We start from the raw sequence: 144,179 nt of genomic DNA, 5'->3' as shown, positions 1-144,179 counted from the left end.
TCTCCTAGTTCACCCATGCGCCTCATTGTAGCGCTCCTCTGCCCTTGTCCTGGGATTTCTCACTGGGGTGAGTAGCCATGACAGGTTGGGGTACCCAGAGTCACCTGCAAATGTCGAGGGACAACTGTTAGACACTCACTAAACCTTAGGGACAACCCAACCCCAGACAATCATTCACACCGTATAGGGTCCTTGTCCTCACCTATTAGCCACACACGGTGCCTCTGGAGTTGCCCCATCACATAAGGGATGCTGCTAAACATGTAAGCTTCATGCACTGAGCCTGGAAACTTGGCATTCACATGGGAGATGAAATGGTCGGCCAAACACACCATCTGCACATTCATTGAATGGTAGCTCTTCCGGTTTCTGTACAGCTGTTCACTCCTGCGGGGGTTACCAAGGCCACATGTGTCCCATCAATGGCAACAATGATGTTGGGGATAGGTCCGATGGCATAGAAGTCACCTTTCACTGTTGGCAAATCCTCCACCTGAGGGAAAACGATGTAGCTGCACATGTGTTTCAGCAGGGCAGACAACACTCTGGACAACACGCTTGAGAACATAGGCTGGGACATCCCTAATGCAATGGCCACTGTTGTTTGAAAAGACCCACATGCAAGGAAATGGAATACTGACAGAAACTGCACTAGAGGGGGGATTCCTGTGGGATGGCGGATAGCTGACATCAGCTCTGGCTCCAACTGGGCACACAGTTCATGGATTGCTGCACGATCAAGTCTGTAAGTGATAATGATGTGTCTGTCTTCCATTGTCGACAGATCCACCAGCGGTCTGTACACCTGAGGATGCCGCCATCTTCTCACCTGCCCCAGCAGACGTGCCCTACAGACGAGAACAGCGAGCAGAGAGTCAGCCAACACTGAGGTATAAAAAAAATATTTTTTGCACACATTGTCAATCCGCAATGTGACTGTCACTGTGTGTATGCAAGGCCTAGATAGGTGTGACACATTTAAAATTAATGCCATGTGACCCCCTGAAATGGCCGCTGCATGACCTGTAATGTGGGACAAGGGGATATGAGGTAACTGTGCTGGCGTTGCATACCGTTGCGGTAGGCGGTCGAAGACCGCGGCGCAATCCTGCATTGGTTAACATTGGACCCTAAGGGTCCGAGGAGCCAATGATAATGTACGCCGGTGGTGACAGTACGCACCGCCACGGACGTGACTGCCATTTTCTGTCTGTTCACTCACTTGATCCCTGACCTTCGACAGGAGAGGACCTACACTGCAAGTGCTGCTGTGACCTCAGTCTGGAAGCGATGATGGCTCATGTGTCTGGTGAAAGGGCCCCTGCCTTCACTTCAGAGGAGTTGAAGAAGTTAGTGGATGGGGTCCTCCCCCATTACACGTTACTCTACGGTCCTCCAGGCAAACAGGTGAGTACACTGTGATCATGCTGTATGGGCAATGTCTGTTTGGAGTGGTGTGGCTGGAAGGTACGGGGAGGACTGAGGCCTGCATGAGCGGACGGTGAGTGTATGTGCATCAGGGCAAGGGTTGGAACGTGGGTCAATGACTGTGACGGTCCGGACGGTTAAAGATTATCCTTTTCCCCTGTACTATTCCTCTAGGTCAGCGCCCACCAGAAGAAGGATATTTGGCGTGCCATCGCCAATGACGTCTGGACCCTGGGGGTCCACCACAGACGGAGCACCCACTGCCGGAAAAGATGGGAGGACATTCGCCGCTGAAGCAAGAAGACGGCGGAGGCCCAGCTGTGGATGGCCTCCCAACGTGGGAAGGGTGCCCGTCACACTATGACCCCCCTGATGTTCCGGATCCTGGCGGTGGCGTATCCAGAGTTGGATTGGCGCTTGAAGGCATCACAGCAGCCACAAGGGGGTGAGTACAGTCACATCCATCTGACTCTGCGCGCATTACGAGGTGTCTGGGTGGGGAAGATGGGCTGTGGGTTCCCCTAGGCCAGGGTGACCTTTGTAGGCAAGGACCCTTTGTGAGGCAGGCTATGTGGACCCCAACCCTACCAGGGGTAAGAGCCAACTACACCTAGTCAGGCTCCTGTGACTTCCATGTTTGCAGCAATCGGGCATAGGCCTTGTAATCCATGTCCCTGTGATTAATTAGGGAACTCTAAGTGCATGGCGTAGTGCAGAGGGCTGCTGTGTCTGTAGTGTCCGCCAACGGTAGCGGTATTGCATGCACTGAACATGTCTTTCTTCTGTCTTCCCCCCCCCACACTTTTTGTGGTCTCCCTGTTCAGGTACAGCCGCCACCCCCCCTACCAGCACCGCCCTCCCAGGTGCCCCTCAGCGTGTGTCCTGTGGCCGCTCACTCAGGAGGGTGGATATCTCCTTCGCCCCAGGCACCTCAGGCCCTGCCCCAGTCAGCCCTGCTGCCCTCAGTGAGGAGGCTATTGAACTCCTGAGATCCCTCACTGTTGGGCAGTCTACCATTGTGAATGCCATCCAGGGTGTCGAGAGGCATTTGCAATAAACAAATGCATACCTGGAGGGCATTCATTCTGGCCAGGCAGCCCAACAGAGAGCATTTCAGGATCTGGCCTCTGCACTGATGGCAGCCATTGTCCCTGTGTCCAGCCTCCCCCCTCCAACTTCCTCCACCCAGACCCAATCCCCCGTACCTCAGCCTATCCCAAACACACCATCAGACCAATATGCACACACCTCAACACCGAAGGGTGGCTCTGGAAAACATAAGCACCACACATCCCACAGGCACTCACACAAGCATCAGACCCATGCACACATACCAACATCCACTGCCTCCACTGTGTTCCCCTCCTCCACGTCTCCCTCCTCCATCCCTGTCTCGTCTCCACTCACACCTGCATTCACTACATCTTCAGCCACTACCTCCATCACCAGCACGCCCATCACCACACATCGCTCAAGTGCACTCACCACCCCCACTACCATTCACACATCCCCTGTGTCCTCTACCAGTGTGTCTGTGAGCCCTCCTCCCAAAGTACACAAACGCAGCCACACACCCACCCAACAGCCATCCACCTCACAACAGCCTCCAGCCCATGCACCTTCACCCAAAGCAAACGTACACCTCCTACATCCACTACCTCTTCCTCCACTCCCGAACCCCCTCCATCTACCCGTCCCAGTGTGTCTAAAAAGCTTTTCCTATCTAATGTTGACCTCTTCCCTACACCTCCCCCACCGTCCGTCCCCTAGGGCCCGCCTTTCCAGGTCCCAACCCAGCACCTCAGCCACCACATCACCGAGCACAGTGGTGCCAGCAATTGCAGGCTTTTGGAGTGTGCCAAGCAACAGGGCTGCCGGTGTTCCATGGAGCAAAGGCAAGGACATTCTGCCACCTCCAAATGTCAAAACGTTGCCCACATCCCGGAGGGAGAAGGCAAAAACCCCTGCCATCAAGGGCTAAGGGAAAACAAAAGTGGATAGTGGCAAGACAGCTGCGCCACCATCCAAGGTGGGGAAGGGCCAGAAGATCAAGGGCAGGTCGATATCGACGCCAACCTGCACGGCGGACAAGACCGCCACCAACACTGCCACCTGCTCCGGCACATGCACCGCCATCAGCACCACAGTCACTGAGCCCGCCACCAGCACCGCAGTCACTGAGCCCTCCACCAGCACTGCAGTCACTGAGCCCGCCACTAGCACCGCAGTCAATCAGCCCGCCACCAGCACCGCTGCCACAAAGACCGCAGCCACAAAGACAGCACCCAGCACCGATTCCACAGAGCCTGCCACCAGCACTGATGCCACAGAGCCCACCGCCAGCACCGATGCCACGGAGTCCGCCGCAAGCACCAATGCCACAGAGTCCACCACAAGCACCGCCTCTACTGACACCGCCGCCAGCACCGCCAGCGGCCCGCGACATCCTGAGCCAGTGGCACCACCGCAGGCATGGCTGCCATCCCCAGTGGTCAGTCGTCCGAGGCTGGTTGTCAGTTCCAGGAGCCTGGGCAGCTTGCATGTTGCACCACCGTCAGTGGAGTGTCACATCCACTACCTCAATCCTTGGCAGGTTAAAGCACTCTGGGCACAAAGCCCACTCCAGAACCAGTGGAGAGATACATTCACTACCTCAGTCCTTGGCATGATGAAGCACTCTGGGCACAAAGCCCCCTCCAGAACCAGTGGAGAGACACATCCACTACCTCAGCCCTTGGCAGGATGAAGCACTCTGGGCACAAAGCCCCCTCCAGAACCAGTGGAGAAAGGCATCCACTTGAGAGACTGTGGCTTGGCACTCCCCAGGATACAGCAGTGGGCAAACCACCCACTTGAGAGACTTGTGAGGCTGTGGCTTTGCACTCTCCAGGATACAGTAGTGGGCATGGAGCCCCCTCGTGGAGCTGGCGTTGTGCACTCATCCAGCTGATGTGCCCCCCTTTCCCTTCCCCCTGAGGTGCCTGTTTCATTTCGATCTGATGCCCCTGCAGTGTTCTCTCCGTTTGAAGTCTGGTATTGAGTGTGGGCCTCGCCCATGCTTTTTGGGCCCAGTGGTCCATGGACTATAAATGGTGCACTATCCGGACTTGTATAGTTGGTGTACATAATTGTTCATACTGTATTTCAAGTTTTGACTAATGGATTTTTATTGATTACTCTCGTTCAACTTATTTCCTTTTGTCATTGCGTTCTTCTGGGGGAATGGGGGGGTAAATGTAATGTTGCAGAATGTATTTGTGTGTATGTTGTTGTGGGTGAGGGTGGGGGTGGGGGTTTTGCGTGTTGCGTGTGTGTGTCACTCTCTTTTCCCTCCCCCCTCTCCTGTGTTGTAGGTGCAGTGCTCACCGTGGTCATCGCCGCCGTTGTTCGTGCGCCTGGTAGAGGAGCAGGAATACTATCGCAGGGAGTATTTGGAGTTCTGGCTCCATGGCGTCCTGGTTCCTCGTGGAATGTGTGGAGGTGAGTGTTTTCCCTTCCAAGTCCTGTTTCCGCCGTGTTTTTGTTCGCATTGGTTCCGCCCCAGAAAAGGTGGCGGATTGGCCTCTCATGATAGTGTGGGTGGTACATTGTCTTCCGTCTGTCTGTTGGTGGTGACCGCCATGCTGTTTGTTTGTACTGCCGTGGCTGTCGGAGTGTTAAAGTGGCTGTCTATGTTGGCGGTTTCCGCCATGGTTGTGATTCCATTTTTTTTACCGCCAGCCTGTTGGCGGTCTTACCGCCGCTTTAACACCGACTGCCAGGGTTGTATATATTCTTAAAAGTTACAAAATAAAACAAAAACTACTAGATATTTTCCTTTTTCAGCTTTTCCTGCTAGGCATGTCTTCAAATTAATTTCTTTAAATAGTTTAAAATGTTGATAAAAACATTGGCTTTGTTTAGCGGTTGGAATAGTTAAAGGCAGTAAATAGACAGAAGAATTCAATATCACCAAGAAGAAATGGAAGTCATGGTTTTACATTTCAGAACAAGAGCATTTGTTAAAGTTTAGTTGAATCATTGTTGAACAAAAAAAATCAGATTTGCAACATTACCAATGACACATGGGCCACATTTAATTGAGTGTTTTTGGAATCTTTTATGTAGTGCAGCAGACAATGAGGTCTAGAATAACTATGAGTTGTGCGGAGATTGCAGAGTTTGCAGATGAAAGCAAGCTTTTCTATGCTTGTTTGTTGAGAAGGCTTTCTATTTCTTGCCTATGCTCAAATGATGAGAGAGTGGCCATAGTTATGGTGACACACCCCATGTTGTGTTGTATGTATTATTCAGTATCCAAGCAGTATGTATGACAATGCTGCATGGCAGGAAAAGAGTATAAGGGTGGTCCCATTGTTTTTTCCAACCCAAACCATATGTCCTTCATTCACCAATTTATTCTACCCCTTCATTGCGATTCAAATGACTCACAGTCATCATCATATATCTGCCCTTCCATTATGGTTGGCTTGACTACGGGCTTTACCAATATTGTCAACCAACAAGATGCTCATAGTGATATTTTAGTTGTGAGAGCAGTTACTGCGAACCAAACTATATTGAGATTGTATTTTGTTAAAAGAAATAAAAAGGGGAGGTGTATCCGGCATCTAAAATGTGTTATGGGAGGGAAAAAACAGGGACACACACACGCAACACCCCCACCCTCACCCACTACAACACACACAAATGCATATCAATACATCACAGTTACACCCCCCAAACCCACCGGAAGAATTCAAAGACAATAGAAAATTAGTATAACCATTGTAATATATTAAAAACAAGTAGGCAGAAATATATATATACACCATGTACAAAATATATACCAAGCATAGTAGTCCAGGTAGTGCACTAAGATAGTATGTGGAACACTGGGACCACACGGTATGGGCGAGGCCCACACAAGATCCCCAACCATGACGGAGAGAACACTGCAGGGGCATCAGATACCAAGAAAACAGGCACCACAGGGAGAGGGAAAGGGGGGGGCACCTCAGCCGCTTGAGTGCACGACAACAAATCCACCAGGGGGCCACATGTCCACTGTTACATCCTGGGGAGTGCAAAGCCACAGTCTAACAAGTCTCTACAGTGGGTGGTCTGCCCACTGTTCAATCCTGGGGAGTACAAAGCCACAGTCTCTCAAGTCTCTACAGTGGGTGGTCTGCCCACTGTTCAATCCTGGGGAGTGCAAAGCCACAGTCTCTCAAGTCTCTACAGTGGGTGGTCTGCCCACTGTTCAATCCTGGTGAGTGCAAAGCCACAGTTTCACAAGTGGATGACAGTCTCCATTGGTTCTGGAGGGGGCATGGTGCCCAGAGTGCTACATCCTGTTAAGGACAGAGGTAGTGGATGTCAGTCTCCACTGGTTCTGGAGGGGGCATGGTGCCCAGAGTGCTTCATTGTGTTAAGGACAGAGGTAGTGGATGTCAGTCTCCACTGGTTCTGGAGGGGGCATGGTGCCCAGAGTGCTTCATCCTGTTAAGGACAGAGGTAGTGGATGACAGTCTCCACTGGTTCTGGAGGGGGCATGGTGCCCAGAGTGCATCATTCACCCCGTGACGGACTCAGTTGCGTCAGTGCCCCTGCCGCTCATGGGCTAGCAGTGCTTGAGATGGCGGTGCCCTGTTCAGTGGTGCTTGAGATGGCGGTGCCCTGTTCAGCGGTGCTTCAGATGGCGGTCTCCAATGCAGGGTCTCAGCTGCTGGTGGTCCTTCATGGCCCAGCGGGGCTGGCGGTCCTTCATGGCCCAACGGGCCTTTTGCTGACGGTCCTTCATGGCCCAGCGGGCCTTTTTCTGGCGGTCCTTCATGGCCCAGCTGGGCTTGTGCTGGCGGTGGCCTCCTGGGCAGCTGGGCTTGTGCTGGCGGTGGCCTCCTGGGCAGCTGGGATGGTGCTGGAGGTGGCCTCATGGGCAGCTGGGCTGGTGCTCGCGGTGGCCTCCTGGGCAGCTAAGCTGGCGGTGGCCTCCTGGGCAGCTGGGCTGGTGCTGGCCTCCTGGGCAGCTGGGCTGGTGCTGGCGGTGGCCTCATGGGCAGCTGGGCTGGTGCTGGCGGTGGCCTCTTGGGCAGCTGGGCTGGTGCTGGCGGTGGCCTCATGGGCAGCTGGGCTGGTGCTGGCGGTGGCCTCCTTGGCAGCGGGGATGATGGCGGTCTTCTCCGCGTGCAGCTCTTCCCAGACTTGCTGGGTTTGTTGTGACCCTTCCCCACCTTGGAAGGTGTCACAGCTGACTCCACACTTCCAACGGGACCCCTGGGAGCTTTGGTGGCTGGAGTTTTCCCCCTCTCCCGCCGGGCACTGGCCAACTTCTGATGCTTCACAGGTGGGGGACTGTCTGTGCTGTGGCTCCGTGCCACACTGGCTGCCCTGGTGGCCGGTACACTCCACATTACGGTGACTACAGGCACCACCGGTCCCGCAGATGTTCTGGCTGAGGTGCTAGCTCGGGACCTATGAGACGGACGGGGTGGGGGAGGTGTGGGAAAGAGGTCAAGGTTGGACAGGAAAAGTTTTTGGGACACACTGGGACGGGTAGCTGGAGGGGGTTTGGGAGTGGAGGAAGAGGTGGTGGTTGTAGGAGGTGTACGTTCGGTGCATGCGCTGGAGGCTGTCGTGCGGTGGATGACTGTTGGGTGGGTGTGTGCCTGCGTTTGTGTATCTTGGGAGGGGGCGTCACAGACACACTGGGAGAGGAAACAGGGGACGTGTGAATGGTAGTGGGGGTGGTGACTGCACGTGAGCGGGGTTTGGTGGTGGGTGTGCTGGAGAGGGACGTAGTGGCTGTAGAGGTAGTGCATACAGGTGTGAGTGTAGATGAGACTGGGAGGGAGGAGGAAGACGAGGAGGAGGGGGACACAGTGGAGGCAGTGGATGTTGGTGTGTCTGCATGTGTGTGATCCTTGCGTGAGTGCCTGTGGGATGTGTGGTGCTTATGTTTGCCTGAACTTCCCTTGGGTGTTGACGTGTGTGCATGTTGGTCTGTAGGTGTGCTTGGGATAGGCTGAGGTACAGGGGATTGGGTCGGGGTTGAGGAAGTTGGAGGGGGAGGCTAGAGATGGGGACAATGGCTGCCATCAGTGATGAGGCCAGAGTCTGAAAAGCTCGATGAAGGGCCGCCTGGCCAGAATGAATGCCCTCCAGGAATGCATTTGTTTGTTGCAACTGCCTCCCTACACCCTGGATGGCATTCAAAATGGTAGACTGCCCAACAGTGAGGTACCTGCGGAGGTCAATGGCCTCCTCACTTAGGGCAGCAGGGGTGACTGTGGCAGGGCCTGAGGTGCCTGGGGCGAAGGTGATGCCCACCCTCCTGGGTGAGCGGGCATGGGGCAAAGGCTGAGGGGCTGCTGGGAGGGCGGTGCTGGTAGAGGGGGTGGCGGCTGTACCTGTAGATGCGGGGGGCACATAATTTGCCACCACCACAAAGGAGCTCGCATCAGAGGACGAGTCCATGTCGCTGGTGTCAGCTCCTGTCCCCGCCATGGAGCTCCCCTCCGTCCCACTGGTGAATTCAGACTCCGTAGTGTTGCCCTCCGGGGCCATGTGGGATGCAGCTCCCTCGTGGTCCGTTGCCACTGCTCCTCCGCCTGATGATGCTAATGCACACAAGAACATGGAGACCACAAAAAGGTGGGGGGAAGACAGAAGAAAGACATGTTGAGTGCATGCATTACCGCTACCGTTGGTGGACACGACAGACACAGAAGTCCCCTGCACTACGCCGCGCTCTTGGGCTCCACTGTTCAATTTCTGGGAAATGGCCTACAAGGCTATGGACGACATCTGCACACATAGATAACACAGGGGCATGACTAGCTGTACTTGGCACTCTACAGAGGTGGGCTGGGGTGCCAAATGGCCTGACATGCGGAGGGGCCTTGCCTACGGAACTCGCCCTGGCCTAGGGAAACCCACAGCCCTCCTCCCCCACCCAGACACCTCCACTGCGCGCAAAGTCAGCAGAATGAGAGCTCACCCCCATGTGGCTGCTGTGATGCCCTCAAGCGCCCATCCAACTCCGGGTAGGCCACCGCCAGGATCCTGAACATCAGGGGGGTCATGGTGCAATGGGCACTCCTCCCACGTTGGGAGGCCATCCCCAGCTGAGCCTCCGCCGTCTTCTTGCTCCAGCAGCGAATGTCCTCCCATCTTTTCCAGCAGTGGGTGCTCCGTCTGTGGTAGACCCCCAGGGTCCGGACGTCCTTGGCAATGGCACGCCAAATATCTTTCTTCTGGTGGGCATTGACCTACATGAAATGTACAGGGGAAAAAGAGAAGTTATTACCAACTGCACCGTCGAAGTGATTGGCCCCCATCCCTACCCTTGCCATGTGGCACATACATTCACAGTCTTTCATGCACGCAGAACTCTACCCCCTTCCTTCTTACATCCAGCCCTCTCCACACAGGCATAGCCCATACAACATGCTCCCTGTGTACTTACATGTTTGTCTGGAGGACAGTAGAGTAGCGTGTACTGGGGGAGGACCCCATCCACGAATTTCTCCAACTCCTCCGATGTGAAGGCAGGGGCCCTTTCCCCAGACACTTGAGCCATTGTCTCTTCCAGACCGAGGTCACAGCAGCACTTGCAGTGTAGGTCCTCTCCTGTCGAAGATCAGGTATCGAGTGATTGAAGTGATAGAAAATGGCGGTCACGTCCACGGCGGTGCGTACCGTCACCGCCGGCGTACATCGCCATTGGCTCCTGGGACCCATATGGTCCAATGTTAACCAATGCAGCATTGCGCCGCGGTCTTTGACCACCTACCGCGACGGTGTACAATGCCAGCGCAGTTACCTCACATCCCATTGTCCCACTTTACAGGTCAGGCAGCCGCCATTTCAGGGGCCCACATGGCTTCATTTCCAACTGCGTCACTCATACCTAGGCCTAGACTCAACACACATGCAGGCCACCTTTTGTGTATGATAGGTGTTGTGTGTAAACTGTGGGTACGTACCTCTGAGTTGTTTGACTCTGTGCTCACTGTTGTCCTTCATAGGCACCGTCCGCTTGGACATGTGAGGAGATGGCGGCATCCTCCGGTGTACCGACCGTTGGTCAACCTGTCGACAATGGAGGAGCGACATTTGATTATCACATACAGGCTTGACTGTGCCACAATCCAGGAACTGTGTACCCAGTTGGAGCCAGACCTGATGTCAGCAATCTTCCATCCCACAGGAATCCCCCCTCAAGTGCAGGTGCTGTCAGTGCTCCATTTCCTTGCAAGTGGTTCATTTCAGACAACAGTGGCCATGGCATCAGGGATGACCCAGCCTATGTTTTCCAACGTATTGTCCAGAGTGTTATCTGCCCTTCTGAAGCACACGCTGAGCTACATCGTTTTCCCTCAGGTTGAGGATTTGCCTACAGTGAAAGGGGATTTCTATGCCTTGGCACACATCCCCAACATCATAGGTGCCATTGAAGGGACACATGTGGCTTTGGTACCCCCCCACAGGAGTGAACAGGTGTACAGAAACCGGAAGAGTTATCATTCGATGAATGTACAGATGGTATGTTTGGCAGACCAGTACATCTCCCATGTGAATGCCAAGTTCCCTGGCTCAGTGCATGACGCCTACATCCTGCGGAATATCAGCATCCCTTATGTGATGGGTCAACTCCAGAGGCACCGTGTGTGGCTATTAGGTGAGCACCTGGAAGCAAGTCAGTGGGAATGGTTGTCTGGGTCTGGGGATATCCCTCCAGGTTAGTACGGTCTAACAGTTGTCCCTCACCATTTGCAGGTGACTCTGGTTACCACAACCTGTCATGGCTAGTGACCCCAGTGAGGAATCCCAGGACAAGGGCAGAGGAACGCTACAATGAGGCCCATGGGTGAACTAGGAGGGTGATCGAGCGGACCTTCGGCCTCCTGAAGGCCAGGTTCAGGTGCCTCCATATGACAGGTGGATCCCTATTCTACTCACCAAAGAAGGTGTGCCAGATCATCGTGGCCTGCTGTATGCTTCATAACTTGGCTTTGCGACGACAGGTGCCTTTTCTGCAGGAGGATGGTCCAGATGGCGGTGTTGTTGCAGCTGTGGAGCCTGTGGACAGTGAAGATGAGGAAGCAGGGGAAGAAGACATGCACAACAGGGACTTAGGGGGTTATTCTAACTTTGGAGGAGGTGTTAATCCATCCCAAAAGTGACGGAAAAGTGACGGATTTACCACCAGCCGTATTACGAGTCCATTATATCCTATGGAACTCGTAATACGGCTGGTGGTATATCCGTCACTTTACCGTCACTTTTAGAACGGATTAACACTCCTCCAAACTTAGAATAACCCCCTTAGTGATCCAGCAATATTTCCAGTGAGACACAGGTAAGAATACAAACCTGCCTACTACATGTACTTTAACACTACTACCTCTCTACTGTGTGTCGTTTTCACCCAGTGTATGGTCACTGAGTTGTCACTTTCCCTTACGATTTCACAGATGTGGGTCCCACTGTGTGACATCTGCTTAGATTCCTCATGGACTAGAGCTGTGTGACATAGGTATGTTGACATTAAACTTGAAAGAGCATTTTGTCACTGTAATTGCTAATACACTATTTCAAAATCACAGACAGACTCCAGATTGTTTTGTGCTTTAAGTGTGTTTATTTAAGTGCTCAATATTGGAGGGGGTAGTGAAATGGTGAGGGGTGATGGCGGAGGAATTTCCATGGCAGAGTCCAGTCTATTAGTCTCACAGGTGCTTTGACCCAAAAGGGAATAGGAAGTGGAGCTGGGGCAGTTTCAATATGGACAGTGTGACAAAGTGGGACAGTAGGATGACAATCAGGGTGGTCTCATTTCTTGGCAGGGGTCTTGGCATCGTGCTCTGTCTTTGTCCTGGATCTCAGGGACCGTTTGCGGGGTGGTTCTCCCTCTGCAGGGGGTGGGGTGCTGGTGTGGTGGTCCTGTGGCGGGGCGTCCTGTCCACTAGCGCCGGTGGAGGTGGTGGGCAGTTCATCGTCCAGGCTAGTGTCTGAGACCCCTTGTAGTGCCACAGTGTCCCTCCTGGTATTGAGTACTTCCTTCAGCACCCCTACGATGGTGCCCAGGGTGGAGCTGATGGTTCTGAGTTCCTCCCTGAAGCCCATATACTGTTCCTCCTGCAGGCGCTAGGGGCCATATTTATACTCCGTTTGCGCCGAAATTGCGTCGTTTTTTTTGACGCAATTTCGACGCAAAACTAACGCCAACTAACGCCATATTTATACTATGGCGTTAGAGGCGAATAGCGCCAAAGTTCCCGGAATGTGCGTCATTTTTTAGCGTGAACCCCTTCCTTGCGTTAATGATATGCAAGGGAGGCGTTCCCGTCTAAAAAATGACTCCCAGGCCTTTACGTGGTATTTATACTCCCGGGCAAAAGAGACGCCCGGGAGTTGGCGTGGCAAAAAACGGCGCATTTGCGCCACTTTTTAACGCCTGCTCAGGGCAGGCGTTAAGGGGCCTGTGGGCTCAAAATGAGCCCACAGGTGCCCTCCCATGCCCCCAGGGACCCCCCCTGCCACCCTGGCCCACCCCAGGAGGACCCCCAAGGATGGAGGGACCCACCCCAGGGACATTCAGGTAAGTTCAGGTAAGTATAATTTTTTATTTTTTATATTTTTTTTTGGTGGCATAGGGGGGCCTTATTTGTGCCCCCCTACATGCCACTATGCCCAATGACCATGCCCAGGGGACAGAAGTCCCCTGGGCATGGCCATTGGGCAAGGGGGCATGACTCCTATCTTTACAATGATAGGAGTCATGTTGATGGGGGATGGGCGTCGTTAAAAAATGGCGCAAGTCGGGTTAAGACGATTTTTTCGACGTAACCTGACTTGCCCCATTTTAAGACGCCCATGCGCCATTTTCCCCCTACGCCGGCGCTGTCTGGTCTACGTGGTTTTTTCCCACGCAAACCAGGCAGCGCCGGTCTGATTGCGCCGTCTAACGCCATTCTATAAATACGGCGCCCGCATGGCGCTTCAGAATGGCGTTAGACGGCGCAAAACTTTTTGACGCTAAACTGCGTTAGCGCAGTTTAGCGTCAAAAAGTATAAATATGGCCCTAGGTCTCCTGAAACTTGGCCATTACCGTTGCCATCGTCTCCTGGGAGTGGTGGTAGGTTCCCATGATGGAGGAGAGGGCCTCGTGGAGAGTGGGTTCCCTTGGCCTGTCTGCCCCCTGTCGCACAGCAGCCCTCCCAGTTCCCCTGTGTTCCTGGGCCTCCGTCCCCTGGACCGTGTGCCCACTACCACTGCCCCCAGGTCCCTGTTGTTGTTGGGGTGGTGGGCTATCCTGGGTTAACCTGTAGTGGTGGACACACTGCTGATTGATATGTCCTGGGGACGGAGGTATGGGCCCGCTGGGTGGGTGCTGTGCTGGTGTTTCCAGAGGGTGGAAGGTCTGTAGTGGCCTGTGACTGTGTGATGGGAACCGACTGTTCCGAGTTCCCCGATGGGCCGGGCCGGTCATCGAGATCCAGTTGGACAGAGGGCTGTCATCACTGTGGGCCTCTTCTTTTGGTGGTGTGGACATGTGTGGACCCTCCTGTCCGGTGACATTGGGTAGGGGTCCTGCAGGGGTATAAAAGGATGGTTATTACATCTGTGTGTGTCATGGTGTGCAATGGGTGGGTGACCGTGTACCCCAGTGCTTGCATTCCTGGTTGAGACCTTGTGTGAGGATGGTTTAGGGGGTTGTATGGGTATGTGCAGTGGGCATGCTTTAGTGATGGGTGTCCATGCTTTGTTGTTGCATGCAGGGCTTGGTTTTGGCATGTGTGGTTTGTGATGTTGGGACATATGTGAGGAGTTGGGGTGCTGGAGGTGAGGATGGGGGTATGTGATAGCATGCAGGTAGGGTGGGGGTTGTAATAGTTAAGATTTGACTTACCAGAGTCCATTCCTCCACCTACTCCTGCGAGGCCCTCACGGTGCAGAATCTCCAAGACCTGCTCCTCCCATGTTGTATCATCAATAACAAAAGGCAACTCATAACTTGAAATAAATGCACATTCTAAACATATAGGAAAAAACTTTTGAGTGCTCATACACTGACACACATCGTTGCCTTGATATGTACTTCCGGGTTTACAATAGTAGACCCGTTTTAATAATGAACAAACAATTCAGTGGGGCACATCAACAATCAATGTCTAAACTATTATATTATCAAAATGAGATGACATGAGAGAATCTAGTATGATCAAACTAAATTTCTAATTGATAAATCTTCCTTTTCTGAAATAAACAATAACTAACCAAAGAGAAAAACCATGTACTCATATAAAACTAACCAAACAGAAATGTCCAAGCAAATAGAGAATTTTAATACAAAAGAATATATCATATTATACACATAGACATATAAACATATATACACAACATGTAGAAACAGAATGAAAAGCCATCAGCCTACACATAAACATATAAACATATATACACAAAATGTAGAAAAAGAATGAAAAGCCATCAGCCGACACGTGTTTCGTCCTGACTGGACTTCTTCAAGGCTGAGAGAATCACAACATATAACAATCAATTATAACAAATATATATATACAATATATACAAATATTAAAATAAATACACATCCAATATTTTATCCTTTCCCTTTCCAAAATACAAAAAACTGATAAATTCTTTGGTCAATTAAGTACACAAGCTCTTAAAAGTGCATATTATTTATACTATTTCTCTTGGTTTGAAGCTAAACAAGAAACTTCAGAGAAAAGGAAGAAAACCACCACCACAACCTCAGTGGTGAAGTGTTTATTTGAAGTATCCAACAATATATTACCCATGTCCCCAAGGATAGGTCTGTTGAAGCCACAGCGATAGTTAGCCATGTAACATGCAAGCCCAAGTGTAAATGAATTTCTTTTTCGTTGGCATTTGATCAATTTATGTCTACAATTTCTTTTCTTTCAAACGTAAACTACTTATAGCCCAGAATAACCCCTCATTGTGTAATGGTGAGGAAAGAGAGTCTAATAAATATATACCTTTATTTGCTTCTATGTCCGTATAATCATATACCATTTATCATCCTCTATGAAGAAGGAGGGGGAACGTGATAATTTAGTTACTCCCATTTCACTTAGCAAAATTTAGGGAATGCCAATAAAGTGTACTGTAGTGCAATTACTGACCTGTTTTAATCATAATCAGTCACTTCCTTGCTGTCTTCAAAATGGATCTAAATTCCAGGAACCGTAAACCTCATGTATTGAGGAACCAACTGAAATATAAATAATTACAATAAATCCAATGTCCTCCCTAAAAGGAACTCAATTCCTATGTGATCATCTTTTATACCAATGTCTCCACACTATCCTGGTAATGGAGCCAGCATTCTAATAGTGCTCCGTTTTTCATTGAATTCGCAAATCTCATGTATTAAGGAACCAATTGAAATTCAAATAATTACAATAAATCCAATTTCCTCCCTAAAAGGACCTCAATTCCTATATAATTATTTTTTATACCAATGTCTCCACACTATCCTGGTAATGGAGCCAGCATTCTAATAATGCTCCATTTTTCATTGAATTACATAGAATACATTTCCCAAACTTCTACCATACACTTACCTATATGCCTCTCTCTCTGTTCTTAAATCTCGTCCCTGTTCTATTTCCCGATGTATCTCAGCGAGAGCATCGAGGGCCTCTGTACCTCGTCTCACTCTCCCCGACTTTTCCAAAGGAAGTGTATATCCCTCGCCGGCATTTTGCGCGCCACATTAGTACTCAAACCAAGTTCATTAGCACTAACAACGGACAGAAGCTTACCCATAGAACCACGGCGGCCATTTTGAAGTGGTTCCTATTGAGTGAAAACTAACACAAAGTCAGGACGAAATCTCGTCTATATCGTATGTAGACATTCTAAGACGACGATTTCAATACTTCAAATCCTTCGCTGTTATTTTAAACACCGCGTTAGCACTTCAACATAATTCATTAGCCGGAAAAGAAAGAAAAAGCACCTGCCTATGGAACCGCGGCGGCCATTTTGAAGTGGTTCATATTTTGTAAATATTACCCCCCAATAAAGACAAATTGTCACCTATTTGCCAACCAAAGAAATACATTTTCAACCACCCAATATCATGATGGTAAAGCAATTTCTACCCCCAGTATGTACACAAATGTCGCCTCAGTGAACATATAGAGTGAAGTCGTAACCGGTCTTCCCAACATATAGAAAATTCAAATGAGAAGGGAAAAAACCCTCCCTATCTTTCAAGGACACGAAATAGAAAGGATATTGACAAAGTTAGTGACTCATATCATTTGTGTGTTGTTCTACATTCATAGTATGCCAAATGGATATATTCAGAGGAAATGGTACAACTCATCATCCAAATTCATGCCCATTTCAATCGTTCTTAATTTGATAATCCATTTTGCTTCATTTTTACGCAAGTCCAATGTTCTGTTGCCACCCCTAGCGTTCGCCGGGATTTGATTTATACCCATATATTTTATTAGTGGAACCTCAGTTACTGGATGTTTATCTTTGACATGCCGTACTAGCGGTGATGCTATGTCATAATTTCTTAGGGCTCTGATATGTTCTTGAATACGTTCCTTCAAGGGCCTTATTGTGCTGCCCACATATATCTGGCCACATATGCATTCCAATATGTATACCACAAATTTCGTATTGCAGTTAATAAAAGTGGAGATTTTATATTTATCACTACCATTGTAGCTGAATTCAGTGGTTTTATGCAATGCCATACTGCACATATTACAATTACCACACCTATAGAAACCCGCAATTTTATTCGGAAGCCATGTTGTTTTACTTTCCATTAGAGGTGGTAAGAAACTTTTACAGACTTCATTTCTGATAGTTTTACCTCTTTTATGAATCATTTTAGGTTTCTTAGGAAGTAAAGCAGCAAGTGTTTCATCTGTCTGTAGAACATTCCAATGTTTACATAGAATGTGATATATATTGTGACTGTTTTGGCTATATGCCGTACAAAAACTCATTGCTCTGTATGGTGAACTGTCTCGCATCTTTGTCTTTTGACCCAGTAGGGTGGTTCTACATGTTTGGTCAATCTTTTTCCTTGCTGTTTTGATGACACGCTTGGAATAGCCTCTCTGTGTGAATCTATCTTCCAATTTATTTAGTTCTATGTTGCATACATTAGGATCGCTGCAATTTCTTTTCAATCTGGTCATTTCCCCAAATGGGATGGCTGAAATTTGACTTTTAGGATGCGCACTTTCTGCATGTAATACCGAATTGCAGGCTGTTGGTTTGCGGTAAACTTTCGTATGAATCTTATTGTCTGTGACGGATATCTCTAGATCTAAAAAACAGACTTTGTTCTTGCTGAATTCATACGTCATTTTAATATTGAAGATGTTACAATTAATGTATTCATAGAATTCCTTTAATAGTTGTTCCGATCCAGTCCAGATCATTAAAACATCATCAATATATCTTCCCCAGAAGAAAATGTTGTCGGTAAATACAGAGGGGCCCTTCTTCCAAACATGTATTGCTTCAAAGAAGCCCATATATATATTCGCATATGAAGGAGAGAACCGTGAACCCATAGCTACTCCTTGCGCTTGCTTGAACCACTGCCCCTCATGTAAAAATACATTGTTTTCCAATGTAAATTCAATCATACATAGTATCATATCAGTATGTTCCATGTATGATGCAGATCTCTCAGACAGAAAATGCCGTACTGCTTGTAAGCCCTTATCTTTAGGAATACATGTGTATAAGGAAGATACATCTAAGGTAACCAGCATCATCTCTGGAGTCCAGTTCACGTCCTCCAGCTTACAAAGAACATCCTTCGTGTCCTGTAGATATGAAGGAATGTTTTTCACAACAGGCTGCAGATAGCTATCAATGAACTCGGAAAGTCTCTCCGTAGGCGCTCCTATTCCCGATATTATGGGTCTGCCTGGTGGTGAAGTGGCACTCTTATGTAGTTTAGGTAATACATATATACAAGGTGATGTAGGATAAGGATTGAAGATATATTTGAATTCAAAATCAGAGATTAACCCCTGGTTGCACCATAAGAATAATAGTTTTTCCAATTCATCAACAATCTTTTTAATGGGATTACATTGCAATTTAATATATGCTCTACTATCAGATAGTTGTCTATCTATTTCTTGAACATAGTCTGCTCTATCTAAAATCACAATGTTTCCCCCCTTGTCTGCCTCTTTAATCACTATATCGTGATTACTTCCTAGTTCCTTGAGAGCCAATCTCTGTTTATTTGTTATATTAAACGATTTGTGAAAGTTGCCACTTTTAATTTGTTTTTGTAGTTTGCACAAATCTTCTTTCACCAATCTCCCAAATACTTCTATGACATTGTTACTGGGTAATTTGGGGGTAAAGCTAGATTTAGGTTTGAGGCCACTATTTAAAGATGTATTCTGAACAATTTTGAGGTCATTTAATAGGTCTAGCCTGTCCATGTTGTTATCATCCATATTTTCTAAGGTGAGTAAAAGTTCAATGTCTGCAATATCTTTGATAGTATAATTACTCACTGTAGTACTCATTGTGGTATCTAAAATTGTCTCTGTATGCTTTTCTGTCTTGTCTGCAAAATATTTTTTGAGTTTCAACTGTCGAAGAAATTTAAAAAAGTCAATGTGTACTTGCGTCATGTCACAAAGATTAGACACACAAAAACCCAATCCTTTGCCTAACACCTTAAGTTGTTCTTCAGTAAGAATATGTTTGGATAAATTCACAATCGAAATGCTGCTACAATCCTGCGCAGCATTTTTGTTAGATGCCAATATCAATTGTTCTTGATTCTGCTCCTTGCTGCTCTGGTTAGCATCCCTATAGCTGATTGGTTTTTGACCTCCTCTTCTCCTTTTGCCTCTACGTGTTTTGGCCTTGCATTTTGAAAAGGCTGGTTGTAAGCATTTCTCTTGTTTCCTAGTCTGTACCTTTTTGCTTCCTGTAAAAAACTATTGGTGGGCATTTGGTCATCATTGGAATTTGAATTGGTATTATCACTTGATATGCTAGTGCTATCTGATTCATCTGATGTTATTGAAATATCCGATTCATGGGTCACAACTCCCAATGTGCCCTTCTCATTTGTAGCTTGTCCTTTGTGAATGAAATTATCAAATTTCCTAGCGAACGTATAAATTCTGCCACTTTCATAATCTCTATCATCTCTTCGTAATTTTGCCATTTTTTTATTCCTGATATACAACTGATGTTTATCAAGCACTTCTTTCAAAATCTTTTCATTTTTTATTTTAACATCTGGCAAATTTAGGGCCTTGATTTCATTTTCTAATTCCTGTATGTCTTTTAATAATTTTTCCCTTTTTTCCTCCGCATGTTGTATTAAAATTGTCATCATACCTTTCGAAGTCTCGAAGAGCAATTGTTCCCACTCCAGCATGTGTTTAACCGACAAGTCGTCAAAAGTAGGGAATATAATTACTCTCAGGCCCCGAGGGACCTTTTTTTCTGTGATGTATTTTTGTAAAACTGTGGCATCCCACCATCGAGATAATTCCTGTTTTTTCAATTTTTCTAAATGTAGATATTTAGATCTCATACCTTCTGGGCAATTACCTATTCCTTGGGAAACATTACTAGTATTTGGAGTATGTGAGAACATAGCATGAAAGATCTTGTCTCTCTCATCATCAAACATTGCCATTTTTTCGGAGTGCCTATTCAGCAACCCCTGCAGTATTAATCTAGTACTTTACGAAGTGCAAATAATCAATATGAACATATACAATCAATAACAAAAGGCAACTCATAACTTGAAATAAATGCACATTCTAAACATATAGGAAAAAACTTTTGAGTGCTCATACACTGACACACATCGTTGCCTTGATATGTACTTCCGGGTTTACAATAGTAGACCCGTTTTAATAATGAACAAACAATTCAGTGGGGCACATCAACAATCAATGTCTAAACTATTATATTATCAAAATGAGATGACATGAGAGAATCTAGTATGATCAAACTAAATTTCTAATTGATAAATCTTCCTTTTCTGAAATAAACAATAACTAACCAAAGAGAAAAACCATGTACTCATATAAAACTAACCAAACAGAAATGTCCATGCAAATAGAGAATTTTAATACAAAAGAATATATCATATTATACACATAGACATATAAACATATATACACAACATGTAGAAACAGAATGAAAAGCCATCAGCCTACACATAAACATATAAACATATATACACAAAATGTAGAAAAAGAATGAAAAGCCATCAGCCGACACGTGTTTCGTCCTGACTGGACTTCTTCAAGGCTGAGAGAATCACAACATATAACAATCAATTATAACAAATATATATATACAATATATACAAATATTAAAATAAATACACATCCAATATTTTATCCTTTCCCTTTCCAAAATACAAAAAACTGATAAATTCTTTGGTCAATTAAGTACACAAGCTCTTAAAAGTGCATATTATTTATACTATTTCTCTTGGTTTGAAGCTAAACAAGAAACTTCAGAGAAAAGGAAGAAAACCACCACCACAACCTCAGTGGTGAAGTGTTTATTTGAAGTATCCAACAATATATTACCCATGTCCCCAAGGATAGGTCTGTTGAAGCCACAGCGATAGTTAGCCATGTAACATGCAAGCCCAAGTGTAAATGAATTTCTTTTTCGTTGGCATTTGATCAATTTATGTCTACAATTTCTTTTCTTTCAAATGTAAACTACTTATAGCCCAGAATAACCCCTCATTGTGTAATGGTGAGGAAAGAGAGTCTAATAAATATATTCCTTTATTTGCTTCTATGTCCGTATAATCATATACCATTTATCATCCTCTATGAAGAAGGAGGGGGAACGTGATAATTTAGTTACTCCCATTTCACTTAGCAAAATTTAGGGAATGCCAATAAAGTGTACTGTAGTGCAATTACTGACCTGTTTTAATCATAATCAGTCACTTCCTTGCTGTCTTCAAAATGGATCTAAATTCCAGGAACCGTAAACCTCATGTATTGAGGAACCAACTGAAATATAAATAATTACAATAAATCCAATGTCCTCCCTAAAAGGAACTCAATTCCTATGTGATCATCTTTTATACCAATGTCTCCACACTATCCTGGTAATGGAGCCAGCATTCTAATAGTGCTCCGTTTTTCATTGAATTCGCAAATCTCATGTATTAAGGAACCAATTGAAATTCAAATAATTACAATAAATCCAATTTCCTCCCTAAAAGGACCTCAATTCCTATATAATTATTTTTTATACCAATGTCTCCACACTATCCTGGTAATGGAGCCAGCATTCTAATAATGCTCCATTTTTCATTGAATTACATAGAATACATTTCCCAAACTTCTACCATACACTTACCTATATGCCTCTCTCTCTGTTCTTAAATCTCGTCCCTGTTCTATTTCCCGATGTATCTCAGCGAGAGCATCGAGGGCCTCTGTACCTCGTCTCACTCTCCCCGACTTTTCCAAAGGAAGTGTATATCCCTCGCCGGCATTTTGCGCGCCACATTAGAATCAAACCAAGTTCATTAGCACTAACAACGGACAGAAGCTTACCCATAGAACCACGGCGGCCATTTTGAAGTGGTTCCTATTGAGTGAAAACTAACACAAAGTCAGGACGAAATCTCGTCTATATCGTATGTAGACATTCTAAGACGACGATTTCAATACTTCAAATCCTTCGCCGTTATTTTAAACACCGCGTTAGCACTTCAACATAATTCATTAGCCGGAAAAGAAAGAAAAAGCACCTGCCTATGGAACCGCGGCGGCCATTTTGAAGTGGTTCATATTTTGTAAATATTACCCCCCAATAAAGACAAATTGTCACCTATTTGCCAACCAAAGAAATACATTTTCAACCACCCAATATCATGATGGTAAAGCAATTTCTACCCCCAGTATGTACACAAATGTCGCCTCAGTGAACATATAGAGTGAAGTCGTAACCGGTCTTCCCAACATATAGAAAATTCAAATGAGAAGGGAAAAAACCCTCCCTATCTTTCAAGGACACGAAATAGAAAGGATATTGACAAAGTTAGTGACTCATATCATTTGTGTGTTGTTCTACATTCATAGTATGCCAAATGGATATATTCAGAGGAAATGGTACAACTCATCATCCAAATTCATGCCCATTTCAATCGTTCTTAATTTGATAATCCATTTTGCTTCATTTTTACGCAAGTCCAATGTTCTGTTGCCACCCCTAGCGTTCGCCGGGATTTGATTTATACCCATATATTTTATTAGTGGAACCTCAGTTACTGGATGTTTATCTTTGACATGCCGTACTAGCGGTGATGCTATGTCATAATTTCTTAGGGCTCTGATATGTTCTTGAATACGTTCCTTCAAGGGCCTTATTGTGCTGCCCACATATATCTGGCCACATATGCATTCCAATATGTATACCACAAATTTCGTATTGCAGTTAATAAAAGTGGAGATTTTATATTTATCACTACCATTGTAGCTGAATTCAGTGGTTTTATGCAATGCCATACTGCACATATTACAATTACCACACCTATAGAAACCCGCAATTTTATTCGGAAGCCATGTTGTTTTACTTTCCATTAGAGGTGGTAAGAAACTTTTACAGACTTCATTTCTGATAGTTTTACCTCTTTTATGAATCATTTTAGGTTTCTTAGGAAGTAAAGCAGCAAGTGTTTCATCTGTCTGTAGAACATTCCAATGTTTACATAGAATGTGATATATATTGTGACTGTTTTGGCTATATGCCGTACAAAAACTCATTGCTCTGTATGGTGAACTGTCTCGCATCTTTGTCTTTTGACCCAGTAGGGTGGTTCTACATGTTTGGTCAATCTTTTTCCTTGCTGTTTTGATGACACGCTTGGAATAGCCTCTCTGTGTGAATCTATCTTCCAATTTATTTAGTTCTATGTTGCATACATTAGGATCGCTGCAATTTCTTTTCAATCTGGTCATTTCCCCAAATGGGATGGCTGAAATTTGACTTTTAGGATGCGCACTTTCTGCATGTAATACCGAATTGCAGGCTGTTGGTTTGCGGTAAACTTTCGTATGAATCTTATTGTCTGTGACGGATATCTCTAGATCTAAAAAACAGACTTTGTTCTTGCTGAATTCATACGTCATTTTAATATTGAAGATGTTACAATTAATGTATTCATAGAATTCCTTTAATAGTTGTTCCGATCCAGTCCAGATCATTAAAACATCATCAATATATCTTCCCCAGAAGAAAATGTTGTCGGTAAATACAGAGGGGCCCTTCTTCCAAACATGTATTGCTTCAAAGAAGCCCATATATATATTCGCATATGAAGGAGAGAACCGTGAACCCATAGCTACTCCTTGTGCTTGCTTGAACCACTGCCCCTCATGTAAAAATACATTGTTTTCCAATGTAAATTCAATCATACATAGTATCATATCAGTATGTTCCATGTATGATGCAGATCTCTCAGACAGAAAATGCCGTACTGCTTGTAAGCCCTTATCTTTAGGAATACATGTGTATAAGGAAGATACATCTAAGGTAACCAGCATCATCTCTGGAGTCCAGTTCACGTCCTCCAGCTTACAAAGAACATCCTTCGTGTCCTGTAGATATGAAGGAATGTTTTTCACAACAGGCTGCAGATAGCTATCAATGAACTCGGAAAGTCTCTCCGTAGGCGCTCCTATTCCCGATATTATGGGTCTGCCTGGTGGTGAAGTGGCACTCTTATGTAGTTTAGGTAATACATATATACAAGGTGATGTAGGATAAGGATTGAAGATATATTTGAATTCAAAATCAGAGATTAACCCCTGGTTGCACCATAAGAATAATAGTTTTTCCAATTCATCAACAATCTTTTTAATGGGATTACATTGCAATTTAATATATGCTCTACTATCAGATAGTTGTCTATCTATTTCTTGAACATAGTCTGCTCTATCTAAAATCACAATGTTTCCCTCCTTGTCTGCCTCTTTAATCACTATATCGTGATTACTTCCTAGTTCCTTGAGAGCCAATCTCTGTTTATTTGTTATATTAAACGATTTGTGAAAGTTGCCACTTTTAATTTGTTTTTGTAGTTTGCACAAATCTTCTTTCACCAATCTCCCAAATACTTCTATGACATTGTTACTGGGTAATTTGGGGGTAAAGCTAGATTTAGGTTTGAGGCCACTATTTAAAGATGTATTCTGAACAATTTTGAGGTCATTTAATAGGTCTAGCCTGTCCATGTTGTTATCATCCATATTTTCTAAGGTGAGTAAAAGTTCAATGTCTGCAATATCTTTGATAGTATAATTACTCACTGTAGTACTCATTGTGGTATCTAAAATTGTCTCTGTATGCTTTTCTGTCTTGTCTGCAAAATATTTTTTCCCATGTTGTTAGTTGTAGGGGAGGAGGTGGGGGTCCGCCGCCAGTCCGCTGAACCGCCAGGTGGTGTCTTGAGACCACGGAACGCACCTTCCCCCGTAGGTCGTTCTACCACTTCCTGATGTCCTCCCGATTTCTTGGGTGCTGTCCCACTGCGTTGACCCTGTCCACTATTCTTCGCCATAGCTCCATCTTCCTTGCAATGGAGGTGTTCTGCACCTGTGCTCCGAATGACTGTGGCTCTACCCAGACGATTTCCTCCACCATGACCCTGAGCTCCTCCTCCGAGAACCTGGGGTGTCTTTGCTGTGCCGTGGGGTGGTGTCGGTGATGTGTGGGGTGGAGTGTGTGGTGATATGTGTGGTGATATGTAGTGGTGTGTTGTGTGAGGTGCGTGGAAGTTCTGTGGGTGATGGTGTTGTGTGCCTGTGGATGCTGTTGTTCTTGCTGGTGCTCTCGCTCTGGCCTTCTTTCGGAATTTCTTGTCGTGGGGGTTTGTGGGTGTGTGTTTTATATCGTATTGGGTGTGTGGGAGTGGTGTGTGTATGTGTATCAGGTGTGTGTATTTCGAATTGTCCAATGTGGTAGTGTTTTGTAAATGTGTGTGTATTTTGAGCGCGGCGGTGTGTACCGCCAATGGAATACCGCGGTTGAAAGACCACTGCGTGGATTCGTGTGTCGTGATAGTGTGGGCGTATTTCTGTTGGCGTGACGGTGGAGGTTTTGTTTTCGCCAGGTTATCACTGACCTTTGGTTTGGCGGACTTGTGTGGGTGCCTGAATTTTGGCGGATTCCGAAATGTGGGTCATAATAGCTGTGGCGGAATTCCGCGGCCGTGGCGGTGTGTTGGCGGTCTTCTGCACGGCGGTAAGCGGCTTTTACCGCCAATGTTGTAATGACCGCCAAGGTGTCTATCCCTTCCCTCCCAGTGCCCACTCAATCACCTCCTAGTACCACACTCCTTTATTCAATCCTAAATTCTGTTCCAGCCTACCAAAAACATTCAGGAAAAAAACATGTTGCCATGTGCCACATTTTATGGAAAAAGTGGTATATATGGCTTGCATAATGGATTTACGACTCTCCAAACTTTTCCCTTTTGACATTCATCAACTTTCAGTTTTAACTACAGCGACTGACTAAGCCTAAGCATAGCCACCTGAGGATCTGTGCCACCCCTAGTATTCTATAGCAAAATCTCTACCGTGCCTACCTGGCCTTTTTCCTGTACCTTACCCTGCAGCAGACTAAACCAAGTTTCCTTTCCTTACTGCCAAGAAGATGTGTTTGATTGAAATAATTTGTTTTTGAGGGCGAGGCCAGGAAGTAAAGTGGGATTAAGTGTCTGTGCTTTCATGCTTTTTGGATGGGATACTATGTGACAAGTGTGTCCACTAAAATCTATATATCGCGTTCCTTTACCTGTACTGTAGTGCATTGTTTTTCCCATCTTCTACTTATGGTAGACCTGATATCTATTATCTACATGTTATACATGACATGTGCGATATATGCTATTCATGTGCCTCTTTGGAGTCAGAGTAAAATTGAAAGGTATTTGGAGAAGAGCAGGGCCATTGGAATGAAAGATAATTAATTGTTCACTGCAGCTGCCCTATCTGCAGAATGCAGAGAGTAGCAAATGTGTACCCGATGCGCTAGCTAGCACACCTCTAGTCATTTAGCACAACAAGAATATATCTTCTCAGTCTGTTTTTCAATCTGGGGTTATGTGGCCTTCTCTCAGGCAGTCAGTGCTAGTATGTGAGGCATGTGTTGGTAAAACCATAACCCTGTAACTCTCGTAATCACATCCACTCAGCCACTATATAATTTTAAACAAGTGTTTGCACAGAACATTCTTTACAATTTGTCTTTTTCTTATTTTTTCTTTCTTGTATAGCTTCTACTGGTGCTCCACCGCCACCAATGACCCGGCAAGAAATAATGGCCTGGCTCGGGCGGCACAGGTTCGATGGCTGTTAGCCACAGAGGGTGAGGAACAAGACCCTGCCCTGGCCCCAGTTCCGCCAGCCAACCACCTGCATCTACAGCCTCCAGGCCTTGCCAGTGCCGCCGGCAGCCACCATTGCCATACCCCCTTCAGACCAGTGCTCCTTTACCAACTGCTGTGAGAACTGGTGCACTTGGGCCGTAGGATGGCATGCCTCGAGGCATAGATGTAACACCTGTGGACCCTCATTAAGAATGCCTTCTTCTAAAGCCCTTTTTAAATTTTGTTGGGAGGGAATTTTGTTGTCGGTGCAGAGGGTGGGAATTGGACAGGGCATCTTTGGACCTTTGGACATTTATATTTATTTTGGACATTAGCTGGGGATGGGATGCTTTTGTTGTGGCAGGGAGGTGGGCCTGTTGAGCGTGGAGAGGGTGGGTTTCGTTTTTGATATTTTTTTAGTAAAGGGAAAAACTCTCTATTCGACTCTCTGTCTGAGGAATTGTTTTGTGTTTTACTTTAACTTTGCATTGATGCCTTTTCATGCATCCTGTCTTTTTAATCTACTTCTCACAGTGTATGCCAGTTAGTTTTAGTTAATTATGCTCTTGTTCTACTATCCTTTGTAACAATATTCACCATTAGGAGGGTATGCTGCCAATCCCTATATTGCCTACAGACCTAGATAAACAATTACTTATCTCATCTGTGGTAGAAGTAATTTATGTACTAACTAAACTAATTCACTTCACCTCATAGTTCTTTTACCTGAACAGATGAAGTGAAGGCTGCTCCCTCTGTCAATTTTCCAACCTTACTGGAGAGTTTCCCAAGGTGCCTTATTAATTGTATTGGTAGTGGGCTAACAGGGAAGGCACCACAACAACCAAGGTCCCACTTCCACTTAGGTGATCTCCAACTATATGATTAATCAAAAGAATTATCCATCACAGGCAACAAAATTGAAAGAAAAACACAGAGTTGTATGAGGTCCAAGGCCAACTTTTGCCGGAGCAGCATGCACCATCTCTCCCCTTCATGAACCACACTACTACCGGTAGAAGAAGAATGCAGATAATTGGGATGCACCCAAGGTAAAAGGGTTTGGGAACAAACAACAAAATAAAATAACAAGCTAAAATAATAGAATAAAACAATTTATCAATATAACAAACATAAAGATCTACTATCCTCCAGAGATCCCAATTGAACCTACAGAACAAATAATCATAAGGAAAATGTTAGTACCAGTAGAAGGCCAGTTATATCACCCAAAACGGAAACTTACAGATGCTACCTAAAAGGGTTCATAGGGCCAGATGCTCTACGATTTTTGAGCCCCTTAGGTCCCCCCTGCCGCCACCAAATGTGTGCCGTATTCAATATACAGGGCACTTTGGCGCAGGGTAGGGGCAATAACGTCAACATTTTTTATGCTTTTGTTGTACTGTGTAGAGTTTGCGCCAAAGTTTTAGCACTAATCCTGCACTGTACATGGGGGCCTATTGAAAGCAATGGTGTGCCCCTGAAGAACCAGAACCTTATGGGCCTGGCGGCGCAGGGTACGCCTGAAATCTCCTTGGATTCACCTGCCTCAACTAACAGAGACACGGGACACTCTGTCAGGCGTAAAAGATCAGATTTTATTAGCTGCAGCTAGTACAGTTGTCCAAGAAGTACACAAGGTATATTCTCAGGAGACTGCCACTTTACTTTGTGGCGCACAATCTTATATACCGTATAAAAACCATTTATTAACTACATACACTCCCAGAACACATAGAAAGGAGCCAGTAAGAATAATGTAAAGATAGAACAGAGCCAATAGAAATGTCGGAAAACAAGACAGCACCAATAGAAGGAATCGGAAAACAAAGTATCAAGTGACTTAAGGTTGCCTCCCCTCCAGCTGTGTTTGTCACCCCTCCCTTGAACTAATTCATTAACCGATCCACAACGAAGTTGCATGTGGTGTGATAAGTTTGTGTGCGTTTGGAGGACAGTTGTGAAATGAGAGAATACTAGCAAAGGACAGCGAAGGCCAGACGATAAGATAAGATCGGCGGAGAATAGTGTGAGCCTACAGATAGTTGAAACAAGGATTAGAAAACCAGACAGGGATTAGTGTACTCGGTCAGACCTTAATACCAGCCTTGTAAAGATAGAGGCAGAAGGCTGTTTTGAACACCATGTTGCAGAATAAGCAGAAAAGGCAGAATGGACTTCGTTCGCTGTGCTGCCTGAGTGAAGGCAACATAAAATGGCGGCGGGCCACAAAATGGCGGGTCGATACGATCGTATTAAAAATCGAATTTCCTCAGACCCTCCTTTTGCCAGAACTCAGGCAAGATACACAAACTCATGTTAATCTGAGTCGATGTCTATGGCCATGAGGTCATCAAGCTGTTGCTGTACCATCATTTTGATATTCTCTGCTCTTTGTGACTTGGGTTTGGGAATACATGCAGTAGCACATAGGTTGCAGATGGCAGGACCGCAGTGCATACAAAGACAACAAGAGAATATAAAAGCTAAAATTACTCCAGAGAATGTCAATACCTTCCAACCCCATTTGGACAGTAATCCCCAAAACCACTCTGAAAAGGACCAATCTCCTTCGTCCTGATGAATCGACTCGGAGATTATGTGTAACTTAGAGATAGCTTGGTATACTGTCGGAGCGTCATTAGGTATGAAAATACAGCAACTTGATCCGATCAATTTGCATACTCCACCACGGTCCGCAAGAACAAAGTCTAAGGCAACACGGTTCTGCAAGGTCATAAGACGATCAGCCTGTAGTTCAGCTGTAATGTTACTTAAAGCTCCTACAGTGATGTCTATGGTGGTTTCTACGACACGAACCAATTGCCTTATATTTCTGCTGTTTGCCATTGGACCCCAGAAGGGAAGAAATCCTTTGAGGAAATCTCCTCCCTCTTGTCCTGCTGTGTCTTTCGAATCCACAATCCCTCTGCCATATCTATTTTTATGATGGTTCGCAGGAGCGGTGTATGTAGGGGGTAGAAGAAAGGCTATATAACAAGTACCAGAGAAATCAGCTGGCAACCATGTATAAGCCCTATCGTGGCAAACGAAGTATGTACCTTGAGATGGTACTAACGGCAGTGAATTCAGGGCTGAATAAACATATGTATGGGAACATAAACTTTCTCTTTGTCTGGTGTTTGGAGTTCTACCATTTATTTGCAGACAGAAATTTCCTTGTTGGGGTATGACCCGTATCGGAGGAGATTTTCGTTGCTCAACCTTATCATTGAGGCTGGAAATGTAATTAGTTATGTTCCAATTGGTATATGCTTTTCTTTCATCTATGGAAGCTTCACTTTTTTCCATGATTTTAGCCATAGCTACCATTCCCTTTATCAATAAACTATGACTGAAATCTGAACCAACACTATGTGAACTGACAGGTTGTTTAATTTTACTTTGATATGCATTATTGAAAATGACAAAATAAGCCCAAGCGGAACCTTCATAGGAGAATGGAAGAACTAAATATGGCATTCCTTTTTCTACCGTATGTGGTATGAGTCCACACACCCAACAGTCAGTTGTATTGATCACTAACTGATGTTGATGTAACAACTGGACGAAGGAATTGTTAAAGTATTCAGTTCTTCTGATGAGTTCATGCTGGGGAAGAGTGTGAAATAGGTGCGGAGAGATAGTAGAAGAAGATGTAGAGGTAGGAGAAGAGACAACTTTTTGCTGCAGAGTAATAATGATCCAGTTTACAGATGCCAAAAGAATACACGACAATATAATGACGCATAGAGCAATACTACAACGACTACATATTTCTTTACAATTATTCTTTACATTTTTACTTTCTCTTTTATCTAATGTAGCCTCCATCTTTCTAAGTGGATGCTCACGGCAATCTTCCTCAATCACTGTAGTCACGATTATCTACCGTCCTATGACACTGTGAGGTCCTGCAGGCCTATTGCCACTTACTCAGGTCGTAACTAAGACTCCTACCGTGACCCTGCAACCGGGATAGAGTACTACATAGGAGAGAAATTTACAAATTCTTTGGTCTTGGTCTCAAATTATAGCGTTCCTGTCCAGAGGCAGTCTGGTTTTGAAACAATGTTCCTGGATTTGTCGTGTTCAAGCGACGATGCGATGGTATTGCTTCTTGAAGGATGTCGTCGTCCTCTTTCTCAGAAAGTGTTCCAATTAGACGCGCATCACTGAATGGTACAAATTGCGGAACTTTCTCACTTTCAGAGTCACTGATGCCTCTACGGACCCACTGATCGAAAGGCAAGGGCAAAGGCACTTTCTTGCAGTGCACGGCATGCACCCAGTTTTTCTTTCCTTCGACTTTAACTGCTGTTCTTGTGGTCAAAAGAACCAGGCGTGGCTCTCTCCATCTGGGCTCCAAATTTCTCTGTCGTTGGAAATTTTTCGTGAAGACCCAGTCACCTGGTCGGATGGAATGACCTGGGTCTGTGGAAGCCTCTGGTAGAGCACTATGAACCTGTTGATGAAGAACACGCAATTTAGTTGTAAGGTCATGCAAGTAGTCAATCAACATCAGGTATGGCAAGTCTGAGTATTTCTTAGGGCGAGGAACTCCCCATACATTAGCTGGGCGACCAAATATCACTTCGTAAGGGCTAAGCCCCAAACGAGAGTGTACTGCTGTTCTGGTGGACAGAAGAGCCAATGGTAAAGCATCAGGCCAATTAAGTCCTGTGCTAGCTTGCACCTTAGCAATTTTAAGCTTCAAGGTTCCATTGTAGCATTCTACTAAACCAGCCGACTGTGGGTGATTCGCCGCGTGGAACTTCTGTTTTATGCCAAGACCTGCACAAACTTTTTGCATGACTTGACCCACAAATTCGCTCCCATTGTCACTCCAGACAATGCGCGGCAAACCAAACCTAGGGAAGAATTCTTTCAAAAGTATTTTGGCAGTTGATAAAGCAGTATTGTCCTTCAGAGGGTAGGCTTCTACCCATCTAGAAAAAGCACATACTACCACCAGAACATATTTGAGGTTGTTGCATCGTTCCATGTGAATATAATCGATCTGCAACACCTCAAATGGATATGTTGGAGGAGCAAAATGACCTGCTGGAGTTGGGGTTCCCTTTCCCGGATTGTACATCAAGCAAACAATACAATGTTTTACTACATTATTTGCACACTTTGGGATCCCCTCATTTTGCCACACTGGAGCCAGAAGCCTACATATTCCTTTTGCACTTAGGTGAGCTGGACCATGTGCCATAGTAACTACAGGTAGTACATAAGCATCTGGTAACAGCCAACGTTGATGTCCTGATATTTCAACCCAACATCCCATCTCATCTAACATTCCTGTACTTTCCTTCCACTTTCTCAACTCATTCTCCGTAGCCTCTCCTTGAATTGATTTCACACTCTCTACTGTATCTTCACACATTCCCTTTTCTCTTACGCAGTTTGCGGGACCTGCAACATACATTCGACTTGTGTTGTCTCTGGCTGTCTTTTTCGCTACCTCATCTGCAAATGCATTTCCTCGACCAACATCGTCCACAATCTTTTTGTGTGCACTACACTTCACGATCGCTATCTGAGTAGGCATTGTAAGTGACTCAAGAAGTTCAGTCACTAATTGACCATGTTGTATCTTAGTACCATGGGAAGTAAAGAATCCTCTTTCCTTCCATAAACGCCCAAAGTTAAACGCTACACCAAAAGCGTATTGGCTATCAGTGTACACGTTTACTCTTTTTCCTTTGGATAACACACACGCTCTAGTTAAGGCTATCAATTCAGCTGCCTGAGCTGAATTATGTCTAATGCGTGCTGTCTCCACAATCGTATGCAAAGTAGTAATAGCGTAGGCTGAAACTGTATCTCCATTCGGGAGCTTGAAACAAGAACCATCTACCCATAGTGTTCCATCTGGATTCACTAATGGCGTGTCTTTTAGGTCAATTCTACCCTTAGTCTCTTCTTCAGTACGGAGAAAACAATCATGCTGTTCAGAGACATCTCTCTCTTCTGGAAGAGGCAACAAAGTAGCTGGATTCAGGGTATTACATCGTTTGATGTGTATGTGACTAGCAAAAAGCGTCAGCTCATATCCGGACAACCGAGCAGTCGTAAGATGCTGCGTTTTTGTCCTATTTAGTAAAGTATCCACTGCATGTGGCACCATAACAATGAGAGTATTATCTAGCACTACTCCAGCAGACTGTCGAATAGAAATTGCTGCTGCCGCTGTTGCCTTAAGACAACTAGGCAATGCTTTAGCTACTGGATCTAACGTAGCTGAGAAATATGCGCATGGTCGCTGTTGATCTCCAAAACGCTGCGTTAAGACTGACAATGCACAACCCTCTCTTTCGTGGACATAGAGCGTAAAGGGCTTACTGTAATCAGGAGTACCCAATACAGGAGCAGAACACAAAGCAATACGCAAATCAGTAAAACTCTTCTGACATTCGTCAGTCCACGGAAGAGGCTGAGGCGTATCTTTTAAAGTTAGCGCCAACAGCGGTTTAGCCAATAAAGAGAAACTCGGAATCCACTGTCTACAATAAGAAGTAATGCCCAAAAAGGCACGTACCTCTCTTTGTGTGGATGGCACTGACATTTGTGCAATTGCCTGAATTTGTTCGGAGGTCAATCGTCGTCCCTCCTTTGACAAGAGATGACCCAAATAAGTCACCTCGCGACAGACATATTGTAATTTAGAAGGAGAAACCTTGTGATTCAGATCAAACAAATGACGCAACAGTGCAACGGTCACGTTTTTGCAAATCTCCTCTGAATCAGCTGCAACTAATAAGTCATCCATGTACTGAATGAGAGCGGCACCGGACGGTAAGGAAAAGGCATCAAGATGACATTTTAGAGCTTGACTGTAAATAGAGGGACTTTCACAATAACCTTGAGGTGCGCGTTTAAACCGGATGCTTCGGCCTCCGAGGGAAAAACCAAAAATATCTCTACTCTCTTCGGCGATGGGAATACTAAAGAAAGCATTCTTTAAATCAATAACTGAAAACCAAGTCGCTGTAGAAGGTATCATCGTCAACAGAGCAGTGATATCTGGGACTACAGGAAACTGCGGTACGACAATCTTGTTTACCTCCCGAAGATCAATTACAAAACGATAAACAGGAGGCTGAGAAGGATCAGTGCGTTTAAGAACCGGAAGAACAGGACTGTTACATGTATTTCCTCTCGTTTCCTCAACCACACCCTTCTGAATCAAATCATGGACAATTTCCAGAAGTGCTTTCTCACCTTCAGTAGAGATTCTGTATTGCGGAATACGTGGCATTTCAGCATTGGGCTTAAGAGTAACAACATAAGGTGGGATCTCAAGACAACCAACGTCATTCGGACCCGTAGCCCAAAGCGTTTCGGGAAGAGAAAGCAATTCAGGTGGGAATTGATCTTTTGATAAGTACATTGGACTAGTCATTTTCTGTCCTAGAGTGAGGTATACACCAGAAGGTGAACAATATATCGTAGCATGCATTCTTTTTAATAGATCTAAACCCAACAGATTTTCACCACAACCATTCGTCAGAAGAAGCGGAGCTTCTAAATCATAAGGGCCTATTGAAACAGGCAAAGGGCAAGAAACTGGATTGCGAACAGGGGCGCCAGAAAATCCTACAGATACATTCGTTAAGCCAGACAAAGGTGCGCCAGGGAGTTTAGAATGAATGATAGAGCTTCTCATGGCACCAGTATCTAAAAGAAATGGCTCTGAAACACCCATTGTAGTGACATTAACATAAGGTCCATTCTGATCCACTGGAATTGACGTAACCCCCTTACTTTGTCCATGGCTGTCCTATTCAAAATGAAGACTTTCATTCCCTCCTTCAATATACTGATCCTCACTGTAATACTGTGTAGACCTAATATTTTGCTGGTCAAAGTAATTTCCGGAATTTGGAGGAACAAAAGAACGCTGCTCTTGGGTTAACACACCTCGACCTCTACCTCTATTTGCTGACTGAAGACCACCACGACCTCGTGAAGCAGATGTTGCTCCATTACGCTGCAACAATGCCGGACAACTGTTCTTAAAATGACCTTCCTCCCTACAATAAGCACATTGATTGGGACCTAGCAAAGGTCTTGGAATGAATGGTTCAGGCTTTTGATACAACCTCTGAAACTGCGGAGGCTGTTGAAACTGAGGCTGAACATAACGAGGAGGATAAGCCTGTTGCAAGAGAACTTTAGTTTTTAATTCTTTCGTCTTTTTCTCTTGTTTTTCCCTTTCTTCTTTGTCTCTATTTTCATAATATTGTGCAGTAGCCAATATCTGGGCGGAAGAAGAAACTGCCCATGAACTCTCGGAGTCCTTTAGCTTGTGTGATAGTTCAGGAAGCAAGTTATATACGAACTTATCCACAAATAATCGCTGTCCCCCTTCTGTAGCCATATCTTGACCACTGTGATCAATGAATGTCTCCTCGAATCGGGTAAAGAAATCGGAAACACTTTCATCTTTCTTTTGTTTACATACTGCTAGCTTATCCCAATTAACTCTCAAAGCAGGCATCATTGTTTTCATTAATGTAATAATCCTACCAGGGAGTTCTGAGATCAAAGCGTCGGGCTTTGCACCACCTACTTGACCTCTATCTGCGGCAATAATAGTGTTCCAATCGCCGCCTAATTCTTGAGCGTGATCCTCTCTACGAATTTTAGCCCATATTGTCTGTGGAACTACATTTCCCATCAACATGTCAATATCTGCTAGATTCATAGTACATGCATCAACTGTTTGCGACAACTCTTTATAGTAACCAGCAGGATTTTTGCGTGAATCTGGTAGTGACTGTTTAAGTGCTAAAACTTCAGACCTTTTCCAGGGGACATGTATCCATATGCGCTGAAAATGCGCAGGAATAGCTGGATTAGCACCTGCTGCTGCAACTTCTTCCTTCCATATTGGAGAAACCTCTCTCATGGGATAGTTTTTCAGTGCTGTCCTAACTGAAGGATCAGAATCAGGAAAAGTCTGTGAGAACAATAGGGATCTGAAAGAAATAAGTGTTCTGACAGCGTTTTCAACCTTAGGACCCACAATAAGTCCTTTGTCAAAGTCAGCCTGAACATCTAACAGATCCTGTGGGACCGAACCCAAATTCATATCCTCCCATTCTTTAGCGAGAGTATCGCACATAACTTTAAAAACATATCTCTGCGTAGGTGCATTCCATTGCAGAAAGGTGGACATAATATCAGACGTACTATATTGGGGACCCTTCTTGATCCATCTACAAGCAAGTGAGTCCAATTTTTCTCGCTCTTCGGAGTCTGGGAATTGACTACGAGACTGTCTTCGAGAAAAAGCTGGAGACACATTTAAAGCTTCAAAGAAAGGTGATAAGAGACCAGAGACAGTATCTGCAAATCGCTTACGCATAGATGGAGAATTTGACATAAGGATAGGGGACAAGGTATTAGGTGAATTAACTAAAGGAGCATTAGGAATTGCCAAAGGAGCAGAAGGCAAAGGAGTTAAAGGCAAAGCTGGCATAGGCAATACTTGAGGAGGCAAATGTGGAAAAGCTGGAGCAGGCGGAAGCACAACTGGCGGTTGAACAGGCTGTAACATCGGGGGTGCATTAGCACCTTGTACATAGGGCGGAGGCAATTTCAATAAGTGGGACATTAAGGAATCTTCCTCAAAATCTTTTCTCTTATCAAGGGAAGAGATAGGCAACGTCGGATAGCATTTATCTATTGCCATTCGATGCTGTCTGTCTGAAATTTCCATTGCATTATCTATTTCATCATCTTTGAATTGCTGAGCAGCCTGTATAATCGTCATTCCCTGTGTTTTCCTATCTCGTTTCGCTTGTTTAATTTCTCTCTGTTTGGCTTCCTTACGCCAAAGGCGAAAAGAGTCAAACATTGCCGGCCGGGCTTTTCTTTTAAATAACGTTGCTTCTAAATTATCTAGCACATCAGTTTCGAAACTACCATTTTCTGGCCATTTTAAAACACCATCTTTCTTTGTATATCGGGTCCATGTCTTATTAAAGGCAATAGGACCAACACCATGTTTAGAATAGAGCTCATATGTGGGAGTTCCAACCGAAGGAATCGGACAGGAGTCCTCAAGCTGGGAGTCCCTATTACAACCAAAGCAACAAAGTTTTCCAAACTTAATCAGACCAGACATCTCACGATTTTTACTGGCTGTTCACAAACATCAAGGGGGTAAAACTTTCAGTTTACACAGCACAAATGCACTTACCCCTCGGCTTTGGCCACTGCAATGGCCAAATCTAAGGACCTAAGGACAAAACAAAGACCAAAATTTGTGGGCGCGACCCACCAAATACTTAACTAAGGATGTCTTCTTACACCAACAGAGGCCCGTCTATCGTCTCGCTTTACCATACATCATCAAAGAAAGGGCCAAGGCAGGGCGGCAGTCAGGGCAGCAGTCGTCAGTAGCCGTCAGGAAGGAGTAACCGCGCTGAAAAAGACCTTCGGACCACTTCGACATACAGGGGTCGCTTGACGTGGCTCGCGATTCCTCCAGAATTTTCTTGCGGGGTTCCTCACGACCTTCAGGCAGAACCGGTACCGCTGAAGCCGCCCCACGTTGGGCGCCAGTTGAAGAACCAGAACCTTATGGGCCTGGCGGCGCAGGGTACGCCTGAAATCTCCTTGGATTCACCTGCCTCAACTAACAGAGACACGGGACACTCTGTCAGGCGTAAAAGATCAGATTTTATTAGCTGCAGCTAGTACAGTTGTCCAAGAAGTACACAAGGTATATTCTCAGGAGACTGCCACTTTACTTTGTGGCGCACAATCTTATATACCGTATAAAAACCATTTATTAACTACATACACTCCCAGAACACATAGAAAGGAGCCAGTAAGAATAATGTAAAGATAGAACAGAGCCAATAGAAATGTCGGAAAACAAGACAGCACCAATAGAAGGAATCGGAAAACAAAGTATCAAGTGACTTAAGGTTGCCTCCCCTCCAGCTGTGTTTGTCACCCCTCCCTTGAACTAATTCATTAACCGATCCACAACGAAGTTGCATGTGGTGTGATAAGTTTGTGTGCGTTTGGAGGACAGTTGTGAAATGAGAGAATACTAGCAAAGGACAGCGAAGGCCAGACGATAAGATAAGATCGGCGGAGAATAGTGTGAGCCTACAGATAGTTGAAACAAGGATTAGAAAACCAGACAGGGATTAGTGTACTCGGTCAGACCTTAATACCAGCCTTGTAAAGATAGAGGCAGAAGGCTGTTTTGAACACCATGTTGCAGAATAAGCAGAAAAGGCAGAATGGACTTCGTTCGCTGTGCTGCCTGAGTGAAGGCAACATAAAATGGCGGCGGGCCACAAAATGGCGGGTCGATACGATCGTATTAAAAATCGAATTTCCTCACCCCCTTTTAATACCTGCTCCTTGCAGGCGTTAAAAGTAGCCACAAAAAATGATGCAGTGGAATCTCTGAGATTCCACTGCACCATTTTTGTGGCCCCCCTAACGGGGGAACGCCCCCCTTGCATACATTATGCCTGGTGCAGGCATAATGTGGCTCAAGGGGTTACAAAGTGGTGCAATGCATGCATTGCACCACTTTGTAAATCTGGTGTGATGGTTTTTTAAGCCTAACGCCACATTAGCATAAAAAACAATGCTAATGTGTTGCTAGAGCTTCCTAAATCTGGGCCTTAGTGTTTTCTTAAGGGTGGAAACAAGATACAACACCTGCTAATCAGTCACATTGGAGGAGGGCCAACACACCATGACCTAAAGACAATGTACACAAATAAGAATATCACAAATATATACATTACATGTCACAGCTCAACATTATATATCACAACACATAACGCGTGTAGAGTATCAACCTTCGTACCTAGTAAATGCGTGATCTATACTGGTATGCTGACAAAGTGCACACCGATATTTAGTGTTTCTCCTCACACAACAGCACACCAAATTGCACAAAAATAAAGAGTTCCTAGGGAGGTTGAAAGCGAACACAATATACACAATAAGCAACAATCTTAGCTGCACAGCTAAATAACCCTAGGTAGCTGTTTTTAGAAGGTTTGGCACCTTGAAGGTGCAGAGTTTTCACTGGTGGTGAAAGGTACCAAGATTTCCTTTATCCAGGTTTGCTGCCAGAGGTTCAGGCAAGGCAACAAAGCCCCTCCCAATGAGCACAACAGCCGCAGGACTAACATCAAAGAGGAAGACCTCTAAATAGATTGCTTATCATATCCAGATGGAGATGTGCTCTGAATGCGAAGGCTGGGCAGGAGATGTGTAAAGTCTGGATTCCTTGATGCAAAGCATCGAATGTTCAGAAGCCAGGCTACTTATAGCTCAGAGTTTCAAAGATGACAGCCTCAAGTTGTTTTTGTGATGACCCGGCAGCTGAGGATGTCTTCAGCTGTTGTGGATGACTCCCCTCATGTTATTGTTGTGGATAACTCAGCAACTGAGGATGACTCAATAGTATTCAGCCCCCTTTCTCATGTTGTTGTGAATGACTTACCAACTAGGGATAACTCAACAGTATACAGGCCCCTTCCAAGGCTTGGGGTAAACTCTGAGACAGAGGTCAATTAAAGCATAAGCCAACATACGTGTAGGGAGAGAGATGCTCAATGTTCTGCCCCAAAGGTAACCTAAGGTATTGAACTGTATATCCTACATACTCCACAGACCATGATGAACCACAAGTGTGCACAGAAGCACATGGGTGCAAGTGCTAAAGTGTGGGTGAATGCCAAAGAAGGTGCCAAGAGAATTGCAGGTGTCTAGGCAAAGGCCACCATCATGATTCCTCTGTGGCAAGGATGAATCTCTGACAGAGTTAGTGGGTTACACATACACATTTATATTATTGCTTTAGAAAGACTGATGACAGACTACTACCAACATGACACATCAAAAAATATCACACTTTATAACAAGAACTAGCAATAGGAAACTATTCTGAGCGATGGCCAGTATGGAATTTAAAACCAAAGTTGCAAAGTCCTCAACTCAGGAAAAGTGTACTCAAAGTCTGTAGTCCACAAGGTTAAGCGTTTAAGGATAACAAAAGTCTGAATGATGATGTTGACATTGACGAACGACATTCTTTTATGCATGGTTTGGTAAGCGGGCTGGTGCAGGCTACTGCTCAGGTAATAGAAGATCCCACAGTGAGTTGGATTTGCATTTAACCACATCTGCCCTACCAAGTGTGTGATCCATTTGGTGTAAATAAAGTCACACCTCAATAAATCACACAGCCCAGGAGAAGAATGTTTTCGGTTTGATGAATGGCTGAGAAAGGGGATTTGTTAAACGTTGTGGCAAAGACTAGCACAACACATACTCATCACAGTTATGAGCACAACATCAATCTGTTGTGGAAGGAAATGAAGGAATGAACAAGGCACAGTTAAACGCATTGCAAACTGCCCTTCTGCCCCAAAGACCCAAGTTATTAGATATCTAAATGTTCTGACATCTAAGTTTGAAAATACAAATTATGGAGGAGTGAAGTGAAACTACCCAGTTCTCAAAATTGTGATTGTTAAAAGAAAAATGATACTGTATTGCCAAATTGGGTAGTGCATCTGTATTCTTCACGGGAATATCAGTCACTCTTGGGTTCCTAGCTGAACTATTCCAGTAGGTAAGCAGGAATGTTGAACTGAGCTTTTGCCTTTGGTTTGTGCAGGAGAGGAGAAGACCTTCAGATTGTAAAACAGAAACTGTATTGTATGGTCGAGGGAAGGACAGAAGGAAGGTAAGCGTCATGAGGAGTGTAGAAGAAGACTCAGAAGCAGAGCAAAAACAAGAGGAGTTTCACATTAGCCAGCTGAGCAGCACACACACTAAGAAGCATTTCCCAAATCAACCCACCTCTCTCCATTCCACATAGCTGAGTACTAGGCCTCAGAGTCATCATCATCAATGTTTCCCTTTGAAGTCGATAACTTCCTTCTTCTAGCTGTTGAGGTAGTCCCACCCTGAGTCCTTTCACCCTCCTCCTGTCTCTGAGTAACTCTGTCCCAGTCCCGACCCGAGCAAGATAGAACAAGTAGAGAAACAGAATTGCAGTATTTGATGTGGATTTGTGTTTGTTAACTAAAGTGACTGGTCTGGTCTCTGAAGAACCAGAAAAAAAGAACTGCCCTGCAGGTCCATTTTTCCTAAGTGTGAAAGGGACAATCACCTTCAGGAAAAATGATCACCCATCAGACACCAAACTTTACAATTTAAATCAAGTTTTATTAGTTGAACACCCTCTCTGACTGTCTGCAACCACATAAATCATCAATCATTACTGACAATCACTCACTCACTGGTGCAATAGTTTTAGTTACCTCTTCCAAACCAAGCACAGTGGTAGATACACAACTGTATCTTTGATGAAAGCAACACATTGGAATTTTGGAAGTTGGCATTGGCAGTCTTGTAAATCAATGATCTTGTGGGGCAGCCCTGCTAGGTGATGCAAAAGGATAAGCATGCAATGGAGGCAGGCATTGTCTGCAATGTCCTGAAGGAATTGTGGTGACTTCTTCACTGCACACTGGTCCAAAACCAATCTAGCCGTGCATATGACTAACAAATGGTGGGTCGGCATAAATCAGACACAAAAGTGTCCAAGTAAGAAGTTCAACAATAAATAATTAAAACATTCTATGGTGGCATACTCTGGGAAGTAGAGTTCATCCTTAAACCCATGAGGTTCTCCCAGAAGTTGGTCAGCTAACACTCTTATTCTCACCAGTCATCCTCCTCCTCCTCTTATGTTGTTTCATGAATATTATAATCATGTGGTATGAAATGTTGGTTCATTTTGATGATGGTAAATATTTCCATGTTTTGAGGCAGCAGCCTGGTCCTTCTCACTGTGACAACTGTGGCAGCTTCACTAAGCACATGCTCAGCAGACACACTGGCTACAGGACAGCTTGCTGAGCTCTGGCCATTGGTGCATCTTCCCATACCAATACAGCAATCAATGGATTTTGATCTATATATACTTTTTTGGGTAACCCAGATACTGTTGGGCCATCCTCTGAATGGTCATTGGTGTTGCCCCTTGCTCAACTTCTTTTGTCTTCTCCTCTGCACTGGACATAAGACCTGCCACTTGAAACCAAGCCAATGCAAATGTTGGGGCCAATTCTTCAGTTCTGGTTGTTGCCAGTGTTCTTGATTCTGGTGTTGGCTGCTGTGAGACAAGACTGCCCTCTCTGGAAGTTAAAGGTAGCACCCCAAAACAGTTGGAGTAGGACTCTAATTTCCAGCCAATCCTCTTCCAGGGCTACTGCTTGCTCAACAATCCACCTCTTGTATTTTGAAAAAAACCCTTCAAAACAATTAAGGCAAGTGGGCAGAATATTTTGTATCATTGATCAAGTAGCGTGGCACAGATGTACTCTATGGGCAATATGATGCCATCTTGCAGCCCTGCGTTACAAGCCAAGTGAAGGTTTAAGCTCTCAACCAAGGAATTCACTTCTGGGTTTTCATTCACATCTGCTACTGCAAACCTTTTAGACACCTAGCTGGTTCTTTAGCAGAAGCACCAATGGGATACCTTGGCCCATTCTACTGTGCTCTATGCTAACTTCCTGTGTGAAAACCCCAAAAGGGAGTAGTATCTGTGTCAGGCATTAGACTAGATCATTTTTTCGCATACATGGTCATAGCTTTCCCAGATGTATCCCCTCCGCTTTGAATTACATAGTCATTGATCTGTTTGGCCTCCAGTACCATAGTGTGAACCAGGCTCAATGAACACTTGCAAACTGGGGGGGAGTACTTTCTTAGTAGGCCAGTGCCAATGCCTGAAGGCGAACTGGAGGTAGGTGGCTTTGTCATCAATTGTTTGTCTCTCTGGAAAGAGATAGGAATATGTCAATAATGATCCATGATAGATCTAGACATAAGTGGTTTTGGTGACATTGAGACTGATTGTTTTAACTTTCAAGTATGCATGGATATAGAACATTTGTTACAAGAAGTAAACAAGGCCATGTTACACTATTGTTGCCTTTCGCATGGCAATACCTCTAAGTTGTTCACACAACCTCTGTATGAACAACAGGGGTCATTTTTGAAAAAGACAGACAGATTCAATCTGTCTTCAGATTTGAAAAGCCACCTTTTATTTGGACTATAACTGTTGCTTGTTTTGATTCATTCAACAGCAGTACTCCCTGCCTGATCATACATATGGAACAAGTAAGTTTCATGTGAATGTTTGTTTAATGTTGATGGAGAGATGAGAGGCACTGCTAAAAGGAGGTGGTGAGGGAATCATTGAAGAACCCCAATAAAGATTGCTGTAACCTGGTGCACTGTAAGGCCATCATGTACTATGCTTTAAAAACTAATACAATTGAATATATAATGAAAAATGTGTTGCAGAATGCACTGTAATTGCCATTTCCCCCCAACTGTCTTGGCAGGAGAACACACAAACACAATTGTAGTGGTCATGCTTGCTCGCTATGCACCCAATGGGGACTGGTCTGAAGCAATTTGCCAGGGCTACTTTGGGTTCAGAGTCAAACCCTGAATGATGGAATAGGAAATTTGTCATGTTTGTGACAGAGTAACCCATCCATCAGACTCTAAGTCAGGCCCTTTGCCTCAGTACAATGTGCAACAAACCTTTGCCTTCAATAGATGAAGCATGTCAAAGGCAGTTGTCCATGCTTTGTACCATTCAGACGTCGGCATGAATGGTCAGAAGGTGTGAATTTTGGACTCTTCCCTTCTGCAATGTTGGCATCTTTTAAAATCAGCTTGAAAAGAAATAAAACTTGTGCGGCTTACAAGCATTCAGATATGTTCCAGAAAATAGGAAGTTTTTGCAATTACATTTTTACAAACATTCAACACAGTGACTGCAACATTAAATTTGACTAAATGGGTAAATTTGCACAAATAGGAAATTTAACGGTTAATGAAGATTCAGTAGCAAACTCCAGGTGTAAAACATTCACCATACTTATTTTGTTCAACATGAGTAAAGGCGCAAAAGATTGTTTTTCCATATTCTGTTTAAATGTCCCACTGTGATAAAGGAAATGCAGATTTTACATCTGAAACTGAATTGTATTCCAAGAGTGCATCCATCCACTCTTTAATATCATATTTAACATTCTGTGTATGCATCATTATTGTTAAACATGGTTGAATTTGCATGAATTCAATTTAAACCTAGAGGAAACTAGAGGCTGAGAGAGAAGGAGGAGCAGGCAATTGCTCCAACAGACCAAAATCGATTGCCTTATGTGTTCTGTATTCAATTCATAATGGGTATGATAAAAGTTGTTTTCTAAGGGCATGATTCGCAAGGGTAAAATTACACTTTAGTGTACGTTTACCACTTTTAGGTATTCAAAAACTATGTGCAGAGTTTTACAACTCCACACTCCCTATGTGTGTGGAGTTCTCCACAACTGGAGACTCCACAATCAGGTTAGAGAATTCTGCATACATAAGTATAGCGAGTGCTGAGTGCTTGTGAATTTCATTTTGTAACATGTTTTTAGTGCAAAACAACATACTACACATTGCAAAATGTGAATAGGGCCAAACCTTCTAAGAGTGTTTAACATTTTTAGTAAATTTGTAGCCAGTAGTGTAATAAACATTAGAAGGAAGAGGCAGTACTGGGTCAGAATGTACAAATGTGAATACTGAGTGTAATGGTAAAAAAATCCCTCAAAATTAAGGGGGTCATTCTGACCTCGGCGGTAAAAGGCCCTTACCGCCAGTCAGAAGTCCGCCATACTACCGCCGCGGCCGCGGTAGACCGCCACGGTCATTCTGACCACCAACTGTGAAACCGCCAAAAATCCGACATCCAAGGAAGGCCGCCACATCAGCGGGCCGCGGAAAACTGGAGATGACCAAACCTCCACCGTCATGCCAACACAAACACACCCATGCCATTCTGACCCACGAATCCACGCGGCGGTCTTTCAACCGCGGTATTCCATTGGCGGTACACACCGCCGCGGTCAAAATACACACCCAGCTCCAAAACACTGCCACATTGGACATTTTGAAATACGCACACCTGAGACACATACAAACAACGCTCCCACACATCCAATCAACTATAAAACACACACCCACATCACCCACAAACCCCCACTAGTTGGAAATCGGAGCGAAGGCGAGAGAAATAGAGATAGCGAGGACAGCATTAGAAAACCCCAACACACACAGGAACACAACTTCATCACCCACACCACATCTACGCACACATCACCACATATCACCACGCACATCACCACAAACACCACCCCACACCTCATCTACACCACCCCATGGCACCCCAAAGACACCCAAGGTTTTCGGACCAAGAACTCCGGGTGATGGTGGAGGAAATCATGAGGGTTGAGCCCCAGCTCTTCGGCACACAGGTGCAGCACACCACCATAGCAAGGAAGGCTGAGCTATGGCAAAGGATCGGAGACAGGGTCAACGCTGTGGGACAGCATCCCAGAAATCGGGAAGATATCAGAAAGCGATGGAACGACCTACGGGGGAAGGTGCGCTCGATGATCTCCAGGCACAACATCGCTGTGCAGAAGACTGGCGGCGGACCCCCACCCACCCTACCCCAATTCACAGCATGGGAGCAAGAGGTGGTAAACATCCTGCATCCTGATGGCCTCGCTGGAGTAGGCGGAGGAATGGACTCTGGTAAGTCGAATCTCAACTACTTCACCCCCCCCAACCACCAGCATGCCAACCCCCCCCCCTCACCCCCAATATCACCCCCCAGCACATAACCTCCCTGCCAATGTCTCACCAGCACAACCCACCCTAAACAACACCAACCCCTGAATGCCAACACAAACCATAGACAGCCACCACCAAAGCATGACCATTGCACATACCCATACACCCCCCCAAACCCTCACAACACCTCCCACAAGGGAATGCCAGCACTGGGGGACAAGGGCACCCAAAATGCACACCATGGCACACACAGAAACAATAACCATACTCCTTTACCCCTGCAGGGCCCGAACGACAACACACCGCCACGGAGGGTCCAGAGATGTCCATCCCACCCCCAGAACAGGCCCCCAGCGAGGACAGCAGCTCTGTCGACCTAGAACCTGACGACCAGCCCGGACCATCGGGGACCTCTGGACAGTCGGTTCCCCACACACAGACACAGGCCACAGCAGACCCAAACCCCTCTGGGAACACCAGCACAGCTCCCACCCAGCGGGCCCATGCCTCTGTCCCGCGGACGCGTCAATCAGCGGTGTGTCCGCCACTACAGGGCACCCAGGCTGACCCAACACCCCAACAACAACAGGGACCTGGGGGCAGTGGTAGTGGGCACACCGTCCAGGGGACAGAGGCCCGGGGAAACAGGGCAACTGGGAGGGCTGCTGTGCGACAGGGGGGGGAGGACAGGCCCAGGGAACCGACTCTCCAAGAGGCCCTCACCACCATCATGGGAGCCTACCATCACTCCCAGGAGACGATGGCGACGGTACTGGCCAGGTTCACCGAGATCCAGGCACAGCAGGAGGAACGGTACATGGGGTTCAGCAATGAACTCCGGGCCATCGCTACCGCAATGGGGACCATAGTCCAGGCCCTCAACCGCATTGAAACCACATTGAGGGACCATGTGGCACCGCAAAGGGCCCCTGTCACTAGCCCGGACGACGAACAGCCTACCACCTCCGCCGGCGCTAGTGGTCAGGAGGCCCCCACAGAACGACGGGCCACCAGAACCTCACCTCCTGCTGAAGAACAACCACCCTGCAAGAGGAACCTGAGATCTCAAAGGAAGACAGAGTAGGATGCCAAGACCCCCGCCAGTCTAATATCCCCCCGGATGTCATTCCACTGTCCCACAGTGTCACCCTGTCCAACCTTGAACTGCCCCTGCTCCATCCTTCCACTGCCATATGAACAATGCACTTGTGCGACCGAGAACTGGACTCTGCCATGGACATAACTCCACCCTCACCCTTCACCGTTTTAATATCATGTACCAAAATATAGCACTAAAAATAAATCACTCATTGCACATAAATCATTCTGGAGTCAGCCTGTATTATTTACAAATGTATAACACATTACTTATCAATAATGTTCTGTTATATATGTGTGGACAACATAGCGATGTCAATAAGCATCAGTCCATGGGCTAACCAGGCAGAAGTCACGCAGTGGGTCATACAGCACTGAAAAGGGAAGGGAAAAGTAAACTTCAGTTTAAAAGAACTGAGGGGAAATACACAAAGTAAAGATGCATGGGGCATTCAGTAAATGGTAAATGGCGTGGGTGATTCCTACATGTGTGCTACTGAAAATACTGTTGGATAACTCTGTCCCTGTTGTCTGGGTCGTCCTCTTCGTCTTCCTCCTCTTCACTCTCCGCAGGCTCCACAGCTGCTTCAACACCACCATCTGGACCATCCTCCTGCAGGAAGGGCACCTGACGTCGCAATGCCAGATTGTGAAGCATACAGCAGGCCACGATGATCTGGCACACCTTCTTTGGTGAGTACATCAGGGATCCCCCTGTCATATGTAGGCACCTAAACCTGGCCTTCAGGAGGCCAAAGGTTCTTTCAATGACCCTCCTAGTTCTCCCATGGGCCTCATTGTACCGTTCCTCTGCCCTGGTCCGGGGATTCCTCACTGGGGTCAATCGCCAAGGCAGGTTGGGGTAACCAGAGTCACCAATTAGTCACACACGTTGTCTCTGTAGCTGTTCCGTCACATAAGGGATGCTGCTATTTCGCATCACATACGCGTCATGCACTGACCCAGGGAACTTGGCATTCACATGGGAGATGTACTGGTCAGCCAAACAGACCACCTGGACGTTCATCGAATGGTAACTTTTCCTGTTTCTGTACACCTGCTCATCGTCTTTTGGGGGTACTAAAGCCACATGGGTCCCATCAATGGCACCAATTATGTTGGGGATATGTCCAAGGGCATAAAAATCACCCTTCACAGTGGCCAAATCAACCTCCTCAGGGAATACAATGTAGCGCCGCATGTGTTTCGTCAGGGCAGACAACACTCTAGACAAGATTTTTGAAAACATAGGCTGAGACATTCCAGATGACATGGCCACTGTTGTCTGGAATGAGTCACTTGCCAAAAATTGGAGGACTGACAGAACCTGCACTAGAGGGGGAATTCCTGTGGGTTGGCGGATGGGGGACATCAGGTCTGGCTCCAGCTGGGCACACAGTTCATGTATAGTGGCTCGGTCAAGTCGGTATCGTAGTATGATGTGGCGTTCTTCCATTGTCGACAGGTCCACCAGCGGGCGGTACAGGCTAGGATTCATCCTTCTCCTCGCAAGTCCCAGCGGACGGTGCCTAGGAAGGACAACATGGAGCACAGAGTCAAGCAAGTCACAGGTACGTTCACCACTGCATGCATAGCACACGATTATCTATGTATTGAAAGGCGTGTATGTGTGGCAATGCAAGGCCTAGGCCTGTGTGACGCAGTACAAATAATGCCATGTGGGCCCTTGAAATGGCGGCTGCCTGACCTGTGAAGTGGGACAATGGGATGTGAGGTCAATGCGCTGGCGTGGCACACCGTGGCGGTAGGCGGTCGAAGACCGCTATACGAAGCCGCATTGGCTAACATTGAAGCCTATGGGTTTCAGGAGCCAATAATGAGGTGTGCCGGCGGTCGCGGTACGCACCGCCGCGGGCGTGACCGACATTTTCTATCTGCTTAATCACTCGAGACCTGATCTTCCACAGGAGAAGACCTATACTGCAAGTGCTGCTGTGACCTCGGTCTGGAAGTGACAATGGCTGCTGCGACTGGGGAAAGGGCCCCCGCCTTCAGTTCCGAAGAGTTGGAGAAGCTCGTGGACGGGGTCCTCCCCCAGTATGCGTTACTCTACGGTCCTCCAGACCAACAGGTAAGTACACTGGGTGCACATTGAATGGGCTATGCCTGTGTAGAGTGGGGTGGATGTAAGTTGGTGGGGTGGGGGGCGAATGCACGACAGATGAGAGCATGTGCCATATGGCAAGGTTGGGGAGGGGGGGCCAATCGCATCTAACATGCAGAAAATTGATGATTTTTTCCTTCCCACCCTGTACATGTCAAATAGGTCAGCGCCCATCAGAAAGTGGACATTTGGCGTGCCATCGCCAAGGAAGTCCGGGCCCTGGGGGTCCACACAAGACGGGGCACCCACTGCCGCAAGAGGTGGGAGGACATCCCCCGCGGGACCAGGAAGACCGCCGAGTCACTGCTGGGGATGGCCTCCCAACCTAGGAGGGGTGCCAGTCGTACCCTGACCCCCCTGATGTCCCGGATCCTGGCGGTGGCCTACCCTGATTTGGATGGGCGCTTGAGGACATCACAGCAGACACAAGGGGGTGAGTATCAGCACATTCTGCTATCTCTCTGCGCAGTGGAGGCGTCTGGGTGGGGGAGGAGGGTTGGGGGTGACATCAGGCCAGGGCGCTTTCTGTTGTGTAGTCTGCTCCTTTAGGCATGGCCCTGTGCTCCCGGACCCCACCTCTGTAGGGTGACAAGTACAGCTATCGATGGTCCAGCATCACACATGTGCGCCTTTGGCGTCTGTAGACCTGTAGTCCTAGTCCGAAGTACTGAGTAGTGTACCCCGAATGCGTGGCTTTGTGCATGAGGCTCCTGTGTCTGTCCTCTCCGCCAACGGTGTTGACATTGCATGCACCCAACCTGGTCTTCGTTTTTCTCACCCCACCCTCCTTCTTCGTCTTCTTGTGCATCTGTGCATTAGCATCATCAGGCGGAGGAGAATTGGCATCGGAGCACGAGGGAGCTGCACGTCACAAGGCCCCGGTGGGACCAGGAACAGACACCGAGGGCACCAGTGATCCGGAGGGCGAGGGGAGCACCACAACGGGGACCGGTGGTGACACCAGCGACAGCGACACGTCCTCGGATGTGAGCTCCCTAGCGGTGGCGGCAACATCCGGGCCCCCCGCCTCTCCAGGTACAGCCGCCACCCAGCGCACCAGCCCTGCCCTCCCAGCAGCCCCTCAGCCTACGCTCCGTGCCCGCTCGCCCAGGAAGGCGGGTGTCTCCTTCGCCCCAGGCACCTCAGCCCCTGCCCCTGTTACCCCTGCTGCCCTCAGTGAGGAGGTCATTGATCTCCTCAGGACACTCATTGTTGGGCAGACTACCCTTTTGAATGCCATCCAGGGGGTAGAAAGGGAGGTGCATCGGAGCAATGCCTACCTGGAGGGCATTCATTCGGGTCAGGCTGCCCATCAACGATCGTTCAATGCTCTGGCCTCAGCACTGACGGCAGCCATTGTCCCTGTTTCCAGCCTCCCTCTTCTGACTGCCTCCAGCCTGTCTCTGTCTCCTGTTCCTCAGCCTATCCCATCCACACCATCAGACCAGCCTGCACACACCTCAACACCCAAGGGAAGCTCATCCAGACACAGGCACCACAGAAGCCACAAGCATTCATGCAAGCAACACCCAGATGCAGACATTCCAACAGCCACTACCACCTCTGTGTCCCCCACCTCCTCGTCTCCCTCCTCCCTCCCTGTCAGGTCTACACTCACACCTGCATGCACACCACCATCAGCCAGTGCTTCCATCACCAGCACACCCTCCAGTCCAGTCCGCACACGTGCAGTCACCACCCCCACTACCATTTACACGTCCCCTGTGTCCTCTCCCACTGTGTCTGTCACCCCCTCTTCCAAGACACACAAACGCAGGCAGCCACCCACCCAACAGCCATCCACCTCACGACAGCCTCCAGCACATGCACCTGCACCCAAAGACAGCACACCTGACTCTCCTACAACCACATCCTCTTCCTCCACTTCCATCTCCACTTCTCCTACCTTTTACCTTGGTCCAAAGAAAGTTTTCCTTGCTAATCTTGACCTCTTTCCCTCCACTGACCCACCCCCTCCATCTGCAAAGAGTCCCAAGAGCACCTCAGCCACCACCAGCCCAGCTTCGAGTGTCACTGTGGTGCATGGGTTCTGGAGCCCACCCTTTGCCAGCAGTGACACCTCAATCAGCAGCAAGGGGACAGCCAGCCCCCCACCAGGCAAGAAGACCAGGAAGGTAAAGGGCCGCCGTGAGAGGACTGACACGGCTGCCCCCAAGGAGCCAAGTTCTCCCACATCACCAGCCACAACAGCTAGGGGAGGCAGGGGCCCGAGAGCCCCATCTAAGGAGCGAAAGGGCAGCAGGGCGGAAAAGTCAGCCAGCAGGAGCGCGGAGCAGGAGGGGCCCACAAGCCCCATCCCGGGTGTTAGGAAGGACACCAAAGGGCCCAGGACTCCATCACCGAAGGGTCCAGCAACAGCACGGTCGGAGGGCGAGTGAGCAGGGAGTCCAGGCCAGGTCTGGCTCCCTTGACCTACTGGACGGGCACCGCTGAAGAGGGCCCCGCCGTGCAGAAGAGCACCGCTGAACAGGGCCCCGCCGTGCAGAAGAGCACCGCTGAAGAGGGCCCCGCCGTGCAGAAGAGCACCGCTGAAGAGGGCCCCGCCGTGCAGAAGAGCACCGCTGAACAGGGCCCCGCCGTGCAGAAGAGCACCGCTGAAGAGGGCCCCGCTGTGTAGAAGAGCACCGCTGAACAGGGCCCCGCCGTCTCAAGCACCGCGCCGCTGGGCCCTTCCTGTCAAGCACCGCTCCGCTGGGCCCCGCCGTCTCAAGCACCGCTCCGCTGGGCCCTTCCTGTCAAGCACCGCTCCGCTGGGCCCTTCCTGTCAAGCACCGCTCCGCTGGGCCCCGCCGTCTCAAGCACCACTCCGCTGGGCCCCTTCCTTCAAGCACCGCTCCGCTGGGCCCCGCCGTCTCAAGCACTGATCCGCTGGGCCCTTCCTGTCAAGCACCGCTCCGCTGGGCCCTTCCTGTCAAGCACCGCTCCGCTGGGCCCTTCCTGTCAAGCACCGCTCCGCTGGGCCCTTCCTGTCAAGCACCGCTCCGCTGGGCCCCGCCGTCTCAAGCACCGCTCCGCTGGGCCCTTCCTGTCAAGCACCGCTCCGCTGGGCCCTTCCGGTCAAGCACCGCTCCGCTGGGCCCTGCCGTCTCAAGCACCGCTCCGCTGGGCCCTTCCTGTCAAGCACCGCTCCGCTGGGCCATTCCTGTCAAGCACCGCTCCGCTGGGCCCTGCCGTCTCAAGCACCGCTCCGCTGGGCCCTTCCTGTCAAGCACTGCTCCGCTGGGCCCTTCCTGTCAAGCACCGCTCCGCTGGGCCCTTCCTGTCAAGCACCGCTCCGCTGGGCCCCGCCGTCTCAAGCACCGCTCCGCTGGGCCCCTTCCTGTCAAGCACCGCTCCGCTGGGCCCCGCCGTCTCAAGCACTGATCCGCTGGGCCCTTCCTGTCAAGCACCGCTCCGCTGGGCCCTTCCTGTCAAGCACCGCTCCGCTGGGCCCTTCCTGTCAAGCACCGCTCCGCTGGGCCCTTCCTGTCAAGCACCGCTCCGCTGGGCCCTTCCTGTCAAGCACCGCTCCGCTGGGCCCCGCCGTCTCAAGCACCGCTCCGCTGGGCCCTTCCTGTCAAGCACCGCTCCGCTGGGCCCTTCCGGTCAAGCACCGCTCCGCTGGGCCCCGCCGTCTCAAGCACCGCTCCGCTGGTCCCTTCCTGTCAAGCACCGCTCCGCTGGGCCATTCCTGTCAAGCACCGCTCCGCTGGGCCCTGCCGTCTCAAGCACCGCTCCGCTGGGCCCCGCCGTCTCAAGCACCGCTCCGCTGGGCCCTTCCTGTCAAGCACCGCTCCGCTGGGCCCTTCCTGTCAAGCACTGCTCCGCTGGGCCCCGCCGTCTCAAGCACCGCTCCGCTGGGCCCTTCCTGTCAAGCACCGCTCCGCTGGGCCCTTCCTGTCAAGCACCGCTCCGCTGGGCCCCGCCGTCTCAAGCACCGCTCCGCTGGGCCCTTCCTGTCAAGTACCGCTCCGCTGGGCCCTTCCTGTCAAGCACCGCTCCGCTGGGCCCCGCCGTCTCAAGCACCGCTCCGCTGGGCCCCGCCGTCTCAAGCACCGCTCCGCTGGGCCCTTCCTGTCAAGCACCGCTCCGCTGGGCCCTTCCTGTCAAGCACTGTTAACGGTTCACTGTGCCCACCATGCCTCCTCCTTGACCAGTGGAGACTGTAATCCACCTGATGGACTGTGGCTTTGCACTTCCCAGGATGGAACAGTGGGCAAGCCACCCACTGTAGAGACTTGAGAGACTGTGGCTTTGCACTCCCCAGGATGGCCTGGTGGGCATCCCACCCACTGTAGAGACTTGAGAGACTGTGGCTTTGCACTCCCCAGGATGGCCGAGTGGGCATGGTGGCCCCTTCGTGGATCTGGCGTCGTGGACTCATGTGGCTGTGGTGCCCCCCCCCTTCCTTTCCCCCTGAGGTGCCTGTAGTTTTTTCATCAGATGCCCCTGCAGTGTTCTCTCCAAAGGACTCAGGTCTCCTGTGTGTGCTTTGCCCTTGTGTTGCTACACTTTGGCCCACGGACACTTTGAATCTCGTTAGTTGTGCAGGACTTATTGCCTCGGTATTTCGTATGCACTGGATATTGATTTTGGATATTTGAGTTGTTATTGCTATTTGACCGTGACTTATCAGTGGTTTTTCTTTCCCATAAATTTCGAGTCACTATTTAATTATGTACTTGTTTTCTTTACGGGGGTTTGGGTGGTTTCACTGTGACTTGTTGCTCTGCATTGGTGTGTACATGGTTTGGAGGGGGGGTGGGTGTATCGCGTATGTGTGTGCACGTAACCTTTCGTCCTCCTCCCTCCCCTGTGTCGTAGGTGCAGTACTCACCGTTGTCGTCTGCGCCGGCGTTCGTACTCGTGGTAGATGAGCAGGTAGACGAGAGCAGGTAGGATGTTTAATTCTATGCTATCCTCCTTCCTCGTGGAGTGCGTAGAGGTGCGTGTTTTCCCGTTCGTAGTCTGTTTCCGCCGTGTTTTTATCGGCGGTGCTCCCGCCCCGGAAAAGGTGGCGGGTTGGCCGGTCATGATAAGGTGGGCGGAACATTGTCTGCCGCCTGGCTGTTGGCGGTGACCGCCGCGCTGTTTGTCGGTCCCGCTGTGGCGGTCAGAGTGTTAAGTTGGCGGGCTGTGTTGGCGGTTCCCGCCAGGGTCAGAATTCCATTTTTTGGACCGCCGGCCTGTTGGCGGGTTGGCCGCCGCTTTATCACCGACCGCCAGGGTTAGAATCACCCCCTATGTGTTTTTTGTTTTATTAAAACATACTGGCCCTCATTACAACCCTGGCGGTCGATGATAAAGTGGCAGTAATACCGTCAACAGGCCAGCGGTAACAAAAATGGAATAATGACCATGGCGGAAACCGCTCAGACAGACAGCCACTTTAACACCCCGACCGCCAGGATGGATCAACAAGCACCGTGGAGGTAACCGCCAACAGCCAGGCGGAAGACAATGTACTGCCCACTCTATTATGAAAGGCCTATCCGCCACCTTTTCCGGGGCGGTACCAACAACATCAAAAGCCTGGCGGAAACAGATCTCAGAAGTCAAAGGACTCACCTGTGGAGACTCAGGGAATAACCACAACGCCAGATAGCCCGAACTTCAAGTTTTCCCCATGCTTGTCTACCTTCTGCTTCATTCTGAACACCAACGCCGGGCGAAGACGACCACAGTGAGTACTTCCGCGTAGCACACAAGGGAGGAGGAAAGAAAAACAGAGTGACACATACACGCAACACACACCCCCCCAACACTATACACACAATCAGATGCAGCAACATAACATATCTACCCCCTACGCCTCAGGAATAATGAAAGGACAAAATAATTTGAATAAAGTGAGTGTAATACAATAAAATAACATGAATAAGAAATCAAAATCCAAACGTATATACATATTTACAAATGTAGGGACACTGCCCAGTTGTCAATGTCTGTGGGCCACAGGGCCACAACATATAGGCCAAGGCCCCACCTCACTCTTGCAACAACATGGAGAGAACACTGCAGGGCATCAGGTTGAAAATGAACACGCACCTCAGGGGGACGGGGAATTGGGGGGGCACCTCAGCGGGAAGATGGTACAACACCACTGGTCCTGGAGGGGTCAACATGCCCTGTGCGCTGTCCTGGGGAGTGCAGGGCCACAGTCTCTCAAGTGGGTGGTTTCCCACTGCTTGGTCCTTGGGAGTGCAAAGCCACAGTCTCTCAAGTGGGTGGTTTGCCCACTGCTCGGTCCATGGGAGTTCAAAGCCACAGTCTCTCAAGTGGATGATATGCCAACTGCTTGGTCCTGGGGAGTGCAAAGCCACAGTCTCTCAAGTGGATGGCTTCTCCACTGGTTCTGGAGGGGGCATTGTGCCCAGTGTGCTTCATCCTGGGATGGATGGGGTGAGTGGATGGCTTCTTCCACTGGTTCTGGAGGGGTCATTGTGCCCAGTGTGCTTCATCCTGGGAAGGATGGGGTGAGTGGATGTCTTCTTCCACTGGTTCTGGAGGGGGCATTGTGCCCTGTGATGCAGATCTTGGGGAGTGCAAGGTCACAGCCTCTCACCTGGGTGTCAGACTCACAGGATTTGCACTGGCCAGGCCGCACAACCGCCCATGGATGCAGGACTACACACTGTCCGCCTGCGGTGACGGCTGCTCAGTGGTGGCAGCGATACTGGCAGTGGTGGGGGGGAGGCTCCAGTCCATCCCCTGCAAGCCTCAGACGGCTGCCTTCTGGGGCTGATGATGCTGGTAGTGGTGCTGGTGGCGGTGCTGGTGGCAGTGCTGGCAGTGGTGGGGGGAGGCTCCAGCCCATCTCCTGCAGCCTCGGATGGCTGTGCACTGGGGCAGCTGCTGCTGGCAGTGGTGCTGATGGTGGTGCTGGCGGCGATGCTGGAAGTGGTGGGGGGAGCCATCAGCCCATCCCCTGCAACCCTCAGACGGCTGCCCATTGGGGCTACTGCTGCTGGCAGTGGTGCTGGTGGCTGTGCTGGCAGTGGTGCTGGTGGCAGTGCTTGCAGTGGTGGGGGGAGGCTCCAGGCCATCCCCTGCAGCCTCGAATTGCTGCCCACTGGAGCTGCTGCTGCTGGCAGTGGTGCTGGTGGGGGTACTGGCAGTGGTGGTTGGAGGCTCCAGCCCATCCCCTGCAGCCTAGGACGTCTGTCCACTGGGTCTGCTGATGCTGGCAGTGGTGCTGGTGGAGATGCTGGTGGCAGTGCTGGCAGTGGTGGGAGGAGGCTCCAGCCCATCCCCTGCAGCCTCGAATCGCTGCCCACTGGAGCTGCTGCTGCTGCTGGCAGTGGTGCTGGTGGGGGTACTGGCAGTGGTGGTTGGAGGCTCCAGCCCATCCCCTGCAGCCTAGGACGGCTGTCCACTGGGTCTGCTGATGCTGGCAGTGGTGCTGGTGGCGGTGCTGGCAGTTGTTGGGGGAGGCTCCAGCCCATCCCCTGCAGCCTCAGACAGCTGAACCACCATAGTTGGTGGTGGGGGCTCCAAATGAGTCCCAGCACCAGGCCTCCTGTCCTTCCTGCCTGCTGGTGCATGCCCCTTGCCCTTCCGGTCAGCAGCCAGAGATTGCTCCTAGCTCTTTCCTGTAGCAGCTGGGGGTGCCTCCTTGCCCTTCCTTGAAGCAGCTGGGGTTGCCTCCTTGCCCTTCCTTGAAGTAGCTGGGGGTGCCTCCTTGCCCTTTCTTGAAGCAGCTGGTGTTGCCTCCTTGGCCTTTCTTGCAGCACCTGGTACAGGCTCCCTTTTAGTGTGGCTGCCTGGTGCCCATTATCCTCTCTCACCTGGAGTAGCTGTCGACACTACTGTGGGCGTGGACTGGGTGGCTAAGGTGCTCGCCTGGGTTCTGACCACCCTGGCCCAACGTGAAGGACGGGGGGTGGGGAGTGGTAGGGAAGAGTTCAACGGTGGAGAGGAAAAGCTTCTTAGGGATATTGGGGTGGGAAGAGAATGAAGGTTTAGAGTGGAAGAAGAGGAAGTGGTTGTAGGAGGTGTCTGTCTGCTGATTTTGGGTGCAGGTGCATGTGCTGGATGCTGTTGTGAGGTGGATGGCTAATGGGTGTTTGAGTGCTTCCGTTTGTGTACTTTGGGAGGAGGAGGCACAGACACAGTGGGAGAGGACACAGGGGACGTGTGCATGGATGTGGGGGTGGTGACTGCCAGTGAGGGGTGTGTAGTGATAGGTGTGATGGTGGTAGTGGATGAGGATGTAGTGCATGCAGGTGTGAGTGTAGATGCAACTGTGAGGGAGTTGGACGAGGAGGAGGAGGGGGAAACAGTAGCGGCAGTGGATGTTGGTATGTCTGCATCTCGATGGTGTTTGTGTGAGTGCCTGTGGGATGATGTGTGTTGCTTGTGTTTGCCTGAACCACTCCTGTGTGTTGTCTTGTGTGCATGCTGGTCTGCCTGTGTGCTTGTGATAGGTTGGGGTTGAGGGGAATGGGATTGGGTAGAGGAAGATGGAGGGGGCTGGCTAGAAGCAGGGACAATGGCTGCCATCAGAGAGGAGGCCAGAGCCTGGATTGATCTCTGTTGGGCCGCCATGCCAGTGTGAGTGCCCTCCAGGAATGCATTGGTCTGTTGCATTTGGGCTGCCAGCCCATGGATGGCATTCACAATGGTTGACTGCTCAACAGAGATGGATCGCAGGAGGTCAATAGCCTCCTCACTCAGGGCAGTAGAGCTCACTGGGGCAGGGCCTGAGGTGCCTGGGGCAAAGGAGATACCCACCCTCCTGGGTGAGCGGGCACAGGAAACACGCTGAGGGAGGGCGGTGCTAGTATAGGGGTGGCGGCTGTACCTGTAGTTGGGGTGGGCACAGAGGTGTCCGCCACCACCAGGGAGCATCCATTGAAGGAAGTATCACTGTCTGAACTCCAGTCTCCGCCGTGGTACTCCCCTTGCCCTCCGTCCCACTGGTGCCCTCACCGTAGGTGGATTCGGCCTCCTGGGCCCTGTGGGATACAGCTCCCTCCGTCGCTGGTGCCTCTGCTCCTCCGCCAGATAATGCTAATGCACATAAGGACAGGGTGACAAAACAAAAAGGGGGGAGAAGAGACAAAGGATACACTTGGTCAATGGCGGCAACAACACCACTGTTGGCGTACACGACACACACACACACACACACACACATGGAACAGTCCTACGCACTAGGCAATGCACTACCAGTCACAATGCTAGTCACCAGCCCATGGACATGGACACCTAATGCCAATTGCAGCATATCTGAGACCCACAGACCCCTACCCAGTAGTGGGTGCGTACTAGCTCGGTTGGAGGAAGTTTACATCAGACCTTGCCCAACATGGAACCTACCCTGTCCGGCCTGGCCTAGGGGCACCCACAGGACCACATCCCCCACCCAGATACCACCCCACCATGTGCAAGTAGTATATTGGGGCACTGTACTCACCCCCTTGTGGCTGCTGTGATGCCCCACGCGCCCATCCAGCTCCGGATAGGCCACTGCCAGTTTGCGGGCCATCAGGGGGGTCAGGGTTCAATGGGCACCCCTTCCTCCTTGGGAGGCCAACCCCCAGCTGGGCCTCCGCCGTCTTCCATGCCCAGCATCTCAGGTCCTCCCACTGTTTCCTGACAGTGGGTGCTCTGCCTGCCGTAGACCCCCAGGGTCCGCACGTCCGTGGTGATGGCACACCATATACCCTTTTTTTGATGGGCGCTGCCCTGCAGAGAAATACAAGTAGGTAAAGGTATGAGTCAGACAGTCCATCCTGTTACACTCCCTCATGGCCCAACATAGCCCTTTACATCCCCTTACGCACAGACATGGCCAAACATACATGTAACACACTGCCCAGGGCCCTTCCACCAACCCCACCCACACAAGGCCTTCACACACAGCACTCCATGCATTCATGCCCCGTGCATCGCGCTCACAATGTACTCACCTGTTGGTCTGGAGGCCAATACAGCATTCGGTACTGGGGTAGGACCCCATCCACCAGTCTTTCCAACTCTGCTGCGGTGAAGGCAGGGGCCCTTTCCCCAGTGACACGAGCCATGGTTGGTTCCAGACACAGGTCACAGCAGCACATGCAGTGTAGGTCCTCTCCTGCTGAAGGTCAGGTAGCAAGTGAATGAACAGATAGAAAATGGCAGTCATGTCAGCTGCAGTGCGTACCGTCTCAGCTGGCGTACATCACCATTGGCCACTGTAACCCATAGGTCCCAATGATAACCAGTGAGGAGTTGCATGGCGTTTCTCGACTGCCTCCTGCAACAGCGCACAACGTCAGCAGAATTACCTCATTTCCACATGTCCCTCCATACAGGACAGGGGGAACGCCATTTCAGGGGTGGGGACAGGCCATGGCACCTAAATGCGTCACAGTACACATAAGCACCATTTAGACCTATCCAACAATATAGTGTTACAATCACAACATGTAATGAAGTGTAGTGTTTGGAAATATGAGATACTGACCAACTGCTCACCATTTTGCCCCATAGATTGCAACTGCTGCAGAGGAATAGGAGATGGAGACATTCCCCTGTGTACAGACCCCAGGTGGACTTGGCAACAATGGAGGACAGGCACATTATCCTCACCTATAGACTGGACAGGGCCACAATCACAGAGCTGTGTGCCCAATTGGACTGACCTGATATCTACTATTCGTCACCCCACCGGGATCCCCCCTCTGTGCTCAATTTCCTGGCAACTGTCTTCTTCCAAGTGACAGTGGGCTTGGCAGCAGGAATGTCACAGCCAATGTTCTCAATAGTGGTGACCAGAGTGTTGTCTGCCCTGATTAAATACATGCACAGCTATATCGTTTTCCCCCAGGTGGAGGATTTGGCCACAGTGAAAGCTGATTTCTATGCAATGGGACATATCCCAACATTATTGGGGCAATTGATGGTACACATATTGCATTTGTGTCCCCCTAGAGAAATGAAAAGGTGTTCAGATATCGAAAGAGCTTTCACTCAATGAATGTGCAGATAGTGTCCCTGGCGGACCAGTACATCTCCCATGTCAATGAAAAGTATCCTGGGTCTGTGCATGATGCCTTTATCCTGAGGAATAGCAGCATCCCATATGTGATGGCTCAACTCCAGAGGCACTGGGTGTGGCTAATAGGTGAGCCCTGGTTCCCACCTAGTGGATGTTGGTGTATGGGTATGGTGTGGGCCCTAAAGGTTAGTGTGTGTCTAACAGCTGTCACTAATATTTTCAGGTGACTCTGGTTACCCCAACCTCTCATGGCTACTGACCCCAGTGAGAAATCCCAGGACAAGGGCAGAGGACCATTACAATGAGGCACATGGGCGAACAAGAAGAATTATAGAGAGGATATTCGGCCTCCTGAAGGTCAGGTTTCGTTGCCTCCATCTAACAGGTGGATCCCTGTGCTACTTATCCAAGAAGGTCTGCCAGATCATCGTGGCATGCTGTATGTTGCACAACCTTGCCTTACGTCGCCAGTTGCCTTTTCTGCAGGAAGATGAGGCTGGAGATGGCTGTGTGGCAGCAGTGGACCCTGTGGACAGTGAAGATGAGGAGGCAGAGGATGAGGATGAGGACAATAGAAGTGCAATCATTCGGCAATACTTCCATTGACACACAGGTAAGACAGTGTAACTTCACTTTTAATTGACAGTTTTGTTTGACATTGTCACTGGCAGGCTGATTTTCCCACTTCTATGGCCACTCACTGTACACTTTGGCATCTCTATTTGCAGATATTTGTGCCCCACTATCGCTCCTAGTGTGTTGACTGCAGCCAACTACAGGTGATTCCTATGTAGATAATAATGTACAGTTGCATTGCAGAGTTTATACCTTGTCAAATGAATACAAACTTAAATCATTTGACATACTTTATACTTCCATAAGTGCTAATAAGTAGAGGGGGATGTGCAATGGGTTGGGTGATGGCGGAGGAAAGTCCAGGATAGACTCCAGTCTATGTGGATCAAAGGTGCATTGTCCAAGGGGGCATAGGAAGGGGAGCAATGGCAGTTCAAGGTGGACAGAGTGGGACACGAGGGTGACATTCAGGAGAGTCTCATTTCCTGACGGGTGTCTTGGCAATAGGCTCTGGCTTCCGCCTGGATCACAGGGAATGTTTGCAGGGTGGTTCTCCTTCTGCAGGGTTAGGGGTGCTGGTGGCCTGTTGTTCCTGTGGCAGGGCCCCCTGTCTACTAGCGGCAGCAGAGGTGGAGGGCTGTTCATCTGTTTGGCTAGTAGTAGGGGCCTGGTGGTGTTCCATTGCCTCCCTCATAGTGTTGGCCATGTCTGCCAGCACCCCTGCAATGGTGACCAGGATGGTGTTGATGTCCTTCATGTCCTCCCTGATTCCCAGGTACTGTCCCTCCTGCAGTCACTGGTTCTCCTCCATTTTGTCCAGAATCTGGCCCATCGTCTCCTGGGAATGGTGGTATGCTCCCAGGATCGCGGTGAGTGCCTCTTGGAGAGTCGGTTCCCTGGGCCTGTCCTCCCCATGTAGAACAGCAGTCCTCCCAGCTTCCCTGTTGTCCTGTGCCTCTGTCCCCTGAACCGTGTGCCCACTGCCACTGACCCCAGGTCCCTGATTGTCCTGTGTTTGTGGGGTGGCCTGGGGTCCCTGTAGTGGTTGACACACTGCTGATTGACGTGTCCTGGCGACAGAGGTATGGGCCTGCTGGGTGGGTACTGTGCTGGTGTTTCCTGAGGGGGGAGGCTCTGTAGTGGTATGGGACTGTACCTGGGTAACCGACTGTCTGGAGATCTCTGAATGGCCAGGTTGGTCATCCAGATCCAGGCGACCAGAGCTGCTGTCATCACTGTGGGCCTCTTCTGTGGGGGACTAGATGTTGCTGGCACCTCATCTCCGGTGACATTGGCTTGTTCTTGGGTGCTGTCCTACGGCGTTGACCCTGTCCACGATTCTCTGACGTAGCTCCATCTTCCTAGCAATCGATGTCTGCTGCACCTGTGATCCGAATAGCTGCGGCTCTACCCGGATGATTTCCTCTACCATGACCCTTAGCTCCTCCTCTGAGAACCTGGGGTGTTGTTGTGGTGCCATGGGTGTAGTGTGAGTGGTGTGGGTGAAGGTGTGTAGGGTGCTGTATTGGGGTGTGTGATGTAAAGTGCGTGGATGGTGTATAGGTGATGGTGGTGTGTGGCTGTGGTCTTGTCTGTAGTATTGCTATCTCTCTTGTGGCTCTTGCTTGTATCCTTAAAGGGTTGTGGGTTATGTGGGTGTGTGTTTTATAGTGGTGTGCGTGTGGTGTGTGAATGGGTGTCAGGTGTGTGTGTAGTTTAAATTGTCCAATGTGTTGTTGTTTTGTATGTGTGTGTGTATTTTGAGCGCGGCAGAACGTACTGCCAATGGTTTACCACCATTGAATGTCTGCCATGGAGATTCTTGGGTCATAATATTGTGAGCGCAGTTCTATTGGGCGTAAGGGTGTGGGTTTTGCTACTGCCAGTTTATCACCGACCTTTGGGCTCGCAGACTTGTGAGTGTGGCTGTATAGTGACGGATTGCTATGTGTGTGTCATAATGTGGGTAGCAGTGATCCGCCATGGCGGTGGTATGTTGGCGACAGTCAGCATGGCGGTAAGCAGTACTTACCGCCAATGTCATAATGAGGGCCACTATGCATTTCAAGGGTGAAATGATAACTGTGCTGTGGTGATAAATAGTCCACTTTGTACAATGGAATCAACTGATTTGGCAATGAAAATTCTCATTACCAAGAGTAAAATAATAAATATCAAATGAATAAAAATGTGCACCATTGAATATTATTCAATTGCAGAAGAATATTGTATATAGTTCAATGTTTTCTAAAGAACACCACCCTTCAACCAAGTGACCACCGAATTGCTACACCTCCCATCAGGATGGCAAAAAGGCCCTTCTCTATGACCTATTATACATCATACTGTCTGTCCCCTAATAAGGTAATCCTACACACAGTGGCATGTCTTATTCAGGGCCTGAAGAAAATGATCACACCCCCCCTCCATATTATGATGCAGCAGCAGGTCACATTCTTCCTCAGAAAACAAACAGCTACTTCTCCAATCACTCATTTGCTGCACCCATACATTTCACACTGCACAGCACTCCCTGCCTTGGCTAGACTTGCTCTATTCGACCACCTACACATGCATACTTACATACCTGATCAATGAGTCTCTTTCAGAGCACCCAAAGCATGACAACTCTACTGTTAAAACAGTATTCCACAAACACCAATATCCTGTCCAACTACTGATAGATTTTGAACTGGAACATTCCAATAAACTTTGTTGTGAAGAAAGTACACAAGGTACATTAGGAACAAATTGAAGTCAGAAATCTATTCAGGAAAAAGAGACAGTCTGTGCTAACAAGTATCACAAGGAAATGCCTAACCACCAATGAGAAGACCACCAGGTTCCTCATTCACTCTTCCTTGACTGCACTGTTGGTAGTTGAGTCTGTGTAGCTCCCTTAGTGGCACAGCCTACTGTTGGATTCTTATTCAATGAATATATGAAGCTTACTGGGTTCCCTGATAGCTATAAGTGATTCCTTTCCAAGGTGTACCACAATATAATTGTTTGTCCTAAGTAATTCTTCTTTGCCTTTGTCAGAAGGTAAGTATTCTGCATTTTAAGTAATTTCCTATCAGTAGTGTTCAATTGTGTTTCTGTATTCAGGATTATTTTCACTTGAACCTCAATTTTTGTGGACTAAAATTTAGTGTGGCCAGGGATTCATGCTTCAGACGTATAACGTTTTCCCACTGGTGGATTTTCCTCTGCCCATCCCATGCAAATAGTTGTCACTTGAGTTAGAACGTTGGCTCTATTTCTGTTGCGCAATTCATTAGAGACATTGGTCGAGAATTGGCTTTGTATTCTTGACCTAAGATATGCAATGCACTATCATTTGTTAACCTACTAGTCCATGACATCTTATTTGCTTGTATTCGATGTGGAGACATTGTTAATGCCTATGTTGAAAAATACAGCTGTACTAGTGCTGCATAGACAAGTATATTCTTTTCTGATGTCGGCTCAAAGGATTGTGAGAAGATGAATGGACTGTTGAGAATGAAAGTTGCCATGTTATCACTGACAGTTACATGTCTAAATGTATTTATGCTGTGATTGTGACTTGTGTGGCACCTTTCCTGTTCTTCCTATTTGTGGTCTGGAAGTGAGATTATTGCAATTAAGTTGGTTGCTTCTAAAATGTTTGAGCTGGCCTTCTCACTTCCACTCTCACTGTTCATAATAGAAAGCAGGGATTCACCTCTTAAGGTATGGTGGTTACTGAGGGACATCTCTAATTAAGAAAGCTTCCTATGGTTTACATGGTCCTTGTCATCTGTTATTTATTGTTTAAAGGACCTAATCATCTTGGTAAGGTGGAAATTGGTTGGCAGTAGGGTTTGAGTCATTGAGACAGCTTGTAGGAAAATCGCTCAACCTTTTGAAAGGGCAAGATTTCACTGTGTGTCTCCTTGGTGGTTTAGTGTCTTTAATGATTCACGGAGCATAGGCATACATTATTGTTGCCAGTAACAACTGGTTAATTAAAGTATTGAAAGCTCCAAAAAGTAAGGACAATGTGTTTGAAAAGCTGAATGTTGTTGGAGTTGGATAAATACTACTAGCAGTTGATAGCTTGAGCAAAGTTGAAAATGTTGAGCATGCTTGTGTTTGGGCTCACTTGAAAAATGCCCTATTTGATCATCATTTTTGGCCAGTTTCGCCTGGGTATTATTTGTATAGGCATACATTCCTTCCACCCCTTCTAGATATGTAGGACCACAAGAAGTGAAAAGTGCCAATGGTATGAATAACACAATGGGCCATAGACTGGTAAACACCAATAACAACTTCTCATTGCTTTGTGCCATTTTACATGAGCCAGATATTTTCCAATTTTTCAGTTTACAGAAAGTGTAAGCAACGTTTTAAAAAACAGCAGGATAAATCCACCCTAACACATAGTAAAATATGTCAACTAATTTGTCCACAAGTATGGGTACCAGATGTGTGCCTTTCTTTTCTTAATGCAAATGCAAATGAGCATCACATACATGGCTTACATGGTAGGATAATAAATATAACAAGAGCCACACTTTCAGTAGCAAGAGCCTATCACAATATACAAACTCCAAATGTTGAAACATAAAAATACTTATCTGATAAATTATTGGACCTATGCTCTATATTTTAAAACATTGTAACTCATTGTTCCTTTTTTTACATGATCACCCCCCATTGTTTAATGATACCACTGTTGTTTTTCACTCTGTGCACTGGGACACTGCTAGCTAGTATTCAGTGTATTGGCTCTGGCCCATTAAATGTGTTGAAATTGACTAACATTGGCATATTTAATTTTCCCATTAACCAATAGTAATAGATGCAGAAATACACTAATGGAAAGTTAAATGTCACCTGTGAACTGTAGCACTTATTGTTCCATCCACTGGTGTGATGGAGAAAAAATGGTTACAGGCCTACCAGTGCAAACTGACTGCTGCAATGCAAACCTGCAATCCGACCTGTCAAAATAATCATTTTGGCAATGAAAAATCTCACTTTCACATGTTAATTTCACCCCGTCCCAAGGGTTTCTGGTGCACATTCGAGGGCAGTCAGCAAGGGAGATGTGGCCAAACTTGGAGCCAAGCTCTAGACGGGACTAAACTAGTACTGGTATAAAAGAAGCTGGCTTTGAGGAAAGGAAGGGCAGATTAGGACTCATGCAGTTCAATGAATTTGGTGACAAGAATGGTGAGGTGTCAACAGGGGGCCACACACCCCTCACTTGCCAAAGGGTACTGTGCCTAGCTTTGTGGTGTGTGGATGGCACTGACAAATGGGTCACCTCTCATAAGAGATCATTGACAATGTGCAGGCAGACACGCAACACTGGAGAGCTTTATTGATTTATGCACTAGTTCAGAAGTTTGGTCAGACCTGAGCAGCATGGGAAAGGAATTCTGTGACATACCCAAAGAAGCAGTCCTTGGTTGATTTTGTAGATGTCTCACAGAAAGCACTAGAAGGCTGAATGAAAGGCATTACAGTGAATAGTTATGATGGCCTATATACATAGGCCCATATTTATACTTTTTGACGCAAACCAGCGTTAGCTCAGGTTTGCGTAAAAAAGTATAGCGCCGGCTAGCGCCATTCCAGGATGCCAACCGGGAGCCATATTTAAGGAATGGCGCAAGCCAGCGCTATGACCCGGTTAGCGTCATTATACATGACAATAATCGGGTAGGGGAGGCGTAGGGAAAACTGGAGGTTGTGCGTGAAAGAATGACGCTAGTCAGGTAAGAGTCAAAATAATGACTCTAACCCGACTAGCGCCATTGTTAGACGGACAACCCCCTTGGACATGTCTCCTGTCTCAGTAAAGACAGGAGTCATGCCCTCAGCCCAATGGTCATGCCCAGGGGACTTCATTCCCGTGGGCATGGCCATTGGGCACAGTGCCATGTAGGGGGGCCCAACGTAGGCCCCCCATGGCACTTTAGAAAAAAAAAATGACTTACCTGTACTTACCTCTATTTACCTGGGATGGGGTGCTCCATCCTCTGCTGTCCCGCTGTTGTGGGTGGGGGTGTCCCTAGGGCCTGGGTGTTCCACCATGGAAATAGGCCCACAGGTCCCCTAATGTCTGCCCTGACCCAGGCGTTAAATAATGGCACTAAGCAAGCTTAGCACCATTATTTAGGCCCGCCTCCCTCCAGTGCGTGATTTTTGCACAGGAGTATAAATAAGGCACCTGGGCCTTTGAGTCATTTTTTGCCCGGGATCGCCTCCCTTGCATCTCATTGACGTAAGGTAGTTTCCCGCAGGCAAAAAATTACATTAAGTCAAATATTTTGGCACTAGACATGTCTAGCGCCAAAATATATATATGGAGATAAGTTTGCGCCAGATTTTGTGTAAAAAAAAAAAATAGGCAAATCCAGCACAAACAGAGTATAAATATGCCCCATATTCTATATGAAGGGGCAAATATTGGGTAATTGCCTTTTAGACTTCGACCAGCATCTAGTGAATTTTTAAACTCTCTGACTCCAGTCACTTTGGAAAGGCTGTTGATGTGTGGGTGTGCACTAGTTTCTCTAAAAAAAGTCCCCTGGGCTTAATCCCAAGTAAGGGAGTTCAACCTCATTGTAGGGGAAAAAGAGAAACAACAGAAATAAAATGGAGTTCTTGCAAGGGTTCTAAAAGTTTACCCGAGAGCAGGAATCCCAACCTTTTCTAAAAGTAGGTTGAGTGGGTAAAAGAAGAACTGACACTTTAATGCTTCTAGGGCTGGAATATGCCTGGACTGCCACAAACCCAGGCACAAGACTGTCAGTTCAAAACATCCTTCACAGTTGGGCAAACCCAATGAATTGCCAGCATAGGAACAGGAACAGAAGTTAGCTCAGCCAGGGGAAACCAGAGGTTGGACTGAAGCCACTTTAGTCTCTGTGGGTAGGGTGGATGTTGAAACCATGGCCACCTTACCTTCCAACATGATGAAGTATAGGAAATGGACAACCATCAAAGTGAGCAAAGTAGAGGCTTTGGGGGATGCAGAGGTCAGCATGACCTCAGTGTGAACTGGCTGGTGTCCCCTGAGCAGATCATCTCAAGTGTATCTCCATAGGGTAAACAGCGCTGACAACTTAGTGAGATTCCATCCAACCGCAATAGCCACCATTGAATGACAAGGCATTAATGGCCTTAAGAAGGTAGCTGTGAGTCCTATCAGACTAGTGAAGTGTCTGTTGGGAAATGATCTGGAAACCTCTGCTTGTGGTGAGGTGGAAAGGAGGACCCATACAGAATTGCTGGGGCTGCCTGGCTGGGTGTGCATGGCTACAAGTGCCCAAACAGCCTGTTAGGTAAGTTAAGGGGATCCGTAGCCTGGAACAATACCATAAGTTCCCACCATCAAGAGAAAGGAAAAGGGTTGTTAAAAAGTCCCTCAAAAGTTCTGACGGCGCAGAAGAAATCTGACCATCAAGGTGCAAATCTGAAGCTTAAAGGGAAAGATATCTGTGTCCACGTCTGAGAGACCTTGTAGTACTCTCTGAGTTATATGGGGGAGGAGGACCCTCCAGGGAAGAATTCTTTCCATCACAGAAACAGTGCACAACTCTTGAAAGTCTTTGGCACCAGGCTTAAGTCCAAGAACAGGGAGATACTACTGGAACCCATAGGGTCAAGTGGGAAGAGGGTGACCTGTAGGGTGAGGCTGGATCAATAGTCCTTCAGAGAGGTTAGATCATTTGAAAACCTGAATGGGGAGGTAGGGGGTAACTTGTCTAAATTCATGTACCTTCAGATTACCAGCTGGGCGAAGGATTTAAAAGTGAAGTTGGGAGGCACAAATGAGTTGGAAGATCAGTGGCTCCTGGATATCCCGTTGAAGAAGGAGGTGGCCAGATGGTACTGGCTATTTATGGATACCGTGGACGAGGATTTCACCTTACCAGTGGAGCTATGGGGAGAGTGCTTGCCAGAGCACCAGCACAAAGACTTATGTCAAGTATCTACTACACTTTTATACAATATTGTCAAGCCTGCTGCGTTAAGGAGGAATCATTTGTTTTCAATTCACAGACTTTTCTGGACACCAGCAAAGCTTTGTACAATGGATCAGGGCAATATGGTTGGAAGCATGAAGTGTGGGACCCTGGCGGTGGATGACGTCCATATGTTCCTGGAATGTCCCAAGCTCAGCAAATTTTGGGTAGAGGTTGGTGATGCTATTAGTGAAATACTCTCTATAAGACTCAAGGTAAGCACCTCGCTTGTGTTTTTTTGGATGTTTGACAGGACCCCAGCGGATAAGTAGGGATGGCTCTAAGTTGTTGTTTTATATGATGCTTGTCGCAAGGAGAGCGAATTGTAAAAAATGGATTGATGCCTCACCCCCAACGTTTATGGATTGGAAAGATGCTTTGATGTATAATTTAAAGCTGGACATGAGTAAGATTTGTAAAAAAAAGTAGATTCTGGAATCAATTGAAGCAGTGGTGGGGTTTGGGAGAGGTTGGGTGAGGATATGGGAACACATTTGGATTTGGCATGGTCCAATAATTAAACTTGCCTCCAACATACTACCACTGGCGGTCGTTGGCAAGTGAAGTGGGTATAGCGAGGCCATACTTCCGGGCAGGTAAAGGTCTGGTGGAGTTGGACAGTGTTTGATCATAGTACACTCAGCTGTATTGACCCCCCGCCTTATATCCTCTCGTGGTGAGGAAGGATGGTATGAAAATGAGGACCAAAACAAAAATTTTACAAAAAAAAAAAAAATAGTCCTTCAGCACTACAGGGCATTCCTTCTAAACCTATTCCATGATATCCACTTGGCTGAGGATTATGGGGGAGACCTAAACCTAGCACAGGTGGGTCACCAACGTTTACTGGCCTCAGATAACTGAGAAGGTGAAATAATTCTGTCACTCCTGCACCACTAGTCAAGCCAAAGGCCAGATAGGAGGGCAGCCTAAAACTCCACTTATTTCACTACCAGTGGTGGGGATGCCTTTTGAGAGGGTGGGGATTGACATTGTTGGGCCCAAAGACCCTATAATAGCTTCTGGGAACAGGTTTACCTTGGTGCTAGTGGACCATGCCACTAGGTATGTTGAAGCAATATATCTGAGGATGGTGAATGTGTCAGGGCCCAGATGGATACCTTTAACAGAATAGGGTTCCTCAAAGAGATGATCTCAGAAAGGGTGACAAACTTCATATCTGCATTCTTGAAAGCTATGTGGGATAAGTGTGGGGTGACTTAAACATTCACCAGCCGTATCACCAACCACTTGGTTTGTGTAGAAATTCATCAAGACCCTGAACATCATTATTTGAGAAAATCTGATGGAAATGGAAATTCCTGCTATCATGTTATTATTTGTCTAAATGGGGAACAGCAAAAGTAGTGGGCCTCAACCCTTTTGAGCTTATGTAGGGGTATCTTGACAGAGATTTTCTAACTGTGGTTCTAGAAGGATGAAAAACATATCAAAGAACCCAAGCAGAAGGGTGTAGTCTGTGTGATGGGTCTAAGATCCGTATTAGACCTGTCAGCCTTAGGGTGGTCTTCCCCCAAACGTTTGGCTGCCTGCTTGCCTTAATTGTGTCTGGATTTTTGCTCTGTTGGCCTTAGGACTCTGTGTACTTTACCACTGCTAACCAGTGCTAAACTGCATGTACTCACACCTAAACATAGTTTGATTTGCATGTACCTGATTGGCATATTTAATTTACATGTAAGTCCCTTATAGAGTGGTATACCATATACCTAGGACCTGTAAATTAAATGCTACCAGTGGGCCTTCAGCACTTATTGTGCCACCCACTTAAGTGGCACCTTAAAATGTTTCCCAGGCCTGCCATTGCAGCCTGATGGCAGTGTCGCACTTTCATGTTGACTTGGCATTTAAAACCCCTTGCCCTTTTATAAGTCACCACTAAGGTAGGCCCTAAGTCGCACATAGAGCAGGGTGCTGTGTAATTAAAAGGTAGGACCTGCTTTTTAGTATTGCATGTCCTAGTAATAAAAAACTACCAAGTTTGTTTTCTCACTACTGAGAGGACTTCTCCTCCCATTAGGTAACATTGTGGATTCCTTATTAAAATTAATAAATTGTAATTCCTAAACCAGAGGTGGTAGATATATCATGTTTGGGACCTATGAACATGTAATGTTAAACCTACTTTAATGGTGAAGTTGGATGATTTATCATCATACGTTTAAAATGCCACTTTTAAAAAGTTGGCATTTTCCTGCCCTTAACCCTCAGTGCCTGTAACATGCCTTAGGTCACATGACTGGGAATAACTGACAGTTGGAACTTTGTGAATTCACCCCAGACAGTCACACAATAGGGGGATTAGCAGAGCCTGAATAGGCCATTAACTGACTTGATGGGAGGGGTGGAGCTAAGCACAGTCCCACTTGCAACCGAATAGGCTGGGTTCTGCCACCACACAATAGGCTTAACAGCCCTGTATTGTCATTACAGTCAGCTAGGAGTCAAGGCAGGGGAGGTGGGAAATTCCAGGAACTTCAGAGATCCCTTCTGGAAACTTCTCCTAACTTCTAGAAGCAGGGCACTATAGTATAAAAAGAGAGCTCTCAGACCTGCTCCTCAGTTCACTACTGGACCTGTGGAAGGACTCTCAGATGACTGCCTGCCTGCTTCTGCAACCTGCTGCACACATTACTAGACTGCTGCTGTACCTGGAAGGACTGATTTGATACCTAGAACCTGCTGGGGACCTTCAGAGAACACCCCTGCTGCAGATCCCTGTTTTGAGACACAGGGACATAACAGAGTCCTACCATCTTAAACCTGTACCTAGACCCAACCTGAGTGAGTCTTTCACCCCCACAAGGTCTCCCTCCACTCCTGGACCCTTGGTTGTGGTGCTAAAGGTCCACAGGAGGCTATTTTCTAAAATTGAGGACTTGCTACTTTGAACCTTAAACTTTAAAAATTCAGAACTCTGGCTCTACTAATTGGATTTTCATGGTTTTGGTGTCAAATAGTTTATTAAAATGCTCTCTATTGTTCTAAATTGGTTTGTAATTTTTGTTGTGTTGTATTGTTACTGTGTTGCTGTTTGTGTACTGCATAAAAACTTAACACATTGACTCTAAATTTTGCCTGACAGCTTTTTGAGCTTGCTACCCAGGGTTATGCACAGGTTAATTTAGTGAATTTTTGTAGTTCACCCTGCAAGGGATTGTGGCTATTGCATGACCAGGCTTCACACCGCAGTCAACCAACTCGCTTTCTCACAATCCTGAATTGCTCAGTACTTGAAGAAGGCTAAGAAAACTTGGAGTCTGGCCAAGAACCATCAAGAAGTGATGTAATCAGAAGTCAACAGTTTTGGAGCACCAACCTGCTAGAAAACGTTAGTTGTGTAGTCAGTAGCTCCTTGGGCCTTGAGGGCAAGTGCTGGAAAAGACGGGTGAAGTAACCTACTTGGTGGACTTTGGTCCCTCTAGATACCCCACACAGTAACCCATATCAACCACCTGAAATCCCACGTTGATAGGGTAGTGCTAGCTATGTTGATGGTAACTGATGGAAGAAAGTCAACTAGTTCCAGATCTCCTGTCGCACAAAGAAAAATAAGGTTCAGTGGTGAGAACAATGTGTTCCCTGACACTGAAAGGGCAGCAGTAGGGGGACTGTCACAAACTGCTGGTTCAGTTCCTAGACTTATATTCCTGGCACCTGGAGTAATCCAGTGGTGTGTCCATGACATAGACATTGGTGACAACTAATCTGTCAAAAATTTAAGTTGCAGGTTATGAGATAAGGTAACAGCCAGCATCAAAGACAAAAAGCCTAAGGTGTTGTCCCCTGGGGTGACTGAGCACTCCAGTAGTCCCTGTTACAGACAAATTGTGCTAGTACCCAAGGCTTCACCCCAAGAGGAATGTGCAGATTTGAGGTTCTGTGTTGACCTCAGGGGTTCAGTGCCATTACAAAGACTGATGTACACCCTGTTGCCAGAGCTGATGCTCTAATTTACTTTGTTAGGGGCTGGCAAGTATCTCAGCACTTTTGAATTAACCTTTGAACACTGACTGGTTGCCTTGACTGAGGACTGAAGAAGAGGTCAATATTCCTAAATAATGAGGGCCAGTTCCAATTCAGGATAATGCCTTTTGGAATGAATAATGCCCTGTCAATGTTCAAAGATTGGGCAACCAGGTACTGTCTAGCTTGGGGACCATTAGTGCAGCAAATGTAGATGATATTGCTGTTTTTAGCTTCTCCTGGAAGGAACATGTTTCTCATCTCAGGAAAGGGCTTCAACCCCTGCACCAGGCAGTACTGACTATTAAGGCCAGAAAGTGTCAAACAGTGCAGGGGCCTGTGGTGTACCCAGGCCACAATGTTTGTAAGGGAGATATGCAGTCTCTCCTGCCCAACATCCAAACTGTTACAGTTGAATGGTCTCTGAAAACCCAGCCTCCGGTCAGAGCTTTCCTGGGTGAAAATATACTATAGGAGGTTTATTAAGGGGTATGACACCATTGTTAGCACCTGACAGAGTTAACTTCTAAGAAGCAGGTCAAGCAGGCCATAGGAACCAAGGAGTGTCAGGAGGCTTTTGACACCATAAAAGAGGCATTCCCTACTGAACAGTTTTCAGTGCACCTGATTTCAGCAAGGTGTTTGTTGTCTAAACAGATGCTTCAGAGCATGGTATTGGGCCAGTGTTATCACAGCTTAAAGATGAGGGGCATGATCAACCCATTACCTTTATCAGCAGGTGTTTACTCTTGCTCAAGCTGCTGACTTTGGAACTGGGTAATAAGGTATGAATCTTGGCACTGGCTTAACATCCTGTAATTCTGGGCAAATCACTTAATCTCAGCATGTCTGAAAAAATGACTGTGACGTCATGTAGCTCTGTTAAGGGTTGAAGCTGATCATGGACTTCTCCAGTGGCTCATGCAGATGGGAGGGGAGAATCAAAAACGGTTGCGTTGTTCCATTTCCCTACAGGGTATACGTTTTTTAGAGGAAAACAAACCTGGAAATGATCACGATAATTCAGATGGCATTTCCAAGTTCTTCCACTTAGATTATAAGAGCTTCCAAGGGAATAGCTGAGTTGCTCCTCAACTTCCATCAAGGAAAAAAAGTGCCCTTTATGTCATGACCACCCACTGTTTTTGACTGATGCTGCAGGTTGTTTGACTCTGTGCACGGGACACTGGTAATCAGACTCCCGCACACATGCTCTGCTCCCCAAAATGTGTTAAAATTACCTAACTCCTAATTGGCATGTTTAACATTTGTAAAGTGAGAAATGGAAAAGGCAACCATTTCTCTCCATGCTGGTACCAAATATAGTGGAAGGAAAGCCGCCACTGGAAGTGGTTTTGGGTGTCAAAAGAAAAGGGGACTGCCTGTTTCCCTGGCCACACCACTGGATGAACATGCAGACTCTACAGAAGGAAGGAAGATTCCCACATTTTGAATTTTAGGAATAAGGAGCAATGTGGCATAGTTTACAATAAGGTAAACAGAAACTGCAGCCAAAGTGTGTAGAGTTGGCCCTGGGAGCATTTGATCAGGAAAGACCCAAGTGTCACTCCCAGCCTCTAGCTGGTGCCAATCATAAATCACACTCTCCTCAAAACACTCTCTGCTGTGAAAGAACAGAAGGCCAGTACCTGCTGTTTGAGTCATGAACTGCTGACCTTGTTCCCACTTTTACCCTGAAATCAGAAGAGAACTCCAAGAATCAGTTGGCTGACCTCCAGCGTGCTACAGGAAAATGACAAGCCTCAAGAAGCCTGTTCCCTGGAGTGTTCAAGTGACCAATAGCAACTGTACTTGGACTGGACCCTGCTAGTGACCTCTACTGGAGTGAAGTTTGACCTGCAAGTGTTGTTCCTGAGCTCATGGTACCCTTGGCTGACTCTAACTGGTCTGGTAGTAACCCTGAAAAGTTGGAACTTAGAACAATTTTAGACACCTAGATCTAAGGCGGATAGGGACAACCACCTAAGCCAATTTACCACATGCACTACTTCACTGGGCTGAAGAAACAGGTTTCTACTACTTGGAGCTAGTCAGCAGCAGCTAATCCATTTCAGCATGCCCTCAGCAAGAAGGTATGTGGCCTCATGGAACTTGTCATCAGATACAGCCTGAAACCCTGCAGGATTCTGTGCTCCGAAAAAACACTAAGTTCAAATGTGAAAATATTGACAGGGAGAAGATGTCAAAGGTATCCAGCCAAACACAAGGACTACTTTTAGAATGAATTTGATTTTTCTCGGGTTCAGCAAAACCTCATCGAATGGCTATCATACTTCTGTTGGACTTTCTCACATAAAGCCTACAACCTTAGGTTAAGTCCCAAGGTAAAGTCTCCAATTGTGACAAACCTGGTTGGGCTCCATCGTGGTCAGCCTGAAATTGCACCTAGATCCTGGTCGACTACGTTCATAGACCATCAGTAGGATTTAGTGCTTTTGGGGATATATTTCCCTTAAACATCTCAATTTCCCTGGTTTCACTCATTGGATTTTTGTTGTTTAGTGGAATTTTGTTTATTCAATTTTAATCTATTTTTCTGAATTGAAGTGTTAATTTATTCTGTTGTGTGTTTGTATTCGTAACTGTTTTGGAATTTTTAAAAGCTTTACACATTTTCTTTAAGTTGAGCCTGTCTGCTCTATGCCATAGCTACAATTGATTGAGCTCAGGTTTAAATTACTGAAACATTTGGATGAACCTAATCGGTTAGTGACTTTATTAATTGTAATAGACTCCAGTCCACACCAACTAACAATTTACATTTGTACAAGTCCTAAGTGCATATCATTTTACCAAATGCTGAATTGTATCAATCTTTCTCACTCAAACACAAAAAGATTGATGGGTGAACTTCCAATATTGTACAATTAAAAACTAAGCTATAAGAGCAATTTTTAATACTATTCCAAATGGAGAGTAGATTCTTTGGACAATGCTGAATTCATTATGAGAAACATTGCTTCAAGTAGAAAATATACATGCCACTACACTTCAAACTAATGCCTTGACCAGACCATATGCATGCCTCTGTTTCATCATCTTTACAGACACAAATTAGTGAGGGCTTATTGCAGTCTCATATACCTTCTGCATACTGCTTCTATACTCCTGTTCTGTTTCTACCGTTCTTTGAATCACTTTTCCGTTCTGATCAAAATTGCATTGTATGCATTAGAATGGCTTGACTCTGCTCCATATGCAGTGTAAAACTCCTAGTTCAGCTGGACCTGATTCACAAGGATATCCTAAATCTGTGGGGCTGATTAACAAGTGCTATTTTGAATATGGGAAGTAGTATTATAGGAGTACTCTTACGTACTCTTACTTGAATCTGCCTGAAGCATCCAACTTCCTATTTGTAAAAGTGCAATGAGGACACAGTCCTTTCTATTTGTAGAAACTGTATACGGTGTGAATATTCCCTGAATATTAACACTGGGGCATATATACATATGTGTATGAAAAGTATATAAAAGTGTGCTAGTACTACTCAATTTTAGAATTGTCAAAGATTGCCACGAGTACTTTTGGGGAAACTGTGAGAGCTGCAGTTTTCTAGTTTTTCTAGAAAAACTTAATACATAATCAATTACACATTCATAATTTGAAATGGCATAGAGCTATAGACTCAGTTCCTCTCTGATCAACATCTGGATGACTCCACCTGCCAGTGTCATCTGTATCCATGGAATCAAAATAATATGCTATGCTGCAGACACCCAGCTCATACTCTCCCTCTCCAAGACGCCAAACACCCAGACCAATTTCTTTGCCTGCATGACCAAAGTCACCAAATTGATGAAAACAAACTGCCTTAAGCTCAACACAGATAAGACAGAAGTAGTAATCTTCAGCAAAGCCAACTCACTCTGGAATTCTACCTGGTGGCCTGTTGAACTCAGACCCACATCCCTCCTAATAACCCATGCAAAGAATCTCAGAATAGTAATTGTAAACCAGCTCACCATGACCATCCAAGTGAATTCAGTCTTCATCCCCTGCTTCCACACACTCAAGAAGATCCTCAAATGGCTCCCCATCAGCACTCACAGAAGTATCACCCAAGTTGTCTTCATGAGCAAGCTAAACTATGGCAAGACAATTATGTTGGAATCAATGTTCAAATGACCAGATGACTTCAGACTAAACAAAGCTCAATTGTCTGGCTCATTGTAAACCTTCTGCCCTGCATTCACATTGCCCGTATCGAGCTCCACTGGCTCACAATCCACAAGCATGCACTCTTTAAATTCCTCACACACACAAATACAAGGCCTTACACATCATTGTCTCCATGTACCTCAACAATCACATACACTTCCACAAACCTACCAGACATCTCCACTTAGCCGGACTGTTACTGACACACATCCACCATATACACAGAACCAGATCTGGTGGTCATGTCTTCTTCTAGCTCACTCCTAAAATCCAGAATGACCTACCCCTGGTAATCAGAGCCTCCTCTTCAGTTCTTACATTCTGCAAGAAATTTAAGACTTGGCTCTTCACCAAGCTCCAACACTGGCTCAGCCCATGCAGGTCCTGCTTCAGCACCAGGATATCCTCCCAGATGAGTTGTGCACTATACAAATACACATAACATAACATATCTAAATGGTAACTGAAATGTGCACTTGTGCAGGCATGTGTTTTGCATTTGTCCACATGGAAAACAGTCTTCCCTTTGGAGAAACCCATTCCCTGATCCCAACAATTGTGGGGGCCTTCACTCTCCATTCCCATCTTGGACAAGGCAGCATCCCTAAGCAAATCTTGTGTTTGGCAGTGATTTTGAAAACTTGATGAATATTCACAATTCAAAACTTTTAAATTAAGTTCTATGGAATAACCCTCAGCCTTCTCCAGCCTGCTTGTAAAACCCACTTGCAGACCCTGACAGCAAATTTGCTTCCACATAATTCATGTTGTGTGAATTGCCAAATTTCTCAAAAAATAATTTTCTCTTGCACATTAAGCCACTTGCGCGTGTATGTTGAATGCAATTATTCAAAATGCATTTGTGATATGGGCCTGTCTTTATGTGAAGACACCAGATTAAATGAAAAGCTTTAGAGATTGCGGACAGTAAATTGCGCATAAAAATGCAATTACACATTTCACTTTGTCGCCCTATCATCGCATGAACACAACACCATCCCTGTTTGCAGCATATATTTTATCTTTACTCTGCAATAATTTAGGGCTTGATTACAACATTGGTGGTCCCACCATGGGACCGGCAAAGTCACAGGGAAGAAGCCACCGCCATGGCGGTGACATCCAGCCCGAGCGTATCACAATGTTACTGCTGGGCTGACCAGCAGGAGTATTGTAGTACATGTTCCCGCCAAACTGACTGGTGGGAACAGTGCTACGATATTGGTCTTGGCTCTCTTAAGCAAACCGAGGCCAATACCATCTTCAGCAAAGCCAACTCACTCTGGAATTCTACCTGGTGGCCTGTTGAACTCAGACCCACATCCCTCCTAATAACCCATGCAAAGAATCTCAGAATAGTAATTGTAAACCAGCTCACCATGACCATCCAAGTGAATTCAGTCTTCATCCCCTGCTTCCACACACTCAAGAAGATCCTCAAATGGCTCCCCATCAGCACTCACAGAAGTATCACCCAAGTTGTCTTCATGAGCAAGCTAAACTATGGCAAGACAATTATGTTGGAATCAATGTTCAAATGACCAGATGACTTCAGACTAAACAAAGCTCAATTGTCTGGCTCATTGTAAACCTTCTGCCCTGCATTCACATTGCCCGTATCGAGCTCCACTGGCTCACAATCCACAAGCATGCACTCTTTAAATTCCTCACACACACAAATACAAGGCCTTACACATCATTGTCTCCATGTACCTCAACAATCACATACACTTCCACAAACCTACCAGACATCTCCACTTAGCCGGACTGTTACTGACACACATCCACCATATACACAGAACCAGATCTGGTGGTCATGTCTTCTTCTAGCTCACTCCTAAAATCCAGAATGACCTACCCCTGGTAATCAGAGCCTCCTCTTCAGTTCTTACATTCTGCAAGAAATTTAAGACTTGGCTCTTCACCAAGCTCCAACACTGGCTCAGCCCATGCAGGTCCTGCTTCAGCACCAGGATATCCTCCCAGATGAGTTGTGCACTATACAAATACACATAACATAACATATCTAAATGGTAACTGAAATGTGCACTTGTGCAGGCATGTGTTTTGCATTTGTCCACATGGAAAACAGTCTTCCCTTTGGAGAAACCCATTCCCTGATCCCAACAATTGTGGGGGCCTTCACTCTCCATTCCCATCTTGGACAAGGCAGCATCCCTAAGCAAATCTTGCGTTTGGCAGTGATTTTGAAAACTTGATGAATATTCACAATTCAAAACTTTTAAATAGCACTCCAGCACCCTCAGAATGTGCACTGCTAGCAAATCAGACTATTGCGCATTCCAAGGGCGCTGGGTGAGGGGCTCTGCTCTGCTTATGCTATCAGCATGGGCAGACCAGGGCCCCCCTGTGGCCCCCGGCACTATCTTTCCACCAGCTTTGTCATGGCAGGGTTCCCCGCAACAAAAAGTCTAGCAGAAAGTGGGAATGTAATCAGACAGGTGACTCTGAGTTCAGCTCCACCCTGGCTGAGTACAACTCAGGCCACCGTCACCTCATCAGGAACCATGTTCCCGGTGTAGACGGCAGTCCCCTGGTGGGTCCGCCCACCAGAGTTAAAATGTGGCAGTTGAACCGCTACAGTTGCGGTGGTCTGAACATCAACGCGAGTCTGGCGATTCTTGGATCGCCAGACTCGCAACCAGGTTGCAAGTGTTATGCATGGCATCTACATATTCCATTGTGAGCACTCAATAAATTATGCTATCATCTTTATAAGGGTGTCTTAACACAAGTTACTTACTAATAATTTTTAACTGCATAAATGTTCACAGTAAATACTGTATGGGAGTAAACCTTCACAAAGCAATGTGAATTTTCAATTTTTTGATTTGATTTATCCATTAAATGATCCATGATCTCATTGCCATAGGTGGGTATTAAATAGCACAAAAGTGTAACGTACATGATTTATAAGCACATTTACACATTTATATTGTGGGTATGTTTCCTACCCTACTTTTGCATCTTTTCTGTACCAAGAGACATGTAATGTACAATTGTATGCTATTTGGGATGAACTAATCAGTGAGCATTTGGTCATTAAGATAAGAAGCTGAATTATTAATACAATATCCAGGAACAGTACAAATTACAAATATAACATTTAAATCATTAATGCCTATAAGACATACATTTTTTGGACTCACAATTTACATGCTGTAGCTCACTCAATCTTGTCAGCAAAATAGAGACATTTTAAAATTGAGGTCTCATGTAGACAGGCATTTCCAACATTGCACGTTACAAATAGGTAAAATGTTTGTTCCGCAAAACAAATGACAAGTCAATTTTTTTATATTTCTTTTATTGGTTTCACGTCAACACCATTATTACACAATGGTAACAATTCCCTTTTTCCCTCCCCCGCCCCCTTTTCAGAGCCAATGAACAGCCACATATTTGGTCTTACTGTTTGTGATACGCCAGAGCACAATGCTTAATCTGAATTAGTATAACTGAATGTATCACCTACAGAGACAACAGTGCCCAGTGGTTCCCCACTGTATTCTCCATCATCACCATTAACTTACCCCTCTTCCGGACCCAGTATACTTTCCAGTATAGTTCTTTCAACTCTTGCTGTAATCGGATTTCCATCCTATCCCGTTCCATTCTACCACTCTGATTACCACCACTGTAAATCAACTTATGTTGTATTCCGCAGTCTGCTTTTACCCATTTTGTCAATTCCCACAACCACTGTTGCCTGGTAGGAGAGCACCAGGACATCCAGTGCTGTGTTATGCATTTTTTTTTACAAAAGCTAAGCGGAGCTCCAGTATCTTTTCAGCAGGTTTTGCATGCTTGATTTGAGGCACTAGGCCCAGGAAGCACATCCGTATTGTGGGGGACACTTGCATATCAGTTAAGTTTCCCAGTGTCTGGGTTACTGTCTCCAAAAAGTCCCCCACGGTCAGACACATGTGTATATAAATTCCTGCGGCGTTATATAATCCATATGTATGCACTTGTGGTGAATTAACTTCAGTCTGTGTTGCCAGTCACCCTTCTACAATTGCTCAGCACAGAGGCCCATACCCTGTCACCTAGTTCCTGGCCTATCTCCCCCTTCCAGAATATCTTCAATTTCTTCATGCAGGCCGCCGTGCGCAGGACAAAAAGAGCATACAAGCCTGATATAAATGTACTTTTGTCCCCCATGTCTGGTAGTGCTTGGTTCAGTATGTGTGTCAGGCTCCTGTGGGAACCCCGGGCAAGCCTTTCTTATGGCAGTTGCCAATGCAGCACATATTCGAAAACACCCACCTGTGATATCCCGTCGGCTGCAATAATCTGCATACCCTAGCATTCACTACTCTTTATGTTCTAATCTATAAAAAACATATTTCTTATTAAACGCACATCAATGCATACTTTAGAGTACTTAGGCCCATATTTATACTTTTTTTGCCCGCATTTGCGTCATTTCTTGACGCAAAAACGGCGCAAATATTTGAAAGGCATGTATCATAACCCAAAACACTTAACAACGTTCCAAAAATAAAGCCTAATTTAGGAATTACCATTGAATCTTTACCTGAGACAGCTTCTTTGCATGTAGTAATTCGTTCTTATTTAGTGATGAAACCTTTCCCTGAGACATCGCGGGAGAATATATTTAACAAAAATGTATAAAGTAGCTCTTGCTTTGGGATTGGATAAATTATGTATTTTTAGGTTTCTCGTTAATAATGCTATTCGGAAATACCAAAGACAATTGAAATAATGTTCAAATCGTCCTCTGGGGTAATAAGTGGAATTGCTGGCGTTGGGTGAGTTAAGGTTCGCAGCATCATGCTTCAGGAATTGATTTTTGTATCTTCGCTGTATCCTTTTATTAGCATTTACTGTTTTCTGGGTTTGGCACGGAGCTAAAGGAAACTAGCCTTCAAATAGATCATTTGAAGTGCATCGTGTGATGGCAACAGGTTCATTAGCGGGCGTCTCTAATCTTTCCTTTGTCCCATTACAGCTATTGGTTGCACTGACAAGGATAGAGTCTTTTGCTGTAATCCATAACACACATTTATACCAAACACTTTATAGCAACCTCCTTTTCTTACACTGCATTTCTACCTTCAGTTCCCCATCAATTAATCTTCAGCAAAATAAGGAAAACATCTTCTAATGTCTCTTCTATGCAATCAATAACTACCAAGAAATAAGGGCCCAGTGATGATTTGCTGTGACTTGCGTGTCTTTTTTTAAGAACTGTAGTGCAACAGTGGTTTGCACTGCATTACGTTACATTTCGAGCTGAGAGGCATTCTATGGGTGGATCATGGGCATTCCAATACATTCACCAATGCTGTCCATGCAATTTCAGATTTACGAAGGTTTGTAAACTTGGAATTGCATCAAAGTTTGTAAACCTGGAATTGCATCAAATTGATACAGCTCCCAAAGAACAGTTTAACAAGGAGAAACATATTTTTTTCTCCTGGTTATTTCCTCTTTGTTTGCATTATGCATTCTATGTCACACATAGAAAGAGGAAAAGGCCTCTTTAGATTTTTTTGTGTGCAGGAAGCTATTCCTTTGAGCACAAAGAAGTCCTGCCTGTAACGCAGGCACCCTTGAACAGTGGTGCAAGGTTGCATGCGCTGGCACTAGGCAGCACACAGTGCGCCAGCACAAGGAGAGAGCAGAAATGTTTCATTTTTTGTAAATATGAAACATTTCTGCTATCTCCATTTCACACAACGACGTGCAGCAAGTTCTCGTGCTTCACTGCATTGTGTGAAATAATTCTGAACGTGCCTACAATGTATGCACTTGCACGCAAGACTACACTAATATGAGATAATCCTGTGCTTCACTCACTTTCCCTATCCAGCAATTTTTCTTTCTTTGTACCATTGGGAAATAGTAAAATCGACCCCACTCCTTTCTTGACAGAAATCAATGAGTGAGCTTTTGGTAATTTAGACTTGACCTGATCCAATATCCCCCAACCAGCTACGCAAGTGCTACACCCTACTGTGCCCTACTGGTACTGTATTCCTTATCTCACTATTCTATGCAACCTAGTAGGATGAACAAAATTGTTTGTTTATTCACAGAAACAAAGGAAGAGGGGTCACCAAACCGTCTCTCATCCAAATGAGGCATGAGCCACGGATTTTAAAATAAACTACCCCAGAAAATCACCTCTACACATTTTTTTAGAAAATAGTGGTGGTTTTCCAGATGTTAACTGCCAAATGTACAATACGATAAGATGCTGCTTGTTCATCCTAACCACTTGTTTCATCTTGCTGATCATACACCAGAACCCTGAAACAGAATACTCTTCTTGAAAGAAACTCTCTGCTTGGACTTTTACCTTCAAACGTTATCACAATCAATAATCTTGCTGGACTTGACAGAGTGAATTACAAAAAAAAGCGGACTTCAGAGATCATTAACAATACAGAAATGCTACGAATTGACCAGCAAATGGATCGTGCACTACCAACCAGAAACTGAGTACACAGTAAATTTGATCTTCACCATCATTATTGATGCACGTAACTTTGAGGTATTGTTAGATGTAACATATTTAGGGTAGTCTTTCCACAGTCTTTTTGACTTCTCCCCTCCCTTTTTGCTGTAATTGTTTTTGATTGGCTTTAGCATTCCATGCACTTTGCCACTGCTAACCAGTGTGAAGGTGCTTGTGCTGAATGCTGTACGCATGGCAAAATTGGCTCGCACCCAATTGACACATTAAGTATACTTCTAAGTTCTTAGTAAAGTGGTACTACATGTACGGAGGCCTGTACAGTAAACGTTACTCATTGTGCCTCCCACTTAAGTAGCCCTTTATAAAATATCCCTGGCTTGCCACCGCAACCTGTGTACTGTTTTAAGCTGCCAATTCGACTTTGCCAGGTCTAAATCTTCTGTTATACTACATATAGGTCACTCTTAGGGAAGGCCCCAAACAGCTCTTACAGCAGGGTACAATGTATTTAAAAAGTTGGACATGTACTTTTAGGTTTTACATGTTCTGGTAGTGACAAACTCTCAAAATCGTTTTCACTACTTCAAGAGCTTCCTCTCCCCTAGGATAACATTGGGTAATCTTATTACATTTAATAAGTGATAACATTTGTTTGGGAGCAGGAAGCTGTTAGACCCGACATCCTTAGGGTGGTCACCTCTAACTTTTAGCCTGCCTCCCTCCACTTTTTGGACACTGTTTTTGCTGGTTTTAGCACTCTGCACACTTTACCACTGTTAACCAGCTAAAGTGCATATGCTCACGCCCTTAAAACATGGTGACATTGGTTAGCACCCAATTGGCTTATTTAATCTACTTGGAAGATGCCAGTAAAGTGTACTACATGTGCCCAGGGCCTGTAGATTAAATGCTACAAGTGGGCCTGCAGCACTGATTGTGCCACCCACATAAGTAGCCTCTTAACCATGCCTCAGGCCTGCCATTGCAAGGCCTGTGTGTGCAGTTTCACTGCTACTTCGACTTGGCATTTAAAAGTACTTGCCAAGCCTTAAACTCCCCTTTTTTCTACATATGTGATCCCTAAGGTGGGCCCTAGGTAGCCCATAGGGCAGGTTGCTATATAGATAAAAGGCAGGACATGTACCTTTGTAGTTAATATGTCCTGTTAGTGTAAAACTCCTAAATTCATTTTTACACTACTGTGAGGCCTGCTCCTTTCATAGGCTAACATTAGGGCTACCCTCATATAACTGTTTGAGTGGTAGATCCTGATCTGAAAGGAGCAGCAAGGTGATATTTAGTATGGCCAGAATGGTAATACAAAATCCTGCTGACTGGTGAAGTTGGATTTAATATTACTATTTTAGAAATGCCACTTTTAGAAAGTGAGCATTTCGCTGCACTTAAATCCTTCTGTGCCTTACAATCCACGTCTGGCTGGATTAGTTGACAGATCCCTTGTGCATTCCACTCAGACAAACCCCAAACACAGGATGCTCAGTCACTTGCATACATCTGCATATTGAATGGGTCTTTCTGGGCTGGGACGGTGGAGGGCCTGACACTTACATGACAAAGGACAGTAGCCTGCCCTCACACAAAGTATTGCCACACCCCCTACTGAGACCCTGCAGACAGGATGGTACTGAAAGGGGACCTTGTGCACACATAAGTCACTCTTTGAAGTCTCCCCCACTTCCAAGGCACATTTGTGTGTTTAAGCAGGGTCTTTGACCCTACCAACTCAGACACTTCTGACGTAGACACTTCTACTTCACAAGACACTTCTGAGATAGGCACTATGAAGGCACTTCTACTTCATAAGATACTTTTGAAGTCTGAAGTCAGACACTTCTGGACAAGGTACTACTGGAGAAGAAACCTAGAACCAGAACTTGCAACCCACCAAGAGGAACTGCCTGGCTGCCCAAAGGACTCACCTGTCTGCTTTTCTGCAAAGGACTGCTGCCCTGCTGTTGCCCTGCTGCCTTGCGGTCCTCTGGCTCTGCTGAGAAGTGCTCTCCAAGAGCTTGGATAGAGCTTGCCTCCTGTTCCCTGAAGTCTCAGGACCAAAAAGACATAATCTCTGCAAAAGAACTGCTTGTGCAGAGAAAATCGACGCACAGCCAGTAAGAAATGATGCACAGCCTGCCTCGCAGTGAGAAAATCACCGCACGCCGAACCGGAACGACGCAGCCTAACTTCCTGACGAGGAGATTGACGCAGCGCCAGCGTTGCAACCGGAAATTCGAAAAGCCAAACCGGAACGACGCAGCCGACTTCCTCAGAGAAATTGATGCAACGCCTGCCGTGCAGCAGAAATTTCCATGCAATGCCCACCAGATCGACGCAACCCCTGTGACTTCGTCCTGCATGCCCAGGTTTTCAACGCATGGTCCCCAGGGTGTCCGACAACTCCACAACCCGATGAGGTACCTAGTCTATGTGCCAAAAGTTGAGGCAAAGCCTGCCTTGCATGAAAACTCAACAACGCATCATCTGTGTGCGCTGGAAAAATCGACGCACAGCTTCCCGTTTTCCACACAACTCCCCCTCTGCGGTCCCTTGCATGGAATTTCAATGCAAACCAGGTACTTCTTGCTTGCAAGAGACATTTGCTGCTTTTTAAAGACTAAAGACAGTGATATCTCAACATATACTCATTGAATCTTAATCGTTTTGACCTGTATTTAACCAGATAAATATTATATATTTTTCTAAACACTGTGCAGTGTATTCTTGTGGTGTTCTACTGTGTTATTGCATGGTTTATTGCACAAATACTTTACACATTGCCTTCTAAAGTTAAGCCTGATTGCTCAGTGCCAAGCTACCAGAGGGTGGGCACAGGAAAATTTAGATTGTGTGTGACTTACCGTGTCTAGAGTGAGGGTCCTTGCATGGACAGGGGTAACCTGATTGCCAACCAAAGATCCCATTTCTTACAGAAGCAATGTCATGTTTACACATAAATGAATTGTCATTTTAAAAAGCCTCTATCCTGGGTCACATGACGAGGTGTAGTTGGCAGTAGGCCTCTGTGTATTCCTCCCGGACACTATACAAAAGAGGACTAGCTGTTGGCAAGTCAGACCATCCTTCTAGGATTGGAGGGTGGAGCTATGTACAGCCACAATTCCATTTCACAGAAGCTGCCTCAGCAGATTCACAAAATACTTCAAACTAGCCATTTGTCATCCCAGACATCCTCAGACCAGGGCAGGGAGGAAGGAAATTCCAGATCTATCTGAAGGGGAAAAACACCTGAAGTTTTTTCCGCTTTAAAGCTTGCACCAGTTATTAAAATATAACCCACAAACCACTCTTCAGTACACTCCTTTACCTGTGGATATTACAGAAGTAGAACTTCCTGGATGCTAGAGGATTTCCCTGTCCCTCTCTGAAAAGGAAGCTTGTACCTGTTCCATTTACCACAGGCAGGACAACTTCAAAAGTCATCTGGCTGACCTCCTATTCTGAGCTACAGGGAAACAACAAGTCCAGGAGGCCTCCCAGGAACTGCCCAGTTCACTTGCTGTAACTGGATATAATCATGACCTTCCTGAGCCCTGCTGGACTCTGCTAGAGTGAGTCCCTCGTCCCCAGGAGATGCCTCCCCAGGTCCTGGGCCCTTGGTCGGCATCAAAGTGTACTCCTCTGAAGAAAAAGGAAAAGTCCTGATGTTTTGGGCTCTTTGTGACCGCAAACATGTTTGCATTGAGATCTCCCTGCCCACGATAATCGCCAATGCAAAACTCTGGTAGACCTGGCTGTTAGCACTACCATGACTGCCAGTGACAACCTGCAACATGAGATCTGCACTTCATGCTACATCATCATCAATCCACGGTGACTGAAAATGCCAAGCTCCAGCAATGACTGTCCACATCGTCCAACAGGATCTTCTCACTACAGCAATGACTGCCGTGACACCTGGCCTGCTCTTCACTCCGCAGTGATGACCATCTGTGATGCCCCCCCACTCCTCACGACCCCCTCCACCACTAATTGGACTTTTTGTGCTGGACTTTGAAAATGTAACTTTAGCAGTGAGACTAACCTGGTATCTTGCCTGAACTTGTGGCTTTCCCCCACCCAAGCAAGACCAGAAACAGGGAGTGGCGCCTTGTGGTTTTGGGCACTACTTACCTAAAATATTTTAATTGCATAGCTCCATTTCTACTGATTGGATTTTTCTTGTTTTGATCTCATTTTAATTATGAAACTTTGCTCTATTTGTTCAATTAGAATGGGCTTTTTCCAATCAACTTTGACCCACACTCCATTGTGGTTGGCATATCTTTTGACTTTGACCCAGTCTTGAGCAATGAGAAATTCACAGTTGGTGTTGTGATATTTTAGGCACTATTTTGTATCGTAAACTTAAAAATTCATAACTCCAGTTCCCATTATTGGATTTTCATCATTTTGGTGTCAACTAATTTATTAAAATGTACTGTATTTTTTCTAAATTGGTGAGGGATTTTTCTTGTGCTGTGTTCTCCCTTTATTACTGTTTGTGTGCTGCACAGAAACTTTACACATTGACTATACATTAAGCCTGACTGCTTTTCTGCCAAGCTACCAGGGAATTAAGCAAATGTTAATTTAGTTACTTTTGTGGTTCACCCTGAAAAGGATTTTGGTTGTTGCTTGAGAAGGGTTCACACCCACCAATCACAAACCCAAATTCTCACAAGTAGGGAGTCACTTGAGAACAGAATTTTCCTTGATCTCTGGCAACCTCACCAATATGGTTCCTTGTATCCATTCATGTGCAACAGAATTAAATGAAAGCTAACTTCACATTCATAACTAAATAGGTACCTGCCAGGTAGGTAGAAAGAATGCACTGGTGTGCATGTTTCTCAGTGAACAAGCAACACATTTTTATTGAAAGATTCACTTACCCCAAAACCTGGAGAGATACAAAAGCAGCGTTTTGCCTGCTCTCACATCCTTTCCCAGCAGCCTCCCTCATAATCCAGTAAGTCATGGAAGCAGAATATATTATGTCACCACACTCTGTGTTTCATTGACACAAGCCCACTGCAAAAACCGAGAACTGCCTCCTGAGAAATTCAATTTGAACATTACCTGACTACTCAGTGTGATTATCTGTGTACAAAATAAGAAATAAAATCGGAAGTTAAGTGACATTGCAAACCTGAAAAAACTGACAGCTTGTATCTCTATGAGCTATCCACCGAGCAGCCCAATCACAAAGAATGATGTAAAAGCCAGACAAGTAACAGTCACTGAGTAGTGTCAATGGTTAAAAACATTTGCTGCTACCCAAAGCTACAAAATAATACACCAATCTAGAGAACTTGTCAAAGTTTACCAGTAGGGCAAGGGAGATACAATGAACAAAGAGGCATTTTGTACCAGTAGGCAACCCTACCAGGAGCTCCTGGCATCTCTGTAAAACTGAATTGCAAAATATTCTGATACCTAAAATCAAGCACCCTGTTGAACCCAGCCACTCCACGTTCCTGCATACATCCCACTTTGTTTATATCTTGTTTAACAAACATCTGTTAGTTTTTGATAAGTAGAATATAAGTGTAAAACGTTATTTCTACAGCAGACTGTTATCAATATTACTATATTGCACATTTATAGCCAGACTAAAAGTGATATTTTATCTACTGTCCACTTCTATCTAGTACCTAACATCTAAGGGCCTATTTACAAGAAATGGCTCACAACTGAGCTAGCGTAGTTGTGCATCAAAAATTTTAACACCAGTTAACATCATTTCGTACCATCAAGCGTGCACCATGTTTACAAAATGGGGCACCATGGCAGTAAGAAATGGCTAGCATAAAACAATGATGCTAGGCATTGTGAAATGGAGTTAGTGCTGCAAATGTGGCTTTAATCTGATTAGTGATACTGTTTTGACGCTAGTCATGCTGGCGTCACTTTTGGGCTTTAAAGCATTAAAAAAGCCACCAGCAATAATGCCAAACAGAAGCTACAAGGTGATACAATGGAGAAGTCAGGAGAGAACCCAGAGAGACCCCAATCCCAGTACAAGCCAGGATGTCCAGACAGACTCCCAGGAGAAGGGGAAAAGGAAGATGAAGTGTAGGTTCAGGGAGGAGAACAACATTTTGATCACACTGGTAACAGAGCACCGACACCTGCTCTTCACCACCTTTAAATTGCCAATAACTAGGAAGGAGGCCATATGGCAGTCCATATTCGTTAAAGTCAACAGTGTACCAGAGGTGAAGAGGACTGTGATGAATTGTAAAACGCTCTGGTGTGACTGCAAGTGCAGAACAAAAGAGAAACTGTCCAACAACCGAAAGGCAGCATTGTAGACTGGTGGTGGAAGTCCTTCTTCCCCAGGAGGAGCTTTATTAGCTGGAGGAGATGGTGGCAGCGGTTATCCCTGAGGAGTTGGTGATTGGAGTCCAGTAACAGGACACTATGGGATATGATGAACAACAAAAACACAGGGCAAGTTGCAGTGGGGGACAATGTTGTAACTAACAAATGGCAGAAGAGGGAGGCACATAGGAGGAACTGTATTTATGCAAAAGGGTTGCATGAGGGGCACACTAATGGCAAAACACCAAACACATGTAATGTGCACTGACCCTCCCCACCATATGCACAGACCACTTCACAACCCTCACACCACTTCCTTCACTCTATCAACTGAACCATCTGGCCATATTACATTTTTTTTGGCCATCACGTACCAGACCTGTTGTGCAGGGTGGTTCAGAAAGGTCTGCGATATGCCTTCCTGCACCATGGCAAAAGGGCACAAATGCAACATGCACACAACATAGGGGGCATTCTATCATTACCATTTGTGCTGGTGCAACATTTGGTGCCATCTGCCTACACAAGCACACCTGCACCATTTTCCAAGGGTGCCTGTGTTTTGGGGGTGATTGCTCTTATGCATGAAGGGTCACCTTCCTGCACAACATCAGGCATAAGTGGTGTTTCCCGTCTTACTATGTGTGATGCACAATGCAGCACACAGAGAAACATGACATTACTTAGACAAACAAAGATTACACTCACCTTCTTGTCATTTCTACGTCAACCCGAAGGTGGAGTATGAAACTGCAGAATTCCCAGATGTGATAATCTGGGAAGGCTTCAAATGCTATGTAGGTTACATGTGTGTTGTGTGGGAACACCCCCAGAAACACTCATGGAATGCCACCTACATGCACTGTGATGTATGAAAGGGGCACATAATTACCTAGCCATGAAAAGGCACACAAGATGATCTCCTTGGCTGGTAAATATGACCTGACACACTGCACCACTGGATTGTAAAGAAAAAATTATGTTCTGGTGGGGCAGTGTGCTGTCAGTGTCTGGGAAATGTGTCCCATTGTTAACCATGTATGATGAAATGATGCAGCGCAGTGCAACAGCTCAGCCTGCTGTTCTGTGCTGCATCATCTTGAAAGTGCTGGAATGTGTAGTTGTCACTAACATGCAATGCACCCCTGTACTAACCTTAGTGATGGGTCTCAAACTGATGCCTAACACCAACACAGGCACACATTGGGCATGCTGTAGGGGTCATGTGTTGTAGGTCTGATTGCACATGTGCAGGAAGGGACACATCCTGCTACACCAACAATCAGCAATGCGGTTTGCCACTTCAAATGCCTGTTGCTGATTGCAACTCACACTGAAAGATGCAAAAATAGGCCCACAAAAATGTTAGTCTTATGCAGCACCACCTCAATGCCACCCCTGAGACAGTGTAGCAACCCGATGCATTCACACATTGACATTTTTTATAATGAGTCAGGTCCCTATGCCACCCCACATGTGTTGTAAGAGTGACGCAAAGGGAAGGAAGACCTGTCCACATGCATCCTCCTTGTCACCTCTTGCGTCTGTATCCTGCACCACCCAGAGCAAGATGCAATCACCTCTTGTGTATGTGACTGTACAGGAAGGTGTTCCTTCATGCACAGCAACACTCTGCCCCGCAACACAGGCACCCTTGCTCCCATGGTGCAAGGGGGTCTGTGTTGCTGGGATAAGTAAAACATCGATGTGACAATTAAATGATGCATGTTTAAGACAGTGAGATGCAGCCATGAGTGTCTCAGTAACAAAATCTAGATTTAAGGGGAGTGCAATGAGAACAACATATTAACAATATACCTCACCTCACTTCACAACACAGAGAAATGCTGTATGAATACCTGTTTTAGGATGTGTATCCATGCACATCCAGAGTGTCACATACATTGCTGAAAGATGCCTAGAGTTACTGATATGACATCATTGCCAACCTGACAGGAACTTGACCATAGGGGATACACATAGTCACACATCTAACTAACTACTGCATGCAAATGCATGTGCCTAACATGACCTGTGCAGACATGCTACTACCTACACAGTAAATCATGATGGAGACTATACATTAGGAAACAAGATTTATTTAAACTATACATGTTAGCCTAAAAACCTTAAACTAACTAATCTACCTATACTAACTTACACTACACTATCTTATCCTAACTTATTCCTAAAACTAACTTATCTCCAATTAAAACACATACCCAAAACATCACCCCCTCCACAACATACCAAAAAAGAGTTACCCAAAAACCCACCCCTAAGAAAAATACTACTATATCCTACAACTAGTCTACACTATGCTAACTTATCAAACCGTAACTATCTAAATACCTCAGCTATGTACAAAAATATATACAATGGGAGGTGAAATTCAGTTTATCATGACTATTGTCCATCTCAGCACCTCATCGCATGATCCCTGATCTCCATGAGCATTTTCAGGATCTGATTGTTCTGGTGCTCCAGTCTGGCCATGCGATACTTCTAGTCCACAAGTTCTGTGCAGAAGTCATGCACACAGGGTGGTTTCACTATTGAATATGCAGCTGATGTTGAAGGTCCGCCCCCTGTAGAATTAGCCCTGCCTTTTGCCACAGACCTGCCCGCTGTGTGGGTCCTGGAGAATGATATTTATTTGTGAATTGAAGGAAATATTTCAATAGTTGTATATTTGTTTGAGGAATGCTTGTTTCTGTACTTTTTTTTGGTAGCAGTTTGTGGTTCAAGTGATTGAAAACACTTAGACTGTGGTCAGTGGCTTCAAGTAATTACTAAGTGAGGTCCTCATGAGGGTTCCCGGATTCCACTATTGGTTCAGTGGGGATCCCATGGTTCCAGTAATGGCTAAGTAGGGGTCCAAAGATTTCAAAAGTTAAGAACCACTGCTTTTGAATAGAAGTAGAGTGGACTTTGTTTTTGCTCACAGAAGTACTCCTCTTTCACATCATGCTATTGGTTGTTTCATTGCAATACACAAGGGACTGTTTTGTATCTGAAAACTATATTATAATATCACATTAAATCATTTATCTCATAGATGCATTGCATAGAGAGAACAATCCCAGTTTGTTTTGTCTATTCACTGCAGCTGGTGTTTTAACCCCTTTGCGGCCAGGCCTTTTCCCCCTCAGGTGCCAGGCCTTTTTTTGGCTTTTGGAGCAATTCCCGCTTAGGCCTTCATAACGTTTTGTCCACATAAGCTACCCGTGCCAAATTTACGTCCTTTCTTTCCAACATCCTAGGAATTCTAGAGGTACCCAGAGTTTGTGGGTGCCCCTGAAGGAGACCAAGAAATTAGGAAAAATACAGCGAAAATTTCATTTTTTTCAAAATAATGGGAAAAAGGGGCTGCAGAAGAAGGCTTGTGTTTTTTTCCCCGTGAAACTGGCATCAACAAAGGGTTTACAGCGCTAAAATCACCATCTTCCCAGCTTTCAGAAACAAGCAGACTTGAATCAGAAAGCCACATTTTTACTTTTTTGTGTGCTTTTAGCCTCCTTCCAGTTAGTGACAGAAATGGGTGTGAAACCAATGCTGGATCCCAAAGAGCTAAATATTTCCGAAAAGTAGACAGAAATCTGAATGCAGCAAGGGGTCATTTGTGTAGATCCTACAAGGTTTTCCTAAAGAAAATAACAGCTGAAATAAAAAAATATTGAAATTGAGGTTAAAAAAATCAGCAATTTTTCTCCACGTTTTACTCTGTAACTTTTTCCTGTGATGTCATATTTCTGAAAGCAATATACCATTATGTCTGCTGAACTCCTCTGTGTGTGGGGATACATAGGGCTTGTAGGTTCATCAAGAACCTTAGGTACCCAGGGCCAATAAATGAGCTGCACCTTGCAATGGATTTTCATTCTACACCGGGTACACAGCAATTCATTTGGTGATATATAAAGAGTGAAACATAGATATCAAGAATCCATTTGTATTTCCAAAATAAGCACAAGATAAGGTGTTGAGAAGCAGTGGTTATTTGCACATCTCTGAATTCTGAGGTCTCCCTACTAGCATTTGAATTACAGGTCATTTCTCAAAAATACATCTTTTTTACACACTGTCTTACATTTGGAAGGAAAAAATGTAGAGAAGGACAAGGGGCAATAACATTTGTTCTGCTATTCTGTGTTCCCGCAAATCTCCCGATACAAATGGTACCTCACTTAAGTGGGTAGGACTAATGCCCGCGACAGGAAACGCAACATGTACACATCATATTTTTACATTGCAAACTGACATGTTTTATGGAAAGTGCCTAGCTGTGGATTTCGATCTCAGCCAAAACCTAGGAAAACCTACCAAACCTGTGCAGTTTTGAAAACTAAACACCTAGGGAAATCCAGGATGGGCTGACTTGGTTCTGTTACCCAGAATGCTTTGCAAACCTCAAAATGTGACCCAAAAACCACTTTTTCCTCAAATTTTTGTTACAGAAAGTTCAGGAATCTGAGAGGAGCCACAAATTGCCTTCCACCCAGCGTTCCCCCAAGTCTCCCAATAAAAATGGTACCTCACTTGTGTGGGTAGGCCTAGTGACTGCGACAGGCAATGCCCCAAAACACAACGGGGACACATCACATTTTCCCAAAGAAAACATAGCTGTTTTTTGCATACTGCTTAGCTGCGGATTTTGGCCTTTAGCTCAGCTGGCACCTATGTTAACCTACCAAATCTGTGCATTTGAAAACTAGACACCTAGGGGAATCCAAGATGGGTTGACTTGTGGGGCTTTCATCAGGTTCTATTGCCCAGAATCCTTTTCAAACCTCAAAATGTGGCCAAAAAAACCACTTCCTGTTCACATTTCAGTGATAGAAGGTTTTGGAATTTGAGAGAAGCCACAAACTTCCTTCCACCCAGCATTCCACCAAGTCTCCCGATAAAAATGGTACCTCACTTGTGTGGGTAGGCCTAGTGGCTGAGACAGGAAATGCCCCAAAACACAACATGAACACATCAACATGATCAAATACAAAAGTACCTATTTTTGTGGGGGGCACTTGTGTTTTTAGTCCAGCGTTCCCCTCAGTCTCCCGGTAAAAATTATACCTCACATGTGTAGGTGGGCCAGGTGCCTGTGACAGGGAAGAGCCAAAACATGTCAAAATTGAGGGGGAACCAAAGCAGGTCCAAAAGTGCAGTTTAAGAAAAAACATTTTTAGGCTGACAAGTGGGGCAGAATTTTTATCGGTATAGATGAGACAATGCTGGGTGGTAGGAATTTTGTGGATTCCTGCAGATTCTGGAATGTTCCATCACAAAATGTGGATAAATGTGGGATTTCCAGCAAAGTTGAAGGTTTGCAGGGCATTGTGGGTAAAAATATGGTGTGGGGTTCATTTGAAGCACACCACTCTGGACTCACCCAGATGTTTTCTTTTCAGATGTCTTGTGGATTTTTCTACATGGCAGTGTCCCAAAGTCCAAAAACTGCAGCCCTCACCATTCCACGTGGGACGATTTTGAGAGTTAGCCAATGCTCTCATGGCCCAAATGTAAAACCATAACCCAAAATAAGTAAATGTCCTCTTGCTTGCTGTGGAATAAGATGTTTTAGTGGGGGGAGGGAGAGCTTAAAAACTGTTACCCCCTTCAATTGGGGTGGGGGCATAACAATGCTGATACTGGTTGGTAGCCACCACCCCACATTTTTATTTTTATTCCCTGGCATCTAGTACGTTTTCTGCCCCCCTGGGGAGTGGATAGGGGATAATTGCCCCATCTGCCCACCGGTGGGCAGAACAACTTTGTCCCCATTTATTTAGGGTGGGGGTATAGCCATACTCCCACCCTCTTTAAAAAAAAACAATCTGCCCTGGTCTCTAGTGGGCGTTCTGTCCCCATTGGGGACAGATGGGCATTATAAAAATAGGCCCATCTGCTCCCAAGAGGGGTAGATATGGCCAACAGTAATGTGCCCCCATGGGGAGAGACCCATGCTAAAGGGGCTGACACCCCAAACAGAACACACACGAACACACACCAATTGCTGGTGCCTAAGTGGTTTCTGCCCCACCCGGGGGCAGATCGGCCTAATAGAAATAGGCTGACCTGCCCCCAAGGGGAGCAGAAATGGCCTAAAATAAATGTCCCCCCCACTGGGGAGGAACCCTTGCCTTAGGGGTTGCTCCCCTTGTGTGAAAATGGCGGAAAAAAAATTCCCTTGTGCCTAGTGCTTTCTGCCTCTCTTGGGGGTGGATGGGCCTAATAAAAATAGGCCAATCTGCTTCCAAGGGGGGCAGAAATGGCCTATAATAAAGTTCCTCCCCAGGGGAATGACCCTTGCCTAAGGGGTTGCTCCCTATATATAAAAAAAAAAAAAAAAAAAAAAAAAAAAAGATCCCTGGTGTCTAGGGGATTCTGCCCCCTCCCCCACCCAGGGACAGATCGACCTAATTATAATAGGCAGAGGGGCCGCTCCCCTTATGTATAAGATACTAAAACAAAAATCCCTGGCGATGCCACAGAGGGTTTGAGGGGGTGCGTGGCCATTGGGGGAGCGCTACGGCCCATAGCAGGATGTAATGGTTACATCCTCGGCACCCAAGCGGTGCAATTGAAGACGTAACCGTTACATCTCGGGCACCCAAGGAGATTTTGCGAATGTGTGTGTTTCCTATATGTTTTTCCCTCCTGCGACTTTCCTATTTAATTTCTATTTCTGTTTATTTGCCATTATGAGGGTCATTCTGACCCTGGCGGCCGGTGGCCGCCAGGGCCACCGACCACGGGAGCACCGCCAACAGGCTGGCGGTGCTCCAACGAGCATTCTGACCGCGGCGGTTCAGCCGCGGTCAGAAGCGGAAAGTCAGCGGTCTCCCGCTGACTTTCCGCTGCTCGTGTGAATCCTCCATGGCTGCGGAGCGCGCTCCGCAGCCATGAGGATTCTGACCCCCCCTACCGCCATCCTGTTCATGGCGGGAAAGCCGCCATGAACAGGATGGCGGTAGGGGGGGTCGCGGGGCCCCTGGGGGCCCCTGCCGTGCCCATGCCAATGGCATGGGCACGGCAGGGGCCCCCGTAAGAGGGCCCCGCAAAGTATTTCAGTGTCTGCCTTGCAGACACTGAAATACGCGACGGGTGCCACTGCACCCGTCGCACCTTCCCACTCCGCCGGCTCGATTACGAGCCGGCATCCTCGTGGGAAGGTCGTTTTCCCCTGGGCTGGCGGGCGGTTTTTCAGCAACCGCCCGCCAGCCCAGGGGAAAACTTGTAATACCCGCCGCGGTCTTTTGACCGCGGCGCGGTATTTTGGAGGGCGGCATCCTGGCGGGCGGACTCCGCCGCCCGCCAGGGTCATAATGAGGCCCTATATGTGGACCTGCATGAATGTTCTCATTTTCTTCGCCATTAGGTCCATATCCATAGTTCTAACTTCCTTGTTTTCATGTAAAAATAACTCTAGCAAAGTCAGTTGATTTGGATTTAATGAGCTAGCACATGCAGATACACCCAGATAACTGACAGAATATCGTAAACACAGATATAGTGTGCACCGAATGTTGTGTTGTGTCAAACATACTGACGACCAAAATATCCAGAAGGTAAGTGCAGATAGGTAAGTATAGATTTACTAGATTTACTATTGTTTGTCAAAGTACATACATGCGGAGCTATATATAATAAAACTTTACTTACCTATAGAAACGTACTGTCACAATATTTTTGGCGTCAATATTTTTATTTCCGATATTCAGCCTGAATACCGATACGTGCACGCTTTGTTCTCATGCTCAAATGATTTTTCCATTTGATAGCACATCAACGACAGACCTATTGGCTTTGCCAGTGCTTGACTCTTAGGGCCAGATCTAAAGAAAAGTGGTGCAGTGTGGTGCTGCGCCAAAATTGGGAGGGCTGTGCTGCGTCACTTTTGAAATGCAGGGATGCGCCGTATTTAAGGGAATAAGACGCACCCCTGCGTTTCCCCCTGCTCTGGCGCTAAATTAAGCTGCCAGCACCAACACAGGCATCCTTGCGCCATCCTGCAAGGATGTCTGCATTGAGGGATGTGATTGTTTATGTGCGGAAAGGTGTCCCTTCCTGCATATAAACAATCACTAATGGTGCTTTGGCACTTCTGTGTGTGCTGCAAAGTGCAGCACAAATAGAAGTGCCAAAGCGTCATTTTCAAACGATTTTTATGTGCAGGAAGGGAAACCTTCTCACACATAAACAATAATTTCAGGCATTTAGCTTTTTCTATGCGTGTGGCAGAATGCAGCACGCATAGAAAAAGCAAAAAATGAGGAGAAATAAAAGTATTCCTCCCCTTTATGCCCTGCTAACATCACCCCTGGGGTGGCGTTCGATTTTAGCACTGCCTCAGGTTTACGAGATTTCATAAATCTGAGGTAGCGTCAATGGGTGTTGCTGTGGCATGCCCACTGCAACACTCATTGCACGCCCCTTTCACTCACAGTGCTGTGTGGGAAGGGGCCATATTTACAAGGTGGCGTTAAGCCACAAAAAGTGGCTTAACCCAACCATGTAAACACTGCTGTGCTTAGCACCACAGGATTGTCACTAAAAGTGACACTCTTAATTTGTACTGTAAAGTGTTCTACAGGCCGCGCAGTTCTCCTCCCATCTGTGCCTTTTTCAGATTAATAAGAAAAAGAAAATGCACAATGGACAGAGAGGAAAGATATGGTTCAAATTCCATTTTCAGACTTAAGAAAGAAATCCTTGCTGCTTTATGAGACTTAGAGATTGACATTTCAGCCATTTGTCAGGCTTTTTCACTTTTCTTTGGCCTATACAACCTTGGTGATAAAAAGTAATTAAGCTTTGCCTCTAAGCTGGCAGTGTGTTTACATGCGAACTGTAATTTGACATGTCACTCCAACACATGTTTCAACCACAGAGACAAGACTTTAATCCCTCTTTTATGACAGACAGGAAAGGTTACAGTTATACCATCTTTATATCACGGTGTTAACGGATGCTTTAGGAAATCCTAACGCGCTATGCTAAATCACGTTTTATTCTTCTCCGACTAAAACAACTTATTCGATTATTTCAAAATAGTCCCACAGAAAATTGATTTCTACCTCAAGGAGTGGGTGACTTAGTAAAGAAATATAGATGAAAGAGGGCTTGGTTGGTTGTTTAGTTGAAAACAAAGCTAAAAATAGAGCTATGTCTATTTTTTCTTGCACCCTAAAGCAAAAATTCCAATAGCAGAACTCGCTAAGACAACTATGCATGTAGCATAATGATGGTGAAAACTGTGATTTGGTCCACTACCTGCCAGACATTAGAGTAGTATTAAACACGTTTCTGTTTTGTGGACGAAGTGCTAAATGTGCGAAATATTCTCAAGTAGAGTTTTCATCACTAAAGTGCTACTGTGTGCAATGAAATGTGCAATCCAAAGGAAATTCTACTGATGAAGGTTTCTCCACTGTAGGAAGAAGCTAAATAGAGGAAATTCCACTAGTGGGTTAGCTGCAAGATTCAACACACCAGAATAAATTACACGAATTTCTATTATTACCCATAACTAAATGAACACCTGTAAAAACTTGGGGTTGTTGCTTGAGAGGAGTGGAAGCCCAACCACAATCCTTGTCAGGATGAACCATTAAAGTCACTAAACTGGAGGCTGAGTCACAGATGGCCACTTGCAAGAAATAAGGTAAAGCCTGCAAACATGATGGAAAAATAGATGTCCTGACATGCCCTGACATATAGAATGGACAGAATGTTGGAAACATAAGCATGGGAGAAGCTAGACAAGACTGAGAGAAGGGCATCAGAACTTAAAGATGAAATGGCCATGCAGGAGTAAAATATGTCAAAAATTAGAGCGCTCTTGTCTGTTGTACAAACCAAAACTGAAGTCCTAGAAGTGCAATCCAGAGGAATAACATCAGATGTATGGCAGTCCCATAACTCAAAACTATAGGCAACATGGAAATGTTTGTTGAAACCCTGTGAGGGTCGTGATGCCGCCTTAAGCAAATCACATGAATTAAACACACTGAAATATTTTTGTGCAGAAATTTCACTTGACCCATATTTCACTATTCAGGTACAGTGTGCTCAAAAAGGCATTTTTCCCAGTAAAGAAAGAACTCCACACAATTATTCTGGAATTCATCAAGCTATACCCCACATGTCTAAGAGTGCTGCTTAATGGCAAGGTTTTTATCATTATTAACCCACACTAAGCATTTAAGAAACTGAAAAATGAAGCAGCAAATATGCATCAGAATTTCAATGCAAAGGGAGCAGGTTTAAAAGAATCCGGTCTTAACGACAATTACTAGTTTCGACTTTCTTTACTTACGTTGTTTATATACTTTGCTGCATGTTGCCTTTTTAAACATGGGAAGACTTTTGTGGTGCATGGGCAAAGCTGCTCTTGCAGCAGAGTTATGCCTTATGCAGGATCATATATTTTTCGCTGCCTGGTGGATTTTCATAGAACACAGGGTCAACCACTAGCAAGGACCAGAGGCCTAGTTATAACATGTCAGCTTTGGCATCTCAGTCTGAACAGGAGTTAGAGCTTTATGGGTCAGGCATTGACACTTCACCCAAATGTGCAGCGGTCTCCACCTTGTGTGGCTGTTAGTGGGCCCTCGCATGCCTCACCCCAGGGTGTGCTCTACTGTATTCGGAGCTATTGATTTTAAAAAGTTGGGGAAGAGAGGGCGATGGTGAGATAACAGCAATACTGAGAGTTGGGGGAAATTGTGTGTGTTGTAGGGAGGTTGCGTTGTAAAGGCATTTAGGAAGAAAGCTGTAAGCAGAAGGATCAATAGTGCTCATTTGCTGTGCCATATGGTAACACAGAAATATCCAAAGTGGAGGCTTTAACATTAACTGTGCAGTATTAGGAACATCAACATATACTACATTGTGCATTATCACGTGGACTATTCGAAGCCTTCAAAAGAAGCCTTCAAAAGAAGATAAGGATACTCACAGTGTACCTGAGGAGGCATTTGGTAGATGTTGAGTTTTTTCAAGAAATACACCTCACTCCACACTTAGGTTCAGTGCTGATGTAGCGGTTGTATTGAAGCTGCTATGCTGCTTTTTACAGCTTGCATGCCAGAGGAGTACCACGTACCACTCTCGCCCAGCATAGGTAGCATAGTCAGAGTCCAGGAGGCAGTGGCTGACAAAGAAGGCACTTATAAAGTGTCCATATGCCTGATCGGGAATAGAACCAGGGTTCTTGTATACATTTATGAGCCTACCTACAAAAACTCTCAATTCTATTTAAAACTGCAGCAAGTAGTATTGGTTTTTTAAAATGACACACAAATATGGGGCAGAGACTTGAACTGTGTCTTGGACCCAGTACTAGACAAATCTTTAGGCCCCGCAAGATGACAGTCTGCTATGGCATGTACGCTATACAGTCTCATGAATCAAGAGACTCTGATAGACATCTGGAAATGCAGAAACCTCTCTACTAAAGAATGCACATTTTACACACTTTACATGTATGTATTGATTACTGGCTGTTTTCACAGTAGAATTGTACCTTGGGTCTATTCCTGCTCTCACCTCCTTTGAACGTACATGGGCCACTCTCCAGTTTTAGCAGCATTAAAGATTCAAGACACAAGCCCTCCAGCTAATGGCTGAAGATCTCCCTTAGAATTATTGTTAGACCCAGTTTTTCACTCGGAAATGCCTACTGCCATCAAAGAATATTTTGAACACAAAAGCTAAGTGGTATGCTTTGAAACGATGTGGGAGGCCTTTAAAGTTTGCTTCAATGGTGAGCCTATACTTAAGCATGCTGGTGCCTTGACATTTCTGTGTGGCACACTAGACTGACTTGAGGGTGAAAGTGCTCAATTGGAAAGATTGTGTGCAGACTTGGAAGACAACTCACTATTGGCTGCAACACCCTCAAAACTGACTGAGTTTCAGGAGACAACAGATAGAGGGGTTAAATACAGAAGAAAGTTTGTGGTAGCATTAATATATGGTGAGGGAGTAAAGACACCCACGCACTATGGGTCTCTTGTTCTGCCCTACATAAAGCAATAACACTATACCCACCATGTTGTCAGAAACAAGGAATGTTGGAAATGGCCCTTCTTGCAGGGTCATCCTCAAACGTTTTCCTTTCCTCCTCCCTTTTTTGCTGAGTTTGTTTTTGTTGACCTTTAGACTCTGTGCACTTTACCATTGATAACCACTAATAAAGTGCTAGTGATCTCTGCTTAAAACATGGTAACACTGGATTATATCCAAATGGCATATTCAATGTTCTCATAAGTCCCCTGTAAGGTGCACTACATTTTCCCAGAGCATGTAAATTAAATCCTAATAGTGGGCCTACAGCACTGATTGTGTCACCCACATAAGTAAGCCTTTAAACACGTCTCAGGGCAGCCATTACAGAGCCTGTGTGTGCAGTTTTAAACTGCTATTTAGACCTGGCAAAGTAACCAAAATAAACCTTTTTGACAGGTCAAAATCTTTCTTTTTAATGCATATGTCACCCCTAAAGTGAGCCTTAGAATACCCAAAGGGTAGGCTGTAGTGTATTTCATAAGTTGGATATGTACTTTTAAGTTTTACATGACCTGATGCGGAAAAATTAATTTTTCACCTCTATAAGGCCTATCTCACCCATAGAATAACATTAAAGTTGCCTTATTGCATTTTATAAGTACAATTTTAAAAAGGAAAGACATAACTGATTTATGTTTAGTGTCTCCGGAATCCTAATTTAAAATCCTAACTTATGGTGAGGTCAGATTTTAAATTACGATTCTCGAATGTGACTTTTAGAAAGTTGGCATTTTTTTGCCTTAACTACTTGGTGCCCAAACCCTATCTCTGGTCGCATGACCATGACTCAATGTTGTTGACAGTTGGGCTTTCTGTATTCCTCCTAGACAGCAACATACAATGGATCTTAGATGTGACTTAATGGGCCAATACTGGCAAGATGGGAGAGAGGAACTGGACCCAGCCTCACATACACCTGAATAGGCTGTGTTTTTTTCTATACAAATGGCTCAATATGCCATGTAGTTAGTCTGTAGCCAGGGTAGGAAAGGCAGGGCATCTGTGCACCTCAAAGGCATGCCTCTATAAGTTTCTTCTTATTTCAAAGGTACAACTGTGTACAAATGGAGAACCTCAGATACTACCTCTTCATTATATTGAGTAGGTTCTCAATATCCTAATGAGACTACTGGATTTGGGCCGAAGAATCACTGGCATTGAGGGGGACAGAGTCTTATCCCACACCAAGTGACATCTGTCGGCCTAATCCGGGTTTTGTTCCGGCTAACCAGCAGTGCCTCATCTCCACCCAGGAGCAGGGATGATTGGGAAACTGGGAGCATGACACAAATCACTCCTCAGGGAAATCGTGGTCACCCAGAACTCATCTGTTTCTCTCAGTTACATTAGTCTCACACATGCAAGGACAATCAGAGGCAGAGTATAGTTCAATAAGGTTTTATTGAAGTAACTGCATCTTAGATAATAAATCATGTATTGCAATAACTAGGACGATGAAGCAGGACAGGATTAAAATGGTGATAAGGAGAGTAAAACACAAAAATAACACTCCCATGTTGTCACTATGGCTTTTAGGAATATTTCCTACCTAGACTATGTTAGAGCACAGAATGTTGAGCTCTAATTCTGCCCTTCAAGTTCCCCTGGGAAGACATCATCCCTCATACCTAAGCAAGAGGCCCGTAGTCTACATAAGCAGCTGCAGCGAAGCACTCAGCAATCAACATACAGTCATGGTCATCTGGCTGGAATCTCCTTCTTACATACAAGTAGTGTTTTCATAATAAAACAGCTGATGTTCCAAGAAAGAATCCCCACATAAGAGCGCATATATTCCTGTGAACATTAGAGACAAAGTGTACCACTTTTGCCACCAACCTATCTTACTTCAGCCTTGAAAAAATGCAAGAGTGAACGAAATGTCTTGTTTAAGAGTCTCAGTGCTGGCCAAGGTGAAATACAGCTAGACAGAGAAAATAAAACAAGACCACAAATGCGGCTCCTGTTAAAATAATAAAACAAAGCTAAAATAAAACATATCTAGGTTAAAGTGTACAGCGGCAGGCCTAGTTTGCTAAAATAACGTGTATAAAACTATAGTTAAAATGGCTACAAAAGGCCTGACATATGGATAAATCAACAGAGTACACTGTTCCAAAAAAGACAAGATGACGCAAAAAACTTTAGATGTCTAAGGTATGAGTCAATTCAGAAGCAAAGGCCCTCATGTATCATCATTGGGCTTGCCCTACGTCCGACTGGCACTGCAGCGTCTGATGGGACCCTTGTGGGGTCCTCTTTGCCAGAATTTTGAGAAAGGACAAAGGGCAGAAAAAGGCTGGAGAGAAAGAAAAATATTAAAATTGGCTCTGACACTCCCTTAAGACCAATTTTATTAGTATGCGGAAGTGCTGGTCAAGGTTAAAAACAGCAATAGAGTTATGGAACTAATGGTCTTCCACGCTAAGGTATGAGTGGCCAATAAGCGATAAATTTTTCCACTCTAAAAAGTCAACATGTTTCGCGTCTTCCAACGTCCAACCAGATCTCTTGGCGCTTCATCAGGACTAAACAAAATCTTCTCCGGAAATTGTAGAAAAAAACCATACGCTGTATTCAAACTTTATGGAAAGACATAACAGAGAGACTCTACTCACATCAGTTCACTTTGATTTAGAGGAACTGAGCCATACCTGTAGAAAGGATGTACAAAACAGAGAGACAAAATAACATAACACATTTCCCAACTGTATTCGGGGGAATTGCACAATTAGTGTTAGTCACTTAATAAAAACTTAGTATTAATGGCCATACTGACAGTATTACATTAGGAAGGGTGTGTCAAAATAAATAAGAGTGTGCTTACCATCCCTGACTGAGTTTCATAGGAAGCACAAGCTTACAAGCACTCGTTGCTTCTAAAATAACATGTTAGAAACAGAACTTGCATAGTATAATCATCAGGGCAAAAAACTCACTATCAAACAGTATGTTGTAATGTAGTCAACTATCCATTAACCCATAATATCACATAAGGTAAATGGGCAGTGTGGGGAACCCAAAAAAGCATACTCTAATGTTTATCTGGAGATATATATAAAAAGACCACTCAGGGCATGATCAGTGGTTAATATATCAAATGTGAAGGAGTTGGCCGTAAATGCTACCAAAAGGAAAAGAACCAAAAAATCACTGTGAGAGTTACATCTATAACACCTAAACTAGAAATGTGAAGGAAGAAGAGCTGGGGACCACATAACCATAGACTAATGGGAAATGTGGATAAGAACTACGGGCCAGATGTAGCAAGAAAGGATTTTGAAAATCGGAATTCCGATTTGCAAAATCTTATGCAGAATGGTGTCTCAGACACCTTCTACGAACCGCAAGGGGGTCGCAAAGACCCACCTCATTAATATTAATGATGCGGGTCGCAATTTGCGACCCCCTTGCGATTCCCTGCACTCACAGGGATGGTGGCCTGCTAGAGACAGCAGACCACCATGTCTGTGACTGCTTTTTTAATAAAGCAGTTTTTTTTTTTTGTATTGCAGCTGTTTTCCTTAAAGGAAAATGAGTTGCAATACAAAATAAAAAATTAAACCCTTTGGTTTCGTTTTTTCAGAGTAGGCAGTGGTCCATTGGACCACTGCCTGCTCTGAAATTTTTTTTTTCCAACATTCACAAAGGGGAAAGGGTCCCATGGGGACCCCTTCCCTTTTGCGAATGAGTTAGCACCCACTTCACGTGGGTACTAACTGCGAATTGCTTTGCGACAGCTTTCGCGGTCACAAATCAATTCTGTATTGCGGTACGAGTCGCAAATAGGAAGGGAACACCCCTTCCTATTTGTGAGTCGCCTTCCCATTTTGCGAGTCGGAACCGACTCGCAAAATGGGGTTGTGCATCGCTAGCACGTTTTGCATGGCGCAAACTGCGATTTTCGCAGTTTGCGCCATGCAAAACGCTTCTTACATCTGGCCCTACGTTCCATATCTGTGGAAAGTGAAGCTCAAGTTGAACAGGCTCCTCCCAATACGGGAACGGTCTGATCTAGGTGCCGCCTCCCTGAAGTACTTAGGCAAGGAGCGTGTACCTGGTTACAGTGAAACAGCTGGCTGCGTTCCTAAAAGGCTATGTGGGAACGCCATAAGGAAATAATAAACAATCACGCTTGGAGGGACCGCCTATGTTGAGCGACTTACATAATAGTTGTCCGCTACCAGATTCGGTCTCATCCGGGTGATGCCTTCCTGCCAAACTGATCGGGAAGCACAGATGGCAAGGGATTAAAGACGCCGGAAATTAGGCGCCCAATTGAGATGAGATGACATCCTCCTGGAAGGTCGTAAACACAAAGGAAGGACTAAAAGTCCCTTCCTTTATGTGTTTAATGCAGTAACCATGGAAATTCTCTTGAGTCACTGCCTGCAGATATAGAAAAAAGGAGCACAGCCAAAAGCCAACAGGAATAGTTATCGCAATAGAGCACTAGTGTTTGGAGTGCTGTGGTAAAAGCAGGGCAGTTGGCAAAAATTTGCAAGAATATTCCTCACAATTACTTTTATGGTAAAACACTCCTAGATAAAGTGCAACTGAAAGGTATATCCAAAAGGGGGATAAGAAAGAGATGTAACAAAAAGGGGAACGGAAAGGGGATTAAATAAGTCCCCTATAACATTGAGATTGAGCAAAGCCTTTCGAGTGAAGACATTTTGTAAAGCACACTATTGTGGGAGTAGCAAAAATAAAAATTCCAAAAAATGGAAGCAGTTATAGTCAGAATATGACATGGGAAGTAATTATCTCATACAAGCTGCCACACTAATCTATGGTATATCATCGTTCAGTCCATGGATAAGAGTTCCTAGTTTGTAAACCCAGCTTTGTTCTACTTTTAGGAGCACTCTCAAAGGAGACAAAACAACTTCAAGAACAATCCACCATAAATCATCTAGAGTATGTTGTGCATCACGGTAGTGAATACTCAATTTTGTAGTGAGACGTCCATGTCTGATTTTGCTACGATGTTCGTTTATTCTAATTTTTACTGGTCTTGTAGTCATTCCTATATACCGTAGGCCACACAGACAGCAAATCATGTAGATACTGTTGCGGGTGTTACAATTAGTATGTTTGTGAAGTTTCCAAGGTCTGATAGGTTCCCAGTGGACTGTTTACATGCACTTGGTCAGAGGGCATACATTACAATTGCCGCAAGGGTAATGGCCTTTCACAGGCGGTAGGCCCCACAATGTCTTTTGTTCTGAGTCCTTGTTGTACAGTAGTGATCTAGTATGCACCACAGAATCTTAATATTAGGAGATCGTTTGAAAGCGAATAAAGGCTTGGGTTTGCTAACTCCCCCACTAGTGAGGATAGACCAACATTTATTTATCAGTTTTTTGAGAGAGTTAGAAGCTGGTGAGAAAGTAGATAACAGGTTAAACGGGATACAGAATTTTTCGGTGTAGAAGACAATAATGCCTGTCTATTGTTATTCTGGGCTCGTCTACGTGCTGTGTTGATAGTTCTAGCTGATTAATGTATCTCGACTAATTTCATGGTGAGATCATCAGCTTGTTGATCATAAAAAGAAATATTGCTGCAATTTCAACGTAGTCTCAAGAATTGGCCATACTGTAGGTTATCTCGTAGAGACTTCGGGTGAAAACTGTCATATAATAGTAAACTACTACAATCTGTCTTTTTGTGATAGGTACAGGATTGTAACTTGCCACAATTGATAGTGATTGTAAAATCCAAGAAGGAAATACTTTCAGTGGATACTGTGGAGGTAAATCTTAAAAGGGGGTCAAGACTGTTGATCCAATCAGTGAAGGAGGGAACTAATTGTGTGTCTTCCTGCCATACGATGAGGATATCATCTATATATCATCGCCAAAGTCTGATATTATCAGCAAAAGGATTGAGGGCGTTAAGGATATAACGTTGTTAAAAGTCATACACATACAAACAAGCTAGACTAGGGGCAAAGCTGCTCTCCAGAGAAGTCCTGCGAGTCTGATTGTACATTTGGTCTTCAAACTGGAAGAAGTTTTCAGTAAGTGCTAAATTAGCACATTGTATAATAAAATGTACAGGTGTAGGAGTACTTAATAGTCTATTCAAAAGAGGAGTCTTGATTACCCGTAGTGTCTCTTTTTGCGGGATGTTAGTGTAGAGAGTCTCGACATCAAGGGTGATTAGGGCTTAAACTGTATCCGTCTCGTTAATAGACTGGATCAAATTGAGGACCTCCTTTGTGTCCTTCAGAAAAGTAGATGATTCTCTTATGATTTGTTGTAAAAAGAAATCACAGAAGGTGGAGAGGGGTTCTAGTACTGACCCTATGCCTGAAACAATTGGTCGTCCGGGGGGGGGAGATGTAATACCCTTGCGGAGTTTGGGGAGGCAATAAAAATAAGGGATACGAGGATTTGTAGCATCCAAAAAGTCTGCCTCCCTCTGGGATATCCATGAATTTGATACTGCTTCATGGATCAAAGCACAAATTTGTAGCTGTAATTTTTCAGTCGGATCATGTGAGATATGGGTGTAGTAAGTAGAATCACTCAATAACCAAAGACATTCTGATCTATATGTTAGAGAGTCTAGAATCACAATAGCTCTGCCCTTATCTACTGGTTTAATGACTATAGTCTGGTCTTGTCGGAGAGCTTTCAGAGCTGCTCTCTCTTTTGTGGTAATGTAAGAAAAGGCACGTTTAGGGCGTAGTTGTTGTACATCCGTCATGAATGCTTTTTCAAAGGCAAGTTCTTCAAAAGGCACAGATGCTAAAGGAGGAACAAAGGTAGATGGAGTCCTTAATCCTGTGTCTTCTTGTTGTTAGTCAGTAGGTTTGTCTTCAAAGAAAAAATATAGTCTGATTTTCCTAAAAAGACGGGACAATTCACAATTAATCTGAAAAAAAAATCAGTCGGGTGGGAACAAAGCCCAAGCTTTCATTCAAAATAGTGTTCTCATCTACAGTGAGTGTTTTGCGGTCAAATTGACAACTAAATTCTCACTGGGGTGTTCTTCCTCTGACTGCGGGTTATCATCTGCGGTTCTTGTTGTGCCCAATGACATATGGATAACATTCATCACATGGAGTTCCAATGCAGCTGCTCTCAAATTTCAACCAGACAGACCTATGTGATATGTGTGTTGCTATGTAAAATGTATGTTAAACTGGCAATGCATTCATTACAACTGCACATTCCTTTATCAGTGCTTTGTCTTCAGTTGTTTGGTCTTCCTGGGTGTGTTCCTGCTTGTTCTCCCACTGTTGGGGGCTAGTCTTGGTTTCCTAGATGTATGTGAGTTGCTGTAGCATTTTCATGTGAGAGATACTCCAAGACACTTTTGAAATTAAGGCCCTCATTACGACTCTGGCGGGCAGCGGAGGCCGCCCGCCAGAATTCCGCCCTCCGTAATACCGCTCCGCGGTCAGAAGACCGCGGAGGGTATTATGAGTTTTTCCCTGGGCTGGCGGGCGGTCTCCAAAAGACCGCCCGCCAGCCCAGGGAAAAACTCCCTTCCCACGAGGATGCCGGCTCGTAATAGAGCCGGCGGAGTGGGAAGGTGCGACGGGTGCATTTGCACCCGTCGCGTATTTCACTGTCTGCCAAGCAGACAGTGAAATACTTGTAGGGGCCCTCTTACGGGGGCCCCTGCAGTGCCCATGCCATTGGCATGGGCACTGCAGGGGTCTCCAGGGGCCCTCGACTCCCCCTCCCGCCATCCGGTTCCCGGCGGGAGAACCGCCAGGAACTGGATGGCGGGAGGGGGAGTCGGAATCCCCAAGCCGGCGCAGCAAGCTGCGCCGGCTTGGAGGATTCCTGGGGGCAGCGGGAAACCGGCGGGAAACCGGCGGGAAACCGGCGGGAAACCGGCGGGAAACCGGCGGGAGACCGCCGGTTTCCCTTTACTGACCGCGGCTAAGCCGCCGCGGTCAGAATGCCCCGCGGGGCACCGCCGGCCTGTCGGCGGTGCTCCCGCGTGCCGCGGCCCTGGCGGTTCTATACCGCCAGGGTCGTAATGAGGGCCTAAGTGATTTATTTACAATTTTTTGCAATGTGAAATATTTCTGGTCTGGACATGTGCCTGATTGTATGTCTTCCCTCTGTAGCTATGTGGGTTTTCTTATGGTGTCATCACCCACGGCTGGAAACCATATCCTTTGTCATCTGCAATATAAGTGGAGAGGAAGTGTCAGACTTGCCCTTGTATTTCTTTTCAACTGACCTTGCACAGTGTTTGTCTGTGGAGTGCTGATACAGACTTACATTTGGAATTGTGTGGTTTCCTGTTTGCATGCATGATTGTAGTTGTATGTGGAGGTGCACCTTGCAGTCAAGGAGACAGGCTCAGAGGCATAGTGATTGTGTGACTAGTGTTGCATCACAGTTCACCTATATGGGATGTGTGTGATGTTGCAAATTATTGTATGTGTCCAGTAACATGAGACCTGCTGATAAGGAATGATGTGTGAGTTTTCACCAAGTTTGTGTTGTGTGTGCCATTAGAAGAGTATTGTACCCTGTGTGTTGCATGTGAACCCCTGTGGACATGGTATAGCTTCCTTGCACACAGATTTGTTATCCATATTTCCTGCTGGCATGCATGTGTATGTGTAGACATCATGCAAAGTGTGGCATAGCAGCTTGAGATGTATTGCCGTGTATCTGGCTAACTTACAAGCCCCTGTGGCACAGGAGAGGGCAGGAATTGTCTTTCTTCGCCACCCTGTACCACCAGGAAAGGACAGCAATGTGTCCTATCTACTAGATGCAGTGTATTTCTGGCACCCCCTGCGCTGGCACTGAGTCAGCTGCCAAGCTCCAATGTAGGCATCCTTGCACCATGGTGCACAGATGCCTCTGTTAGAGGGGGTGATTGATTATGTGCAGAAAGGTGTCCCTTCCTGCACATGACCAATCAATGATGGAGATTCACTCCTTCTATGCGTGCTGCAGAATGCATCTCACATAGGAAAAGGGAAAACATTGGGAAATTCAAGTATTTTTTATTGTTGTACCACGGTAATGCCACCACTAAGGTGGCTATTCTTTATGCTGATTCAAGTTGATATTTTTCTATAAATATGGGTCTGCACCAAAACACATTAGGTATTGTGGTGGCATGCCCTCAGTAACACCTATTGCATTCCCCTTCCACCCTAAGTGTTGTGTGTGATGGTGCAGCATTTCCTATACTACGTTAAGACACAAAAGGTGGCTTAACACCTCCTTGTAAATGCAGAACAGGCACTGCTCCGCCGGAGCATCAATAAAAGTGATGCTACAGTGCTGCTATGGTCTTGTACATAGGATCCTATGTGAGGGTGATGTGCTTTAGATGTGTGGAGTGATACATGTTGCATATCTGTTGATCAGCAGTCATCCATGAGTCACTATCCATGTGTGCGGAGTGTGGTATGTGTACTGTTTGACTCATATGCCTTATTTTTTTGTATGTGTTAATTAGTGTCTGCAAGCTTGCATACTAGTAGATCATTGCCATATTGTCCATCCTGGAAGCGTTGGTTGATAATGGAGTGCAAGAAGATATAATCATCATGTTAGCTGCCAGGAAATGTTGATTTGCTTATGTAGGGTTTCCTTGATCTGGCTGTTTTGGGAGCTTCATTGTAGCTATAAGCTGATCTCCATCTTATCCTTCCTAGTAATAAACCAGCTAGGTCTGCACTACCACACTGGAAGCCACACAACTGAAATGAGTATTACATATACATGTGTATATGTTGTAAAAAAACATTGACCATGAATTCTACTAAAAAGGGTGTTTGACATGAGGGACACACTTTCTGGGTCTCAAAAATCCTCTTTGAGCCCGACAATTAGATGACTTGCCCTCCCACAAAAACAAAGGGACAATTTCAACCACTAGAACACAAGTACCTCACTTTGGGCACTGTCATGTGCCGTTTGATGTCAGGAGAGAAGAGGCATGCTGTTAATGCAATCAACTTAGGAAGAACAAATATCTGACCTTTGGTATTTCAACCTTATTTTTGTTCAATTTACTTATATTTTGCATTCTAATTTAGTTTGGGTATTTTGAAATTTAGTTTAGCAAGTTATTTAAAATTAAATGTGAATACATCAATAACATGTATATAAATAAAGAAGCAAGATGTACAGCTGAATATTTTAAAGCATTCTGTTAACATGAAGGAATTTGAAATTGGAAGCTAAAAACGTAGGTAGCATTTTCAGATTGACTCATGGGAGCAGTGCAAGAGGATCAAACAAACTATAGTATGGACGATGAGTGGCCTCAATTGAATTTAAAAAGCTCCAATCTTCCCATTGAAATTTACATTTTCTAAATATTTGTTTGTGAATTAAAGGAAATATTTCAAAAGTTGTATATTTGTTTGAAGAATGCTTGTTTCTTTACTTTTGTGTAGCAGTTTGTGCTCCAAATGATTGAAAAGACTTAGGCTGTGGTCACTGGCTTCCAGTAATTACTCAGTGAGGGCCTCAGTGAGGATCCCAGATTCCAATATTGACTCAATGGGGGTCCCATGGTTCTAGTAATGATGAAGTGGGGTTCCACAGAAGTCAAAAGTTAAGAACCACTGCTTTTGAATAGAAGTAGAGTGGACTTTGTTTTCACTCACATAAGTAATTCTCTTTCACATCATGGTATTGGCTGTTTCATTGCAATACACAAGGGACTGTTTTATATCTGAAAATTACATTATATATCGCATTCAATCATTTATCTCATAGATACAATCCTAGTTTGTTTTGTTTATTCACTGCAGCAGGTGTTTTAATATTCTGCAAGTGTGTGTGTTTCTAACCTGTGTTTCCCTCCTGCGACTTTCCTATTGAATTTCCATTTGTGTTTATTTGCCATTATATGTGGACCTGCATGAATGTTCTAATTTATTTCTCCATTAGATCCACATCCATTGTTCTGTCTTCTCTGTTTTCATGTAAAAATAACTCTAGCAAAGCCGGTTGATCTGGATTTAATGAGCTAGCACATGCAGATACACAAAGATCACTGGCAGAATATCGTAAACAAATATAGTGTGGACCGAATGTTGTGTCAAACATACTGAGGACCAAAATATCCAGAAGGTAAGTGGAGATAGGTAAGCATAGAATTACTAGATTTACTAGTGTTTGTCAAAGTACATATATGTTGAGCTATATATAGTTAAACTTTACTTACTTATAGAAATGTACTGTAACAACATTGTTTTCCTCAATGTTTTTATTTCTGATATTCAGCCTGAATACCGATACGCGCACCTTTGTCCTCATGCTCAAATTATTTTTCCATGTGATAGCACATCAACGACAGACCTATTGGCTTTGCCAGTGCTTGACTCTTAATTTGTTTTCAAGTGTTCTGCAGGCCTCGCAGTTCTCCTCCCACCTGTGTCCTTTTCAGATTTAGAAGAAAAAGAACACGCACAATGGACAAAGAGGAAAGATATGGTTCAAATTCCATTTTCAGACTTAAGAAAGAATCCTTGCTGCTTTATGTGACTTAGAAGTTGGCATTTCAGCCATGTCTTTGTCAGGATTTTTCAGTTTTCTTTGGCCTATAATACCTTGGTGATAACAAGTAATTAGGCTTTGCCTCTAAGCCGGCAGTGTGTTTACATGTGTACTGTAATTTGACATGCCACTCCAACACGTGTTTCAAGCACAGTGGCAAGACTTTGATCCCTCTTTTATGACTGACAGGAAAGGTAACAGTTATACCATTTTTATATCAGTTAACAGATGCTTTAGGAAATCCTAACGCGCTATGCTAACTCACGTTTTATTATTTTACGATTAAAACAACTAATTCGATTATTTCAAAATAATCCGACAGGAAATTGATTTCTACTTCAAGGAGTTGGTGACTAAGTAAAGAAATATCAGAGATGAAAGAGGGCTTGGTTGGTTGTGCAGTTGAAAACAAAGTAAAAAATAGAGCTATGTCTATTTTTCCATGTACTCTAAAGCAAAAATTACAATAGCAGAACTTTCTAAAACAACTATGCATGTAACAGACTAATAGTGAAAACTGTGACTTGGTCCACTACCTGCTAGACATTTGAGTAGTATTAAACACGTCTCTGATTTGTGGATGAAGTGCTAAATGTGAGAATAATTCTCTAATAGAGTTTCCATCACTAAAGTGCTAGTGTGGGCAAATAAATTCAACTAAAGGAAATGCGCAATCCAAAGTAAATTCGATCGATGAAGGTTTCTACACTGAAGGAAGACGCTAGATAGAGGAAATTCCACTGGTGGGTTAGCTGCAGGATTTAACACACCATAAAAAATTACACACATTTTTATTCTTACCCATAACTAAATGAACACCTGTAAAAATGTGGGGTTGTTGCTTGAGAGGAGTGGAAGCCCGACCACAATCTTTGTCAGGGTGAACCATAAAAAACACTAAACTGGAGGCTGCGCTTGCCTGAATTAAAGATGGCCACCTAAAAGAGTTGCTCCTCCGGCCACACTAACAATCATTTATTAACCTGCTTGATTTGGCATGCCCACCTACATACTGCAGCTGCCGGAGGCCCTGTGTAACACTGCAGTTGTGGACACGCTACTGGAACTGCACCCAGAACAGTGTATGCTGAGGGAATTGGCCGAGAGGTAAAGAGGTGATGATGTTGATGGCCCAGAACTAAACTCCCCAGGTTGCTAAGGGGGTGGTGGACCAACAGATCTCCAGGGTGGGCAGCTAATGAGAGGAGGCAGCTGGAATGAAGAATGGAGCCCCCTCTTCTTTGCCGCTGTATTCCCGTAGCGAGGTGGAATTCCACGGCGATATACTTTGCTTCTGATTACAGGGCAAGTGACACGGCGAGGCCTGCAGTGATACATGTGACCTTGAGTATTGATGGATGGTACCCCCTCAGAACAGCCAACAGGAACACAGGGGGGCACTGGCTGACCCTTGTGCAGAGGGAACAGCACCCTGACATCACCCTGTATCTCCCAACCCGGGGTCACCTTTGGCTGCTGGTTAGCTTGGTGGTGAAGAGGTTGTGTCGCATGAGGAACCACATAGTACCCTTGGCAGTTGGGTTAATATTACAGGCTTAATAGAACCCTAGCCACACAAGCATGACAGACGGAGCTTGACACCCACACAATGCACCTGTTGCAGCCTTGGTCATTTGCTCTAGGATTGTCAACCTCAGACTAATGCTAGTAGACAGTAATACTCTCTTGGAGGACTCTGACACTGTGCTGGCAGTGGCAGGATAACTGGGGGAGAAACCATGGGGAAAACAGATAAAGTGCCTCTCAAACTCTCATTTGACCCAAAAAAGTGCAATGTGCCCACAAAGGAGAAACTGAGGCTGAACAAGCCACCCCTGGATTGAGTGCTGCATCAGAACAAATTGACATATGCATGATCCTGCAAGAAATAAAGCAAAGCATGCAAACTATTGATGGAAAAATAGATGCAATGACATATAGAATGGACAGAATGTTGGAAACATAAGCGAAAAGCTAGACGTGGCTGAAAGAAGGGTAGCAGAACTTAAAGGTGAAATGTCCATGCAAGAGTAAAATCTGTCAAAAGTTAGCGAGCTCTTGTCTGCTGTACAAACCAAAAATGAGTACCTAGAAGTGCGATCCAGAGGAATAACATCAGATTTATGGCAGTCCCATAACCCAAAACTATGGGCAACATGGAATTGTTTGTGGAAACCCTTTGAGATTTTTAAACTATGATAATCGTGATGCTGCCTTAAGCAAAGCACATGAATTAAACACACTGAAATATTCTTGTGCAGAAATTTCACTTGACCTATATTCCACAATTCAGGTACAATGTGCTCAAAAGGCATTTCTCCCAGTAAAGAAAGAACTCCACATAATTATTCTGGAATTCATCAAGCTATACCCCACATGTCTAAGGGTGCTGCTTAATGGCAAGCCTCTTATCAATATTAACCCACACTAAGCATTTAAGAAACTGAAAAATGAAGCAGCAAATATACTGTAGAATTTCAATGCAAAGGGAGTAGATTCAAAACAGTCAAAACAAGCAAGATCATATATTTCTCGCTACTTGGTAGATTTTCATAGAACACAACATAACATGTCAGCTTGGGAATCTCACTTTGAGCAGAAAGTAGAGCTTCATGGATCAGACATTGACACTTCACCCAAATGTGGAGCGGCCACCACATTGTGTGGCTGTTAGTGGGCCCTTGCATGCCTCACCCCAGGGTGTGCTCTACTGTGTTCAGAGCTTCTGAGTTTAAAAAATTGGGGAAGAGAGGGAGAGGGTGAGATAATAGCAATACTAAGAGTTGGGGGAAATTTTGTGTGTTCTAGGTGGATTGCGTTGTAAAGGCATTTAGGAAGAAAGCTATAAGCAGAAGGATCAATAGTGCTAATTTCCTGCGCCATACGGTAACACAAAAATATCCAAAGTGGAGGCTTTAGCATTAACTTTCCAGTACTAGGGACATCAACATATTCTACATTGTGCATTATCACGTGGATTGTTCTGGGCCTTTAAAAGAAGATAAGGAAACTCACAGTGTACTTGAGGAGGCATTTTGTAGATGTTGAGTTTTTTCAAGAATCACACCTCACTCCACACTTAGGATCAGGGCTGATATACAGGTTGTATTGAAGCTGCTATGCTGCTTTATACAGCTTGCATGCCAGAGGACTATCACGTACCACACTCGCCTAGCATAGTTAGGATAGTCAGAGTCCAGGAGACAGTTGCTGACAAAGAATGCAGTTATTTAGTGACCATATGCCTGATCGGGAACAGAACCATGGTTCTAAGAGAGCGTAGTTTAAATAATACATATACTAAAATGAAATGCTTATATCAATGCTTAACGATGCTACACAGAAAACGATAATAATAGCGATTTTGCTTAAACGTGCACTTGAATTGTGACCACGCTGTGTGGCCACCAATGTATACGCAAACTAATAATGATGAGTAAAATTGTTCATGCTATGGTTAATCAAGTTTATATTAACATTTACGATATTGCATTTATATTGAAAAATCTTATAGGCCTTAAGTTAGCGTGAGCTGTGGGTTTTTAGCTGCTTAGCTCTCATATTAAATGCATTTTTCTGTTTTCCAGTGTGCTGACTCGCAAAGGGCCATGACCCTGCAAATGTTCTTTTTCTTCAACTTGGAAGATGAATGTATCTTTGTGATTCCATTCTCACCCGCATATTTGGTGCCTTAGTTTAAGTTTTGTATACAAAATTGAAACAAATGTAGATTAATGTAATGTACAAGGACGTTTAAACCAATGGACAATGGAACTGCTGACCCGAGAAGACGTGCCAAGGTATGAAGTAACCCCGGATGTGCCACCTCCGAAGACGTCAATTATGAAGACCAATCAAAATGTTATGACTGAATGTGGGGTGACAATTGGAATTACCTAATGTTTAATTTGATAGGTTAGAGATAGTGAGGTATAGTAAATGTCCAATAGAATCTTGGGGGAATGTATTACGAAAAAGGGATAAAAACCCATGTCACAGAAGGATCGTTAGAACTAGGTAGGGAATGCTATTGATTTTATCCAGAAACTCTGTCACTCTGTTCGGTGACTTCAAGACTCATTAAAACCATCTTCACCCATAGACTGCCCTCTTTACGCTTCTCCTCCTTACGAGGGAAGTGTTTCTATGTCCGTTAGTTGAGCTTAGACTGATGGCGTTTTGACTGATGTCCTGAAGACGAAGACTGATCCTGTGTGCTGACCTAATCCTTGGAGGGTAATTATGACAATGCAATCTGTAATTTGTCTGTTTGCTTTTCCTTTCTAGGTACCAACTGCTCATTTTGATAGAGACCATAGCTAGATGTTTTCCAAATTGGTGTTCTAAATTGTTTTGCATGAAGCCCAACATGCTGATGCTAATCAGTGGTTAGGACAGGAGTTCATTTAGACTGACGCAAATAGACAAATGACTCACATTACGCTATGCTGAATTGACACATACATGACATTTGCTGTATTCTGATCTATGTTCACGCCGTGCTATGTTCTGATGTTTGTGATTCTTGCATTAATGAAATCTTAACACAGTTCCCATATCGTGACTATGCTGTTATGCTTCTTGGTATTGAGATTAACTCTTTTGCTCGTAGATTGTAACCAATAAGGAATAAAATTCATAAAATTCTATTAAAGGTGTGGTTATTCATGGCTGAAAGGTCATGATTGCGTCGACAAATTGATTAATGTCTTTAACCAAAGTAAAGTGCATTGTTGTGATAAATATTGATGACATTATTGATATATTGCTTGACATATTGATTAGCTATCTCGTCCTACGGTGTCTTTCCACTGGGTCACAAGATTCATTGGCCTAAAGCGAGTCCTAATGTGTAATAAATTAAAATAAAAGGACGCGTTAACTGTTCTCATATGCACTTATGAGCCTACCTACAAAAACTGCCAATTCTATTTAAAACTGCAGTGAGTAGTATTGGTTTTTAAAAATGACACACAAATATGGGGTGGAGACTTGAACTGTGTCTTGGACCCAGTACTAGACAGATCTTCAGGCCCCACAAGATGACAGTCTGTTATGGTATGTACACTATACAGTATAATGAATCAAGAGAGTCTTCTAGACGAATGGAAACACAGAAACCTCTCTACTAAAGAATGCACATTTTACTCTGCTGTGCATGACAAACACTTCCACATTGATTACTAGCTGTTTTCACAGTAGAATTGTACCTTGGGTCTATTCCTGCTCTCACCTCCTTTGAACGTATGCCGGCCACTCCCCAGTCTTAGCAGCATTAAAGATTCGAGACACATGCACTCCAACTAATGTCTGAAAAACTCCCTTAGAATGATTGCTAGACCCAGTTTTTCACTCGGAAATGCCTACTGCCATCAAAGAGTATTTTGAACACAACATGGGCTAAGTGGTATGCTTTGCAACAATGTGGGAGGCCTTTAAAGTTTTCTTCAGTGGTGAGCCTATACTGAAGCATACTGGTGTCTTGAGATTCCTGTGCGGCACACCAGACCGATTTGAGGGTGAAAGAGCTCAATTGGAAAGATTGTGTGCAGACTTGGTAGACAAATCAATAGTGGCTGCAACACACTCACAATTGACTGAGTTTGAGGAGACTACAGATAGAGTGGTTAAATACAAAAGAAATTATGTGGTACCATTAATATATGGTGAGGGAGTAAAGACTGGAGCTATGGCTCCCTTGCTCCGCCCTAAATAAAGCAATAACACTATACCTACCGTATTGTCAGAGAAAAGGAATGTTGGAAATGGCCCTTCTTGCAGGGTCATCCCCAAACGTTTTGCCTTCCTCCTCAGCTTTTTGCTGAGTTTGTTTTTGTTGACCTTTAGACTCTGTGCACTTTACCATTGCTAACCAATAATAAAGTGCTAGTGATCTCTGCTTAAAACATGGTAACACTGGATTATATCCAAATGGCATATTCAATGTTCTCATAAGTCCCCTGTAAGGTGCACTACATTTTCCCAGAGCATGTAAATTAAATCCTACTAGTGGGCTTGCAGCACTGATTGTGCCACCCACATAAGCAGGCCTTGAAACACGTCTCAGGGCAGCCATTGCAGAGCCTGTGTGTACAGTTTTAAACTGCTATTTTGACCTGGCAAAATAACCAAAATGAACATTTTTGTCAGGCCCAAATCTTTCTTTTTAATGCATATGTCAATCCTAAGGTGGGACATAGACTACCCAAAGAGTAGGCTGTAGTGTATTTCACAAGTTGGACATGTACTTTTAAGTTTTACATGACCTGATGGGGAAAAAATAATTTTTTACTACTGCAAGGCCTATCTCACCAATTGAATAACATTAAAGTTGCCTTATTGCATTTTATAAGTGCTATTTAAAAAAGGAAAGACATAACTGATTAATGTTTGGTGTTTCCGGAATTCTAATTTAAAATCCTAACTTTTGGTGAGGTCAGATTTTAAATTACAATTCTCACAATGTGACTTTTAGAACGTTGGTATTTTTTTTGCCTTAGCTATTTGGTGCCTGCACCGTATCTCTGGTTGCATGACCATGACTCAGTGTAGTTGACAGTTGGGCTTTCTGTATTCCTCCTAGACAGCCACATACAATGGAGCTTAGATGTGACTTAATGGGCCAATACTGTCAGGATTTTAGAGAAAAACTGGACCCAGCCTCACATACACCTGAATAGGCTATGTCCTGTTTCCATACAAGTGGTTCCCTATGCTATGTAGTTAGTCTGTAGCCAGGGTAGGAAAGGCAGGGCATCTGTGCACTGCAAAGGCATGCCTCTATAGGTTTCTTCTTATTTCAAAGGTACAACTGTGTACAAATGGAGAACCTCAGATACTACCACTTCATTACACTTATCGACCTATGGATACTCTGCAAGGCAGATGGACTTCTATGCTTCTGAAGGACTGTGATGCTGCAGGAGTGCCCTCTGCTTGACTCCTGCTTTGCTCTGCAGACCTGTTGCCTGCCACCCTTTAGTCAAGCAGTGAGAAGGACTGGACCTGCATCTCTTCATCCCGGACCAAAGTGATTCCAAAGGTTAGTTAGCTGGCCTCCTGACCAGAAGTCTCAGAGACACAAAAGACTTCCAACCAACCTTCTTCTGCACCTGGACACAGTTGTCTGTGACTCTACACTGCCAAGTGGTGCCACTCCAGTCCTCAGCCCTTGGAAGTGGGCCTAATTTGCTTCCCAGTGGAACCGATGCTGAGAGCACATCACCATTCAGAACCAATGCATCTCCTCAGCTGAGTGGCTTATCTTTAAGCAGAACACCGCATTGCTGGTGCATGGATTGGACACAACTCATAAGACTTACATCGCTGCTGCATCCCTCATCTTGGGTTTGAGGCATCGCCTTCAGAACCACCGATGTGTGACTTTTCTCCGGAGCAGGGCCTTGCATTCTTAGTTGAAGGCAGTCTCAATGATGATGCCAGAGATCTGCATTGCAGCTTTCACGCGCATCAGAACCGACACATCATCTCAGCTGCACAATGCATCTGCAACATCAGCCTTTGCATCGCAAGCCTCATTGGTGGGATCCTAGATGATGATGCACCTATACCTCGCACTACAGCCCAGCTGCATCTCTGACCCAACACATCACATCGGCTGCATACTGCATCCTCAACTCGGATCGAAGCAATGCTCTGCAAACAGGATTATGGTACTTTGTTCAGGGTGCCTAACTTGGTCCTTGTATCCAGCCCGCACTCCATCGTGGTCAGCCTGAAATTTTGAACCTGTCCCTTTCCGGCGTGACCAGATATCCCTGGTTGGGCTTTTCACTTCTGAGTTCTATTCTGCCGCTTTCTTTCAATATATGAATGAGGCATATCATTAGAACCATGCAGCCAATATTGAGCAAAATTGAATTGCTCTATGTTATAATAGAAATTCACATCAGGGACAGGTATGCCTCCCTTGTCATACAGAGGCATCATCTCTGACCATTTGATTCAGTTTATGTCCAGGCCCATGCAAGTTTGACAAGTAACTACAGCAGGGTATGTAACAATGTCTTAGGCACTAGGATAGAAAGTGGCCCAATGTCGTTGGATACATATTTGTTTGACTGTCTACCAGAAAATGCAATACCATAGACCAGGTTTAATCCAAGATCAAGGCATGAAAGTGGCTAATGAATCATAGGCTACACACATTGATGTATGCCACAACATTGAAAATAAATTGGGGCAGCTGTCTATCCATATGGTGATGGAGGAACAAACTGGGAATTACATAGACTACAGATCAACATCATGGGGGACCTTTTCCAAGACAGTAGTTTCATGACAGAATTCTGGGATGAGAAATTAATCAGACCCCTGGCCCTATGTCTATACAACGGATTGTGGTGTGCTCTTAGAAGCACATTGAGGCAAATTCTGGAGGAACCTTCTTTTTTTTACCTGTTCCCAAACACAATTCAAAATGTAAAGTTGAGGCACAACATATTTCGATTATGAGTGTTTGTCAAACAGGCAGATCTAGCTAAAGGTGCCAAAGATGAAAAGGCTGGCAAAAAAGACCTACAGCAGCCTATCACAAACGAACAATGGCAATACTGCTGCTCCTCCAATAAAAGCATCTCACTGAATAATAGACTTAGGCTCATATAGGTCAAATACAATGATACTATTACATGCCGCCTAGACTGGACAGCTACAGACTCAGGGAAAATTCAGACTGTGCTAGACGCCAAGTGGAGGACATAGAATTTGCCAATGTCTTTTGGAGTTGCCGAGATCTCTTACAGTCTTAGAATACGATTTTTTCAGGAATAAGCAGGATAGCCAATGTCATAGTACCATCTGATCCTCTGACTGCCCTGTCTGGCTATGGTAAAAAAGTTATTGAAACAGTCAGTAAATTCACCCCTATAGCCCTACACCTGGCTAAAGAAGGTGCACTCGGCCATGGTTTACTGTAGAATAAGAGAGACACAATCTTGCTTTTTGCAGTGTTGTGTCAGAGACCTATAGCTTACTGATGCCACCATGATCTAGACCACCCAATATATGGACACCTTATCAGATGTATCTGGTAAGGTGAGGTAACAACATTGATGACTCCACCGCATGTGCAGTCACAGAGTGAAGTAAAACAAGTAGGGCATGAACTGTATGATTATGTTTCTGTATTTATGTTTTGACCTGCTCACAGCTTTTCATGCTATTGAGGGAATATGCAACCGCACATACCTCATTGTTAGCTCCAGAATAGCCTAACAAACATAAAGATGTACCTATTGATTGTATCCACATTTGGACATTGTATTATACTCTACACATGGGATGAGTAAGCACCTTGCTGTGTATGTTCTGTACAGAAACTTATATTTTTCAAATCAGCATTACTTTTTCCCTTTATTGCTTACTCTTTTGAAAACATAATGAAAACATAAAAATACTTTTTGAAAGTCACTAATTAGCCTGATCTTAAGTCTCTGGTAGCTTGGCACAAAAGTAGTCAGGCTAACTTAGAGGCAAAGGGGAAAGTATTTATGCAGCACACAAGCAGTAAGAAAGTGAAAGTACAACACAGGAAAAATTTGGAACCAACTTAGAAAATAGAGTAAATTTCAATAGAGTGACACCAAAATAACAAAAATCCAATTAGTAGAGCTGGAGATATTTTAGGTTTTTAAATAACAATATCTCTTAAAAGCACAATCAGCACTGTGTTTCATCTGACTGCACTGGCTCAGGCTGACAGCGATGGAGCACTAGCCGAATAAAGGGGCCAGGTTAGTTCTGGTGAAATGTTACCTCATTAAGTCCGGCACAAAGAGTTCCATTTGCTTTGAAGGAGGTTGCAAGGAGGCTTTCAGCATGAAGTGCCAGTCTAGCGTTGTTAGCGGTCATCGCTGTAGTTTGAAGAGCCCGTCGTCGCTAGAGCTTCATGTAGGTGGTCACAGCCTGCTGTCTTCACTGTAGCACTGAGTGTGGGGCTAGCTTTGCTGGTTGTCGCTGTCGGTTACTGCCATTGTGAAGCGCCGGTCTCATTGGGACTTCATGTTGGTGTTCGCTGCAGATTATAATTGTATTTATATAGCACCTACTATGCCTCATGAGGTGTCGAAGAGGTTTTTGGTGAGTAGCACACTACTCCGGAACAATGGAGGGATATAGGAAGGAAGAATCCAGAAGTGTTAATTGGGAAATCAAAGTAGAAGATGAGGTTTGGATGAGTAAAGCAGAGATGGAGGAGAGAAGAGTCTGTAGAAAGGGATTAGAGGGATCATAGTAGTAAAATAGTGTTTGGGATGAGTCAAAGGAGAGATAAATGAGAGAGATTTTAGTAGGTTTGTTTGGGAGACCATAGTAGTAAACTGAGGTTGGATTGAGCCAGGAGGGGTACAGGAGGGAAATGTCCAGGAAGGGTTATTTTGGAGGTCATAGCAGTTGAATGGGTTTGGGCTGAGTTAGAGAGTGGAGATAAAGGATAGATAGAAGCATAGGGAGATGGTGAGAGAATAAAGCTTTCGAGAGAGTAATCTTTTTTCCTCTTGTACAGTAGGACTAAACTAATAAATATATAGATACATAATTACATAGTAAGCAATATATGTGTAAGCAATATAATATATTGAAATTTAGGTTGTATTGTATAAACACAGACCTTCAAGAGCTGCAGTATTTGAAGTTAATTTATTTGTGTACTTTTATAACATGATTTTATATTTCCTCAACATTTCAATAGTATACATAAATAGTTAAGATAGTATTTACCTGTTGTGATAGATGAAATAAAAGCAGAGAATCATAAGCATCTACTCAAACATCTTATATAGATGTTATGCAATTAACTATGAACATGTTAAGCATAGATTAATCTTTTTCCTCTTGTACAATAGGACTAAACTAATAAATATATAGATACATAATTACATAGTAAGCAATATATGTGTAAGCAATATAATATATTGAAATTTAGGTTGTATTGTATAAACACAGACCTTCAAGAGCTGCAGTATTTGAAGTTAATTTATTTGTGTACTTTTATAACATGATTTTATATTTCCTCAACATTTCAATAGTATACATAAATAGTTAAGATAGTATTTACCTGTTGTGATAGATAAAATAAAAGCAGAGAATCATAAGCATCTCCTCAAACATCTTATATAGATGTTATGCAATTAACTATGAACATGTTAAGCATAGATTAATATATATGCATTACCTATTGGCAGTCACCAGTAGTTAGTTATAATTAGGACTGTGTTTCCACAGAAAAACATTTTTTTGACTCGCATATATCTTTGGCACCATTTGACGAATCTTCACAAAATTTCTAAAACAAAGAGGTCCGGTGATTCTTGTTGTGGACTGGAAGTTTCGGGGTGATGTGTCAAGTGGGGACTGAGAAAAAGGGGACTCAGAACACATTGCTTTTCCCATGATAATGTCCATAGGACCTGTCAACAGGTATACAGCCTGAACCACTGGACAGAATTACACCGAATTTGGCAGAAAGCTAGCTGCCGGTACACAGATTGTGCTTTTTGTAATTTGGTGTAAATCTGTTCCGACGCTTAGGAGATATTTAGGGGCAAATACATTTGTATATCTCTGGCCATGATTAATAGTGAAATTCACAAATATTTGTGAATATGCATGTGAAAAGAAGCACTTCAATCAGCTGACTGCATCCTGACTAGAAAGTGCAACCACCATTTTATTTCATGGAACACGGTCCCCTGAGGTGAAAATTGAAATTGAAAGTGGCATAAGGGGTCAGGGTGAAGGTACCCTGACCTCAGGGATTTGATATAGATAAGTTTTAAGGGCAAATTATAAGTTTTGTATAATTCTGCATCACAGTGCATGATATTCATAAAAATTCACAACTTTTCATGCATTTCCATGAATTATTTGCAAAATAGTCATGATTGTGGAAATATTTTAAAGCAAAACCACAGACTCAGTCATACTCTAATTGCATCACTCAGACATGAACTCAGAGGCTCATGCACCCACTCACACACCCAATCAGACACTCTTGCACCCACTCTGACCGTCTCAGAGACTCACACACCCTCTTTCAGACACACTCAGACACTCATGTACCCATTCACACATCCACTGACAGAGACAGCCCCTGGGGCCAAACTGAGCTGCGCACAGCCAAAGGCTATGTGTGACACTGGGTTGGGTGGTTATAAGGGCCATGCGTGATCGGAGTTGGAATAACATATAGGGGGTCATTACAACATTCGTGGTAAAAGCCGCTTACCGCCGTGCAGAAGACCGCCAATACACCGCCGCGGCCGCGGAATTCCGCCACAGCTATAATGACCCACATCTCGGAATCCGCTGAAATTCAGACACCCACACAAGTCCGCCACACCAAAGGTCAGTGATAAACTGGCGAAAACAAATCCTCCACCGTCACGCCAACAGAAACACGCCCATGCTATTATGACCCACGAATCCACGCGGCGGTCTTTCAACTGCGGTATTCCATTGGCGGTACACACCGCCGCACTCAAAATAGACACACATCTCCAAAACACTGTCACATTGGACAATTCAAAATAAACACACCTGATACACATACAAACACCACTCCCACACACCCAACACAATATAAAACACACACCCACATCACTCACAAACCCCTACAACCAAAAATCATAGACGAAGGCAACAGAGAGAGCACAGCAATAGACAACCCCACCACACAGAGGCACACAACACCATCACCCACACAACATCCACGCACAAAACACTCCACATCACCACACTCATCACCACATACACCACCCCACACATCACCTACACCACCCCATGGCACGCCAAAGACACCCCAGGTTTTCGGAGGAGGAGCTCAGGGTCATGGTGGAGGAAATTATCCGGGTAGAGCCACAGCTATTTGGATCACAGGTGCAGCACACCTCCATAGCTAGGAAGATGGAGCTATGGCGAAGAATTGTGGACAGGGTCAACGCAGTGGGACAGCACCCAAGAAATCGGGAGGACATCAGGAAGAGGTGGAATGACCTACGGGGGAAGGTGCGTTCCGTGGTCTCCAGGCACAACATCGCGGTTCAGCGGACTGGTGGCGGACCCCCACCTCCTCCCCCACAACTAACAACATGGGAGGAGCAGGTCTTCACCATTATGCATCCAGAGGGCCTCGGAGGAGTCGGTGGAGGAATGGACACCGGTAAGTCAAATCTTAACTATCATATCCCCCACCCTACCTGCATGCTATCACACCCCCCCGCCCTCACACCCTCCCCTATCACCCCAAATCCTCAGTAATGTATACATAACACAAACTACACATCCCAACACCAAGCCCTGCATGACACAACAAAGCATGGGCACCCATCACTAAAGCATGCCCACTGCACATACTCATAACACTCCCTAACCATCATCACACAAGCACCCACACAGGAATGCTAGCACTGGGGTACACGCTCACCCACCCATTGCACACCATGATACACACAGAGGCAATAATCATGCTTTTACACCCCTGCAGGACCACTACCTAACGTCACCAGACAGGAGGGTCCAGACATCTCTACCCCACCCACAGAAGAGGCCCACAGTGATGACAGCAGCTGTGGCCAACTGGATCCAGATGACCAGCCCGGACCATCATGGGCCTCGGGACAGTCGGTTCCCCTCGCACAGGCACAGCCCAACACTGACCTTCCACCCTCTGGAAACACCAGTACAGCACCCACCCAGTGGGCCCATACCTCCGTCCCCAGGACACGTCAATCAGCTGTGTGTCCACCACTACAGGGAACCCAGGATAACCCACCACCCCAACAACAGGGACCTGGGGGCAGTGGTAGTGGGCACACAGGCCAGGGGACGGAGGCCCAGGAACACAGGGGAACTGGGAGGGCTGCTGTGCGACAGGGGGCGGACAGGCCAAGGGAACCCACTCTCCACGAGGCCCTCTCCTCCATCATGGGAGCATACCACCACTCCCAGGAGACAATGGCTATGGTCCTGGCCAAGTTTCAGGAGACCAAGCGCCTGCAGGAAGAACAGTATTTGGGGTTCAGGGAGGAACTCAGAACCATCAGCTCTGCCCTGGGCACCATCGTAGGGGTGCTGAAGGACATACAGAACACCATTAGGGACACCGTGGTACTCCAAGGGGCCCCTGACACCAGCCTGGACGATGAACTGCCCACCACCTCCACCGGCGCTAGTGGACAGGACACCCCGCCACAGGACCACCACACCAGCACCCCACCCCCTGCAGACGGAGAACCACCCCGCAAGCAGTCCCTGAGATCCAGGAACAGGACAGAGCACGGTGGCAAGACCCCCGCCAAGAAATGAGACCACCCTGATTGTCATCCCACTGTCCCACTTTGTAACTCTGTCCATATTGGAACTGCCCCAGCTCCACTTCCTATGCCCATATGGGCAGTGCACCTGTGAGACTAATAGACTGGACTCTGCCATGGACATTCCTCCACCATCACCCATCACCATTTTACCACCCCCTCCAATAATTAGCACTTCAATAAACACCTTTGAAGCACAAAACAATCTGGAGTCAGTCTGTGATTTTGAAAATGTGTATTAGCTATGAGAATGACAAAATCCGTTCGAAAATGTAATGTCAACATACCTATGTCACACATCACAAGTCCATGAAGGATGCAAGCAGATGACACACGTTGGTAACCACACCTGTGAAACCGTAATGGAAATGTACAACTCAGTTACCAAATACTGCTTGAAATTGACAGACAGGATGGAGGTAGAAGTGAGAAAGTAAATGTATTAGTAAAGAAAGTGTTCTCACCTGTGTGTCACTGGAAATATTGCTGTATGACTGAGTCCCTGTTTTCAATCTCTTCTTTCTCTGCTTCCTCCTCATCGCTGTCCACAGGCTCCACAGCTGCCACAACACCGTCATCTGGACCATCCTCCTGCAGAAAAGGCACCTGGCGTCGGAAAGCAAGATTGTGAAGCATAGAGCATGCGATGATGATCTGGCACACCTTCCTTGGTGAGTAGAATAGGGAACCACCTGTCATATGGAGGCACCTGAACCTGGCCTTCAGGAGGCCGAAGGTGCGTTCCATCACCCTCCTAGTCCGCCCATGGGCCTCATTGTAGCGTTCCTCTGCCCTGGTCCTGGGATTCCTCACTGGGGTCAATAGCTATGACAGGTTGGGGTAACCAGAGTCCCCTAATAGCCACACCCGGTGCCTCTGTAGTTGACCCATCACATAAGGGATGCTGCTATTCCGCAGGATGTAGGCATCATGCACTGAGCCAGGGAACATAGCATGTACCTGCGAGATGTACTGGTCTGCCAAACATACCATCTGTACATTCATCGAATGATAAGCCTTCTGATTCCTGTACACCTGTTCACTCCTGTGGGGGGGGGCAGAGCTACATGGGTCCCATCAATGGCACCTATGATGTTAGGGATATGTCCCAGGGCATAGAAGTCACCTTTAACAGTAGCCAAATCCTCCACCTGAGGGAAAACGATGTAGCTCCTCATGTGTTTCAGCAGGGCAGACAACACTCTGGACAACACGTTGGAAAACATAGACTGGGACATCCCTGATGCCATGGCCACTGTTGTTTGAAATGACCCACTTGCTAGGAAATGGAGCACTGATAGCACCTGCACTTGAGGGGGGATTCCTGTGGGATGGCGAATTGGTGACATAAGGTCTGGCTCCAACTGGGTACACAGTTCCTGCATTGTGGCACGGTCAAACCTGTAGGTGATGATTAAATGTCGCTCCTCCATTGTCAACAGGTCCACCAGCGGTCTGTACAACGGAGGATTCCGCCAGCTCCTCACATGTCCCAGCTGACGGTGCCTAGGAAGGACAACAGCGACCACAGAGTCAAGCAACTCAGAGGTATGTACCCACAGCTACACAGAACACGAAACATAATCCAAAAAGTTGTCTATATGTGTGCTGAGTCCAGGCCTAGGTATGTGTGACACAGTTGAAAATGAAGCCATGTGGGCCCCTGAAATGGCGGCTGCCTGACCTCTAAACTGGGACAATGGGATGTGAGGTAACTGAGCTGGCATTGTACACCGTCGCAGTAGGTGGTCGAAGACCGCGGCGCAATGCTGCATTGGTCAACATTGGACCCTATGGGCTCCAGGAGCCAAGTGCGCCGGCGGTGATGATACGCACCGCCGTGGATGTCACCGCCGTGGACGTGACAGCCATTTTCTATATGTTCAATCACTCAATACATGATCTTCGACAGGAGAGGACGTACACTGCAAGTGCTGCTGTGACCTCGGTCTGGAAGAGACAATGGCACGTGCGTCTGGGGAAAGGGGCCCTTCCTTCACTTCACAGGAGTTGGAGAAGCTCGTGGACGGGGTCCTCCCCCAGTAGACGCTAAACTACGGTCCTCCAGACCAACAGGTGAGTACACAGTGAGCAAGTTATATGGGCTATGGCTGGGTAGAGAGGGCTGGATGTAAGAAGGAAGGGGGCAGAGTTTTGCGAGCATGAAGGACTGTGAATGCATGTGCCACATGGCAAGGGTAGGGATGTGGGCAACTCACTTCGACGATGCAGTTGGTAATGACTTCTCTTCTTCCCCTGTACATGTCATGTAGGTCAGCGCCCACCAGAAGAAGGATATTTGGCGTGCCATCGCCAAGGATGTCTGGACCCGGAGGGTCCACCAGAGACGGAGCACCCGCTGCCGTGAAAGATGGGAGGACATTCGCTGCTTGAGCAAGAAGACGGCGGATGCTCAGCTGGGGATGGCCTCCCAACGTGGGAGGGGTGCCCGTCGCAACATGACCCCCCTGATGTTCCGGATCCTGGCGGTGGCTTACCCTGAGTTGGATGGGCACATGAGGGCATCACAGGAGGCACAAGGGGGTGAGTACACTCTCATTCTGCTGACTTTGCGCGCAGTGGAGGGGTCTGGTTGGGGGAGGAGGGCTGTGGGTTTCCCTAGGCCAGGGCGAGTTCCGTAGGCTAGGCCCCTCCGTAATGCAGGCCATGTGGCACTCCACCCCACCTCTGTAGAGTGCCAAGTACTGGTATACATGTTTCTGTGTCATCTATGTGTGCAGATGTCCGCCATGAAGGCCATATCCCAGGAACTGCATCTGGAGAGCCCAACAGCGCGGCGTAGTGCAGGGGGCTGCTGTGTCTGTATTGTCCACCAACGGTAGCGGTAAGCCATGCACTCAACCTGTCTTTCTTCTGTTTCCCCACCCCTTTTTGTGCTCTCCCTGTTCTTTTGTGCATCAGCTTCATCAGGCGGAGGTACAGTGGCACCGGAGCACGAGGGGGCTGCATCCCACATGGCCATGGAGGGCCATACCATGGACTCTGAATACACCAGTGGGATGGAGGGCGAGTGGAGCTTCACGGCGGTCACCGGATCAGCAACCAGCGACACGGACTCGTCCTCCGATGGGAGCTCCCTTGTGGTGGCGGCAACATCTGTGCCCCCCACTTCTACAGGTACAGCCGCCACCCCCCCCTACCAGCACCGCCCTCCCAGCAGCCCCTCAGCCTTCGCCCTGTGCCTGCTCACCCAGGAGGGTGGGCATCACCTTCGCCCCAGGCACCTCAGGCCCTGCCCCAGTCACCTCTGCTGCCCTCAGTGAGGAGGCCATTGACCTCCTCAGGTCACTCACTGTTGGGCAGTCTGCCATTGTGAATGCCATCCAGGGTGTAGAAAGGGAGTTGCAACACACTAATGCATTCCTAGAGGGCATTCATTCTGGTCAGGCTGCCCATCATCGAACCCTGCTATCCCTGGCCCCAGCACTGATGGCAGCCATTGTCCCTGTGTCTAGCCTCCCCCCTCCAACTTCCTCCACCCAGACCCAATCCCCTGTACCTCTGCCTATCCCAAGCACACCATCAGACCAGCCTGCACACACGTCAACACACAAGGGCAGCTCAGGCAAACATAGGCACCACACATCCCACAGGCACTCACACAAGCATCACCCACATACAGACACAGCAACATCCACTGCCTCCACTGTGTCCCCCTCCTCTTCGTCTCCCTCCTCCCTCCCAGTCTCATCTACACTCTCACCTGCATGCACTACCACTACAGCCACTAGGACTCGCACCAGAACACCCACCACCACACCCGCTCACCTGCACTCACCACCCCCACTACCATTTACACGTCCCCTGTGTCCTCTCCCAGTGTGTCTGTGACGCCCCCCCCCAAAGTACACAAACGCGGGCACACACACACCCAACATCCATCCGCATCATGACAGCCTCCAGAACATGCACCTGCACCCAAATCATCAAAAGTTATACCTCCTACAACCACCTCCTCTTCCTCCACTCCCAGACCCCCTCCAACTACCCGTCCCAGTGTTCGTCAGAAACTTTTCCTGAGCAACGTTGACCTCTTTCCCACCACCACCCCCTCCAATTCATAGGTCCTGTACTAGCACCTAAGCCAAAAAAACTCCAGTACCAGTGGTGCCTGTTAGAGGTATGTGGAGTGCACCGGGCACCAGGGCAGCCAGTGTGACACAGAGCCAAAGCACAGCCACTCCCCCCCTGTGAAGCACCAGAAGTTGGACAGTGCCCGACGGGAGAGGGAGAAGACTCCTGCCTGCAAAGCCGCTCACAAGGGTCCCGGGGGGAGTGTCGAGTCAGCTGTGACCCCTCCCAAGCTGTGGAAGGGGCAGAAGAAAGTGCCAAAGTCTGGGAAGAGCAGCACGGCGGAGAAAGCCGACATCATCCCCGCTGCCCAGGACGCCACCGCCAGCCCAATCGGCACTGGTCAGGAGACCACCACCAGAGTCAGTGCCCAGGAGGGTAGCCCAATCGTCACTGGTCAGGAGACCACCGAAAGTGTCAGAGCCCAGGAGGGCAGCCCAATCGTCACTGGTCAGGAGACCACCGCCAGAGTCAGTGCCCAGGAGGGCAGCCCAATCGTCACAGGTCAGGAGACCACCACCAGAGTCCGTGCCCATGAGGGCAGCCCAATCGTCACTGGTCAGGAGACCACTGCCAGAGTCAGTGCCCAGGAGGGCAGCCCAATCGTCACTGGTCAGGACCACCGCCAGAGTCCGTGCCCATGAGAGCAGCCCAATCGTCACTGGTCAGGAGACCACCGCCAGAGTCAGGTCTCAGGAGGGCCCCGGCAGCCACAGCCCCGCTGGGCAATGATGGACCGCCATGGCAAACACCGCTGCACAGGTCAGAGACAGCTAAGTGTTATATCCTAGTTCCGGGTTAGTTGTAATTAGTTTGCATGTTAAAAAAAAAAAAAAATGTTTATGTTCTGTTACTGTTGTTTTGGTTAAAGAAGGGAGAAGTGTTATATCCTAGTTCCGGGTTGGGAGCGCGAGAAGGTGAGTGTTAGAATGTCTGGTGGTGTGTGCGCGAGGAGATGAATGAGAATGGTGAGCGAGAGGAGAATGGAGAGGAGTGGTAAATGACGGTTGGGAGAGAGACGGAGGTCGGGATGGTTTTCGCTACGAAAGAACTGGATTTATGAATAAAGAAAGCGAGCTACCTTTGAAGTTGTGTCCTGGTTTCACATGCCTATGTTCTTACACTAAGTCAAGCACCGCTGAACAGGGCAAAGACCGCCATGGCAAGCACCGCTGAACAGGGTAAGCACCGCTGAACAGGGCAAGCACCGCTGCACAGGGCAAAGACCGAAATGGCAAGCATCGCTGAACAGGCCAGAGACAGCAAAGTCAAGCACCGCTGAACAGGGCAAAGACCGCCATGGCAAGCACCACTGCACAGGGCAAAGACTGCCAATTGCAAGCACCGCTGAACAGGTCAGAAACTGCTAAGTCAAGCACCGCTGAACAGGGCAAAGACCGCCATGGCAAGCACCGCTGAACAGAGCAAGCACCACTGCACAGGGCAAAGACCGCCATGGCAAGCACCGCTGAACAGATCAGAAACTGCTAAGTCAGGCACCACTGAACAGGGCAAAGACCGCCATGGCAAGCACCGCTGAACAGGGCAAGCACCGCTGAACAGGGCAAGCACTGCCAACTCAAGCACCGGTAGTCCATGTGCGGCAGGGGCAGTGATGGAACTGGGACCGTCACGGTGAGAGTGATGCACTCTGGGCACCAGTTCCCCTCCAGAACCAGTGGAGAACAGCATCCACTACCTCAGTCCTTAACAGGATGAAGCACTCTGGGCACCAGTCCCCCTCCAGAACCAGTGGAGAACAGCATCCACTACCTCAGTCCTTAACAGGATGCAGCACTCTGGGAACCAGTCCTCCTCCAGAACCAGTGGAGAACAGCATCCACTACCTCAGTCCTTAACAGGATGAAGCACTCTGGGCATCAGTCCCCCTCCAGAACAAGTGGAGACTGTTATCTACTTGAGAGACTGTGGCTTTGCACTCCCCAGGATGGTACAGTGGGCAAACCACCCACTGAAAAGACTTGTGAGACTGTGGTTTTGCACTCCCCAGGATGGTACAGTGGACAAACCACCCACTGCAAAGACGTGTGAGACTGTGGCTTTGCACTCCCCGGGATGGTACAGTGGGCAAACCACCCACTGAAAAGACTTGTGAGATTGTGGCTTTGCACTCCCCAGGATACATCAATGGGCATGGAGCCCCGTTGTGGATCTGGCGTGGTGCTGTCATCCGGCTGAGGTGCCCCCCCTTCCCTTCCCCCTGAGGTGCCTGTTGTATTTCGATCTGATGCCCCAGCAGTGTTCTCTCCGTTTCTGGACAGGTATTGTGTGTATGCCTCGCCCATGCATTTTGGGCCCAGTGGTCCACGGACATTGAATGGTGCATACCTGCACTACTAATCGTGATGTATATTTTTTTTAATGTGTATATATATCTGTATATATTAGCTTACTGTATTTTGATACATTACAATGGTTGAACTCATTTCATTTTGTCTTTGCATTCTTCTGGGGGGCTGGGGGTTGTTACTGTGATGTTTGGAAATGCATTGGTGTGTGTGTTGTACTGTGCGGGGGTCGGGGTGGGGGTGGGGGTGTTGCGTGTGTGTGTCCCTGACTTTTGCCTCCCCCTCCCCTATGTCGTAGGTGCAGTACTCACCGTTGTCTTCGGCGCCGGCATTGCTGATGATCGTAGAGGAGCAGGAAGACTATCGCAGGGAATATTTGGAGTTCCGGTTCCATGGTGCCCTCCTTCCTCGTGGAGTGTGTTAAGGTGAGCGTTTTCCCATTGAAATGGCTGTTTCTGCCGTGTTTTCATCCACGGTGAATCCGCCCCAGAAAAGGTGGCGGATTGGACGGTTGTAATACTGTGGGCAGTACTTTGTCCTTCACCTCTCTGTGGCGGTGACCAACGCGCTGCTTGTCTGTACCGCCGTGGCGGTCGGAGTGTTAAAGTGGCTGTCTTTGTTGGCGGTTTCCGCCATGGTCATAATTCCCTTTTTTTTCCGCCGGCCTGTTTGCGGTATTACCGTCGCTTTAACACCGTCCGCCAGGGTTGTAATGACCCCCATAGTAACTAAAATTACTTTACCTTAAAAAAACATAGAAATTCACTGAAAAAACAAAGGTTACAGGGACATTATAGTTAGGTTCTGAATTTACTTGTGCGAAACCCATAGAAAGTCATCAGTTATAGTTAGAGTTCTTTCAAGTAACAATAACTAGCACCCTAAGGTAACTATGACTCATGCCTTTGCAATGCACAGCTAAATACTCCATATATTATGTTATTGATGTGATCTTGTATGGTATGTTTGTTATCACGGCAAGGTTTGCAATAACATCATTGATCTGAAACCTGTGCATGTTAAGGGCGCGAGCTATAGTTACCTCAGGGCACGTGTTGGGCCACATTATCGTAAAATCAGGCTGAAGAAAGAGCTAGGGGCTCTTAAATCTCCCACCAAGTTTGCAGAAAAACAGAGAACCAAATGTAAACAGTCATGGGTAGAAAAAGCACTTAAAAATAAAATCATAAGAATACTCAGAAAGTCTGTGATCTTATCATCTTCTTTTGATCTTGCTCACTGGGGTGTGTAGGGTGCAGAGAAGCTGGGCTCACAAAATGGAGATGGGTGTCTTGGGGTGCCCTCCACAAACTTAAAGGGCTAGTGCAGGTGTGAGAGGAGGGCTCAAGTTGCCTGGGAGCTAGAGAGCCAATCCCCAAGCCTAGGCTGCTGGGGCAGGGAGGTGCTCCTCTATTCAGAATATCCTTGGATCAGACAGGCACAATCAACACAGATGGCAGAGTCTTGGTACAAATGGGCCCATTCATGGATGTGAAGAGCCCAAATTTTAGGATTTTCACCTCTTCTTCAGCAGGAGTGCACTCTAATGCCAACCAATGATCCAGGACCTAGGAGGCACCTCTTGGGGAGCAGAACTCAGTTTATCAGAGGTCAGTAGCAGGGATCAGGTAGGTCCAGGCAGGTACAGTTGTGGCTGGTCAGTTGCAGGAAGGCCTCTGAAGCTTGTAGTTTTCCTGTAGCTCAGGAGGTCAGTCAACTGACCCTTTGAGTCACTCTGGGATCAAAGCAAGCAGGCCCAGTCTTCCTTTTTCAGTCTGCATGACAGTCATCCTTCTGAATCTTATAGAGGTCCAGGAGTGTTCTGATGAGAGGTTATGAAGTTGTCACTATTATCCTCAGTGCCAGTTTGTGGAGGGGTATGTGTCCTTTATCTAACTTTTGGCCTTTACTTGGTATGGATCCAAACTGGCTGGGGTAACAAAGGACAGGCAGGCCTAGGTGCGAGCTGCATTTTTAACTGACAGAGCAGGCAGCCCTTAGAAGTCAGGACGGGGTGGGCAAACCATACGGTTTGAAGCTCAGGATGGCTGGATACAACTCTGTAGTACATCTTGCTCAGTAGAGAAACCCTCTGCCCTACACCTGAGGCCCTTTAGTTCCTATGTCTGGAAGGAAAACACAAAAAATACATGAGAGTCATTCACAGTCATGTGATTCTTGACACTCCCGGAAAGGCACATTTGGTTTAGGCGGAAAAATGCTAACTGTTTCAAAATGGCATTTTCATATTAGTAACTTAATATCTTCACCATTAAAGATGATATTACATTGCAACACATTTAAGTGTGAACACCATCTTTCTATCAGGTCCTTCACTGAAGTTATCAATTAGTGAGTGAAACAAGGTAAACCAATGTTAGTCTAGGTGAGAGATAGCCTTACAGTAGTAGAAAACGACTTAAGGTGTTTTACCCTGACAAGACATGAAAAACATAAACACACATGTCCCATTATTTAAAAAACATGCACCCTGCCCAATGGGCATTACAACCTAATTAAGGGGTATTGGACCTGGCTTTTTGACAGGGTCATCCCCTGACTTTTTTGCCGCCTTCCTCCTATTTTTTTCTGACCTGTTGTTGTTGGCTTTTGAACTCTGGGCACTTTACCACTGCTAACCAGTGCTAAAGTGCATATGCTCTCTGTGTAAATTGTACTGTTCATTGGTTTATCCATGATTGGCTATTTGATTTACTTGTAAGACCCTATATGTGCTTAGGGCCTGTAGATTAAATGCTACTAGTGGGCCTGCACTGGTTGTGCCACCCACTTCAGTAGCCCCTTAACCTTGTCTCAGGCCTGCCATTGCAGGGCCTGTGTGTGCAGTTTCACTGCCACTTCGACTTGACATTTAAAAGTACTTGCCAAGCCTAAAACTCCCCTTTTTCTACATATAAGTCACCCCTAATGTGTGTCCTAGGTAACCCCTAGAGCAGGGTGCTGTGTGGGTAAAAGGCAGGACATGTACCTGTGTAGTTTATATGTCCTGGTAGTGTAAAACTCCTAAATTCGTTTTTACACTACTGTGAGGCCTGCTCCCTTCATAGGCTAACATTGGGGCTGCCCTCATACATTGTTGAAGTGGCAGCTGCTGATCTGAAAGGAGCAGGAAGGTCATATTTAGTATGGCCAGAATGGTACTACAAAATCCTGCTGACTGGTGAAGTCGGATTTAATATTACTATTCTAGAAATGCCACTTTTAGAAAGTAAGCATTTCTTTGCACTTAAATCTTTCTGTGCCTTACAATCCACGTCTGGCTAGGTTTAGTTGACAGCTCCTTGTGCATTCACTCAGACACACCCCAAACACAGGGTACTCAGCCTCACTTGCCTACATCTGCATTTTGAATGGGTCTTCCTGGGCTGGGAGTGTGGGGGGCCTGCCCTCACACAAAGGACTGCCACACCCCCTGGTGGGATCCTGGCAGACAGGATTGAACTGAAAGGGGACCTGGTGCACTTCTTAGCCACTCTTTGAAGTCACCCCCACTTCAAAGGCACAATTTAGTATAAAACAGGGCCTCTGCCCTACCACCTCAGACACTTGCTGGAGATGAAACCTGAACCAGAACCTACATCCTGCCAAGAAGAACTGCCTGGCTGCTCAAAGGACTCACCTGTATGCTTTCTACAAAGGACTGCTGCCTTGCTGTTGGCCTGCTGCCTTGCTGAACTCTTGTCTGGCTGTAAAAGTGCTCTCCAAGGGCTTGGCTCCTGTTCCCTGAAGTCTCAGGACCAAATAAACTTCTCTTTTTCATTTGGACTCCTCATGCGGCGAAAATTTCGACGCACAGCTTGTTCTGCGGTGAAAAATTCACCGCACGCCGATCCAGAAAGACGCCGCTCAACGCGACGCCTGCGGTGTGACCGCAAGTTCGACATATAGCCTCGCATTGACAATGCCGGCCGACTTCCAGAGAGGAAATCGACGCAACGCCTGCAGTGAGAAAGAAAATTCCACGCACATCCTCCCGGAACGACGCGCAGCCGGATAAGAAGCTGAGGAATCCACTCACAGACCCTGGGACATCTGGAAATCCCGCGATCCATAGAAGGAGACAGTCCGCATGCCGGAAAACAGCGCACGTCTTCCCCGAGTGAAAAATAACAACGCAAGTCCGTGTGTGAAGGGGAAAAACCGACGCACACACCATTTTTCCTCCCGTAGAACGACGAACGTCTCCCGGCATGAAAAATAACTATGCAAGTCCGTGTGTGAAGGGGCGTAACCGACGCACACACCATTTTTCCACGCATCTCCTCTTCTGCGGCCCTCTGCGGAGATTTTCCACTTTAAACCAGGTACTTTGTGCTTGAAAGAGACTTTGTTTACTTTTTAAAGACTTAAGACACTTTGGCCCTCATTCTGACCCCGGCGGTCACGGACCGACGGGGCCAGGGTCGGCGGGAGCACCGCCAACAGGCTGGCGGTGCCCCTCAGGACATTCTGACCGCAGTAGTTCAGCCGCGGTCAGAACAGGAAAACCGGCGGTCTCCCGCCGGTTTTCCGCTGTCCTGCAGAATCCTCCATGGCTGCGCCGCCATGGGGATTCTGACACCCCATACCGCCATCCTGTTCCTGGCGGGTCGCCCGCCAGGAACAGGATGGCGGTATGGGGTGTTGTGGGGCCCCTGGGGGCCCCTGCAGTGCCCATGTCAATGGCATGGGCACTGCAGGGGGCCCCCGTAAGAGGGCCCCACTATGTATTTCAGTGTCTGCTTTGCAGACACTGAAAGACGCGACGGGTGCCACTGCACCCGTCGCACATACCCACTCTCCGGCTCCATTCGGAGCCGGCTTCCTCGTGGGGAGGGGTTTCCCGCTGGGCTGGCAGGCGGCCTTCTGGCAGTCGCCCGCCAGCCCAGCGGGAAAGCCAGAATGGCCTCTGCGGTCTTTCGACCGCGGAGCGGCCATATGGCGGCTCCCTCCAGGCGGGCGGCTCCCGCCGCCCGCGGGGGTCAGAATGACCCCCCTTTATATCACTTCTCAGTGATATCTTTACAAATTCATATTGCATCTTTGATCATTTTGACCTGCAAATACCAAGATAAATATTCTATATTTTTCTAAACACTGTGTGGTGTATTTTTGCGGTGCTATATCATGTTATTGTATGATTTATTGCACAAACGCTTTACACATTGCCTTCTAAGTTAAGCCTGACTGCTCGTGCCAAGCTCCCAGATGGTGGGCACAGGATAATTTGGATTGTGTGTGATTTACCCTGACTAGAGTGAGGGTTCTTGCTTGGACAGAGGGTAACCTGACTGCCAACCAAAAACCCCATTTCTAACATTGGTGATCAGCGGTGAGGATAGGACTTGTATTTGTGCAGTGACATACAGTAGCTAACTATTTCACTACCTACCCACAGTTGAAGGTCAACTTGATTTTTCATCTTTTTGCTTTTGGTTCTCTGATGTCCTCCTGGATATATTATTGATATTCTGGACTTTGGATTTTGGTTTTGTCTGTGATACCTTATCAGATTGGGAATGGGTATCTACTGTGTGTCATACGTTGTGCCTACTGAATCCCTGACCAAGGCTGACCTAAGGAGGCTTTGCAGAAAATGGGGACTTCCTATGTCAAGGAGATCCACTAAGATGGAACTGCTAGATATCTACATAGCCTGGGGGGAAGAAAGATGGGCAGAGGAACAGGCAGCAAAAAACCAAATGTGTGAGGACTCCTCAGATGAGGAGGAGGACTGCTCAGATGAGGAGGAGGACTACTCAGATGAGGAAAGAGAACCAGTGAGAGATGAATGGCTCCTAGAGGCAGAACGGTGGAGAGAGGAGTTAGATGACTTTATTGAAAGGGCTGAGGCAGCAAGAGTCTTAGCCCTGGAAAAAGAAAGGATTGCAGCTCAGGAGCTGAGCTGTGAAGAGCTGAAACTGGAATCCGGAAGGGCTGAGTCCAGTTCAGATGGTGGCAGCAAAAATCTTGCATCCAGTACTGCTGAAGAAGGGTACAAGCCCAGAGATGTGGTGCCCAACTTGAAGAAGGGAGTTGACACACCTCAGGCGGTTCAAGAGTATGAGGTAGTTCCCGATCTGCACAGGGTCCCTGAGAAGGTTTGGGGAACTGGCACAGGGAGTCATATTCCTACTGGGGGGAGGGACACTTTCCTGGCTCTAGAAGAGAGTGACATGGAAAAGGGTTCCCCCCTGGTGGACGTCCTGGATATAGAGTATGGAGACATCCCAGAAGAGTATGGGTTGAGTGTCAGGGACAGTCAGATACTGTCTCACCAGTCTCAGGAGGGTGATGTAGAGTGCTTTTTCAAGGCTGAGTCACTGGATGGTTGGGTGAAGGGTACTGTGGTTAATACATGCGAAAGGCAGAGTGATGTAATTGCTGGAGAGCATATGTCTGGTCCTTATTTTTCAGAGCTACGCCAACACCAGGTGGAGTGTGAGTTCTCTGACCCCAGGGAGCTTACAATGGAGGCAGACTTCTGGGTGAATACCATAGAGTCTGAAGAGGCATTTGGGGGTGCTCCTGAAGGGAGTGGTCTAGGTGTTTCCCAACCAAGTGAGGTGGGAGAGGATTGTAGTGTACCAGGTAGGTCCCAGGTCCTAGAGGGTTCCATGAGGGAACGCCAGGAGGGAAGCCTAGCCTGTACCGTAGGGCCACCTGTTGAAGGAGGCCCGCAGTGTCAGAATAACTTGGGGGGGTGACTGTAGCCAGTATCCCACCATTTCTGGTGTCTGGCAGTACCACTCTTAGTGAGGGGGTGCAGAAGTCCAGACAGAGGGTTGAGAGGGGGTTGCGGACGCCAGTGGAGGTCCTGGAGAGTCAGGGGTCAGCTCTGAGAGCAGAGCCCCCAGGAATGACCCAGTTGAAACCGTTTCTGGTTTGGGGGAGATCCAGACTCTGCCAGATGGGCAGAGGTCAGGAGACCTGCGCCAACCAGACTCTTGTGTCGCCCTTGGGGACGGTGTGTCCCTTGTGGGGGGTGAGCGTGCCCCCCCAGGAAGTCCTTGCGTGCCAGGCAATTGTTCAACCTCAGGGTGGTGACTCTGGGTTGGATGACCAGGTTCAGGGGTTAAACTCTGGCCTGGTGGGGGGCCAGTGTGCCCTCCAGGAAGTCCTGGCGTGCCAGGCAATTGTTCAACCTCAGGGTGGTGACTCTGGGTTGGATGGCCAGGTTCAGAGGTTAAACTCTGACCTGGTGGGGGGTAGGTGTGCCCCCCAGAAAGTCCTGGTTTGCCAGGCAGTAATCCAGTCTGAGTTTACAGAACCTGGGCTGGAAGACCAGGTTCAGGGTGTCCCTCGGACCTGGAGGGAGGGGCTACTGATAACAGTGCCCGAACTATGTTGTCTTCTGAGGAGGCCACTCCTAGTTGGAGGGTGCTGGACCCCAGAAGGGAGGGCAGGGGGAGGGAAGCCTTACCCCGGGCCCTAGTCCAACCTGAAGGTACAGACCCCAGGTAGGAGGGCCAGTTGCAGGTTAACAGCCCTGCACCGGTGGAGGAATGGTGCAGGGCGGCTTGTATAAGCACCCTGACCATGTTGGACTCTGGGGGTACCGCTCCAGGAGGGAGGGTACAGAGCCCCAGAGGGGAGGACCAGGTTCAGGCTGTCATCCCTGACCTGGTGGAAGGGAGAGTGGTTAAAGGTTGCCCAGCACCTGGGGCTACCGCCCCCCCACTCTCCACAGCCACAGTAGTTGGAGAGCTTTGAGAGACCTGGGGCCTTGCTCTCATCCCTGACAGCTGTCAGTAACCACTGTGGCTTGCTGTCCGGGTGGACAGAGTTATCCCTGGGGAGGGGATAAGTGTCACACCCCGGGGGTAGAGTGGGCAACACCACTGTGTTGGTCCTGGTGGTACTATCCTGCTCCTGGGATACGTCTGTGAGCAAAAGTAAGGTTAGGTGCTGCACAGATGGTATCTGCAGGAAAGGAGAAACGTTCCCCATGGGTTGGCTGAGTGGGCCCTGAGAGTATGGACAGAGGGATCCAATTGGAGTCGGGGAGGCGAAGAACTGGAGCATGCCCCTGCTGTTGTGGGCCTGGGTCCTTGTTCTATCGCCTCAAACAGGGAAGTACATCAGGATAGTGATTGTTCTCCCCTGGCTTTAGGCTGGTGGGGGGTCATGTTGGACCTGGCTTTTTGACAGGGTCATCCCCCAACTTTTTGCCTCCTTCCTCCTATTTTTTTCTGACCTGTTGTTGTTGGCTTTTGAACTCTGGGCACTTTACCACTGCTAATCAGTGCTAAAGTGCATATGCTCTCTGTGTAAATTGTACTGTTCATTGGTTTATCCATGATTGGCTATTTGATTTACTTGTAAGACCCTAGTAGAGTGCACTATATGTGCCTAGGGCCTGTAGATTAAATGCTACTAGTGGGCCTGCAGCACTGGTTGTGTCACCCACTTCAGTAGCCCCTTAACCTTGTCTCAGGCCTGCCATTGCAGGGTCTGTGTGTGCAGTTTCACTTCCACTTCGACTTGGCATTTAAAAGTACTTGCCAAGCCTAAAACTCCCCTTTTTCTACATATAAGTCAAACCCTAATGTGTGCCCTAGGTAACTCCTAGAGCAGGGTCCTGTGTGGGTAAAAGGACATATACCTGTGTAGTTTATATGTCCTGGTAGTGTAATACTCCTAAATTTGTTTTTACACTACTGTGAGGCCTACTCCCTTCATAGGCTAACATTGGGGCTGCCCTTATACATTGTTGAAGTGGCAGCTGCTGATCTGAAAGGAGCAGGAAGGTCATATTTAGTGTGGCCAGAATGGTAATACAAATTCCTGCTGACTGGTGAAGTCGGGTTTAATATTATTTTTCTAGAAATGCCACTTTTAGAAAGTGAGCATTTCTTTGCACTTAAATCTTTCTGTGCCTTACAATCCACGTCTAGCTAGGTTTAGTTGACAGCTCCTTGTGCATTCACTCAGACACACCCCAAACACAGGGTACTCAGCCTCACTTGCATACATCTGCATTTTGAATGGGTCTTCCTGGGCTGGGAGGGTGGAGGGCCTGCCCTCACACAAAGGACTGCCACACCCCCTACTGGGACCCTGGCAGACAGGATTGAACTGAAAGGGGACCTGGTACACTTTGAAGTCACCCCCACTTCAAAGGCCCAATTTAGTATAAAACAGGGCCTCTGCCCTACCACCTCAGACACTTGCTAGAGATGAAACCTGAACCAGAACCTACATCCTGCCAAGAAGAACTGCCTGGCTGCTCAAAGGACTCACCTGTCTTCTTTCTTCAAAGGACTGCCGCGTTGCTGTTGGCCTGCTTTCTCGCTGAACTCTTGTCTGGCTGAAAAAGTGCTCTCCAAGGGCTTGGATTGATCTTGCCTCCTGTTCCCTGAAGTCTCTGGACCAAAAAGACTTCTCTTTTTCATTTGGACTCCTCGTGCGCTGAACATTTTGACGCACAGCTTGTTCCGTGTGAAAAATTCACCGCACGCCGATTCAGAAAGACGCCACTCAACGCGACGCCTGAGGTGCGACCAGAACTTCGACGCACGGCCTCGCATGGACAACGCTACCCGACTTCAAGAGAGGAAATCAACGCGACGCCTGCCGTGAGAAAGAAAATTCCACGCACAGCCTCCCGGAACGACTCGCAAACGGATAACAAGCAGAGGAATCCACGCACAGATACTGGGACATCTGGTAATTCCGCGATCCTTAGAAGGAGACGGTCCACGTGCCGGAAAACGACGCACGTCTTCCCCGAGTGAAAAATAACGACGCAAGTCCATGTGTGAAGGGGCAAAACCGACGCCCATACCATTTTTCCTCCCGTAGAACGACGCATGTCTCCCTGCATGAAAAATAACGACGCAAGTCCGTGTGTGAAGGGGCGTAACCGACTCACACACCACTTTTCCACGCATCTCCTCTTCTGCGGCCCTCTGCGGAGATTTTCCACTTTAAACCAGGTACTTTGTGCTTGAAAGAGACTTTGTTTACTTTTTAAAAACTTAAGACACTTTGGGGGTTATTCTAACTTTGGAGGAGTGTTAATCCGTCCCAAAGGTGACGGTAAAGTGTCGGATATACCACCAGCCGTATTACGAGTTCCATAGGATATAATGGACTCGTAATACGGCTGGTGGTAAATCCGTCACTTTTCCGTCACTTTTGGGACGGATTAACACCTCCTCCAAAGTTAGAATAACCCCCTTTATATCACTTCTCAGTGATATCTTTACAAATTCATATTGCATCTTTGATCGTTTTGACCTACAAATACCCAGATAAATATTATATATTTTTCTAAACACTGTGTGGTGTATTTTTGTGGTGCTATATTGTGTTATTGTATGATTTATTGCACAAACGCTTTACACATTGCCTTCTAAGTTAAGCCTGACTGCTCGTGCCAAGACACCAGAGGGTGGGCAAAGGATAATTTGGATTGTGTGTGACTTACCCTGACTAGAGTGAGGGTTCTTGCATGGACAGAGGCTAACCTGACTGCCAACCAAAAACCCCATTTCTAACAAGGGGTATCATAAGTTTG

Source organism: Pleurodeles waltl, chromosome 3_1, assembly GCF_031143425.1.
Source record: "Pleurodeles waltl isolate 20211129_DDA chromosome 3_1, aPleWal1.hap1.20221129, whole genome shotgun sequence".
In the NCBI taxonomy this organism is placed as follows: domain Eukaryota; kingdom Metazoa; phylum Chordata; class Amphibia; order Caudata; family Salamandridae; genus Pleurodeles; species Pleurodeles waltl.
This window is presented reverse-complemented; position numbering follows the sequence as displayed.